We start from the raw sequence: 134,018 nt of genomic DNA, 5'->3' as shown, positions 1-134,018 counted from the left end.
AAACACTGTTGCTAAGTTTGCAGATGATACAAAGATCTGTAGAGGGACAGGTAGTATTCAGGAAGCAAGGGGGCTGCAGAAGGACTTGGACAAGCTAGGAGAGTGGGCAATGAAGTGGCACAATGGAATACAATGTGGAAAAGTGTGAGATTATACACTTTGGAAGGAGGAATCTAAGCATAGACTATTTTCTAAATGGGGAAATGCTTCGGAAAGCAGAAGCACAAAGGGACTTGGAGTCCTTGTTCACGATTCTCTGAAGGTTAATGTGCAGGTTCAGTTGGCAGTTAAGAAGGTAAATGCAATGTCAGCATTCATGTCAAGAGGGCTAGAATACAAGACCAGGGGTGTACTTCTGAGGCTGTACAAGGCTCTGGTCAAATCCCATTGTGAGCAGTTTTGGGCCCCATATCTTTTTTTTTAAATAATATTTTATTGAAAATTTTTGGTCAACCAACACAGTACATTGTGCATCCTTTACACAACATTGTAACAATACAGATAATAATGACCTTTTAAATTTAAACAAAAACAACAACAAATAAATAAATATTAAATAACAAAAAAATAAAAACTAGCCCTAATTGGCAACTGCCTTGTCTCAGGCCACCCCCCCCCATCCCCCCCCCCCCCATCCCCCCCCCCCCCCATCCCCCCCCCCCCCCAAGTCCTGGGCCGCTGCTGCTGCCTTCTTTGTTCTCCCCTATCTATCTTTCCGCAAGATATTCGACGAACGGTTGCCACCGCCTAGTAAACCCTTGAGCCGACCCCCTTAGGACGAACTTAATCCGCTCTAACTTTATGAACCCCGCCATATCATTTATCCAGGTCTCCACCCCCGGGGGCTTGGCTTCTTTCCACATTAGCAATATTCTGCGCCGGGCTACTAGGGACGCAAAGGCCAAAACATCGGCCTCTTTCGCCTCCTGCACTCCCGGCTCTTGTGCAACCCCAAATATAGCCAACCCCCAGCTTGGTTCGACCCGGACTCCTACTACTTTCGAAAGCACCTTTGTCACCCCCATCCAAAACCCCTGTAGTGCCGGGCATGACCAAAACATATGGGTATGATTCGCTGGGCTTCTCGAGCACCTCGCACACCTATCCTCCACCCCAAAAAATTTACTGAGCCGTGTTCCAGTCATATGTGCCCTGTGTAATACCTTAAACTGAATCAGGCTTAGCCTGGCGCACGAGGACGACGAGTTTACCTGTTTAGGGCATCTGCCCACATCCCCTCCTCAATCTCCTCCCCTAGCTCTTCTTCCCATTTCCCTTTTAGTTCGTCCATCATAGTCTCCCCTTCGTCTCTCATTTCCCTATATATATCCGACACCTTACCCGTCCCCCACCCATTTCTTTGAGATGACTCTGTCCTGCACCTCTTGTGTCGGGAGCTGCGGGAATTCCCTCACCTGCTGCCTCGCAAAAGCCCTCAATTGCATGTACCTGAATGCATTCCCTTGGGGCAACCCATATTTCTCGGTCAGCGCTCCCAGACTCGCAAACTTCCCATCCACAAATAGATCTTTCAATTGCGTTATACCTGCTCTTTGCCACATTCCATATCCCCCATCCATTCCCCCCGGGGCAAACCTATGGTTGTTTCTTATCGGGGACCCCCCCAGTGCTCCGGTCTTTCCCCTATGTCGTCTCCACTGTCCCCAAATCTTCAGTGTAGCTACCACCACCGGACTCGTGGTATAGTTCCTTGGTGAGAACGGCAATGGGGCTGTCACCATAGCCTGCAGGCTGGTCCCCCTACAGGACGCCCTCTCTAATCTCTCCCACGCCGCTCCTTCCTCCTCTCCCATCCACTTACTCACCATTGAAATATTAGCGGCCCAATAATACTCACTTAGGCTCGGTAGTGCCAGCCCCCCCCTATCCCTACTACGCTGTAAGAATCCCTTCCTCACTCTCGGAGTCTTCCGGCCCAAACAAAACCCATGATACTCTTTTCTATCCTTTTGAAAAAAGCCTTCGTGATCACCACCGGGAGACACTGAAACACAAAAAGGAATCTCGGGGAGGACCACCATCTTAACCGCCTGCACCTCCCTGCCATTGACAATGCTACCATATCCCATCTCTGAAATCTTCCTCCATCTGTTCCACCAACCGCGTCAAATTTAGCCTGTGCAATGTGCCCCAATTCTTAGCTATCTGGATCCCCAGGTAACGAAAGTCTCTTGTTACCTTCCTCAACGGTAGGTCTTCTATTTCTCTACTCTGCTCCCCTGGATGCACCACAAACAGCTCACTCTTTCCCATGTTCAATTTATACCCTGAAAAATCCCCAAACTCCCCAAGTATCCGCATTATTTCTGGCATCCCCTCCGCTGGATCCGCCCACATATAGTAGCAGATCATCCGCATATAAAGATACCCGGTGTTCTTCTCCTCCCCTAAGTATTCCCCTCCATTCCTTGGACCCTCTCAGCGCTATCGCCAGGGGCTCAATCGCCAGTGCAAACAGTAATGGGAGACAGAGGACATCCCTGCCTTGTCCCTCTATGGAGCCGAAAATATGCGATCCCCGTCCATTCGTGACCACACTCGCCACTGGGGCCCTATACAACAGCTGCACCCATCTAACATACCCCTCTCCGAACCCAAATCTCCTCAACACCTCCCACAGATAATCCCACTCCACTCTATCAAATGCTTTCTCGGCATCCATCGCCACTACTATCTCCGTTTCACCCTCTGGTGGGGCCATCATCATTACCCCTAACAACCTCCGTATGTTCGTGTTCAGCTGTCTCCCCTTCACAAACCCAGTTTGGTCCTCATGAACCACCCCCGGGACACATTCTCTATTCTCATTGCCATTACCTTGGCCAAGACCCTTGGCATCTACATTGAGGAGGGAGATTGGTCTGTAGGACCCGCATTGTAGCGGATCCTTTTCCTTCTTTAAAAGAAGCGATATCGTTGCTTCTGACATAGTCGGGGGCAGTTGTCCCCTTTCCTTTGCCTCGTTGAAGGTCCTCGTCAGTAGCGGGGCGAGCAAGTCCAAATATTTTCTGTAAAATTCAACTGGGAATCCGTCCGGTCCCGGGGCCTTTCCCGTCTGCATGTTCCTAATTCCTTTCACCACTTCTTCTACCGTGATCTGTGCTCCCAATCCCATCCTTTCCTGCTCTTCCACCTTGGGAATTTCCAGCCGATCCAAAAACTCCATCATTCTCTCCCTCCCATCCGGGGGTTGAGCTTCATACAATTTTTTATAAAATGTCTTAAACACTTCATTCACTCTCTCCGCTCCCCGCTCCGTCTCTCCATCTTCGTCTCTCACCCCCCCTATTTCCCTCGCTGCTCCCCTTTTCCTCAATTGGTGTGCCAGCAATCTGCTCGCCTTCTCTCCATATTCATACTGTACACCCTGCGCCTTCCTCCATTGTGCCTCTGCAGTGCCTGTGGTCAGCAAGTCAAATTCCACATGCAGCCTTTGCCTTTCCCTATACAGTCCCTCCTCCGGTGCTTCCGCATACTGTCTGTCCACCCTCAAAAGTTCTTGCAACAACCGCTCCCGTTCCTTACTCTCCTGCTTCCCTTTATGTGTCCTTATTGATATCAGCTCCCCCCTAACCACCGCCTTCAACGCCTCCCAGACCACTCCCACCTGAACCTCCCCATTGTCATTGAGTTCCAAGTACTTTTCAATGCATCCCCTCACCCTTAAGCACACCCCCTCATCCGCCATTAGTCCCATATCCATTCTCCAGGGTGGACGCCCTCTTGTTTCCTCCCCTATCTCCAAGTCTACCCAGTGTGGGGCATGATCCGAAATGGCTATAGCCGTATATTCCGTTCCCCTCACCCTCGGGATCAATGCCCTACCCAACACAAAAAAGTCTATGCGTGAATAGACTTTATGGACATAGGAGAAAAACGAGAACTCCTTACTCCTAGGTCTACTGAATCTCCACGGGTCCACCCCTCCCATCTGCTCCATAAAATCCTTAAGCACCTTGGCTGCTGCCGGCCTCCTACCAGTCCTGGACTTCGACCTATCCAGCCTTGGTTCCAACACCGTGTTAAAGTCTCCCCCCATTATCAGCTTTCCGGTCTCTAGGTCTGGGATGCGTCCTAGCATTCGCCTCATAAAATTGGCATCGTCCCAATTCGGGGCATACACGTTTACCAACACCACCATCTCTCCCTGTAATTTGCCACTCACCATCACGTATCTGCCCCCGTTATCCGCCACTATAGTCTTTGCCTCGAACATTACCCGCTTCCCCACTAATATAGCCACCCCCCTGTTTTTCGCATCCAGCCCCGAATGGAACACCTGCCCTACCCATCCTTTGCGCAACCTAACCTGATCTATCAGTTTCAGGTGCGTTTCCTGTAACATGACCACATCTGCTTTAAGTTTCTTAAGGTGTGCGAGTACTCGTGCCCTCTTTATCGGCCCGTTAAGCCCCCTCACGTTCCACGTGATCAGCCGAGTTGGGGGGCTTCCCACCCCCGCCCCTTGCCGGTTAGCCATCATCTTTTTCCAGCTTCTCGCCCAGTTCCCACGCGGCTGTATTTCTCCCAGACGGTGCCCCCCCGCCCATCCTTTCCCGCACCCACTCCCCCCTTTCCCCAGCAGCAGCAACCCAGTAATTCCCCCCTCCCCCCCCCCCCGCTAGTCCCCCCGCTAGCGTAATTACTCCCCCCATGTTGCTCCCAGAAGTCAGCAAACTCTGGCTGACCTCGGCTTCCCCCCGTGATCACGGCTCGCCCCGTGCGGCGCCCCCTCCTTCCTGCTTCTCTATTCCCGCCATAATTATCATAGCGCGGGAACCAAGCCCGCGCCTCTCCCTCGGCCCCGCCTCCCATGGCCAACGCCCCATCTCCTCTCCCTCCCCACCTCCCCCCATCACCACCTGTGGGAGAAAGAAAAGTTACCATACCGCAGGATTAATCATACAATCCCTCTTCGCCCCCCCCCCCCCCCCCACTCGTCCCACCACTTTGTCCAAACGTTCATTTTCGTAGTCCAATCATTCCAATTTTTCTTCTACAATAAAAGTCCACGCTTCATCCGCCGTCTCAAAGTAGTGGTGCCTCCCTTGATATGTGACCCACAGTCTTGCCGGTTGCAGCATTCCAAACTTTATCTTTTTTTTGTGAAGTACCGCTTTGGCCCGATTAAAGCTCGCCCTCCTTCTCGCCACCTCCGCACTCCAATCTTGATAGACGCGGATCACCGCGTTCTCCCATTTACTACACCGAGTTTTCTTCGCCCATCTAAGGACCATTTCTCTATCCTTAAAACGGAGAAATCTCACCACTATGGCTCTGGGAGCTTCTCCTGCACTCGATCCTCGCACCATAACTCGGTATGCTCCCTCCACCTCCAACGGACCCGTCGGGGCCTCCACTCCCATTAACGAGTGCAGCATCGTGTTCACATATGCCCCGACGTCCGCCCCCTCCACACCTTCAGGAAGGCCAAGAATCCTCAAGTTGTTCCTCCTTGCGTTATTTTCCAGTGCCTCCAACCTCTCCACAGATCGTTTCTGGTGTGCCTCCTGTATCTCCGACTTCACCACCAGGCCCTGTATGTCGTTTTCATTCTCTGCTGCTTTCGCCTTCACGACCCGAAGCTCCTGCTCCTGGGTCTTTTGTTCCTCTTTCAGCCCTTCAATCGCCTGTAATATCGGGGCCAACAACTCTTTCTTCATTTCCTTTTTTATCTCCTCCACGCAGCGTTTCAAAAACTCTTGTTGTTCAGGGCCCCATATGAAACTGCCACCTTCCGACGCCATCTTGGTTTCTGCTTGCCTTCCTTGCCGTTGTTCCAAAGGATCCGCTGCAATCCGGCCACTTTCCTCTCCTTTTTCCATCCGTGTCCAGGGGGAACACCCTTCTGGTTTACCGCACGGTGTTTTCAGCCGTTAAAATTGCCGTTGGGGCTCCTATCAAGAGCCCAAAAGTCCGTTTCACAGGGAGCTGCCGAAACGTGCGACTCAGCTGGTCATCGCCGCACCCGGAAGTCGCCTGGGCCCCATATCTAAGGAAGGATGTACTGACCTTGGAAAGGGTCCAGAGGAGGTTCACAAGAATGATCCCTGGAATTAAGAACTTGTCGAATGAGGAACGTTTGAGGACTCTGGGTCTGTACTCATTGGAGTTTAGAGGCGAGGGGATCTTATTGACATGTACAAGATACTGCAAGGCCTGTATAGAGTGGACGCGGAGAGGATGTTTCCACTTGTAGGAAATACTAGAACCAGAGGACACCATCTCAGATTAAAGAGACGATCCTTTAAAATAGAGATGAGGAGGAGTTTTTTCAGCCAGAGGGTGGTGAATCTGTGGAACTCTTTGCCGCAGAAGCCTGTGGAGGCCAATTCACTGAGTCAGTGATAGATAGGTTCTTGATTAATAAGGGGATCAGGGGTTATGGGAGAATGCAGGAGAATGGGGATGAGAAATATCAGCCATGATTGAATGGCGGAGCAGACTCGATGGGCCGAGGGGCCTAATTCTGCTCCTATGTCTTATGGTCTACTGAGGAACAAATCAGCCAAACCAATAAGACAGCGTGAAATTGGTGCATTCAACCAGGTGGATAACCCAGTAATCTGGGCTAAATAAAATCATTGGAGTCACATCAATTTATACAATACTGTTAACATAATAAAATATCCCAGAAGCATAATTGGACAAACATGGATATCGAGACACACAAGGAGATGTTAGGACAACAGCTCCTGGTCAGAGGGATTCTAAAGAACATTGTAGCGCACAAAGACTCCGAGAGACGAATAGAGTGAAGTCGATGAGGCTTTATTAAGCGTGACTGTTCCCCCGCAGTTCAGTAACAGACTGGCCTGCGAGGGAGGACTCCTGGTTCTTATACTCCGCCTTCAGGGCGGAGCTAGAGGTCAACGGCCAACCAGGACCCGGGATCTGTCAGCCAATGACATCACGGCTTCACAGTCCCACATGACCCCTAATGCATACTACCACAAACATCTTAAAGAAAGGAGAGGTTTTGAGGGGGAATTCCAGAGCTTTTATATATTTTATTCCAAACACATCAACAAATCACAGAGTCATCAAAAGACTCAACCAGATTACAGTATCCCCCTAGCTTTGGGCTAGACCAAAACACATGGACATGATTCGCAGGCCCCCCCTTGCGCATCTCTCACATTTGTCCTCCAACTCAGGGAAGAACCCACTCGTGCGGGCCCACGTCACCTGGACCCGCCTCATCCCGACACAGGATAATGTCGAATTCACCCGGTGCATCGACTCAGTCCAGGCCCCTGCACCCACCACCCCCCTCTTCCCCGCTCCCGGGTTCTATCCCCAGCTCCTCCTCCCACCTCCGTCTTATCTCCTCCACTGGCGCCGTCTCCATTTCCAACAACCATCCATAAATATCCGCAATCCTCCCTTCCCCCAGCTTGTCCTGTGTTAACAATCTATCCAATAAAGTATGCCTTGGCAGCGGGGGGAACAAAGGGAGCTCCTTGCGTACAAAGTCCCACATATGCATGTACCTGAATTCACTCCCCCTCAGCAGCTGGTGATTCTCCTGCAACTCTTCCGGCCTCACGAACCTCCCCTCCCAGAACAGATCGCTTACCTGCTCTACCTCTTCCCTATGCCAATTCCTGTACATTGTGTGCCCTGCTGATACGAGCCTGTGATTCCCGCATAATGGGGTCAACACAGATATACACCCCACTCCTAAGTGCCGCCTCAGCTGGTTGCAGACCTTGAGGGACAAGACAATTACCAAGCTCACGGTGTACCTCACCAGGGAAAATGGGAGGGGGCCCATCGCCAGGGCTCTTACGCTCGCCCCACACAGGCCTCCTCCACCTGCACCCATTCTGCCCTCCCATTCCCCCACCACCTTCGCACATTTTCCCCATTTGTCACCCAATAATTTTTAAAATAAATTTAGTGTACCCAATTCATTTTTTTCCCAATTAAGGGGCAATTTAGCGTGCCCAATCCACCTATCCTGCACATCTTTGGGTTGTGGGGGCGAAACCCACGCAAACACGGGCAAAATGTGCAAACTCCACACGGACAGTGACCCAGAGCCGGGATCGAACCTGGGACCTCGGCGCCGTGAGGCAGCAGGGCTAACCCACTGCGCCACCGTGCTGCCCCCGTGAGGCTGCAGGGCTAACCCACTGCGCCACCCTGCTGCCCTCCACCCAATAATAATACAGCAGGTTTGGGAGCACCAGCCCCCTACCCGCCCACCGTCCCCTCTACTTCTCAATCCTGGGCGACTTGGCTGCCCAAACAAAGCCCGTGAGTAACATATCTACCCTCCGAAAGAACGCTTTTGGAAGGAATATCGGGAAGGACCGAAAGACACATAAAGACCTCGGAAGAATGTTCATTTCTATGGTCTGCACCCTCCCCGCCAAAGACAGCAGTCGGGCATCCCACCTCTTTAGATCCTCTTTTACCCCTTCCAACAAACTGGCCAGATTCCACTTACGCATCGTGGTCCACCTGATTCTCCAATACCGAAACCTCATTTTGGCCAGCTTGAATGGCCAGCCTCCCAAATTAGCCCTCCTCTCCTGGGCATTCCAGGAATACCTCACTCTTTGCCACATTTAACTTACACCTAGAGAAGATAATTCTTCTCCAATATGTCCATTATTTTCCACATGCACTCTGGCGGGTTTGAGATCGCCTACATACGACACCTCCTAACTCCCCTTTCATTGCCCTTCCGTTCTCTTGACCCCTAGAGCGCAATAGCCAAATGCTCGATAGCCAACGCAAACAGCAACGGGGACAACGGGCATTCCTGTCTCGTACCCCTATGTTGCCGAAAAATCCCAAGCTCATCATATTCATCCTCACACTTGCCGTGGGGTCAGCGTACAGCAATTGTACCCGCAAAATGAACCCAGTCATGGGCGGCACGGTGGCACCATGGTTAGCACCGCTGCCTCACGGCGCTGAGGACCCGGGTTCGATCCCGGCCCCGGGTCACTGTCTGTGTGGAATTGCCAGATTCTCCCCCCCATGTCTGCGTGGGTTTTGCCCCCACAACCCAAAGAGTGCAGGTTAGGTGGATTGGCCACACTGAATTGTCCTTTAAGTGGAGTAAAATAATTGGGTAAAAAAAGCAGTCAGTAAACTCAGAAACAATTGTGGAATCAAAGTTACAAGCAGAGGTAATCGTTTTTCACAACTGTCATATGCTCAGAGATCTTATCAACAAGGGACAATTTATAGACCAGAAATAGGAGAGGACCACAGATGGAATATTGGGGCACACTGATAATAATAATCACTTATTGTCACATGTAGGCTTCAATGAAGTTACTGTGAAAAAGCCTTAGTCGCCACATTCCGGCGCCTAGAACAGAAAACCATAGATGCATTAGTTACACTGAAATAACTTGGAATAAGAAGCGTAGCAATCAGGAGGCAGTGGGATGATTGGGCAATCTGTAGGTTGAGAAGCAATAACCCACCATGAATGCAGTCAGAGAGAATATACTTGGTGTTCTAATCAGCTGGTGCCAGTGCTATGGAAACCTGATTGAAGCTGGCTTCATACTCCGGGTATTCATTCAACAAACAACAACTTCTTTTAAAACTCTCTTCATGCTTAAATCCCTCGCCCCCTCCCCATCTCTGTAACGTCCTCCAGTCCAATGGAGCTCCTTCTGCGTTGTCGAGATTCTATGATTCCTTCCAACCCGACCTTTTACGTGTCCACAATTTTCACTGGATGCCATGCTTGGGGTTTCTGAAGACTCTAATTGCTTTCAGAATGCCCTCAGCCTCTCCAACTCTCTCCTTTAAGACATTCCTGAAAACCTGCCTCTTTGAACAAACTTTTTATCACATGTTGTAATTTCCCTCCAGGTAGGTTAGTGGCAATTGTTTCCAATATGGCTCTTTGGGTCATTGTTCTCTGTAAAAGATGCTATATAAAATGCAAGATCTTATTGTACAATTGCAGCAAACATCAAGGATTCAGTGTTGTGCATAGCGGTCAATTCAAATCAGAAGCAACCAAGAGGGCTTGCCTTGCATATTCCCATTTGCCATCCATAGTCCAATACTGGAAACAGTGCAGAAGGAGGCCATTCGGCCCATCGGGTCTGCACCGGCCCCTGGAACGAGTACCCTACCCAAGCCCACACCTCCACCCCATCCCCATAACCCAGTAACCCCACCCAACACGAAGGGTAATTTTGGACACTAAGGGCAATTTATCATGGCCAATCCACCTAACCTGCACATCTTTGAACTGTGGGAGGAAACCGGAGCACCCGGAGGAAACCCACGCACACACGGGGAGGATGTGCAGACTCCGCACAGACAGTGACCCAAGCCGGAATCGAACCTGGGACCCTGGAGTGTGAAGCAATTGTGCTATCCACAATGCTACCGTGCTGCCCTTAATAACAAATTAATCTACACTATATCATTCTACCGTAATCCATGTACCTATCCAATAGCTGCTTGAAGGTCCCTCATGTTTCCAACTCAACTACTTCCACAGGCAGTGCATTCCATGCCCCCACTACTCTCTGGGTAAAGAACCTACCTCTGACATCCCCCCTATATCTTCCACCATTCACCTTAAATGTATGTCCCCTTGTAATGCTTTGTTCCACCTGGGGAAAAAGTCTCTGTCTACTCTATCTATTCCCCTGATCATCTTATAAACCTCTATCAAGTCGCCCCTCATCCTTCTCCGTTTTAATGAGAAAAGGCCGAGCACCCTCAACATTTCCTCGTAAGACCTACTCTCCATTCCAGGCAACATCCTGGTAAATCTCCTTTGCACCTTTTCCAAAGCTTCCACATCCTTCCTAAAATGAGGCGATCAGAACTGTACACAGTACTCCAAATGTGGCCTCACCAAAGTTTTGTACAGCTGCATCATCACCTCACGGCTCTTAAATTCAATCCCTCTGTTAATGAACGCGAGCACACCATAGGCCTTCTTCACAGCTCTATCCACTTGAGTGGCAACTTTCAAAGATGTATGAACATAGACCCCAAGATCTCTCTGCTCCTCCACATTGCCAAGAACTCTACTGTTAACCCTGTATTCCGCATTCATATTTGTCCTTCCAAAATGGACAACCTCACACTTTTCAGGGTTAAACTCCATCTGCCACTTCTCAGCCCAGCTCTGCATCCTATCTATGTCTCTTTGCAGCCGACAACAGCCCTCCGCACTATCCACAACTCCACCAATCTTCGTATCGTCTGCAAATTTACTGACCCACCCTTCAACTCCCTCATCCAAGTCATTAATGAAAATCACAAACTGCAGAGGACCCAGAACTGATCCCTGCGGTACGCCACTGGTAACTGGGATCCAGGCTGAATATTTGCCATCCACCACCACTCTCTGACTTCTATCGGATAGCCAGTTCGTTATCCAACTGGCCAAATTTTCCATTATCCCATGCCTCCTTACTTTCTGCAGAAGCATACCATGGGGAACCTTATCAAATGCCTTACTAAAATCCACATACACTACATCCACTGCTTTACCTTCATCCACATGCTTGGTCACCTCCTCAAATAATTCAATAAGACTTGTAGGGCAAGACCTACCCCTCACAAATCCGTGCTGTCTATCCTTAATCAAGCAGTGTCTTTCCAGATGCTCAGAAATCCTATCCTTCAGTACTCTTTCCATTACTTTGCCTACCACTGAAGAAAGACTAACTGGCCTGTAATTCCCAGGGTTATCCCTATTCCCTTTTTTGAACAGGGGCACGACATTCGCCACTCTCCAATCCCCTGGTACCACCCCTGTTGACAGTGAGGATGAAAAGATCATTGCCAACGGCTCTGCAATTTCATCTCTTGCTTCCCATGGAATCCTTGGATATATCCCGTCAGGCCCGGGGGACTTGTCTGTCCTCAAGTTTTTCAAAATGTAAATAACAAGCTTTTGAACCCCCCCCCCAAAAACAATTACATTTGCAACTAGCGTGAGATTTAGATTATGACTGTGTAAGAGGCTTGCATTAAATATTTTTTTTTAAATTTTTTAAAAGAGTACCCAATTATTTTCTTTTCAATTAAGGGGCAATTTAGCGTGGCCAATCCACCTACCCTGCACATCTATTGGGTTGAGGGGGTGAGACACATGCAGACGGAGAATGTGCAAACACGGACAGTGACCCAGGGCTGGGATTTGAACCCGGGTCCTCAGCGACGTAGGCTGCAGTGCTAACCACTGTGCCACCCTTAGAGACTTGCATTTGTGTAGTGAATTTCACAACCTCAGGACATCCCAAAACACTTCAAAGCCAACGGAGGACCTTTGAAGTGTAGTCGCCGTTCCAATGTCAGAAACATGGCAGCCAATGTGAGTCCAACACGTTCCCACAAAACGCAATGCGATATTGACCAAATAATTTGTTTTGTCAATGTTGGCTGGGGGATATATTTTGACCAGGACACCTGCTCTTCTTCAAACAGTGCCTTGGGATCTTTTCCCAAGAGGGCAGGCAGAGTCTCAGGAAAGAAGGCAGTGTGGCACTCTCCCAATACGGCACTGGAGTGTCAGCTTAGATTTTGTCCTCAAGTCTCTGGAATCAGACTTGAGCCTACTGTCTTCCGGCTCAGTGGCAAGGTACTATCTGCTCTAATATGCCTTTTATGGGAGAGCAGCATGCCATTCACTGGAAAGGGAGCTTCTCATGTGATCTTCTTTCAGTTTCGCTTTCAGCAGAGTACACACACTCAGCTCCGATGTGTTCAGGCTATCTGCCTCCGTCCAAATGCACCCAGTTTCAATAAATGAACATTCAGCATGTTTACACAATCCCTTAAGCGATTGGTGTTTTAAAATCATTAAGAACACACACTACCCACAATTGGCAGCACTTCAGACAGTTCAGCATTCCCTCCAAACTGCTCTGCCAAGAGTGAATGACATAGGTGGGATGAAAATCCTCGACACAAATTCCAACAGTTCATATGGTGGTGCTCAGTGTAAGTTAGATAATTACACTGATCAGCGAATACCAGAAAGTTGCACCATATAATCCGTGAAGTATTATTCTGCTGTTAAATTGAAGCTGTGTCTCTCTCGAAGGTCCCAAAGTCTGACTGTGCTAAGTAAATAGATTGAGGAAGTGACGAGCAGGAGGCAGCCACCCGATCTTGTTGTAACATTGAATTAGATCGTGGATCTAATGATCTGTGCACCAGCTTCATGCCAAGAAGCTCAACCGCTTTCACTTGAGCTGTCTTTGGAGGTTTCTGAAGATCAGATGGCAGGAAAAATAACAGACCCCGAGGAGCTCACCCGAGCTGGCATCACCGAGCAGCCACACCATACACAGGATCACCACTGAGCTGGGTTGGTCAGGGGTCAGAATGACTGACACCCAAAGCGAATCTTTCATGGGAGTGTTTGAGTCTGGGCAGTCTCTTTGACCTTCTCAAGGCAGTCAAAGGAAGCACTCTGAAGACAGGCTGAAGGCTTCACTTGGGAGTTTTGGTATCTACGTGCAGGTGCTGGGAAAAGCTCGCCCAGGATCATTGCTGCTGCCGAAACCCCACCAGAGGAAATATTTTCTCTCTGTCTAACCTATTAAATTATTTAATCAGGTCAGTATTTAATCATACTTGGATAGACCGATAGGCGAGCAAGCATCACCCTGAGATGCCTGGGTTGTTTTTCATTTATTTTAATTTATATAGTGCCTCTTACAACTTCAGGATGTCTGAGAGCAACTCACAGTGAATTAAGCAACTCGGAGGTGTGGCCACTGTTGTAGCGTAAGAAATGACTCAGCTAATTTGCACATATAACAACTTTCTACAAACTAGCCAGGTAATCCATTTTAAATAGCCAGGTAATCCATTTTAGAGGCATCAGTTGAGGGATAAATATTGGACCAGGATTCAGGTAGAATTTCCTTACTCTATCGGAATGTTATAATACAGTCCGCATCTACCAGACAGGTTGGAAACATTCATTTTCCTGTATTGAGGTACTTTGTGCTGCTGGTATCATTTCGCTAAATGGCTATTCCCTTTTTTAAAAGAGTGAAATTTCCATAAAGACAGCTGTGTTGGGAAAAATGGGTGTTAGGTGAATTGCACGGTGGCACAGTGGGTTAGCACTGCTGCCTCACAGCGCCAGAGATCTGGGTTTGATTCCCACAATAGGGTTATTGCATGGCGTTTGCACGTTCTTCCCGTGTGTGCGTGGGTTTCCTCCGGGTGCTGCGGTTTCCTCCCACAGTCCAAAGATGTGCAGGTTAGTTGGTTCTTATGGGGATAGGGTGGGAGAGAGGGCCTAAGTAGGGGGTCTCTTTTGGAGGACCGGTGCAGGCTCTATGGGTTGAATGGTCTCCTTCTGCATTACAGGGATTCTATACATCGACAAATTGCCGGAAGAAGCTCCTCGCACAAGGCAGCGAGTGCACTGTACATGGACACAAACACTGCCCCGTGTAAAAAATATAAAGCGTTGTTCTGGAGTATTGGTTGTGTCGCTTTAAACTTGCAAATTATAATTCCTTTAAGTAAACATTGGTTGAGTTCATTCAACGGTTAGCTGCTATTTAGGCCCGAGGTTAGAACAAAGATTTTGTTTCTGGGAAGGTCAGTTAGGAACATGCAGATATTGTGGACAAGGACCTGACGTTCCAGAACAGTTTTTCCCTCGGTCACAACTGACTGACTGCCTTTAAGTTGTAACTTGGGGGGGGGGGGGTGCAACATCTGATGAGCATTAAATATACACACCCGTGGAAGATAAAAGACTTGCATTTGTTTAGCATCTTTCACAGCCAGTGGACACCTCCGAGCACATTCCAGACAATGAAGCATAGTGGTTGTTGTAATGTTACACATCCAGCGGTAATTCCAGCACAGCAGGATCCCACAAATAGCAATGTGATACACTAGATATTTTACTGATATTGCTCCAGGGATAAATATCAGCCAAAGCATGGGGAAGAACTCTCTCGCTCTCATGTCCATCCTTAGCCTGCTGCAACATTCTAGTGAAGCCCACGCAAACTGGAGGAGCAGCACCTCATCTTCCAGTTAGGCTTTCTGGACTCAACATGGAGTTCAACAACTTCAGATTATGAACTCTCTCCCCCAGCTTGACGCCCTTTTCTAATCTTCTTTTCTTTTTTAATCCCAATGCCCCATCCCCCAAAGGGCCATGTGTCACTTGTTCCTAAGTTTTACTTTCATAGAGCGCTGACCTTTGTTCTGCTATTAACACGACGGCACAGTGGTTAGCACTGCTGCCACACAATGCCAGGGACCCGGGTTCGATTCCGACCTCGGGTGACTGTGGCGTTCACCCGTTCTCCCCGTGTCTGCGTGGGGTTTCTTCTTGGTGCTCTGCTTTCTTCCCACAAGTTCAAAGATGTACAGGTTAGGTGGAGAAAGTGCCAACTTCACACAGTCACCTAAGACAGGAACCCGGGTCCCTGGCGCTGTGAGGCAGCAGTGCTAACCACTGCACCATCATTTCTGCTTGAACAGAAGCATACTCTTCAAAGATTATAGTTTGCCCTAGCCTTTCCCACACCAGTGCAGTGCTGGCAACCCTGACTTTACGACATTAGAGTTATGATGAATGGCTTACGGCATTTAGAAATTGAGTTTTAACATTCCCATGTCGGCTTTGGCCTCAACGCCAAATCGGTGGTGTTCATACTGGCACATCGATGTTGTTTCTGCTCTGAAGCACCTTGGTGCTTTCTTTTTCCCCCAAACCTTTCCTTCAAATTTGAGTTTTCTTTGCTCATAATAACGGCAAAAAGGTGTAAAAATCCGGTACAATAGAAGTCTCTTCTAAGAAACGTACAGGAATTACGATGGATACAAAAATGGAAATAATCACAAGGCGGTGGGGGTGAAACCCATACAGACACGGGGAGACTGTGCAAACGCCACACGGACAGGGACCCAGGGCCGGGATCGAACCCGGGTCCTCGGCGCCATGAGACTAGTGCTACTGGCTAAGGAATTTCAACATGTCCAAGCTGACATGTCCCTGTTTGAGAAACATGACATCAACATTGAATAGGGGCATGTAAAGCCATAACAGAGAAACATGCAAGGAAAAGTGGAGAACATCTGTCCAATCCTTGGACGCTTTCGTTAAGAAAGCTGAGAGGACTCCAGAAAAACCTGCAGCCAAGATTCCAAAGACGACTCCAGCCAGGGATCCAGAATGTCCAACCAAGAACGTCTGTTCCCCCCCTCCCAAAAGGTCACCTCAAATCCCACCAAAAACCTCACCCAACCAGACTCACCCGAGCATCCAAGAATGAAGAAAATAAATGTCTATGCTTTTAAGATAATTAGCAGATAATGTTCAGTGGTAGTACTATACAGTATATACATTGCTATGATTTTATGTCAATAAAATTGTTACTGTTGTCATATTACTCATCTATAACTGATTGAGTACAAAATTCTGAGTTATTTTGGTGAAAATAGGGCTTCAAGCCCTAGGTTCAGGAACCAATCCCCTATTTATAATATTGGTTCTAGGTTACGCCGTTTCAACTTAAGACACCGTGTTCAGGAACCAATTGTGTCGCAAGTCCGAGAACTGCCTTTATATAACTATTCCCGAAACTTGGATTTCAGGATTTTTTTGCCTCCACTCTGATCAAAATCCATTCCACTCGTAACATCAGGTTACAATTCTGCAGCCTCACGGCGCCGAGGTCCCAGGTTCGACCCCGGCTCTGGGTCACTGTCCGTGTGGAGTTTGCACATTCTCCCCGTGTCTGCGTGGGTTTCGCCCCCACAACACAAAGATGTGCAGGGTAGGTGGATTGGCCACGCTAAATTGCCCCTTAATGGGAAAAAATGAATTGGGTACTCGCACAAGAGACGCCATTCGGCATAACATTCTGCTGTGTGTTTACACGGCACAGGAACTCCCTCCCTCCTACCCCTCTTCATCAACCTATCAAGTACATCTTTCTATTCCTTTTTGCCTCGTGCTTAACTAGCTTCCCCTCAAATGCATTGCAAACTTTAACAGCGCCAGAACCCTTTTGATCTCCCAAGAATACTGAGAAACATTCTTCTTGTGTTGAAGACAAGCCACAAAATAAATGATCGTTTTCACGCCATAGGCACAAACATAAAAACACCTAAATTGGAGAAGTATTTTCTAATTTTTTATGTACATGTTTACGGAGATCAAAAAGCTCTGACCAAAAATTTATTTACCTGCTTGTCATTTTTAATAGGAGCATTGCTGCATCTTTGGTTCAAATGGGAAGTATGTTGCTGGAATACTAGATTCCCATATTACACACACACATTCACTCCTCTCTCGCACACGCACACAAATTTATCAAATCTCAACCCCAGATTCACTCGCCCAACCTTGTAACGCAAGCCCCTCCCCATCCCTGGAACCATTCTGGTAAATCTCCTCTGGACCTTTTCAAGGATCTTCCCTAAAATGTGGTGACCAGAACTGGCTGCAATACTCTAGTTGCAGGCTAACCAGAGTTTATAAAGGCTCAGCACAACCTCCCTGCTTTTCTGCTCAATGCCTTTATTTCTGAACAGTAAGAAGTCTTACAACACCAGGTTAAAATCCAACAGGTTTGTTTCTGAAGCCCAAGAGCCCATATGCTTTGCTCACCACTCTCACAGTAGGTTCTGCCCCCTTCAGAAATCGATGCACATGCACCCCATGACCCTGTAAACCCTAGAATTCTTTACATATTGCCGCTCCCCATGCCTTCTGCCAAATTCATCCCCTCCCACTTCTCGGTGTTAAATTCCAATGACAGCAAGCGGCAAGGATGTTTCCTCTTGTCAGAGAATCTAGAACTAGGGGTGAATGTTTAAAAATAAAGAGTCACACACTGGATGGAGGAAGGAATGTACTGCAGCCAAATTTGCAGACGACACAAAGATGGTTGGGAAGGCAAGTTGCGAGGGGGATACAAACAGTTTGCAAAGAGATATTGATGGGTTAAGTGGGCAAAACGTTGGCAAATGGAGTATAATGTGGGAAAATATGAAGATGTTCATTTCGGAAGGGACAACAAAAGAACAAGAGTATTATTTAAATGGAGAAAAACTGCAGCAAGCTGCAACACACAGGGACCTGGGAAATTTGTGCACAAAACACAAAGGTAGCACACAGGGGCAGCAGGTAATCGGGAAGGCGAGTGGAATGTTTGCCCTTATTTCAAGGGGGTTGGAGTATAAGAGTGGGGAAGTCTTGCTGCAACTGTACAAGGTACTGGTGAGATCACATCTGGAGCACCGTGAGCAGTTTTGGTCCCTTATTTAAGGAAATAAATTATTTCATTGGAGGCAGTTCAGAGAAGGTTGACTCGGATGATCCCCAGTATGGAGGGATTGTCTTATGAGCAAAGGTTAAACAGGTTGGGACTCTACTCATTGGAATCTAGAATGAGTAGTGATCTCATTGAAATATATAGGATGAAGGGGCTTGACAGGGTAAATGTTGAGAGGATGTTTCCCCCTCTTGGGGGAGTCCAGGACCCCAGAGTCTCAGAATAAAGGGGTTCCCATTTAAGACTGAGATGAGGATTTTCTTCGTGTGAGTCTTTTGAATCCTTGCCACTTGTGTATATTTATAGCTGAGATAGATTCTTGATCAGGAAGGGAATCAAGGGGTACAGAGAAAGGGCAGCAAAGTGGACGTGAGGAATGCTGGATTAGCCACGATCCTGCCGAATGACCCACTCCTGTTCCTATTTAATATGGTCTCTCCAACTGCTTGTTGGTTCTTCCTCAATGTCCTTACCCACCACTGATATTAAACGAACTGGCCTGAAGTTGCTCGAACTGCCCTTTCATCCTGTCCGGAATAAACATGACATTTTTGACACTCTTCGATCCTCTGGCACCTCTCCCATATCCAGGGAAGATTGAAAGATTAACACAGTCCTTTCGCAGTCTCCACCCCACTTTTTGGTTTGGAACCTGCAATACAAACCATCTGGACCAGGTGACACATCTTTTCCAAACAATAGCCAGCCCTACATTATCTCCTCCTTTCCAATCTTCACACTGTCCATCGTCTCCACTTCTGACGATATTTTGTCAAATTCCTCTTCCTTGGTAAATACCAACACATAGAATTGAAGTACTCAAGCCCTGACCTTTTAAGCATCCATCACCCTTTACCACTGACTACCCATTAAGTATTTATATGCTGGATATCCTTTTATGTTGACTGTCATTCCATTCTCACGCACTTCACCAGTTTCATTTTCTTCTTTTACGTCCCATTGTATTTGACCTTGAAGAATCCACTCGACATACCACCCTCGTTTTTTGTTTCTTCATTGTCTCCCTTTTTGTCCCAGGAGCTTGGTTTTGGCTCCCTTAGCTGTTGCTGTTGGAATTTACCTGGCACATACCTGAAGCACCTTTTCCTCCAAGGTTACCCATTTTCCCATCGCGGTTTTTCCGGTCAGTCTCCGGCTAGATCCCGATTGCTCAAATGTGACGAGCATGCCTGATAGCATATCATCTATTTACCACTTTAGGATGTTCTAAGGACATTAAAACTTGATTTATATCAATGAAAATTTCTTTGGCTGCAATGAATAAACTTGCTGAGTCATAGGAGTGATGTCTGTACTGTACTAGGAGAGGTAAAGTCAAACATGTGGATGAAAAGAACAATGAAGAAGACGGATTGAAGAAAAACATAGGAGGCCATTCGGCTCCTCGAACCTGCTCCACCATTCATTATCATGGCTGATCATCAAAAGTTCAATACCCTGATCCCGCCATCCCCCATATCCCTTGAGCCCCAAGAGCTATATCTAATTCCTTCTTAAAATTACACAATGCTTGCACCTCAATTGCTTTGTGTGGTAAAGAATTCCACAGATTCACCACTCTCTGGGTGAAGAGTGCTAAAAGGTTTACCCCTTATCCACAAAATATGACCTCTAGTTCTGGACTTCACCACTATCGAGAACATTCTTTCTGAATCTACCCGGTCTCATCCTGTTAGAATTTCTTTTGTAAAAAGCTTAATCTGCTTTCGGCACGAGAGGACTCAATGCCTCTGGCTCCCGGTGATGCCATCTGATGACTACCTTCTGAAAAAAAAAATCAAAATAAGTAAAATGGCAAACGTCTCTTGCAACACATTTGTGTTAGAGGCTGCCAAGAGGGAGAACTCTTCATAAAAATCTTTATTTATAATGTTTATTAGTATCACAAGTAGGCTTACATTAACACTGCAATGAGGTTACTGTGAAAAGCCCCTAGTCTCCACACTCCGGCGCCTGTTCAGGTACACTGAGGGAGAATTCAGAATGTCCAATTCACCTAACAGCGCATCTTTCGGGACTTGTGGGATGAAACCGGAGGAAACCCACGCAGACACGGGGAGAACGTGCAGACTCCGCAAAGACAGTGACCCAAGCCGAGAATCAAACCTGGCACCCTGGAGCTGTGAAGCAGCATTGCTAACTGCGGTGCCACAATAAGTGAAGTAATGACCCATCACACTAACAGCAGTTTCTGACTGCTTACTGTGGTACACTTCTGCAAGAGCAGTTTGCACTCTGATACCAAATCCCAAGTTCTCATTCTTCCTGCATGGGTCTGGACAATGAACACTGGCTGCCGACTCAACAATGGAGAGAGTGGCAGCAGACACTGGTCCTCTCCTTAACCACCTAACAAGCAAGGAATCAGTGCCCATGGAACCCATAACGAAGCTGAGGTCAGGACCCTAAAACCAGCATGTCTCAGGGCCTGCATCCCTTATCCTGGCAGTCAGTATTATCCAGAAGAAAGTCTATCCAAACTACTACAACAAATCTAAAGCTGATAAAAGTGCAGATGACGGAGTCTGGATTCACATTTATTGAAGCTGGCACGTGGAGACACACATTTTTGTCTTTGTCAGCACTAGAGAAAAAGCAAGATTCCACATGAATGTATCAGGTTAAAGCCGTACACGTGAACTAAATCAAAACGCTCCTGTATTACAATTTCAGTCCAACACAGTACAAAAATTAACCTAATGCGGTTGAGAGAACTTTATTTATACATATATATATCTCCCCTATCTCTCTCCCTCTGTTAAATATCCGCCTTCATTACAAGGTGAACATAAGCATCCATTTGTTAAATAACTTCTCATTTCAACTTGATTCAAACATGCCAATTTGTTATTTTCTTCCCACAAAATATTTCAAGTGCAAACTTTAAATTAAGCAGCATAAATATTTCATTTCATTCCCAGAAAGGACATGAACAAGATCGAGCCAAATATTTCAGATTACAGTATTGTACTGCATCTCTGACGAACACAGAGAGGGAGAGAGAAACGAAAAGGAGAGAGGAACAGGTTGAGGGAGGCCGGAAGGGAAAGGACAGAAGTAGGACAAAACACACCGACTGGAAAGGGATACGGGGGCAAGATAGAGATTCACAAACATGTCTCGGAAACAGGGGAAGAGAGGAGGGTTGGAGGGGAGGAATTGGGGAGAAGTAAAAATAGAAAAAGAAGAAGACAGAACATGAACAGATATCCGGACTGAAAATGTCACAGGGCAGAAAGGGACACAAACTCAGGTTTGGGATTGGGGGGGGGGGGGGGGGAAAAGAGAGAACATGCATAATGGAAGAAACTGAAAAAGGTGGGTAAGACGGGAAGAATCAGGAGGAGACAAAGTCAGAAAAAAGTCTACCAAGCATTAATTTGGTTTCTCAAGGTTAGTGTAACAATCATTCAGCATCCTCTACACAAGTTATATGGATTAACATTTTGTTCTGTTATCATCAAAGCAGTTTAAAGTTTGCTTGTTTGGTTCCAGCAATTTAATCTTTAAAAAATCCCCAAAATAAAACAGTGGACCTAAATGTGCAGTTTCTCCAAAGCTACACCGACCTTTGATTATAGACATCAGGTAAATTCTCCGGACAAATCTAGAACCTTTCCCCTTTCCTTCCTTGGTGCAAGGATACCGGGAACAGGAGTGGGTTGTTCCTGGTTACCTCCATTAAGTACATATTACAGATAAGAGCTTCAAAAAGAAATTTAAAAAAAAATTATACAAACAGCCTTGCTATTGGAAAATACTCTAAGCTAATTATGCCCAGCTTTCAGTGGTAAATATATTACTGCTTTTAATAATATATATGCAATGTTAAAGGGAAAATGCTGATTAGCCAGACCTCCCATTTCAGCACAAGTTAGGACAGTTTGTACAACAGAAAGTAGAAGTCCACACAATTCCATTCTGTGGTTATCCCCTTGAGAATACAATGCAATAAGGTACTTTACATCGAGTAGTGTTTACACGCAGAGAAATAATGTGCCATTTTCTAACTGCAGCTAGACAATGGATTGAGGTTTTCCTCAGATATATCTTTTAGTGGGAGGGATGGGGAGAGGGGGAATAAACATTTTTTTCCATTTTGATCCATTCTTGTTTCAAGATGGCCTAACTCACCACAGTTCAAGGAAGGCAGGAGCTAGCAGAAAAAATTAAATTAAAAACTTTCCTTTACTGGATAAAATAACTTTTAAATTAAGTTAAAAATTAAAAACGCTATGAAGCGACTGTCCGCTTGTGCTATAGTGCATGTTTGAGTTGAGCGCTTACTATGCCACCTGCACGGTGGTGTGTCAGGCACTTGTATCCAGGTTTCTCCTTCGTCCCTATGTCCTAATATTTCAAAGTGCCCTCTAAACATCCTAAAAGTCTTTAAATTCAAAGACACAATTTGGTCTTCAATGAATTCATGATTTTAAAAGTTGCTTCCATGTCCACCCTCAAGTCCTGATTCAAACTGTTTTCTCTTTTTTAAAAAACGGTTTCACACTGCTCCGCTTCTACACTTGGGCTATTTACAGAACAGCCACAGAGTCTGAAAACCCCCTCTCAGTCATGTCCCCTCCTCTTTCCTGAACCATTCCTCCTCGCGCACACACGCACACGCACGCGCACACACACACACACACACACACACACACACACACACACACACAGTGCCCTGCCACTGATAGTGGTCCCATTTCCTGCACCAACTTGGTCCTTCCGCCCAACAGCCAACTCTGCAAATTACTAATTGACCAACACCACCTGACTGCCTCACTCTCATTGCTCGCCAACTCTGCAAGCAGTCACTGGGTAAAGGGAATAAGAGTGCGTTTGCTATTAACCTCAGTTGCCAATTCTCTGATCTCTTCATCACCCCACCCCTCAGAATTGTGACTTGCCAAGCAACCCAGTCCAATTTCTCATCTAACCGTCCTCCCCTCCACTCCTTCCAAGCGCGCTCTCAAACCCCAGCAAACACACACCTCTTTTCGTAGTGTGCTGAGTGAGATTTTAATCCCCCTTAGCCTTTCTGATAAAACATTTTTTTTTGATGAAGGAGTTGTCAGACACAGGGATTATTTACATTTCTGGAATGCACATTTAACCTGCCACAAGTCATTTTAAAATTTAGTTAATGCCTTCATGTTCCCCCCCCACCCCTAAACAGAAACTGATAGCGGCTGCATTAGACAACGGCTGGCCCTCTCGATTGACACAATTGTCTAATTTGGTCTTTTATCTTTAAATATTATATTATACAGTGTGGCTTGCAGCTTTTAGGCTTCATTCTCTGCTGGAGAAGAGTTGTTTGTTGTGACTACTGAATCGGGTTTTCGAGACATCCTGTCCAGCTCTGCTTGAACATCTGTTAAAACCGGCTTTTGCCCTAGAAATAAAACGGGAAAAGGTCCATTAACATAAAGCAAACATGAGAAACAGCCAAACACTGCACGTTCTGTCATGTTTTTTCCCCTTTCTCAGTTCTTTCTTCTAGTCTGGGTAGAATCATACAACGCAAAAACTGTGCATGCTCGAGTGGTCCGGTTAGTCCCACTGACCTGCTCTTTAACTTAAGAGCCCAGTGATTTTTTCCCCTTTATTATTTATCCATTTCCCTTACTGAAGATCGCTATTGACGCTGCTTCCACCACCCTTTCAGGTACTGCTCATGTGTTACTAGGGAAGACTATCTGAACCAGATATGATCGATTCAAAAAACAACCTATGCCCACCCAGGAGGAGGGGTGCGGGGGAAGCAGAGAGTGTGTGAGAGAAAGAGACATAGAGGCACAATTACAGCATAGATATAGAGATGGAGACACACTGGCTTTAAGTTCCTGCAGGCAGCCACGGGGAAAAAAGACCTGCATTTATACGGCACCTTTCACAACCTCAGAACAGCCCAAAGGGATTCTTCTAGACATGACTCTTTTTACTGGACTCGAGATTTTAATTCTCGCTCTCTCTCCACAAATGCTGCCAGACCCGCTACGTTTATACAGCATTTTGTTGTTATTTCCGATCTCCAACATCTGCAGTATGGAGGATCAACCTGTATTTTGGGTTCAGTACAGACCTGAACCCAAGCTCTTCGTTCAGAAGAGACTATGTGTTCTAACGCTACATCATAAGAGGTCAGCGGATTGCAGGTTAGATTGCTGGGCTCTGCGGAGTTGGTTACTTTGTCCGAGGCTATGAAAGCTGCTGAGTAAATGCAAAACTTAACTTTCTTCTCTTATTTAGTTAGTCACTGGGGAACGCTTCATTAATCGAGTGTGAAAACCACTTGGCAGGTAGAGGTATAAAGTGTCAGAATACTCCTGCCTCTTGGCCACCCTGTGGTTAGTTGCTCAGTGAATGCATCTTGTTAGTTTTAAAACTGCCTGAAGATCTAGTCTCTCCGCTCCAAAGTATTTCAGGAATTTCCAACTAACTCCAAAGGAAACTGGCTGGCTGGTTATGACCAAGTTGATATAAAGAGCTTGGGAACTCTTCAGCACACAGTTCCTGATGGCTGAATTATCTGATTTTTCCCTTTAACATGCAAAAAAAAAAAAAATTCACAAAGTAGGATGTTGGTAACGACATTGCACCCAAGTCCTCTGGACCATATCCCAACAACCGAATGCTTCCAGGCAATCTCTGATCCTAACTGAAGCAAATTTGCAGTTCACACTCAGCAAGGTCTAGTCAGTAACTAATGGGGAAGATGAGTATTTGAACAGTTGTTTTGCACAGGATACAGGGGCAGAGCAATTCCTGATTATAGTGGACAGGGTGATACAGAAAGATTCCAATGAAAATACTTCTTTTCACCGTGGGGGCAAAACAAGTGGTAAGTGAAGACATGATCCAGGTCAGTAAATAATAAGGAATACAGATAATGTGAACGCAGCCAAGCCACTTAACTCTGACAACCTGATTAAGGGTCGTTCCCCACTTAAAAACTCGTTGCTCCTTCTCCCAATGGGCATTTCCACCACCACTACTGACATGGTCAATGTCTCCATTTGCTCTTCCCAAGTTTCTCTCAGAATAGAACATAGAACATAGAACAATACAGCGCAGTACAGGCCCTTCGGCCCACGATGTTGCACCGAAACAAAAGCCATCCAACCTACACTATGCCATTATCATCCATATGTTTATCCAATAAACTTTTAAATGCCCTCAATGTTGGCGAGTTCACCACTGTAGCAGGAAGGGCATTCCACGGCCTCACTACTCTTTGCGTAAAGAACCTACCTCTGACCTCTGTCCTATATCTATTACCCCTCAGTTTAAAGTTATGTCCCCTCGTGCCAGCCATATCCATCCGCGGGAGAAGGCTCTCACTGTCCACCCTATCCAACCCCCTGATCATTTTGTATGCCTCTATTAAGTCTCCTCTTAACCTTCTTCTCTCCAACGAAAACAACCTCAAGTCCATCAGCCTTTCCTCATAAGATTTTCCCTCCATACCAGGCAACATCCTGGTAAATCTCCTCTGCACCCGCTCCAAAGCCTCCACGTCCTTCCTATAACGCGGTGACCAGAACTGTACGCAATACTCCAAATGCGGCCGTACCAGAGTTCTGTACAGCTGCAACATGACCTCCCGACTCCGGAACTCAATCCCTCTACCAATAAAGGCCAACACTCCATAGGCCTTCTTCACAACCCTATCAACCTGGGTGGCAACTTTCAGGGATCTATGTACATGGACACCTAGATCCCTCTGCTCATCCACACTTTCAAGAACTTTACCATTAGCCAAATATTCCGCATTCCTGTTATTCCTTCCAAAGTGAATCACCTCACACTTCTCTACATTAAACTCCATTTGCCACCTCTCGGCCCAGCTCTGCAGCTTATCTATATCCCTCTGTAATCTGCTACATCCTTCCACACTATCGACAACACCACCGACTTTAGTATCGTCTGCAAATTTACTCACCCACCCTTCTGCGCCTTCCTCTAGGTCATTGATAAAAATGACAAACAGCAACGGCCCCAGAACAGATCCTTGTGGTACTCCACTTGCGACTGTACTCCATTCTGAACATTTCCCATCAACCACCACCCTCTGTCTTCTTTCAGCTAGCCAATTTCTGATCCACATCTCTAAATCACCCTCAATCCCCAGCCTCCGTATTTTTTGCAATAGCCTACCGTGGGGAACCTTATCAAACGCTTTGCTGAAATCCATATACACCACATCAACTGCTCTACCCTCGTCTACCTGTTCAGTCACCTTCTCAAAGAACTCAATAAGGTTTGTGAGGCATGACCTACCCTTCACAAAGCCATGCTGACTATCCCTGATCATATTATTCCTATCTAGATGATTATAAATCTTGTCTCTTATAATCCCCTCCAAGACTTTACCCACTACAGACGTGAGGCTCACCGGCCTATAGTTGCCGGGGTTGTCTCTGCTCCCCTTTTTGAACAAAGGGACCACATTTGCTGTCCTCCAGTCCTCTGGCACTATTCCTGTAGCCAATGATGACATAAAAATCAAAGCCAAAGGTCCAGAAATCTCTTCCCTGGCCTCCCATAGAATCCTAGGATAAATCCCATCAGGTCCCGGGGACTTATCTATTTTCAGCCTGTCCAGAATTGCCAACACCTCTTCCCTACGTACCTCAATGCCATCTATTCTATTAGCCTGGGGCTCAGCATTCTCCTCCACAACATTATCTTTTTCCTGAGTGAATACTGACGAAAAATATTCATTTAGTATCTCGCCTATCTCTTCAGACTCCACACACAATTTCCCATCCCTGTCCTTGACTGGTCCTACTCTTTCCCTAGTCATTCGCTTATTCCTGACATACCTATAGAAAGCTTTTGGGTTTTCCTTGATCCTTCCTGCCAAATACTTATCATGTCCCCTCCTTGCTCGTCTTAGCTCTCTCTTTAGATCCTTCCTCGCTACCTTGTAACTATCCATCGCCCCAACCGAAACTTCACACTTCATCTTCACATAGGCCTCCTTCTTCCTCTTAACAAGAGATTCCACTTCCTTGGTAAACCACGGTTCCCTCGCTCGACGCCTTCCTCCCTGTCTGACCGGTACATACTTATCAAGAACACGCAGTAGCTGATCCTTGAACAAGCCCCACTTATCCAGTGTGCCCAACACTTGCAGCCTACTTCTCCACCTTATCCCCCCCAAGTCACGTCTAATGGCATCATAATTGCCCTTCCCCCAGCTATAACTCTTGCCCTGCGGTGTATACTTATCCCTTTCCATCATTAACGTAAACGTCACCGAATTGTGGTCACTGTCCCCAAAGTGCTCTCCTACCTCCAAATCCAACACCTGGCCTGGTTCATTACCCAAAACCAAATCCAACGTGGCCTCGCCTCTTGTTGGCCTGTCAACATATTGTTTCAGGAAACCCTCCTGCACACACTGTACAAAAAACGACCCATCTATTGTACTCGAACTATATCTTTTCCAGTCAATATTTGGAAAGTTAAAATCTCCCATAATAACTACCCTGTTACTTTCGCTCATATCCAGAATCATCTTCGCCATCCTTTCCTCTACATCCCTAGAACTATTAGGAGGCCTATAAAAAACTCCCAACAGGGTGACCTCTCCTTTCCTGTTTCTAACTTCAGCCCATACTACCTCGGCAGAAGAGTCCCCATCTAGCATCCTCTCCGCCACCGTAATACTGCTCTTGACTAGCAGTGCCACACCTCCCCCTCTTTTGCCTCCTTCTCTGAGCTTACTAAAACACCTAAACCCCGGAACCTGCAACATCCATTCCTGTCCCTGCTCTATCATGTCTCCGAAATGGCCACAACATCGAAGTCCCAGGTACCAACCCACGCTGCCAGTTCCCCTACCTTGTTTCGTATACTATCCACAGATGTAAATCACTAAATTTCATTTTACGATTCTCCTATGTTAAAAGTTGGGGTAACTTAGGGAGGTACGGCAGTGCAGTGGTTAGCACAGCTGCCTCACGGCGCTGAGGACCCAGGTTCAATCCTGGCCCAGGGTCACTGTCCGTGTGGAGTTTGCACATTCTCCCTATGTCTGCGTGGGTCTCACCCCCACAACCCAAAGATGTGCAGGGTAAGTGGATTGGCCACGCTAAATTGTTCCATTAATTGGAAAAAAAAATTAAATTAAAAAAAAAGTTGGGGTAACTTTACCCGTCCCGATCATTAACTATATGAATTGTATTTAATTGCATGCCAGCATTAGCTGGAAGTTCCCATATGCCCTTACAAAAAGGAACAGGCTGAAACCGTGTGTCGTAGTGTGAGAAAGTTTGTAATGCTGTCATTGCAAATAATTTTTTACAAAAGGGTGTACAGATTGGCTCCAGTTCTATCCTTCATCACCTGGTTTTCTGGATTATAACATCCATCTCCGTTCTGTGTTGAACGCCCAGGAACACTTTCACAGTGCTGAAGCTAGTGATCATTACCCGTATGGTTTGATGAGACAGCTGGGGGACCTTAATGATTACTCAGGCGCCCACACAGCATCCTTACATGCATGCACAACACCACCACCGCTAGTAAAGTGCATCAGGACCAGAAAAGAGCAATGGCAACATGAGGAAAAAATACTTTCTTTCGCAGCAAGTAGTTAGGATCTGGAATGCACTGCCCGAGGGTGTGGTGGAGACGGATTCAAAAGAGAACAGAATAATTATCTGAAGAGAAAAGATTAGCAGAGTTACGGGGAAATAGCAGGGGTGTGGGACTAGGTGAGTTGCTGTTGGAGAGAGCCAGCATGGACAAAATGGGCTGAACGGCTCCTATCTATGCCATAAACATTCTATGATGATCCTTTCTATAAACTGGGGACATAGTACCTAATCGTCACTGCTCTGAAAGTGAAGAGTTAATTCATCACAAACCAAGAATCAAATGAGGCATCTTTCTGGCCTCCAAGGCCATCAAGATACCCTGAATTCACTGCTTAAAACTCCCCAAATTTAGAATTATTGATGAATGCTTTCCATGAAAATCTCCTTCACCAGCACGCCCACACGATGCTTTATTTAAATCTCAGTGACAACAACTGAATGAGCCACTTGCAGCTCATGTGGACATGACTGGTGGCAAGGTCTTACCTGACTTCTTAGCTGCATTTGGTACACCTCCAGCTCCAGGACTCCCAGGAGAACCTGTCTTTTTACTCAATAAACTGTTGAAGAAGTTTGCCAGCACTCCTTCATTTGCAGCAGCAGGACCTGAAATCAGAAAGGACAGAATAATTCAGCCCTGATGCTATGAAGAGAATTTGGACCTCACATACACGGGTGGGCAAGGGGCATTCTCGCTAGATTTCTACAACCATCTCCCTATTTACTAGATGGCAGTGGGAAAGGCGGTAATAAGACTTGAGGAAGTTTAATACACCAGTAAGCAGCTCAAACCAGCCAAAAGCAAATCATATGCTGTATTATGAGCATGTTACGAGGTCCAAATCCTGGAACTCTGTCCCTATCAGCACTGTGGATGGACAGGTAGCTTACCACTACCTTCTCAAGGGCAATCTGGGACGAGCAATAAATGCTGGTCTTTCCAGTGGCACACTCAGTCCACCAATGAATAAAAAACCATGAGGAACATTAATTGCCCAATTTAGCACATTCATTCTTCAGTGGAAAGAAAATAACCTTTCCTCCTATCAGGATCCAACAATTAATTAATTGTTTAATGGGTTTATGCCTCAGTTCTCTGGTCAGAAAGTCGATTCATGTGCTGATCACTCTGAATTTTTATTGATTCATTCACCGAGAGTGGGCAAGGGCCATACAAACATCGAAGTTTGGAAGAGTAGGCCACTTGGTCCGCCGTTCAATAAGATCATAGCTGATCTCATTTTAACCTCAACTTCACATTCCAGCCTACCCCAGATATTTTGCACCCCCTTGCTGATCAAGGATCGATCCCGCTCTGGCTTCATGATATTCAAAGACTCAGCCTCAACCACCTTTTGAGGAAGACAATTCCAAAGTCCCACAACCCTCAGGGAAAATTATTTTCCTCACCTCCATCTTAAGTGATCCTATTTTTAAACAGTGACCCCTAGTTCTAGATTCTCCCAAAAGAGGAAACATCCCTTCCACATGCACCGTCAAGATCCCTCAGGATCTTACGATGTTTCAGTCAAGTCACCTCTTACTCTTTTAGACACCAGCAGATACAAGCCGAGCTTGTCCAACCTTTCTTCATAAAGCAATCCGATCATTGCAGGTATTAGTCTAGTAAATCTCTGAACTGCTTTGAATGTATTTACATCCTTCCTTAAATAAGGAGACCGATACTGTATACAGTACTCAAGAAGTGATCTCACCCATGTCCTCAATTATAACCTCCCTAATGTTTGTCTTCAATTCCCCTCAAAATAAATGATAACATCTTATCTTTCCTGATTACTTGCTGTACCTGCATGCTAGCCTTTTATAATTCATGTACTAGGGTACCCAGATCCATCTGAATCTCAAAACTCTGCAATCCTTCACCATTAGATAATAAGCTTATTTTTTATTTTACTTGTCAAAATAGACAATTTCAAATTTTCCCACATTATACTCTATTTGCCAGATCGTTGCTCAATCAATTAACCTACGTTTCCTTGTAGCCTCCTTATGTCCTCTTCGCAACATACTTTCCTATTATCTTTTTTTCCAATTTTAGAGAACCCAATTCTTTGTTTACCAATTAAAGGGCAATTTAGCACAGCCAATCCACCCACCCTGCACATCTTTGGGCTGTTGGGGTGAGACCCACGCAGATATGGTTTCCTATGTATCATAAGCAAATTAAACAAAACGTTGAGGCCCCAACACTAATTCCAGTGGCACATTACCCGTTACATTCCACAAACCACAAAAAGACCCATTTATGGCTATCCTCTATTTCCTGTTAGCTAGCAATCTTCTACCCATACCAATATATTCCTCCCTACATACACCATGAGCTTTTATTTTCCGCAGTAGTTATTGATGTGACACCTTAACCAAATGCCTTCTGGAAATCTAGGTACAGTACATCCACTGATTCCCCTTTATCCCTGCACAAGTGACTCCTTCAAAGAACTCCAATAAATTATGATTTCCCTTTCACAAAACCATGTTGACTCTGCCTGGTTGTTTGCATTATTCTAAGTTTCCTGCCACAACATCTTTAATAATAGCTTCCAACATTTTCCCTCGGATAGATGTCAAGCAAACTGACCTGCAGTTTCCTGCATTCAGTCTCCCTCCCTTTTTGAATGAAGGAGATACATTTGCTAGTTTCCAATCTCATGAGACCTTCCCTGAACCCAGGGAATTTGGGGAAATGGTGATGGTGAACGTGATGGCGAACTCCCTTCTTCAATAAAACTGAATGATTTGTGAAGCTATTTCAAAGGGCAGTTAAGAGTCAACCACATTACTGTGAGATTTGCAAATTTAAGTTTGCTCTTTCACTAGAGTGGCTGTGTTCCCCTGTCCTCTTCCATGCTGTCTAAGCTCTGGTTTTTGGTGGGCTTTTCTGGAGGGCAAGCAGGCAGAGAATGGGAGGACAGAGATCATCTCATGCTTGTTGAACCTCGCAAAGTGGTTGAGAAAAATAGCATGATCTTTCAAATGCTGATGGAGCTGCTGACCACTTCCAACATGTAATAGGATATGAAGGAATTGTGGTTTTTATACAGCACGATTGTGTCCTGAACTAAAACAGAAATCGCACAGCTCTACAAAGCCTGAACCTGATCTCATTGGCCAGCCTGCAACAAGTTTTCCCTGTTCAAGGGATCTTCCTTCGCAAGCATCGTTTACAAACATCATACAGATTTTCCATTGATGCCATAAATTAGCAAACAAGGAATGAATTTGACAGAAATGCAATCACCAAAACAAGTTAACTGCGTGCGGTGAGAGCTGGAGCTTCCAGTCTCCTTCACTTTATTCTCAGTCACAGAGAAACAGTAATGCACAAAGCAGCTGTCATGTACACAGTTCAGTTTCACTTTTCAGTTCCTGCCAGCAAGTAGACTGAAACATAAGCAAACTGACTAAAGAATGCCCACAATGACCAGCCCTGGAATGCCAAAGAATCCACAAGAGAATTTACAGTCCACAAACAGGCCATTTGGCCCAAATGCTCTATGCTAATGTTTATGTACACAAACCTTACTTCACCTCATATGTTTATCCAGCTTACCTTTTAATTTATCAATGCTATTTGACTCAAACATAGAAAACAGGAGGAGGACATTTGACCCTTCGAACCTGCTCCACCATTCACTACGATCAATCATCTCTGCACCCCCTCACAGCTCACCCTCCCATCCAGCTTTCTGAAAATTTGGAGATATTACATTTAGTTGCCTCATCTAAATAATTAATATACATTGTGCACTTATCCCTGCAGCACCCCACTTGTCACTGCCTGCCACTTGGAAAAGGACCTATTTATTCCTAGTCTTCATTTCCTGTCTGAACCAGTTTTCTATCCATCTCAATACACTACCAATTGTACACGTTAACCTCTTACATGGAACTGTGTCAAAAGCCTTCTGAAAGTCCAAATAAGTCACATCCACTGGCTCCTCCTCATCAACTCTACTTGTTACATCCTCAAAGAATTCCGGTAAATCTGTCAAGCACGATTTCCCTTTCGTGATTTCCCATGCTGATTCTGTCCCATCCTGCCATTGTTTTCCAAGCGCTCTTCTACTAAATCTTTCACCCGAGGAAGGAGCAGTGCTCCGAAAGCTAGTGATTTGAAACAAACCTGATGGACTTTAACCTGGTGTCGTCAGACTTCTTACTAAATCTTTTATCATGGACTCTAGCACTTTGCCCACTAGCGATGTACGGCTGACTGGGTTTTAATTCCCTGTTTTCTCTCTCCTTCCCTTTTTATATAGTGGGGTACATTACTGACCCTCCAATCTGTAGGAACTGTTCCAGAGTCTATAGAATCTTGGAAGATGACCACCAATGCATCCACTATTTCTTCAGTACTCTGGGATGTAAATTATCAGGCCGTGGGAATTTATTGGCCTTTAATCCCATCAATTTCCCCCAACATCAATTAATTACGGATTTCCTTCAATTTCTCCCTCTCACTGAACCATGGGTGGAATGCTCCACCCCGCCGTGCCACATTTCTGCCTCTCCACGCCAGCGGGATGCTCCATTACGCCGGCTGACCAATGGGGTTTTGCATTGTAGGGCAGTCCCACGCCGTCGGAGCACCCCGCCCCATGTTCCACAACATTGCTGGTATGTTATTTATGTCTTCCTTTGTGAAGGCAGAACCAAAGTACGTATTTAGTTGCTCAGCCATTTCTTTGTTCCCACTATAAATTTCCCGATTTCGGACCTACATTTGCCTTCACCAATCCTTTTCTTTTCACATACCTATGGAAACTTTCAGTTAATTTTTATGTTCCCCACAAACTTACTCTCGAACTCTATTTTCCCTTTCCAAATCGATCCCTTTGCTCTGTTTTGCTGAATTCGAATTTGCTCCCAATCCTCAAGTCTGCTGATTTTTTCTGGCCAATTTTTATGACTCTTCCTTGGATCGAATATTATCTCTAATTTCCTTTGTAGGTCATGTTATTTTTTTAATTATAATTTTCTTAAAAAATTTAGAGTACCCAATTCATTTCCCCCCTCAAATTTATGGGCCAATTTTAGCGTGACCAATCCACCTACCCTGCACATGTTTGGGTTGTGGAGGCGAAATCCATGCAAACACAGGGAAGAAGGTGCAAACTCCACATGGACAGTAACCCAGAGCTGGGATTGAACCTGGGACCTCAGTGCCGTGAGGAAGCAGGGCTAACCCATTGCGCCACCGTGCTGTTCTTCTGATATCCATCCTCACCACTGCATTAATTTCCTCTTTAACCAGCAATACATCGCCACTGCCTTTTCCTTTTGTCTGTCTTCCTAAATACTGAATGTTCAGTTCCCATTCCTGGTCACCCTGCAGCCATGTCTCTGTATTCCCCACTCTATTACACCCATTTACATATATTTGTGCAATTACTTCACCCACTTTATGGCAAATGCTCTGCACATTAAGACACAATGCCTTAGGGCACGTCTTTTTAACATTAATTGTCCCGTTCCCATTATTTTTCAATGTGACCTGGTATGATTATGAGCCTTGACTTCTCTGCCTGTCATTTTTCATATTCCCCTTTGGCCTTTCGTTCTTGTCTTTGATTGCCCCTCCTCTGACTCCTTGTAGAGGCTCCTCCACACCCCACCGCCATTGTAGTTTAAACCCTCACCAACCACTCGAGCAAATAATCCCCCACTCCATGAGGTGTAAAATCACATTTTCGTCACCCTGGGTAAAGAAGTCTCTCCTGATTTCTCTTTTGGATTTATTAGTTGCTGTCGTTTATTTTTGGCTCTCAGTTTTGGATCCTCCTAAAGTGTAAACACTTCACTACAAATACACTAGCAGCACCTGCATTATTTATAAACCTCCTGTCAGTTTACCCCTCAGTCGTCTCTTTTCTGGAGAAACGAGGCCCAGTCTATCCAGGTCTCCCAGTATCAGCCTGGTTCAGTTATTTTCACCATCTCCAGTTCTACATCCTTTTTGTAATTATGAAGGTCTCAACTACGCACAGTGTTCACACATTGTGATTGGTCAACAGGTTCCAGGAATGGCTGTCCAGCATTATTCAGGGTCATTTACATTTGGGACAATGGTGTAAGGAGCAAACACTAACCTCACCTTTCCTTCATTTAAAAGAAATAAATTTAGAGTACCCAATTCATTTTTTCCAATTAAGGGGCAATTTAGCATGGCCAATCCACCTACCCTGCACATCTTTGGGTTGCGGGGGTCAAACCCACGCAAACACGGAGAGAATATGCAAATTCCACACGGACAGTGGCCCAGAGCCGGTATCGAACTTGGGACCTCGGCGCCGTGAGGCAGCAGTGCTAACCACTGCGCCACTGTGCTGTCCCTCACCTTTCCTTCATGGGAGAAAAAGCAGAATATGCAGGAACAGCTTTTGATCAGATAGGTGACCCTGTTCTTAACAAACTCTCACTATCAAAGCTCAACTGGTCAGTATCTCCCTCAGCACACCCTCGGAACTCGAGCAAGCAAAGACTCGAGCATTGAAAATAAGGCTTGAATTTTTGCAGCACACTGCACGACCTCAGCACACCGTCAAGCGATTTACAGCAATGAAGTACTTTTTGAAATGTAGGCACTGCTGTACCATAGGAAACACAGCAGTCAATTTGGGCACAGCAAGATCCCACACTGTGGATGTGGATTCTTCACCTGTGCTTTCGTACAGACAAAGCGAGGACAATGATGGATATGGGGAGGGGAGGGAGTTGTGGTGAAATATTCTCCATTCACCGTCTGCAAGTGCAATGTACACAGCCCATCAGCAATACATAAAAATAATGGGGTTCAATGTATAGTAATCAGAAAGTGGATACAAACCACTGACAAGGCCAATATTAAATCGCCTTTATATTTAGGGAGTTGGAATGCAAAGAGGTGGAAATTACGCAATAGCTATGTACTGCTCTGGTTAGGTTCCATTTAGAGTACTGGGTTTAGTCTGTGTACCACACCTCAAATGATAAATTAGCTTTGGAGGGAATGCAACACCAATAACAGGCTAAAATGGCTGAATTAGCAAAACAGGTTGCAAAGGCTGTATTCTCCTGTATATAGAAGATTAAATGGCTAATTGAGGTGCTTAAGATGATTAAAGGATTTGATAGAGTAGGTCAGGAGGAACTATTGCTCTGATACGCGAGTCCAGGACAAGGACACAACCTTAACATTAGAGACGGCCACTACATTAGAGACGGCCACTTGGGGGTGATGTCAGGAAAGACCACTTCACACAAAGGATCGTGAAAATCTCTCCACCCAGAAAAAAGCCATCAAGGCTGGGAGTTCATTTGAACATTTCACAAATGAAATTGATAGATTGTTGTTCAGCAGGGAAAATAAGCAACAGATTAATCAAGATCGAATTGAATGGCTCGAGGGCTGATTGGCCTCCTTCTGTTCTGTGTTGTCTCTAACCGGACATTAATAGAAGATGCAAAGCTTGAACAGATTTGCTCCATTTCCAATCAGCCTCCTGCTAAAGGTGCAGGTTCCTGCACTTCACAGGAGTCTGAAACACAAACCCAGATCACCGAATAATTTCCTCCTCTGAAGGGGCACAGTAACTCATTGTCTGGGATCAAAGATGGGCTGCAGTCTCTTGCTTGAGGTACCAGAGGGAAATCAACACAAATGGAACTGTAACCCAGTGCCCTCAGGAGTACAACAAGCTGCATTTATATAGCGTTTTTGGCATAGGTCAGCAGCGAGGGTTCGGCTAGACAGGAGGAAAGAGGGGTCGGGGGGAGGAAAGGGAGTCAGTCAGAGGAGGGGGAACGAGAGGGGCAAAGTGGGGGCTGGGCAAGGGGGACAGTGGCGAGTCTATGCAGTCTGCAGGTTCTCCCCGTATCTGCAGTGTTGATGTAAGCCTACTTGTGACTCCACCTATTTCCCTCACTGCCATCCTCTTACGGAGCTGGTGTGCCAGCATCCGGCTCGCCTTCTCCCCATATTCATATATCGCCCCCTGTGCCTTCCTCCACTGTGCCTCTGCCTTCCCTGTGGTCAGCAGGTCAAACTCCGCCTGGGGACTTCGTCTCTCCCCGAGTAGTCCCTCATCCGGAGCCTCTGCATAGCTCCTGTCCACCCTTAAAATCTCCCCCACTAACCTCTCCCTTTCCCTGCCCTCGCTCTTCACCCCGTGAGCCCTGATGGAGATTAACTCTCCCCTGACCACCGCCTTCAGCGTCTCCCATACTACTCCCACCTGCACCTCCCCGTTGTCGTTAGCCTCCAGATACCTTTCCATACACCCCCACACCCTCCCGCACACTTCCTCGTCTGCCAGCAGTCCCACATCCAACCTCCACAACGGGCGTTGGTCCCTCTCCTCCCCCAGCTCCAGCTCCACCCAGTGCGGGGCATGGTCTAAAATGGCTATGGCCGAATACTCCGTTCCCTCCACTTTCGGGATCAGTGCCCTGCCCAAAACAAAAAAATCTATCCGGGAGTAGGCCTTATGTACGTGGGAGAAAAAAGAAAATTCTTGGCCAAAGGTCTGGCAAATCTCCAGGGATCTGCTCCCCCCATCTGATCCATAAACCCCCTAAGCACCTTGGCCGCAGCCGGCCTCCTCCCCGTCCTAGATCTGGAACAATCTAATGCTGGGTACAGCACCGTGTTAAAATCCCCACCCATTATCAAGCTCCCTACCTCCAGGTCCGGAATACGCCCCGACATCCGTTTCATGAATCCAGCATCGTCCCAGTTTGGGGCATATACATTTACCAGTACCACCTCAGTCCCCTGCAACCTACCAGTCACCATCACATTTCGGCCTCCCTTGTCCGCTACTATGTTCTTGGGCTCAAATGACACCCGCTTTCCAACCAATATTGCCACCCCTCTATTCTTCGCATCCAGCCCCGAGTGGAACACCTGTCCCACCCATCCCTTCCTTAACCTGACCTGATCTGCCACCTTCAGATGTGTCTCCTGAAGCATGGCCACGTCTGCCTTCAGTCCCTTTAGGTGCGAGAACACTCAGGCCCTCTTAACCAGCCCACTTAGGCCTCTCACATTCCACGTGATCAGCCGGATTGGGGGGTTACCCACCCCCCTCCCCCGCCGACTAGCCATCTCCTATCTTAGGCCAGTCCCGTGCTCGCGCCTCCCACTCCCTCCAGTCCCCCAGGCGGGGAACCCCCGCCCCGGCCACCTCTTCCATTTTCAGTTCCCCCTCGGACAGTGCAGCAGCAACCCTAGAATCCCGCCCCATCTCCCCCCCCCCCCCCCCCCCCCCCCCACCCCCCCCTCCACTAGATCCACATCTAGCACTTTTGCTCCCCCCATATTACTTCCGTAAGTCAGCTGACCTCTGCTGACTCCGGCTTCCCCCGCCTTCCCGTTGATCACCCCCGTGTGGGAGTCTCTCCTACTCCTTACCTTCCTCCACCCCCCCACCCCCCTTTTGGCGTGGGGAAAAAAGCCCGCGCTTTCCTGAACCAGCCCCGCCCCGTGGCGCAGCTCCTGTTGCGGCCATCATCCCAGTTCCCTCATCCCCGAGTCTCACCTCCCTCCAGGACCGACGCCCACATTCCCCATCATCATCATTTTGTCTACAGACAGGAAAAAAGGAAATTTTAGGAATTTTAACCAGAACTCCACCCACAAAATATTCTTTACCCATATTTACAACCCCGTATACAACCACATCCCCTCAGTTCGAGTCCAGTTTTTCCATCTGTATAAAGGTCCAAGCCTCTTCTGAGGTTTCAAAATAATGGTGTCTGTCCTGATAAGTGACCCACAGTCGCGCAGGCTGCAGCATGCCGAACCTGACTCTTTTTCTATGCAGCACCGCCTTGGCCCGGTTGAAGCCAGCTCTCCTCTTTGCCACCTCCGCGCTCCAATCCTGGTATACTCGGATCACCGCGTTCTCCCATCTGCTGCTCCGCACCTTCTTGGCCCATCTCAGCACACTTTCTTTATCCACGAAGCGATGGAACCTTGCCACTATCGCCCTTGGCGGCTCATCTGCCTTGGGTCTCCTCGCCAGGACCCGGTGAGCCCCTTCCAGCTCCAGGGGGGTCGGAGAGGCCTCCGCACCCATCAACGAATGGAGCATTGTGCTCACGTACGCCCCGGCATCAGCTCCCTCCACTCCTTCGGGAAGACCCAGAATCCGGAGGTTCTTCCTCCTCGACCTGTTTTCCAGGACCTCAATTCTCTCGGCCCACCTCCTGTGCACCGCCTTGTGCGCCTCCATTTTTACCGCCAGGCCCTGGATATCGTCCTCGTTGGTGTTCACCTTATCGTTCACCTCACGAAGCTCCACCGCCCGGGTCGTCTGGGTCTCCTTCAGCCCATCGATCGCCAACAGCATCGGTGCCAGCACCTCCTTTTTCAGCACCTCCACACATCTCATGAAGAACTCCTGCTGGTCTGGCCCCCATGCTGCTTGCACTCCGCCATCTTGCCTTCTTCTCCCCGTTTTGTTCTCTGCTCCATGGCCTCTTTCCTCCACCGCTGCTCCCTGCCATAATTTGTGTGTGTGTGTGGGGGGGGGGGGGGGGGGGGGGGGGGAGAGACGACACCTCACTGCTCCTTCCCACACGGGATCAGTCAAAAAAAAACTCCGTTGGGGCTCCTCTGGTGAGCCCGAAAGTCCGTTTTCGCAGGAGCTGCCGAAACGCGCATAACCGGAAGTCTAAGCCTACTTGTGACACTAATAAAGATTATTATTATTAGTGACAGGGGACTAAATCATCAGGTCTCCAGATCATTGGAGACTGGAATTACACCAAACATGGACAACGGGGCCCTGCGGAAGTCCTGACATGCAGATCTCCGTGACAATTTCCCGGAAAGCTTCAATTTCCAGTGGGGCAATTCCCCTGCTCCCTGGGTCCCTCCACGAACGTCTGCAACTCTAAGCTTGACTCAGAGACTTTGGATAGTCTGTGGGACTTAGCTTACCCAGGAAATGTTAGACAGATTAAAACCTAGTTGAACATAAACTGACCCCCCAAATCATGCACCCCGACTACTCGCCCGACTTGACCAGATTACCCAAATATTCCACCTCTACCCAACCCTCCTCAGGGGTGTCCTGCCTTTGTTCGATCCTTCTACACTGAGACAGAGTTTCCTATGGGGTGATGTGCTCCGCATTTCTGGATAAGTCAGTGTCAGACGGTCCCGGAAGAGATGCAGAGCAGTATCAGATCAGGGAATTTATCAGGGAAGTGGCAATTCGACAATCATTGCTGCTGTTTGGAAGATCTGGGCCAGATCGCTATTCTGGATGGAGATGTAAACGGTCCTCTTCTCCAAACCAGTTCTGTTACATTTAAACCTGACATGCGGGGCCCTCTACTGCTCATCTTCCTATCTGCAAGCTCAAGAGTAATTGATTTTAAACTCTACAGTAGCACTCAGAGATAGTGTGATAATTACTGTTGAATTCAGAGTCTCACGAGGCAAGTTCACATTGTCACTAAAACTTGATTATACAAAGGCCCATCTTCCCACTCAAGTCAAATCTGTTTGAAAAGTAGGTGAATTGCACTGTCACACCCGCAAATAACTTAATCACAGCCAAGTGCTCTCTGCATTGCAGCTGGTAATCCGTCCCCCAAGTGCCCTGGAAGGCCTGGCTCTATTCTAACTGAGTTCAATCAGGTCAATAAGCAGCAGTGTGGTGAACCTTTTAATTTTGTTCCCCACAATATTGTTATGGGCCAGGGTTTAGAGAACGCCAAAGTGTATCATGGAGTTCACCGGACGAACAACTTTGAATAGATTGTGGTTATGGGGAGCACACGGGCCTACTATATGAGGTGTGATGCAACAGAAATCTACAGTACTTTTAAATTAAAACAATGTTTATTTATGAAACCAGTTAACACTTTATAAACCCCCAGTAAACATCTTAACAACTATCAACACTGATAAATCCCCCAAAGAATACAGTACTCTCTAAGCAACTCTTAATCTTTCCTTGCAACATCCATAAGACAAAAAGAACTCTTTGTACAGAAAGACATCAGGTTTAACTTAACTACTGAGAACAGTCACCATGTTGAAATCACCAAATGAACATTCTTCAGCTTGCAGAGATTCATAAACATTTTGCCGTGACTGCAGCTTCTCCAAATCTAAACTGAAACTAAACACACCCTGTAGCTGCGAGCCCAAAGTGAAGGTAAAAGCAGACAGCCCAGCTCCACCCACACTCTGACATCACTGATAAACACCCATTCTTAAAGGTGCATCCACTACAGCTATTTTATAAACCCCCATTTCTTAAGGTACTCTCATATGACAATATGATTCAAGGGATTCAGTTTTAGTAACTGAGGAAACTTGCAGCACCCAGAGTCCATGTAACCTGCCACAAAGTCAAGTAGCGTTCGATTCTCTAGCTCGTCAATCCTTTCTAATTGGACATTTATATTTTCCGTTCACAGGGACGAACTCTCCGACAAGTCAGAAGTAGTAAAATCTAAATCATCACCCCAATTCCTTCTTCCAAGCTGAATTCTGCATTCACTCGCTCATCCACCCAGGAATGCCCCCACTGCCCTTAATTTGAGTTTACAGATTTATCAAACATACTGTGGTAAAATTAACCTGCATTCTTCAAAATTCTGAATATTTCATTTAAAGTCTCACTGGTTCTTCCTATCTCAGCTCTAAGCTTACCCAGAATCTGTGGCTAAGATATAAACCAAAAGTAAACTATCATTTTTCTTTTCGAAGGTACACAAATTGGACAGAACGATGGTCGCACAGAATTGTCACAATAACAGTGCAGTGTAAAATAGAACAAAGAGAACAAAGAAAAGTACAGCACAGGAACAGGCCCTTTGGCCCTCCAAGCCTGTGCCGACCATGCTTCCCGTCTAAACTCAAATCTTCAACACTTCCGGGGTCCGTATCCCTCTATTCCCATCCTTTCATGTATTTGTCAAGATGCCCCTTAAACGTCACTATCGTTCCTGCTTCCACCACCACTTCCGGCAGCGAGTTCCAGGCACCCACTACCCTGTGTAAAAAACATGCCTCATACATCTCCTCTAAACCTTAAACCTATGCCCCCTAGTAATTGACCCCTCTACCCTGGGAAAAAGCCTCCGACTATCCACTCTGTCTATGCCCCTCATAATTTTGTAGACCTCTATCATGTCGCCCCTCATAGCGTACGAAAGTCAGGAATGTAAAGAGAGAATTGTCTCAGCACAAATGAGAACAGAAATGGAAGGAGACGGTAATTCAGCCCCTCGAGCTCGCTCCACCATTCAATAGGATTCATCCGATTGTGGCCTCAACTCTGCTTTTCTGCCCCACAACTCCCGACTCCCTTGTCGATCAAAAACCTGTAGCTCGGCCTTGAATATTCAGTGGGCTAGCCTCCACTGCGCGATGGGAATGGGAATTCCAAAGATGAATGATCCTCGGAGAAGAAATTTCACCTAATAGCTGACTTAAAGGGAGACCCCTTATTTTGAAGCTGGGCCCCTTAGTTCTAGATTTCACCAAGAGGGGGAAAGATCCTCTCAGTATCTACCCTGTCTAGACCCCTCAGAATCGTCTCTGACTCAGTAAGATCACCTTTCATTCTTCTAATCACCCATTAGTATCGGCACAACCTACAAATCATTTTAAATCAACTGTAAAACTGCAATCTAGAAGTTAATTATCAATTAGATGTTAAGTGCTTAATAAGAACAGAAAATGATGGAAAAACTAAGGAGGTCTGGCAGCATCCATGGAGAAAGAATCAAGTCTGTACGACCGCTCGAGAGCTGGAGCCATACAGACTCAAAGTGCTTCTCTCTCCGCGGATGCTGTGAGATCCGCTGGGTTTTTCCAGCATATTTTGTTTTTATCTCAGATTTTCAGCATCCACAGTATTTTGCTTTCATTTTAGATACAAGTGCTCACCTGAATAGGTGCTAATCACTGTGTGCCAGAATCTGTCAGCGGTTTTAAACTTGGGTGTGTGGCTTGAAAAGTTGTCCAAAGTAAGCAGTATATCTGCTAACACAGCCGGTCTGAGAGAGCACTGCGTGTGACGATTGCAGCATAAAGAGTGCTCAAACTTCAGGAATCGGTACAAGTGGGAATTCGGTGAAGACGAAGCTGCTGCTTTTTGCTTCGACGCAATTAGCATTTAACATTTCTGGCTAGTGTTTGTAGTGCTGCTTGGAATGTACCAGGAACTCGGAGATAAATTAAAGAACAGGATCCTCCAGGGTTTTTAATCTCTAGAGTATAACCCAAGATCTGGCAGCACGGTAACATAGTGGATAGCACAATTGCTTCACAGCTCCAGTGTCCTCGGTTCGATTCCCGGCTTGGGTCACTGTCTGTGCGGAGTCTGCACATTCTCCCCGTGTCTGCGTGGGTTTCCTCAGAGTGCTCCGGTTTCCTCCCACAGTCCAAAGATGTGCAGGTTAGGTGGATTGGCCATGCCAAATTGCCCTTAGTGACCAAAATTGCCCTTTGTGTTGGGTGGGGTTACTGGGTTATGGGGATAGGGTGGAGGTGTGGTCTTGGGTAGGGTGCTCTTTCCAAGAGCCGGTGCAGACTCGATGGGCCGAATGGCCTCCTTCTGCACTGTAAATTCTATGAAACTACCTGTGCAAATTGGGGTGGGGAAAGGCAGACGAACAGGTTGTGGCTGAAGATGGGGAGCAGGAGAGAGGGGTTCCATTTCATGTGACACTGGCACTAGTGCTGGGACAGGAACTGTGCTGTTGGGACAGTCTACACTTGATCCAGGCTGAAACCAGGATCCTAACGGAAAGGATAAATAAGGCAGTCACAAGAACTTTAAACTGCTAAGTGGGGGGGATGGGTGTTTAGGTGAAACAAGTAGCATCAATGGGGTACAGCACTCACCTTTGGGAGTTCCTGACGTCATGGGTGGGACTGCAGTCACCATGTTTGCCCCGCCTGGTTGTCTTGGGGTCCTGGGGGAGCCGCCTGGTTGCCTTGGCGAATCCTTAGAGAAATCACGGTAAAACAGGTCACTCAGGTTTGACTTTAAATACATTCATACATTTGAAAGAGGCAAAACATGAGCAGGACCACACTGCTGGGATCTGGCAACACGCCCCCACATCTAGAACTTCAGAGTCAGTCTTAAAACATGAGCAGGTATCCGAAAACTGATCAAACCCACAACAATGACCTTCCCAGCCAGGTCTTCCTGACTGTCAGTCTACAATAGAACCATACAGCACAGAGGTCATTCAGTGTCTGTGCTGGCCCTCTGAAAGAGCTATCCAATTAGTTCCTGTCCCCAACTCTTTCTCCGTAGTATTGAACATTTTTCACTTTCAAATATATACCCAATTTTTAGAAAGAATTATTGAGCCTGCTTTTACAGGCATCCTTACGGGTAGTGCCCTGCACATTGTGGCTTATCCATTTATCTCAAGTACAGAAGGTCAGGAGCAATGAATGCAAGCTTGCAATCCTTTGCCAGGTTATTTCCTGCCAAGTTTGTCTGCCAGTTTTCCGCTTCGATCGACAATTTAATCTCTTGCCAAGAGAGTGGTGCACAGAGTTCAATTTATTCTCATTTCATCCTATTAAGTGGTCTGAGCCAGTGCAGTACTGAGGGAATGCTGCACTGTCAGAGATGCTGTCTTTTGGATGAGACAGGTGAGTTCACCCGAGTGTCTTGGGGGGGGGGGGGGGGGGGGATCAATGTTTATCCCTCAACCAACAGCACAAAAACAAATCATCAGGTTATTATCTCATTGTGCCTGTAGAAGTTTTTGCCATTCACAGTTTATTTTATTTATTTTCAGGATGTGAGCACTGGTAAGGCCAGCATTTACGCTCCATCCACCGTTGAGGAGATGGTGGTGAGTCACCGTCCTCAATACAACCAAATGTTTTGCTGCAACATTTCAGAGGGCAGTTCACAGTCACCCACCTTGCAGTAGGTCCAGAGTTATTCTGACTTGGAACTTATCACCGTTCCTTCACGGTCGCTGGGTCAAGATCCTGGAACTCCCTCCCTGACAGCGCCGTGGGTATAGCTACGTCACAGGGCTGCAGCGGTTCAAGAAGGTAGCTCGCCACCACATTCTAGAGGACAATTAGGGATGGGCAACAGATGCTGGCCCAGCCAGCGACACCCACATCCCTCGAATGAATAATTTAAAAAAACATAGACCAGAGTAGGCAAGGACTACAGGTTTCCTTTTCTAAAGGTCATCAGTGAACCAGATGAATGATCCAACAAGCTGATACTTTCATGGTTGGTCACCATTACTGATAGTAGTGGTTTATTCAATATTTATTCAATTAACTGAATTTAAATTTCCCAGCTGCAATGGTGGAATTTGAACTCAGTCTCCGATCATTAATCCAGCTTTACGAGTCAGTCAGGTGAGCACTATGCTACCATATGCCCGATTGGATGCCAAGTTCCTGACATTACCACAATAACGCTCTTCACATTGGTTCAAACATTCATTGGTTGTAAAGTGCTTTGGGAAGTCCTGAAGATATAAATGCAAGTCTATCTTGCTTCTAGAAGACAATGAGTTCTAATCATTTACTTTATTAAAAATAAATTTAGAGTACCCAATTCTTTTTTCCAATTAAGGGGCAATTTAGCGTGGCCAATCCATCTAACCTGCACATTTTTGGAGTGTGGGGTGAGACCCACGCAGACACGAGTAGAAAGAAATGAAAATTGCTTATTGTCACAAGTAGGCTTCAAGTGAAGTTACTGTGAAAAGCCCCTAGTCACCACATTCCGGCGCCTGTTCGGGGAGGCTGTTACGGGAATTGAACCGTGCTGCTGGCCTGCCTGGGTCTGCTTTCAAAGCCAGCAATTTAGCCCTGTGCTAAACAGCCCCCGAGCAAACTCCACACGGACAGTTACCCAGGGCCAGAATTTGAACCCGGGTCCTCGGCGCCAACTGCAGTGCTAACCACTGTGCCACGTGCCGCCCGAGTTTTAATCATTGACATGGGAACTGAGAAAGCAGGCGCATTTAAAATTGGAAAGCATTTCAGTGTTGTGAATATGGAAAGCCTATTTACTCCAGATGGGGTATCATGGCTGGGAATCATCAATTTAAAATTGCACGCAAGACAGCGAGGAAAAAGAGCATTGGAGCATGCAATGCTTTGCCACAGTGAGGTGTTGAGGCCGTTTGAGGTCAAGGGAAAACTGGATATGTTTTTGAAATGGAGCAAGATACAGAGTAACGAGGAAAGAACGGAATAGCCAGACTGGATTGCTCTCGCTAAGTCGGCACAGAAATAATGAGCTGAATGGCTAATTCGGCAATAATTCAAACAGCTTTCATAATGTTGACAATTATGAATCTTCTGCATCACGATCCCCACCTCCAACCCTTACCAACCCCTCAAAATAATAATAATTTAAAAGATAATACTCATTTATTGTCACAACTAGTCTTCAATGAAGTTACTGTGAAAAGCCCCTAGTTGCCACATTCCGGTGCCTGTTCGGGGAGGCCGGTACGGGAATTGAACCCGCGCTGCTGGTCTTGTTCTGCATTACAAGCCAGCTGTTTAGCTAACCCAGCCCCTCTTTGGAGGAAGGTCCGGGTTCAGAATAACTTCATTATGCGAACTGCACGGTATTACCCTGCAGGCACACAGTGGCTGGCCTGCAGTGTAAACATGGGGACGATTCACCTTTCTGGCTCCCCTCCCTGCACAGAACGCATCCAAGTGACAGTCTAAGTCCTGCTGCAGCAACGTGAACTGCCAACTCTGCCACACTATGTGAGCACTGCACGCAAGCATCAAGTTCCATCCATTCTCAGCCTGACTCTGCACCTGGCAGTTCTTCAATGCAAGAGGCACTATGGAGGATCAGCTTAACCTGCCTTATATTTATTGTACTGGCTGGAGTCCAGGAGTTTGAGCCAGCTACCACTGAGTTTTCTGCTTGCACTAGGGACTTAACACTCTTTTCAAGTTAATAGGGACTCAGACATTGGCCTCCTGAACCGCAATTTATAAAGCAGCACACACGTACAGGCATCTTTAGGCAGACTACTTCAGTGCAGAAGGGTCTCTTTTCTCATTGGGATAATTGCACAGTCCACAGGATCACAAAGCCTTTTTGGTTTAAAAAAATAATAAACAGGTTGCTGTTTCAGACAGTTCAAGCTCTCGTTTACTCAGACTTACGGCAGGTCTTGAAGGAGTAGCAGGCTGTTTGGCAAGAAGAGACTGCAAGAGAAAGGGTAGTGTTAGAACACATCTGAAAAGGGAAACCTTCCTACAACTTTTGTCAAGTCATCGATCAGTTTGTGTTGCTGCAACGGCTAAAGTTTGGGACATATGAAGATGGCCGAAAGCCATTTTCAGCGTTGGGGTGGGGGTGGAAGCAGAGGACAGAAAATGAAATGAAAAAAAATGAAAATCGCTTATTGTCACAAGTCGGCTTCAAATGAAGTGACTGTGAAAAGCCCCTAGTCGCCACATTCCGGGGCCTGTTCGGGGAGGCTGGCACGGGAATGATTCATCCCATTTATTTTTACTGGTGACATGAAGCACTGCAAAGTTCAAAGCCATAATAGTGGGGTAGTTTAGTGTAGTGGTTATGTTTACTGGACCAGTATTCACGACCTAGATTGGTAATGCAAAGAACAAGAGTTCAAATCCCACCCTGGCCGGCCAGTCAAAGAAGATAATTTCAGTTCAAAACATGAAAACTGATGCCGGTGAAAGTGATCATGAAGCAATTGGATTATCGTAAAACCCCAACTGAGGTCCTCTCGTGAAAAAGATTTGCTTTTAGCAACCAAACTTCTCCCAAGTGTTTTACAACCAGTGAAGTACTTTTGAAGTGCAGTCACTGTTACAAGATAAGGACACAGCAGCTAATTTGCAATGTAATAATGACCAGCTAATCTGTTTGTGTGACGTTGCTCGAGGATTAAAATCTGTTTGTGTGACGTTGCTCGAGGATTAAATATTGGCCAGGACACAGAGAAGAACTCCCTTGCTCTTCTTTGAAACAGTGCCATAGGATCTTTTACATCACCCAAGCAGCGAAGATGGAGCCTCAGTTTAAGATGCTGGTCAAAAGACAGCGCAGAGTCAGCCTTGATGTGTTTTTAAAAAAAATAAAGTTAGAGTACACAATTCTTTTTTTTTTCTAATTAAGGGGCAATTTGGCGTGGCCAATTCACCTACCCTGCACATCTTTGGGTTGTGGGGGTGAGACACATGCAGACATAAAACATACAGTGCAGAAGGAGGCCATTCGGCCCATCGCATCTGCACCGACCCACTTAAGCCCTCATTTCCACCCTATCCCCGTAACCCAGTAACCCCTCCTAACCTTTTTAGTCATTAACGGCAATTTATCATGGCCAATCCACCTAACCTGTACGTCTTTGAACTTTATGGGGAAACCGGAGCACCCGGAGGAAACCCATGCAGACACGGGGAGAACGTGCAGACTCCGCACAGACAGTGACCCAAGCCGGGAATCGAACCGAGGACCCTGGAGCTGCGAAGCCACAGTGATAGCATGCTGCCCGGTGCTCCTACATGCTCCCACGCAGACACGAGGAGAATGTGCAAACTCCACACAGACAATGACCAGGGCTGGTAACAAACCCTGGTCCTCAGTGCTGCGAGGCAGCAGTGCTAACCACTGCGCCGCCACGATGGCTTGTGTTCTAAGACCTGGATTGGGACTTGAACTTAGAATCTTATGACTTAAAGACAAGAGTGCTACCACGTAAGCAGGGCTGGAAATCAAAGCAAGGAAACTTGTTGTCTTGTATCCACAGTTTGGTATGTGACTCCAGCTCAATGTATTTGACTCTTAACTGCCCTCTGAAGTGGCCTAATTATTTCACAATACTAGAGTGTGGCGGTTCAAGAAGGCTGCCCATTGTCACTTTCTCAAGGGCAACAGATGCAATGTTCATAGCCCAAGAATTATTATTTTTTAAATACCCAGTTCACATCGTCACATTGGAACTTTAAAGGCAAGACTAGAGCAGGGGCTCCAGATTCACACAGACTGGAACCCATTGCACCACTCCGTCACCCTACTGCAGTACTGTTCTGTGAGCAAAGCATCTTCAGATAGATTTACTCTGCTTCGACCCTTTTGCTTGCCTCTCTTCCTTTGCAGAATCATTTCAGGCAACGTAGTGGGATGCAGTGCTCAGACACATTATTTAACCACAGTCCCCCAAAGATCCAGCACACGGTGACTCTTCATTACACGAAGGGCACTATATAAATGTAAGCTGTGGTTGTGGGACTGGAGGCAGGCTCGCAAGAGGCTGGGGTTTCAGCATCGCCCTGTGGTTCAGAGCTCCAGATGTGGAGTCCCGTGTGGGAAAACCCCTCAAAGCATTCTCTCGCTCACAATCCCTGCTACATTACCACACGTCATCAACTTGGGACAGTTAGGCTTCCGGGTGCGGCGATGACCAGCTGAGTCGCACGTTTCGGCAGCTCCCGGTGGAACGGACTTTTGGGCTCTTAATAAGAGCCCCAACGGCAATTTTAACGGCTGAAAGTACTGTGCGGTGAACCAGAAGGGAATCCCCCCTGGATACGGATGAAAAAAGGAGAGGAAGGTGGCCGGATTGCGGTGGATCCTTTAGAGCAGCGGCAAGGAAGGCAAGCAAAAACCAAGGTGGCGTCGGAAGGTGGCAGTTTAATATGGGGCCCTGAACAACACGAGTTTTTGAAACGCTGTGTGGAAGAACTCAAAAAGGAAATGAAGGAGGAGCTGTTGGCCCTGATATTACAGGCGATCGAAGGGCTAACGGAGGAGCAAAAGACCCAGGAGCGGGAGCTTCGGGTCGTGAAAGCAAAGGCTGCCGAGAATGAGGACGACATACAGGGCCTGGTGGTGAAGACGGAGATGCACGAGGCACACCATAAACGATGTGTGGAAAGGTTGGAGGCGCTGGAGAACAACGCGAGGAGGAACAACCTAAGGATTCTTGGTCTTCCTGAAGGTGCGGAGGGAGCGGACGTCGGGGCATATGTGAGCACGATGCTGCACTCGTTAATGGGAGCGGAGGCCCCGGCGGGTCCGCTGGAGGTGGAGGGAGCATACCGAGTGATGGCGCGAGGACCGAGAGCAGGAGAAATTCCTAGAGCCATAGTGGTGAGATTCCTCCGTTTTAAGGATAGAGAGATGGTCCTTAGATGGGCAAAGAAAACCCGGAGCAGTAAATGGGAGAACGCGGTGATCCGCGTATACCAAGACTGGAGTGTGGAGGTGGCGAGAAGGAGGGCGAGCTTTAATCGGGCCAAGGCGGTGCTTCACAAAAAGAAGATAAAATTCGGAATGCTGCAACTGGCAAGACTGTGGGTCACATATCAAGGGAGGCACCACTACTTTGAGACGGCGGATGAGGCGTGGACTTTTATCGTGGAAGAAAAATTGGAATGAGCGGGTTATTAAAAAAAGAACGTTTGAAACAAAGTGGTGGGGCGAGTATGGGGGGCGAAGAGGGGGGGAAAAAGGGGGGAAAAGAGGAGTTTTATGTTATTAATCCTGCGATGTGGTAACTTTTCTTTCTTCCACAGGAGGTGGTGGGGAGAGGAAAGGAGGTGGAGGAGATGGGGCGTTGGCCATTGGGGGCGGGGCCAAGGGGGAAGCGCGGGCTCGGTTCCCGCGCTATGATAATCATGGCGGGAATAGGGAAGCAGGAAGGAGGGGGCGTCGCACGGTGCGAGCCGAGGTCACGGGGGGAAGCCGAGGTCGGCCAGAGTTTGCTGACTTCTGGGAGCAACATGGGGGTGTAACTACGCTAGTGGGGGATGTAGCGGGGGGGGGGGGGGGGGGGGGAAGAGAGAGAATTATTGGGCTGCTGCTGCTGGGGAGAGGGGGGAGCTGGCATGGGGTGGGATGGGCGGGGGGGCACCGCCTGGGGGGGGACACAGCTGCGTGGGAACCGGGTGAGGAGCTGGAAAAAGGGGATGGCTAATCGACAAGGGAGGGGGTAAAAAGCCCCCCAACCCTGCTGATCACGTGGAACGTGAGAGGGCTGAACGGGCCGATAAAGAGGGCACGGGTACTCGCACACCTTAAGAAACTTAAGGCAGACGTGTGGTTATGTTACAGGAAACGCACTTGAAACTGATAGACCAGGTGAGACTACGCAAAGGTTGGGTGGGGCAGGTGTTCCATTCGGGGCTAGATGCGAAAAACAGGGGGGTGGCTAGATCAGTGGGGAAGCGGGTAATGTTTGAGGCAAAGACTATAGTGGCGGATAGCGGGGGCAGATACGTGATGGTGAGTGGCAAACTACAGGGGGAGACGGTGGTTTTGGTAAACGTATATGCCCCGAACTGGGATGATGCCAATTTTATGAGGCGGATGCTAGGACGCATCCCGGACCTAGAGGTGGGAAAGTTGGTAATGGGGGAAGATTTCAATACGGTGTTGGAACCAGGGCTGGACAGGTCGAGGTCCAGGACTGGAAGGAGGCCGGCAGCAGCCAAGGTGCTTAAAGATTTTATGGAGCAGATGGGAGGAGTAGACCCGTGGAGATTTAGCAGACCTAGGAGTAAGGAGTTTTCGTTTTTCTCCTATGTCCACAAAGTCTATTCGCGAATAGACTTTTTTGTTTTGGGAAGGGCGTTGATCCCGAAGGTGAGGGGAACGGAGTATACGGCTACAGCCATTTCGGATCACGCTCCACATTGGGTGGACTTGGAGATAGGGGAGGAAACAGAAGGGCGCCCACCCTGGAGAATGGACATGGGACTAATGGCAGATGAGGGGGTGTGTCTAAGGGTGAGGGGGTGCATTGAAAAGTACTTGGAACTCAATGATAATGGGGAGGTCCAGGTGGGAGTGGTCTGGGAGGCGCTGAAGGCAGTGGTTAGAGGGGAGCTGATATCAATAAGGGCACATAAAGGAAAGCAGGAGAGTAGGGAACAGGAGCGGTTGCTGCAAGAACTTCTGAGGGTGGACAGGCAATATGCGGAGGCACCGGAGGAGGGACTGTACAGGGAAAGGCAAAGGCTACACGTAGAATTTGACTTGCTGACAACGGGTACTGCAGAGGCACAGTGGAGGAAGGCACAGGGTGTACAGTACGAATATGGGGAGAAGGCGAGCAGGTTGCTGGCCCACCAATTGAGGAAAAGGGGAGCAGCGAGGGAAATAGGGGGAGTGAGGGATGAGGAAGGAGAGATGGAGCGGGGAGCGGAGAGAGTGAATGGAGTGTTCAAGGCATTTTATTAAAAATTATACGAAGCTCAACCCCCGGATGGGAGGGAGAGAATGATGGGCTTTCTGGACCGGCTGGAATTTCCCAAGGTGGAGGAGCAGGAAAGGGTGGGACTGGGAGCACAGATTGAAATAGAGGAAGTAGTGAAAGGAATTAGTAGCATGCAGGCGGGGAAGGTGCCGGGACCGGATGGATTCCCAGTTGAATTTTCCAGGAAATATGTGGACTTGCTCGCCCCGCTACTGATGAGGACCTTTAATGAGGCAAAGGAAAGGGGACAGCTGCCCCCGACTATGTCTGAGGCAACGATATCGCTTCTCCTAAAGAAGGAAAAGGACCCGCTGCAATGCGGGTCCTATAGACCTATTTCCCTCCTAAATGTAGACGCTAAGATTCTGGCCAAGGTAATGGCAATGAGGATAGTGTCCCGAGGGTGGTCCATGAGGACCAAACTGGGTTTGTGAAGGGGAGACAGCTGAATACGAATATACGGAGGCTGCTAGTGGTAATGATGATGCCCCCACCAGAGGGGGAAGCGGAGATAGTGGTGGCGATGGATGCCGAGAAAGCATTTGATAGAGTGGAGTGGGATTATCTGTGGGAGGTGCTGAGGAGATTTGGTTTTGGAGATGAGTATGTTGGATGGGTGCAGCTGTTGTATAGGGCCCCAGTGGCGAGTGTGGTCACGAATGGACGGGGATCTGCATACTTTCGGCTCCATAGAGGGACAAGGCAGGGATGCCCTCTGTCCCCATTATTGCTTGCACTGGCGATTGAGCCCCTGGCAATAGCATTGAGGGGTTCCAAGAAATGGAGGGGAGTACTTAGAGGAGGAGAAGAACACCGGGTATCTCTATATGCGGATGATTTGTTGTTATATGTAGCGGACCCGGCGGAGGGGATGCCAGAGATAATGCGGACACTTCGGGAGTTTGGAGAATTCTCAGGATATAAACTGAACATGGGGAAAAGTGAGTTGTTTGTGGTGCATCCAGGGGAGCAGAGCAGAGAAATAGAGGACTTTCCGCTGAGGAAGGTAACAAGGGACTTTCGTTACTTGGGGATCCAGATAGCCAAGAATTGGGGTACATTGCATAGGTTAAATTTAACGCGATTGGTGGAACAAATGGAGGAGGACTTCAAGAGATGGGACATGGTATCCCTGTCACTGGCAGGGAGGGTGCAGGCGGTTAAAATGGTAGTCCTCCCGAGATTCCTCTTTGTGTTTCAGTGCCTCCCGGTGGTGATCACGAAGGCTTTCTTCAAAAGGATCGAAAAGAGTATCATGAGTTTTGTGTGGGCCGGGAAGACCCCGAGAGTGAGGAAGGGATTCTTACAGCGTAGTAGGGATAGGGGGGGGGCTGGCATTACCGAGCCTAAGTGAGTACTACTGGGCCGCCAATATCTCAATGGTGAGTAAGTGGATGGGAGAAGAGGAGGGAGTGGCGTGGAAGAGATTGGAGAGGGCGTCCTGTAGGGGGACTAGCCTACAAGCTATGGTGACAGCCCCATTGCCGTTCGCACCGAAGAAATACACCACAAGCCCGGTGGTGGTGGCGACTTTGAAAATTTGGGGACAGTGGAGACGGCATAGGGGAAAGACGGGAGCCTTGGTGGGGTCCCCGATAAGAAATAACCATAGGTTTGCCCCGGGGAGAATGGATGGGGGATTTGGAATATGGCAAAGAGCAAGAGTAATGCAACTGAAAGATCTGATTGTGGATGGGAAGTTCGCAAGTCTGGGAGCGCTGACCGAGAAATATGGGTTGCCCCAAGGGAATGCATTCCGGTATATGCAACTGAGGGCTTTTGCGAGGCAACAGGTGAGGGAATTCCCGCAGCTCCCGACGCATGAGGTGCAGGACAGAGTGATCTCAAAGACATGGGTGGGGGACGGTAAGGTGTCAGATATATATAGTGAAATGAGGGACGAGGGGGAGATTATGGTAGATGAGCTGAAAGGGAAATGGGAAGAAGAGCTGGGGGAGGAGATTGAGGAGGGGCTGTGGGCGGATGCCCCAAGTAGGGTAAACTCATCGTCCTCATGTGCCAGGCTAAGCCTGATTCAATTTAAGGTGTTACACAGGGCGCATATGACTGGAGCACGGCTCAGTAAATTTTTTGGGGTAGAGGATAGGTGTGCGAGATGCTCGAGAAGCCCAGCGAATCACACCCACATGTTCTGGTCATGTCCGGCACTACAGGGGTTCTGGATGGGGGTGACAAAGGTGCTTTCGAAAGTAGTGGGGGTCCAGGTCGAACCAAGCTGGGGGTTGGCTATATTTGGGGTTGCACAAGAGCCGGGAGTACAGGAGGCGAGAGAGGCCGATGTTTTGGCCTTTGCGTCCCTAGTAGCCCGGCGCAGGATACTGTTGATGTGGAAGGAAGCCAAGCCCCCGGGAGTGGAGACCTGGATAAATGACATGGCAGGGTTTATAAAGCTGGAACGGATTAAGTTCGTCCTAAGGGGATCGGCTCAAGGGTTCACCAGGCGGTGGCAACCGTTCATCGAATACCTTACAGAAAGATCAAGGGAATGGAAAAGAAGGTGGTAGCAGCAGCAGCCCGGGGGGGGGGGGGGGGGGAGGAGGAGGAACCAGAAGGAGTCTCAGGGTTATTAATATATATGTATAATATGTATAGGTCGTTGCTATAAATAATTGTATATTGGACTGTTAAATCATATTTTTGGAGAGTGTTTATCTGAGACAAGGCAGTTGCCATTTAGTTTTAGTTTTTGTTATATATTATTTATTCTTTGTTTATAAATCAGGTCATTGTTATTTATACTGTTATATTATTGTGTAAAGGATACACAATGTACTGTGATGGTTGACCAAAAATTTTCAATAAAATATTTTTAAAAAAACTTGGGACAATTAAGAAAACGGAAGAGTATATAACTCAGGCTGCAGGAGAGATTCAAACTTTGCCCTCCTCCTGACCCCATGGCCCCCCAGTCTCTCCACCCCTGAAAAAATAACTTCAGTATTACGTTGAAATTGTAAGATCTGCAATAAGGATTTTTTTCTTGTAAATTCATTCTTGGGATTTGTGTGTCACTGACAGATCTGACGTTTATTGTCCAGTCCCTAGCTGTCCTAAGGTGGTCGAGGTGGGCTTTTTAAATCAAACTGCCACTGCTCTTTGTAGCAGCATTTTTAACGAGTATCCCAAGGCTCTTCACAGCAGTATAGAATCTCTACAGTGCAGGAGCCATTCAGTCCATCGAATCTGCACCAACCCTCTGAAAGAATACTTCACCCAAGCTCACTCTCCCACCCTATCCCATTAACCCCTTAATCTAACCTACACATCTTTTTTGACACTAAGGGGCAATTTATCACGGCCAATCCACCTAACCTGCGCATCTTTGAACTGTGGGAGGAAACCGGAGCACCGGGAGGAAACCCACGCACACACGGGGAAAATGCGCAAACTCCACAGACAGTGACCCGAGACCAGAACTGAATCCGGGTCCCTGGCGCTGTGAGGCAGCAGTGCTAACCACTGTGCCAAACAACATTTGACACCAGTCTACATGAGGAGATATTAGGGCAGGTCAAAGAGAGACGTTTTCAGATTGACAAGGAGCCAGGTAGAGGTTTGTGGAGGGAATCCCAGACCTAGGCAGCTGAAGGCACGCCCACCAACAGTGGAGCAATTAAAATCAAAATGCGCAAGAGTTCAGAGTTCGAGGAGTGCAGAGATCAGAGGGGTGCGGGTGGAGGGAATTCCAGGGACAGGGAGGAGAAAAGCCCAGGAGGGATTCGAAACCATTGGTTAGAATTTTTTTAAAGCCCTTACTTAACGGGGGGGCCAATGTCGGTCAGAGGACACAGGGGTAAACAGAACAGGATTAGGTGTGATTCAAATCAGCCGGTTGTGTCTAGGGTGCCTCTTCGAAAGGTTAAAGATGCCTGTCCATCAGAACTCCAAATTAAAACAGCTGCAGTTTAAACAAAACACTTAAAATGCAGCTACTTTTAAAAAAACAATATACACTGAGAATGTAAAATTCTACCATGCCACCACTGGAGGGCAACAAAGTCCACCTGATCCATGAATCATGGAAGGTTAATATACAACTAAAGTGATCAGGAAGGCGAATGGAATGTTAGCATTTATTGCAAGGGAATGGAATATAAAAATATACAATGTAAAAGTGTCTACAGTATAAAAGCTATAAATGTAGAGGGCATTTGTGAGCTGGCATCCCAGGTACTGTGAACCGTTTTGTTCTGACCTGGGAAAGGACATAATAGCATTTAGAACAAATTCACGGAAGGTTCACGCGACTGATTCCTGGGATTGGGGGTCGGGTGTTGCGTCACAACATATATTGTCTACCCCCAATTGTCCTCGCTTGGCCATTTCATTGGGTATTTACGAGTCTAGCACACTGCTGTGGATCTGGAGTCACGTGTAGGCCAGACCAGGTGAGGACCCCAGATTCCTAAAGGACATTAATGAACCAGATGTCTTTTTTTTTACGACGATCGACAATGAATCATAGAATTTACAGTGCAGAAGGAGGCCATTCATAGAACATAGAACATTACAGCGCAGTACAGGCCCTTCGGCCCTCGATGTTGCGCCGACCTGTGAAACCACTCGAAAGCCCATCTACACTCTTCCCTTATCGTCCATATGTCTATCCAATGACCATTTAAATGCCCTTAGTGTTGGCGAGTCCACTACTGTTGCAGGCAGGGCATTCCATGCCCTTACTACTCTCGGAGTAAAGAACCTACCTCTGACGTCTGTCTTATATCTATCTCCCCTCAATTTAAAGCTATGTCCCCTCGTGCTAGACATCACCATCCAAGGAAAAAGGCTCTCACTGTCCACCCTATCCAATCCTCTGATCATCTTACATGCCTCAATTAAGTCACCTCTTAACCTTCTTCTCTCTAACGAAAACAGCCTCAAGTCCCTCAGCCTTTCCTCAAAAGATCTTCCCTCCACACCAGGCAACATTCTGGTAAATCTCCTCTGCACCCTTTCCAATGCTTCCACATCCTTCCTATAATGCGGCCCTGTGAAAGAGCACCCCATTTAAGCCTACGTCTTCATCCTATCCCCGTAACCCAGTAACCCCACCTAACCTTTTTGGACACTGAGGGCAATTCAGCATGCCTAATCCACCTAACCTGCACATCTTTGGACTGTGGGAGGAAACCGGAGCACCCGGAGGAAACCCACGCAGACACAGGGAGAACGTGCAGATTCCGCACAGACAGTGACCCAAGCCGGGAATCGAACCTGGGACCCTGGAGCTGTGAAGCAACTGTGCGAACCACTGAGCTACTGTGCTGCCCTACGGTTTCATGGTCATCATTAGACTTTTACTTCAAATTTCACCATCTGCTGTGAGCATTACCCTGGTTTCTGGATTGCTGGCCCAGTGACAATGCCACGTTGCCACCACCTCTCCTATCTCATGAGGAAAGGTTGGACAGGTTGGGCATGTATACCTTAGAGTTTGGAAGAATGAAAGTTGACCTGATTGAAACTAAGATGACCCTGAGGGAACTTGACAAAGTGGACGCTGAAAGGTTATTTTCCCTTGTGGGAAAAGTTCTTTCAGGAAATGTGGGTCTCACTGGAAAGGTCAGCATTTGCCCACCCCCAATTGCCCTTGAACCGAGGGGCTTGCTAGGCCACATTTCAGAGAGCAGTCAAGAATCAACCGCATTGCTGTGGGTCTGGATTCACATGTAGGCCAGGCCAGCTAAGGACGGCAGATTTCCTTCCCTAAAGGACATTTTACAACAATCAATGGTCATTTCCATCACTGAGACAAAATTTATATTCCAGATTTATGAATTGAATTTGACATCCGGCAGCTGCTGGTGATGGGATTGAAGCCCTGGTGATGGGATTTGAGTCCATGTCTCCACAGCATTAGCCTGGGCCTCTAGATGACTAGTCCAATGACTTTACCTGTACACCACCATCTCAACTAGGGAACACAGCTTAAAATGAGGGATCTCCCATTAAAGACAGAGATGAGGAGAAATGTATTTTCCCTAAGGGGATTATTGATCTGTGGAATGCTCTTCCCCAGAAATAGAGACATGGTCAGTGAATATTTTTGAGGCTGTGTAGGGAGTCAAAACGTGTAGGAAAGTAGAGCTGAGGCCACGATCAGATCAGCCATGATGAAATGATAGAACGGGTTCAAAGGACCGAATGGCCTCTTCATGCTCTCAATTTGTATCTTTATGTGTGGCACGTGGGTCAGAATTCCATATGGGTCAGGAGATCATTCCCGACTTGCAAGATGGGGGGGGGGGGGGGGGGGGGGGGGGGGGGTGTGCCGCTGCATCCGGGGGGGGGGGCTGCCGCTGCAATCCGGGGGGGGGGGGGGGGCTGCACTCTTACCTGTTGCTTCATCAGGAAAACTTGCTCGTCCTCTGCAGCTACTTCTTTATCATGGACAGGCTGGAAAAAGACATGGTCTAAAATGAATTTTCAAGAAATGATAAAACCCAACAGAAGCAATATGCCTTTGTTTTTCCCTTGTGGTCAGCTACACTAGAGGGTCAAAGAAAGCACGAAAAGGAGGGAGGTAATTCAATCCCTTGAGCCTGCCCTAGCGTTCTATCAGAATATAGCTAATTTGCATCCTAACTTTATTGGTTCCGTAACCCCGAATAGCCTCGTCTAACAAAAACAATCTACCGATACCTGTTTGAAATTTTCACTTAATCCTCACGCCTCACCAGCTTTTTGCTCACTGAGTGTTCCAGATTTCTACTACCATTTCTATAAAGTGTTCCTCAGCATCACCTCTGAACACCCACGCTTTCTCTGGCCCCTTGTTCTTGATCCCCCCCACCACAAAGCACCCAAATAGAGGAAATAGTTTCTAACCATCAATATATTCTATCAAATCCCTTCAGCATCCTTAAGAACTTGATCATCCCTTAATCATCTACATTCGAGGGAAAGCAAGCCTCATCTACACAATCTGTCCTGATAATGTAACCCTTTTAGTTAGCCTCCGCCATTCTGGTGAATCGACCCTGCACCAACTCCAACGCCAATATATCCTGGCAATGCACAATGCCCAGAACTGAATACACTACCCTAAATGAGATCTCTAAAAAGTGTACTTGTCCAGGTGTCAGTAACTCAAGGCCAGCCCTTGTGCATGAGCTCAATAACTGCAGAGCAGTGGTCAATCCTCCAGGAATTCAAAAAAATAATCTTCTGGGCACTTCTGTGGGCAAAGAGAAAAATCAGAAAACTTGAAAAAGAAACTGTTTTGCCATCTTCTTTGAACATTTGCATTTTAGTAAAGATAGGGAAAAGAAACCCTTTGACCAGTTGGGCAGGGTGTCCTGATGAAACCTCCAGGAATATGTCCAGCACAGTTGGCAAACCCATTCTGCCTGTGGAGACCAGTTTAGCTCACTTGGTTAGATAGCTGGTGTGTGTGATGCAGAGCAAGGCCAGCAACGAGGGATCAATACCCGTACTAGCTGAGATTATTCATGAAGGCTTCTCAACCTGGTGACCCTCAGGTTAAATCACCACCAGTCAGCTCTCCCCCTCAAAGAGGAAAGTAGCCCATGGTCATCTGGGACAATGGCGACTTTAGAAAACATAGACAGTTACTGTAAGCTAGTTGATGGTGAAAGGAAGTCACAACAGAGGCTGATCCCGTTATCATGCGAAACCACCTAAATGCATTTTCCAGCACGAGTGACTGGTTCATCATCAGGAACTGGAAACCATCCTTAGTTTATGGGTACTGAGGTCAATTTTAGAATGTAATATCGTGACGATGTGCTTTAGGCGAAATAACAATTTTTAATCAATCGGCTAGAAATAGGAATTGAACTTTTAAAAGAAAAATACTTTTTAAAAACACAAACTGAAGTGACTTGAATTCACAGCCAAGGCGGCTACCTAATTTGCATTATTGCATATTCTAACCTTATTGAGGAGCTGGCATGTCTGAAAAAATCCAGACAATGATTTGTTCTTGTCATGTGACTGCCCTCTTCAATTGACCAATAATTCGATCATCTATTCCAATTGTAACTTGATTAGGCCAGGTCTGGGAAATCTGCTACTTGGCCACGGTCCCATTGTTCAGGTGATCAGGTTGATAATTTGTCTCCACCCAGTTGAGTATCTGGGCTTTGTGCTAATGGAAAAGGAGCAGCATGGTAGCATTGTGGATAGCACAATTGCTTCACAGCTCCAGGGCCCAGGTTCGATTCCCGGCTTGGGTCACTGTCTGTGCGGAGTCTGCAAGTTCTCCCTATGTCTGCGTGGGTTTCCTCCGGGTGCTCCGGTTTCCTCCCACAGTCCAAAGATGTGCGGGTTAGGTGGATTGGCCATGCTAAATTGTCCATAGTGTTCAAAAATTGCCCTTAGTTTGGGTGGGGTTACTAGGTTATTGGGATAGGGTGGAGGTGTGGACCTTGGGTAGGGTGCTCGTTCCAAGAGCCGGTGCAGACTCGATGGACCGAATGGCCTCCTGCTGCACTGTAAATTCTATGAAAAGACCTCAAGAGAAATGTGAAACAACCCATATCTCCTTTTCCATTAGCACAGGATCAGGCCCTTCGGCCCGCCAAGCCTGCGCCGACCATGCTGCCCGTCTAAACTAAAATCTTCTACACATCCGGGGTCCGTATCCCTCTATTCCCATCCTATTCATGTATTTGTCAAGACGCCCCTTAAACTTCACTATCGTCCCTGCTTCCACCACCTCCTCCAGTAGCGAGTTCCAGACACCCACTACCCTCGGTGTAAAAAACTTGCCTCGTACATCTCCGCTAAACATTCCCACTCGCACCTTAAACCTATGCCCCCTAGTAATTGACCCCTCTACGCTGGGAAAAAGCCTCTCACTATCCACTCTGTCTATGCCCCTCATAATTTTGTAGACCTCTATCAGGTCGCCCCTCAACCTCCGTCATTTCAGTGAGAACAAACAGAGTTTATTCAACCGCTCCTCATAGCTGATGCCCTCCATACCAGGCAACATCCTGGTAAATCTCTTCTGCACCCTCTCCAAAGCTCCACATCCTTCTGGTAGTGTGCCGACCAGAATTGAACACTATACTCAGAGTGTGGCCTAACTAAGGTTCTATACAGCTGCAACAAGCATATGTTTTCTCAGCAAAACTGAGGAAAAGCTGCAGAGAGGTCTTTCTCTCTCGCTCCACCCAACTTGCAAGCTTTTGGGCCCTTTCTGTTATCATTTGACTCTCTCTCTCTCCATGTGCAGCCAAAACGATTGTAGCGAAACAACTCCACAGCTATGTCTCCAGAAAACAAACCAATCATTCATCTACGGTTTTAAACCATCTTGTGATTCAGCCTGAAGCCAGTCAAGTCACCAAATTACAGATGGTCAATTCCTTTTATTCTCCATGGACTTCAATTTGATCAACATGTCCTTCCTCACTCTGCAATCTGCATTTGTTTACATGCGTTTATATACACAAGAAAGTCTATGCATACTTTTTATTTTACTTGTATTGGCTTAAGTAAATAACACTAACCTCTTTCTTTGCAAAACTTAGGAAAACATGTCCTCATGATTCTTTTATTCTTTTTATAAATTTAGAGTACCCAATTCATTTTTCCAATTAAGGGGCAATTTAATGTGGCCAATCCACCTACCCTGCACATCTTTGGGTTGTGGGGCCGAAACCCACACAAACACGGGGAGAATGTGCAAACTCCACACGGACAGTGACCCAGAGCCGGGATCGAGCCTCTGCCGTGAGGCAGAGTGCTAACAACTGCGTCACCGCGCTGCCCTAATGGTTCTTTTATCACAGCGCATAGACAGTTGGCAAATATCCTTTTTTAGAAAAAAAACTGTTGTGGTCAAATGAGGAGAGGGCAACAAGGGGAAGCCACTCGACCCCTCCTCACCTGGCTGCAAGTCGCACTGCTGCACACCACAAATCAGCTGGTTAGATTCTATCAAAGTGCAGTGAGGTGGAATATGATGAGTCTAGTAGTGAATTAAAGGATACTGTATGATACTTCATAAGCACAACATTAAATCCAAACACACCTTACATTTCGATCAAAACTTTATTTTCTTTAAAACATTCCTCCCCAGCTTATTTCTATTCCGCGAAGACAGCATTCAGAATGATAGAGACAGAGAGAAGTCATTCTGCACATGTTTTGCCCATTGCAGTCTCCAAGTTGGAGTTCGAGTCACATTCTTTACAAATTTCCAAATGATTTTCTAAGTTTAAAAGCTGGGATTGATTCAACGTCAGTAACCACTCGTGTGTGTATTCTACATTCTATCAGCAATCTGTACGGAATAATTCTTTATAATTCCTGTCGCCCACTGACCCTCTTACCGCTCAATTTCACAATCCTTAAACTGCAGCATGGACATCGATAGAGCTCTCAGCACCTCACCAACTGAACATTACTTTGCGTGCAGGTCCAGTTAGTGAGAATCAGTGGGCTGCTGCTTGGCTGTGAGCTGGGTGGGTATCAGAGCGGAGTACCAGGGGGGGGTTCCCCAGCCTTGATCACAAGTTGGTGCTTTCAGGCGAAGGCAAGCGAGCTTTAACCGAGCAATACTGCAAGGTGAGCATATGTAGAACTCTGCCAACAATATTACCTTTTTGACCACGGGCTTCACGATTATATCTTCATAGGTGTCATCTTGTTTCACTGTCGCAAAGTTCTCATGTAAAATAGCAATTTTCTTATCTTTATCCCATCCTGCAGGACTGAAAGCATAGACAGGAACAACAGTAAAATACATGAAATGCATTCAAAATAAATTATAAATACCACTCATGGTAAAACTGGGAATGTGCTATTTTACAAGGAGAGAATATATCACACCACATCAACCTATTTTGAAACGGCTTGTAAAAAACACGTTTTTCTTATTCATTTATGGGATATCGGCGTCGCTGGTTAGGCCAGCATTTATTGCCCATCCCTATGTGCCCTTCAGAAGGTGGCGGTGAGCTGCCTTCTTGAACCACTGCAGTCCCTGAGGTGTAGGTACATCCACTGTGCTGTTAGGGAGGGGTTGCAGGATGTTATCCCAGCAACAGTGAAGGAACAGCAGTATATTTCCAAGTCAGGGTGGTGAGTGACTTGGAGGGGAACATCCAGGTGGTGGGGTTCCCAGGTATCTGCTGCTCTCGTCTTTCTAGAAGGTAGTGGCCATGGGTTTGGAAGGTGTTGTCTAAGGAACCTTGGTGAGATACTGCAGTGCATCTTGCAGATAGTACACACGGGGTACTGTTCGTCGATGGTGGAGGGTTTGAAATGTGTGTGGCAGGGGAAGCAAACAAGCGGGCTGCTTTGTCCTGGATGGTGCGAGCTTCTTGAGTGTTGTTGGAGCTGCACTCATCCAGGCAAGTGGAGACTATTCCATTATACTCCTGACTTGTGTCTTGTAGATGGTGGACAGGCTTTTTGGGGGGGGGGGGTCAGGAGGTGAGTTACTCGCCGCAGGATTCCTAACCTTTGACCTGCCCTGGTAGCCACAGTATTAATGTGACTGAGTCCAGTTCAGTTTCTGATCAATGGTAACCCCCAGGATGTTGATTGTGGGGGATTCAGCGATGGTGATGCCATTGAATGTCATGGGGCGGTGATTATAACCTCTCTTGTAGGAGATGGCTATTGCCGGGCACTTGTGTGGCGCGAATGTAACTTGCCACTTATCAGCCCAAGCCTGGATATTGTCCAGGTCTTGCTGCATTTGGACAGGGACTGCTTCATTAAATGAGTCATCGCGAATGGTGCTGAACATCCGCAAACATCCCCACTTATGACCTTATTGATGAAGCAGCTGAAGATGGTTGGGCCGAGGACACCAGCCAGAGGAACACCTGAAGTGATGTCCTGGAATTGAGATGATTGACCTCCAACCACCACAACCACCTTCCTTTGTGCCGGGTATGACTCCAATCAGCAGAGTTCTCCCAGATTCCCATTGACTCCAGTTTAGTTAGGGCTCCTTGATACCATACTCGGTCAAATGCTGCCTTGATGTCAAGGACAGTCCCTCTCACCTCTGGCATTCAGCTCTTTTGTCCATGTTTGAACCAAGGCTGTAATGAGGTCAGGAGCCGAGTGAAAAAGATAATGTTGTGGAGAAGAATGCTGAGCCCCAGGCTAATAGAATAGATGGCATTGAGGTACGTAGGGAAGAGGTGTTGGCAATTCTGGACAGGCTGAAAATAGATAAGTCCCCGGGACCTGATGGGATTTATCCTAGGATTCTCTGGGAGGCCAGGGAAGAGATTGCTGGACCTTTGGCTTTGATTTTTATGTCATTATTGGCTACAGGAATAGTGCCAGAGGACTGGAGGACAGCAAATGTGGTCCCTTTGTTCAAAAAGGGGAGCAGAGACAACCCCGGCAACTATAGACCGGTGAGCCTCACGTCTGTAGTGGGTAAAGTCTTGGAGGGGATTATAAGAGACAAGATTTATAATCATCTAGATAGGAATAATATGATCAGGGATAGTCAGCATGGCTTTGTGAAGGGTAGGTCATGCCTCATAAACCTTATTGAGTTCTTTGAGAAGGTGACTGAACAGGTAGATGAGGGTAGAGCAGTTGATGTGGTGTATATGGATTTCAGCAAAGCGTTTTATAAGGTTCCCCACGGTAGGCTATTGCAGAAAATACGGAGGCTGGGGATTGAGGGTGATTTAGAGATGTGGATCAGAAATTGGCTAGCTGAAAGAAGACAGAGGGTGGTGGTTGATGGGAAATGTTCAGAATGGAATACAGTCACAAGTGGAGTACCACAAGGATCTGTTCTGGGGCCGTTGCTGTTTGTCATTTTTATCAATGACCTGGAGGAAGGCGCAGAAGGGTGGGTGAGTAAATTTGCAGACGATACTAAAGTTGGTGGTGTTGTCGATAGTGTGGAAGGATGTAGCAGGTTACAGAGGGATATAGATAAGCTGCAGAGCTGGGCTGAGAGGTGGCAAATGGAGTTTAATGTAGAGAAGTGTGAGGTGATTCACTTTGGACGGAATAACAGGAATGCGGAATATTTGGCTAATGGTAAAGTTCTTGAAAGTGTGGATGAGCAGAGGGATCTAGGTGTCCATGTACATAGATCCCTGAAAGTTGCCACCCAGGTTGATAGGGTTGTGAAGAAGGCCTATGGAGTGTTGGCCTTTATTGGTAGAGGGATTGAGTTCCGGAGTCGGGAGGTCATGTTGCAGCTGTACAGAACTCTGGTACGGCCGCATTTGGAGTATTGCGTACAGTTCTGGTCACCGCATTATAGGAAGGACGTGGAGGCTTTGGAGCGGGTGCAGAGGAGATTTACCAGGATGTTGCCAGGTATGGAGGGAAAATCTTACGAGGAAAGGCTGATGGACTTGAGGTTGTTTTCGTTGGAGAGAAGAAGGTTAAGAGGAGACTTAATAGAGGCATACAAAATGATCAGGGGGTTGGATAGGGTGGACAGTGAGAGCCTTCTCCCGCGGATGGAAATGGCTGGCACGGGGGGACATAACTTTAAACTGAGGGGTAATAGATATAGGACAGAGGTCAGAGGTAGGTTCTTTACGCAAAGAGTAGTGAGGCCGTGGAATGCCCTACCTGCTACAGTAGTGAACTCGCCAACATTGAGGGCATTTAAAAGTCTATTGGATAAACATATGGATGATAATGGCATAGTGTAAGTTAGATGGCTTTTGTTTCGGTGCAACATCGTGGGCCGAAGGGCCTGTACTGCGCTGTATTGTTCTATGTTCTATGATCCTGGCGGAACCCAAACTGAGCGTCTGTGAGCAGGTTATTGCTGAGTAAGTGCCACTTGATAGCACTGTTGATGACTCCTTCCATCACTTTGCTGATGATGGAGTAGACTGATAGGGCAGAAGTTGGTTGGGTTGGATTTGTCATGTTTCTTATGTGCCATTCATCACAGTTTAGCATAACCCCAGGTTCACCGTGAGCAACACCAGAAATCTGCTGGCAATACTCTCCTGTTAAAAAGCGTGGCTCCAAGTTTGCAAGACATAATTTGTCCTCAACCAACAAATCAATGGTGGGGTAGACTGAGATACTCTTTATTTTGAAAAATGCATTAGAAAAGTGCTCACAGCTGCAAAGTCTAATCATTAGATGGTGGATGAGAGTTCCATTGTTTGGCTTGGTGGGGTGGGGAAAGACTTGCATTTATATAACGCCTTTGAAAACCATAGAAGGGCCCAAAGCACCATAGAATTCACAGTGTAGGAGGCCATTCGGCCCATCAAGCTTGCACTGGCCCTTACAAAGAGCACCCGACTGAAGCCCATGTATCTACCCTATCCCCGTAAACCAGTAACCCCCCCAGTTAACATTTTTGGACACTTAAGGGCAATTTAGCAATCCACCTAACCCGCACATTTTGGACTGTGGGAGGAAACTGGATCACCCGGAGGAAACCCACGCAGACACGGGGAGAACGTGCAGACTCCGCACAGACAGTGACCCAGCCGGGAATCAAACCTGGGACCCTGGAGCCGTGAAGCAATTGTACTAACCACTATGCTACCGTGCTGCCACTTTACAGCCAATGAAGTACTTTTGAAATATAGTCACTGTCGTAATGTAGGAAACTTGGTAGACACTTTGCACACAATAAGCTCCCACAATTAGTATTGCGATAAATGGAGAGATAATGTTTTGGTGATGTTGATTGAGAGATAAATTTTGAAATGAAAATCGCTCGTCACAAGGAGGCTTCAAATGAAGTTACTGTGAAAAGCCCCTAGTCGCCACATTCTGGTGCCTGTTCGGGGAGGCTGGTACGGGAGGCTGGTCAGGACATTGGGAATAACCATCCTACTCCCTTTCAAAACAGTGATCGATTTAACTTTTACACCCATTTGAGGGGGCAGGAAGGCTGAGGTTTAACACCTCATAGGAAATATGGAAACAAATAGTGCAGCATTCTGTCAGTGTTACACTGGAGTATCAGCCTTGATTGTTATGGTTAAGACCTGGAGGGGAAATTGAACGTACAACCTTCTGACTCAGAGGCCAGGGTACCACCCACTAAGCCATGGCTGACGCAACACAGCCGATTGGAAAGTGTTGTCAGTTTCAGATCAGACTCAGCCAGGATCAAGTCACTGGCTTGGAACTCAAAGAGACATACTGCAAGTGTACGGCCAATGGTGTATTTGATATAACTCTGTAATACACAAGTCAGGGCAGGTACTTACATAAAAACAGCATCTTTCTCCACCACTAAGGCAGGCGTAGTAAACTGGAAATCATACATTTTGTGGACAAGATATTTATACAAGAGGTCGACATTCTTCTCTTCTTTTATTGACGTGTAAATCAAGGCAGCACCATCTGAAAGGCTGGTTAAGGAAACCATTTGACTGGGGCGGTGTTTGATCGAAGCACGGCAAGGAAAGGATGCAAAAACCATTTTCCCTGATTTTGAATCCGCACACTCAAATTCAAGGCCAAGGTGATACTGGTTTTAATTTGTTTCACATTTGCAGCTTAACCATTGCCTGAATGGACATGAAACAAAAGTTAAAGTATCCTGAATGCTCAGAATTTGAGGGTTTAAAAAAATAAATGCTGAGAGTTGCAACAAGTGATCAAACTGCATTGGTTCTTTGAGGCAACATATGAGAATCACTGAATCAAATAAGTCTCGAAAGTCCCGTGCTCAGAGCTGGCTTAGAATGGCATGCCTGTGCTTCGGGTTACACTTAAACAACAGAGTCACCACTCAACTCAAAACTATACTCGTGTTTCAAACTGACATCTGGGTGTTTTGTATCCTCCCCAGGCCCCCTCCACAATTATGGTGTAAACTGATTTAATTCTCAATCCCATCCACCTTCCGCCCCCTCTGCATCATTTCCATGGTGTTTAAAAATCAGGGGTCACTCATTCAAGACAGAGGTGAGGAGAATCTTCTTCTCAGCAGGCCATTGGTCTCTGGAAAGCTCTTCCCCAAAGGGCAGCATAAACAGAACCGTTGAACATTTTTAAGGCAGAGTCAGATAGATTCTTGATTAATCGGGATGGGGGGGGGGGGGGGGACAGAGTTATTGGGCGAAGGCAGGATATGAGGTTGAGGTTACAATCAGCCATGATCTTATTGAATGGCGGAGCAGGTTTGAGAGGCCGAGTGGCCTCCTCCTGCTCCTAATTCATACGTTCATATATGTGCAGGCGGCCAGCTGGTACCTCTCCCTGAGTCACCATTAATTAGTTCTTCAAGAGCGAACCTTGGCAGTGGTCATTACATAGCAACATACATAGAAGAGGACCCGGGTTCGATCCTGGCTCCAGGTCACTGTCCTTGTGGAGCTTGCACATTCTCCACTTGTCGCCCCTACAACCCAGAAAGATGTGCAGGGTAGGTGAATTGGCAACCCTTAATTGGAAAAACATACAAACATAGAAAATAGGAGGAGGCCATTCAGCCCATCGAGCCTGCTCCACCATCCATTATGATCATGGCTGATCATCAAATTCAATACCCTGATTCCAAACTCCCTCCATATCCTTTGATCCTCAAGCCCGAAGAGCCAATTCCTTCTTGAAGATTTGGCCTCAAATACTTTCTGTGGGAGTGAATTCCACAGATTCACCACTCTCTGGGTGAAGAAATTTCTCCTCACCTCAGTCCTAAAAGGTTTAGCCCTTATCCTCAAACTATGACCCCTAGTTCTGGGCTCCCCCACCATCGGGAACTTCTTTCTGAAGCTACCCTGTCTAATCCTGTTAGAATTTTAAAAGTTCCTATTAGATTCTCTCTCATTCTTCTAACTCCAATGAATATAATCCTAACCAACTTAGTCTGTCCTCGTGTGACAGTTCCACCATCCCAGGAATCAAGCCAATGCACCATTTGCCTTCTTTACTAGCCATTGTATCTGGGAGCCTTTTGATTGGGAGGGCAATCAGGAGTGGTATCTGCCACCTTCATTTTCGTCCCTGACATCACACCCTTCTCAATTTCCTGGCTGTGGACTGCTAGCTCAACAGGATGGGCCCGGAACCGGAGCCTTCCCTCTGCTAAATCAGCTATTCAACTGGCTAAAATGCCTGAAGATACCAGCAGAGCTTGCCTCATGGCAATTAGACAGCTTTGTATAAAGACACAATTGGTTTCTGACAATCTAAAACTGCAAAAGCGTGCAATATTTTCTTCATGGTCCTTGAAGAAAGTCGAAGGGCAAAGGAATGAATCTTTAGGGAGGGAAATCTGCCGCTCTTACCCAGTCTGGCCTTCATGTGACTTCAGATCCACAACCATGTGGTTGACTCGTAAATGCCCTCTGAAATGGCCTAGCGAGGCAACCTGTTCAAGGGCAATCAGGGATGGGCAATAAATGCTGGCCAGCCAGCGACACCCACATCACATGAATGACTAAAAAAAAAATTAATCTAGCACCTTCTCCATCCTTAGTATGTTGCAAACCCCAGCACAGCCAATTAAAACATTTCTGCCAGTTCATGCAGGTGAACATGGCAGCCACAGTTTTTCACAGAAAGGTCCCATAAGCAACAATTAAATTAACTGATCTCTTCGCATCTGTTCTTTCCCATATGTATCTGGTGATGAGAAGCTGAAAGACAGACAGCCTCTCCAGGATGAGACAAGAGCGGGGCCAACAGTTGCATTGTGGTGACACTCATTTGTACTTTGTTGAAGGATACACTGTAGGCAGAATCTGCGAATGTGTGACTGTATGAAATCAAAGTGCTCGTCTCTGTAATCATGCTCCTTTTCTAGTACACTGACTGCATCACACTGCAGGGATAAAAAAAAGATGAGCATGTTTAGTAAACGAGCAGCACCAATGAATCACAACACAATCTAGCAACCGTAACATAGAAAATCAGCTGTTTTACACACCTCAAAGGTTTCTAATATGTACAATGCGGAGAAAGAGACAAGAAATCAGCATGCTTTCAGACAAGGCAAAGGCCCCAAAATGCAGTGCCTAGAGTTCTCCCTACAACAGATAACCAATCTGAACTCATTGCACACAGGATGCATACAGTTAACATAGAGATTTCTATCCCACTGTCTGGACTATATCAAAACAAAGAGATTAAGGATGGATAAAACTTCCAATCTCTAAACTTGAATTTTCACTCTTGGCACCACTGGAATGGCTAGTATTTACTGCCCATCCCTAATCACTCCAATATGATAGTTTAGGGTTTTTTCTTCAACCGCGAGTAATTGGTCTGATGCAATTGAATGCCGTACTCGGCTATTTCAAAGGGCAGTTAACAATTGAACACAGTGGTATGGGGCTGAAGTTATTATTGGGTCCCAGAGAGGCTAAGGAAGGATTTATTTCCTTAAGAACATCATTGCAGAAGTTGAGTTTTAATAATCGCTAGCTTCACGATCAGATTACGTGTGCTAGCTATTTTTTTTTTTAAATCCTAGATTTTTTTTTATTCGACTAAATCAAGAGTCTCAATGGGTTCCGAATTGTTAATTCAAGATTCGGATTACTAGTCCAGCAATCGCGATGGTGTAACTCCATTAAATGACACCCCTGCAGTTCTGGGTACTTTCAGGACGAGGAAAGAAACTTAGCCACAGGTAACGTTTATTAAATTGGGTATTTACAGAAAATGGTGAAAATAAACCTAAGACAAGCATTTACAACATTCCAGTCATCACTACATCTGGACTATTATCTAAAATACTAAATAGAATGCATCCAAATAACAAAAGTGATTGTGCTGCAAACAGAAACAGCATTGCTCAGGGCACAGACAATGTTCTCATTTAAACAGGAGCTGCAGTGTTGCCTTACAATGAAATTAGGTGCCAGCAAAATTTAAATTTCTAATTTGTTTCGAGTCAGCTAATGAGAAGTCTTTTACTGCCATGATAGGATTTGGATGTAGTGTGGATTAGATTTTGAGGGCAGCACGGTGGCGCAGTGGCTAGCACTGCTGCCTCACGGCGCCGACGTCACAGGTTCGATCCTGGCTCTGGGTCACTGTCCGGATGTGGAGTTTGCACATTCTTCCCGTGTTTGCGTGGGTTTCGCCCCCACACCCCAAAGATGTGCAAGGTAGGTGGATTGGCCATACTAAATTGCCCCTTAATTGGAAAAAATTAATTGGGTATTCGAAATTTAAAAAAAAAAAATCAAGATTTTAGATTACTAGCGCAGCAACCATAACTACTATAACTATCGTATCCAGTATAGATTCGTTGAAGGCAAATCATATTTGCCGGGGTGGCACAGTAGCACAGTGTTAGCACTGTCACTTCATAGCGCCAGGGATCATTTCCGGCTTGGGTCACTGTCTGTGCGGAGTCTGCACGTTCTCCCCGTGTCTGCGTGGGTTTCCTCCGGGTGCTCCGGTTTCCTCCCACAAGTCCCGAAAGATGTGCAGTTAGGTGAATTGGACATTCTGAATTCTCCCTCTGTGTACCCAAACAGGCGCAGGAGTGTGGTGACTGGGGCTTTTCACAGTAACTTCACTGCAGTGTTAATGTAAGCCTACTTGTGACAATAATAAAGATTACTATATGTGTCTAACTGGATCAAGTTCTTTGATGGAAGTCGTGGAGAGGGTGGATGAGAGTTTTTGCAGCTGATGTCACGGATATGAACTTTTAAAGGCTGTTTGACAATGTTCCACATAATGCAAACTGAAGAATATGGGATTCAAGGACAAGTGGCAGTGTGGATACAAAATCGGTAAGGGACAGAATGCAGAAGATAGTGGTGAATGCTTTTTTAAAAAAGAAATCTGGAGGGAAGTACACTGCTGGGTAACATCGATCATTGTTAGGACCATTATTCTTTTTGAGGTAACACAAAAATCAAATGCAAGAAAGTGAGGACAGAACAGATTGGCGAAATGGACAGGCACATTGCAAATTAAATTTAACACAAACGTGTTCGGATAATAAAGGTAGTTTTAAGGGATTTAGATTTGTCTTGGTAAATATTAGAAAGAAGATATATTCTTAAGTGGGTTTCATTTAAGGTTTGTGTATTGAAGAGTAAACCTGTAGTTACATTCATACTGGATAAAGGTGTTTTTGTATGCAGGTGGGTTTAGTTTCAACTTTGCTTCTATTGCGTTTGGAGGGGGTTAGGGTGTGAAGAACAAGCTGGCAGAAGCATATGGTCATTGCTTAGCAATTGGGGGCCCTTTTACAGTAGAAAGGCTTTTTGAATTTAGTTTTAACTGAATTTATCAGTTGGAGATAGGACACATGGAGTGAACATCTGCCAACTCTGCCAGAAGGAACACTGGACAGGGCAAGGGTACTGCAAAATGCAAACTTGCCAAAGAGCCAGATATAATCCAGATAACCAGGGAATTGGGACAGAAAGAATGTCTTGCAAAGTCGAGGTTCACGATATTAGAACAGAGAACTGTTCAGTGAAGGTAGGCAAAGCTGTGAAGGTCGAGTTAAAGAGATGGCTGCAGTAACCAGATTTAACTTGGGGAAGCAAGACTTCAGTGATAAAGCAAAAGTTTGATGTCATTTTAATACATCGGGGCATCGATCATTAAAGCAGGTGTGAAGACAAAGAAACACTGAACGGGGAAGGTGTAAAACCTGCAAGTGAATCCTTGGTGGGTGCAGTGAGAAGAAGCATTATTTAAAGGAAGCTTTACAAGTGCGTCTTTTTCAAAGCAGAATTTAAAATCACTCATGTGGAAGCCGAGTTCAGTGAGACAAGGTGGCTGACGGTATAAAGATCACCTAGAGGGATTCAGAGGAGAAATCCAGACACCTGGGTTCAGATCGGCGTGTGTGTTGCCACAGCCAGCCTGAGTGTTTAAAGGGACTTTTTTGCATTACGGAGACCATTGCAGCTTAAGATATACTTTGTGACCTGTGTTGACCTTAAAATGTGTGTATATTTGTGAAGCTAAGGTGAGAGTAAAGAAGCAGAGATTCATAATCATAGAATTTACAGTGCAGAAGGAGGCCATCCAGCCCATCGGGTCTGCATTATAAAATAAAGAAAAGCAATACAAAGTAAACAGAAGCATTTTAAAGGCAGTGTTGGACTGGAGACCTGGGAATGTTTGTACACAAATGATTGAAGCTGACTGTTAAGGTTGTTAAAAAGCACATGGGATCCTAGGCGTTAGGAGGCAGAGGGGCTAAAAGGCAGGCAGTTACGATAAACCTTTATAAAAAGACAGGGGTTAGGTCTCAGCTGGAGTACTGTGTTCAATTCCGACCACCACACTTTAGGAAGCTCGTCAAGGCCTCTGAGAGGGTGCAAAGCATTCGACCAGAGATCAGGAACTGAAGAAGCCGAGGTGACCCTCCGAGCAGAGAAGGGTTTTGAAAGGTACTTAAAGATCATGAGCTTTTCAATAAAGTAAATAATAAATATTTTCAATGACAAAAGGTTCAGTAACCAGAGGACACAGATCTGAAGTGTCTGGAAAAAGGACAATGAGGTAATATGAGGGCGAGTGGAATAAAACAGATAGTGACTCACACAGGCCAATCAATCTCCTTCTGTGTTCTATCATTGGGTATACAAAGAATATATTTGCTCTTTAGTTTGGGTATCTGCTTAAAACATAGTAATTTCCTTGATAGTTTTGTCGGTGGTCCTGTTGTGCTCCGTGCTACGACAGCATATTATAGTTTGGTCACTTTGATCTTTCTGTGGCCTCTCAATTCAATCAACGGTCTTGTCAAATAGACATAACCAAGAGGTGTTGAGATGGTCTAGTATGAAAAACCGTCTGGTGGATATCAAGGAGGGCCTAGGTAATGCCTCCAATCTGTGCCACGAGTTGATCTCAGTGTGGTTGTAGCCAGCAGTGTGCTTTGAAAAGCAACCAAAGGCTACGAGTGAGTCTTGATATTTAGGGACGCGAGTGGTGTGAAGATGAGGGAGACAACAACTTTACACGGGTCCCAAGGGTCAAGAGAGGTAGCGGTCACAGCTGATGGATATTTCAGTGCGGTTTGATGTGTCCACCTCTCCTCCTACACTACTCTGGAAATCCAGTTTCAGTACACGGTCCTACCACTTCAGTTGCTCAGCTCTTTACAGAGATGGCAGCGAGAATGTGGAACACAGCACTACAGGTTGTGGCTGAAGCAAATGGCCCAGAGGCATTGAAGAGGAAGCTGGATAGGTACATGAAGGAGAAAGGAAGAAGAGGGAGTGGAGAGAATTAGATGTGGAGCATTGACATGTTGGGCTAAATGATCTGTTTCATTGCTGTAATTTCCATTATATTCCACCCTCATGCTGTCTGTTTCCCAACTTGAATAGGTCAATTAATTATTCCATTGCATAGTAATGATTGCCAAGAGGAAAAGATAGCTCCACTGGTAGGGGTGGTAGAGTATTGTGGAAATCTGCACTGGAGAAGCACAACTCACAATTGAACACACGCAATTTACCAAGGGAGGTGTAGCACTGACTACCTACCGCAGGAAGATATAAAGCTTGATCATTGGTTTGTGCAGAGTTACCCAATCTCAACTTTGGCAAGTAGAAATGTTGCAACCAGGGAAGCCAGGGATAAACAGTGGAAGGTTGCTGCTCCCATCGGCTTTCCAAAGCAATTGAGACTACCGTAAAATTGGGAGGGGTTGGACTTCCGGTGAAAGCATCTCGTATGAAAGGTGGCTCCTGCCAGTGTCTCATATTCATCCCTTTTGCCCGATTTTTAAAGGAAATTTTGGGATCGAACCCAGAAGGTTGGTGTGGAGAACGGAAAGGGGACAGAGGAATGTTTTTTCAAAATTATTCGTTCAAGGGACGTGATCATCGCAGGCTGTGCCAGCATTTATTGCCCATCCCTAATTGCCCTTGAGGGGGCAGCTAAGAGTCAACCACATTGCTGTGGTCTGGAGTCACATGTAGGCCAGACCAGGTAAGGACGGCAGATTTCCTTCCCTAAAGGGCGTTCGTGAACCAGATGGGGCTTTACGACAATCAACAATGGTCATCATTAGACTTTATTACAAAATTCAGATTTTTATGGAATTCAAATTTCCCCATCTGCAGTGGCAGAATTTGAACTTGGGACCCCAGAGTGCTCTCGGTCTCTGGATTACTAATCCCGGGACAATACCACTATGCCATCGCCTCCCCCGAATGCAAAAAGCCTCATGAAAAAGGCCATGGGAAAGAATCCTCTGGCTGGTAGCCCGACAAAGGAATTTGGGGGAGAAAAGATAGCAGAGGCAGCCGCACCGATCTCGTTAGGGACACTGACTGGGGTGATGGTGCAGGAGTGGGAGAAGTTTGGCAGGCAGTTGGATGCTCAATTTGAGCGACACAGGAAGGAGATTAAAGAGTCATTCAAAGCCACCACCTAAAATGTGTTGGGCCTGATACGAGAGCAGCAGGGCAAGACGGTCAAGGCTGTGAAGCAGGAAGGGAAAATGCTAAAGGTCGCTTAGGAGGCCTTGCCGAAGAACGAGGATCAGCTTGCCTCACTGGAAGCCAAGATGCGGTTCATAACAGCCAGGAATAATGGCCTTAAGGCCAAAGTCGTAAAACAGTCGACGAGAGGGGGCGGGAGCGGACGAGGGGGTAAGGGAGGGAGGGATAGAGGGGGAAGGGAGGGGGAGGGAGTGATAGAGGGGGAGGGAGAGGGAGGGAACAATAGAGAGGGAGGGAGGCAATCGATAGAGGGGATGGAGGGGGAGGGAGGGAGGGAGGCGATAGAGGGGGAGGGAGGGAGGGAGGCGATAGAGGGGGAGGGAGGGAGGGAGGCGATAGAGGGGGAGGGAGGGAGGGAGGCGATAGAGGGGGAGGGAGGGAGGGAGGCGACAGAGGGGGAGGGAGGGAGGGAGGCGACAGAGGGGGAGGGAGGGAGGGAGGCGACAGAGGGGGAGGGAGGGAGGGAGGCGACAGAGGGGGAGGGAGGGAGGGAGGGGACAGAGGGGGGGAGCGAGGGAGGGGACAGAGGGGGGGAGCGAGGGAGGGGACAGAGGGGGGGAGCGAGGGAGGGGACAGAGGGGGGGAGCGAGGGAGGGGACAGAGGGGGGGAGCGAGGGAGGGGACAGAGGGGGGGGAGCGAGGGAGGGGACAGAGGGGGGGGAGCGAGGGAGGGGACAGAGGGGGGGGAGCGAGGGAGGGGACAGAGGGGGGGGAGCGAGGGAGGGGACAGAGGGGGAGCGAGGGAGGGGACAGAGGGGGAGGAAGGGGGAGGGCGGGGATCGAGGGGGAGGGCGGGGATCGAGGGGGAGGGCGGGGATCGAGGGGGAGGGCGGGGATCGAGGGGGAGGGCGGGGATCGAGGGGGAGGGCGGGGATCGAGGGGGAGGGCGGGGATCGAGGGGGAGGGCGGGGATCGAGGGGGAGGGCGGGGATCGAGGGGGAGGGCGGGGATCGAGGGGGTGGGCGGGGATCGAGGGGGTGGGCGGGGATCGAGGGGGTGGGCGGGGATCGAGGGGGTGGGCGGGGATCGAGGGGGTGGGCGGGGATCGAGGGGGTGGGCGGGGATCGAGGGGGTGGGCGGGGATCGAGGGGGTGGGCGGGGATCGAGGGGGTGGGCGGGGATCGAGGGGGTGGGCGGGGATCGAGGGGGTGGGCGGGGATCGAGGGGGTGGGCGGGGATCGAGGGGGTGGGCGGGGATCGAGGGGGTGGGCGGGGATCGAGGGGGTGGGCGGGGATCGAGGGGGTGGGCGGGGATCGAGGGGGTGGGCGGGGATCGAGGGGGTGGGCGGGGATCGAGGGGGTGGGCGGGGATCGAGGGGGTGGGCGGGGATCGAGGGGGTGGGCGGGGATCGAGGGGGTGGGCGGGGATCGAGGGGGTGGGCGGGGATCGAGGGGGTGGGCGGGGATCGAGGGGGTGGGCGGGGATCGAGGGGGTGGGCGGGGATCGAGGGGGTGGGCGGGGATCGAGGGGGTGGGCGGGGATCGAGGGGGTGGGCGGGGATCGAGGGGGTGGGCGGGGATCGAGGGGGTGGGCGGGGATCGAGGGGGTGGGCGGGGATCGAGGGGGTGGGCGGGGATCGAGGGGGTGGGCGGGGATCGAGGGGGTGGGCGGGGATCGAGGGGGTGGGCGGGGATCGAGGGGGTGGGCGGGGATCGAGGGGGTGGGCGGGGATCGAGGGGGTGGGCGGGGATCGAGGGGGTGGGCGGGGATCGAGGGGGTGGGCGGGGATCGAGGGGGTGGGCGGGGATCGAGGGGGTGGGCGGGGATCGAGGGGGTGGGCGGGGATCGAGGGGGTGGGCGGGGATCGAGGGGGTGGGCGGGGATCGAGGGGGTGGGCGGGGATCGAGGGGGTGGGCGGGGATCGAGGGGGTGGGCGGGGATCGAGGGGGTGGGCGGGGATCGAGGGGGTGGGCGGGGATCGAGGGGGTGGGCGGGGATCGAGGGGGTGGGCGGGGATCGAGGGGGTGGGCGGGGATCGAGGGGGTGGGCGGGGATCGAGGGGGTGGGCGGGGATCGAGGGGGTGGGCGGGGATCGAGGGGGTGGGCGGGGATCGAGGGGGTGGGCGGGGATCGAGGGGGTGGGCGGGGATCGAGGGGGTGGGCGGGGATCGAGGGGGTGGGCGGGGATCGAGGGGGTGGGCGGGGATCGAGGGGGTGGGCGGGGATCGAGGGGGTGGGCGGGGATCGAGGGGGTGGGCGGGGATCGAGGGGGTGGGCGGGGATCGAGGGGGTGGGCGGGGATCGAGGGGGTGGGCGGGGATCGAGGGGGTGGGCGGGGATCGAGGGGGTGGGCGGGGATCGAGGGGGTGGGCGGGGATCGAGGGGGTGGGCGGGGATCGAGGGGGTGGGCGGGGATCGAGGGGGTGGGCGGGGATCGAGGGGGTGGGCGGGGATCGAGGGGGTGGGCGGGGATCGAGGGGGTGGGCGGGGATCGAGGGGGTGGGCGGGGATCGAGGGGGTGGGCGGGGATCGAGGGGGTGGGCGGGGATCGAGGGGGTGGGCGGGGATCGAGGGGGTGGGCGGGGATCGAGGGGGTGGGCGGGGATCGAGGGGGTGGGCGGGGATCGAGGGGGTGGGCGGGGATCGAGGGGGTGGGCGGGGATCGAGGGGGTGGGCGGGGATCGAGGGGGTGGGCGGGGATCGAGGGGGTGGGCGGGGATCGAGGGGGTGGGCGGGGATCGAGGGGGTGGGCGGGGATCGAGGGGGTGGGCGGGGATCGAGGGGGTGGGCGGGGATCGAGGGGGTGGGCGGGGATCGAGGGGGTGGGCGGGGATCGAGGGGGTGGGCGGGGATCGAGGGGGTGGGCGGGGATCGAGGGGGTGGGCGGGGATCGAGGGGGTGGGCGGGGATCGAGGGGGTGGGCGGGGATCGAGGGGGTGGGCGGGGATCGAGGGGGTGGGCGGGGATCGAGGGGGTGGGCGGGGATCGAGGGGGTGGGCGGGGATCGAGGGGGTGGGCGGGGATCGAGGGGGTGGGCGGGGATCGAGGGGGTGGGCGGGGATCGAGGGGGTGGGCGGGGATCGAGGGGGTGGGCGGGGATCGAGGGGGTGGGCGGGGATCGAGGGGGTGGGCGGGGATCGAGGGGGTGGGCGGGGATCGAGGGGGTGGGCGGGGATCGAGGGGGTGGGCGGGGATCGAGGGGGTGGGCGGGGATCGAGGGGGTGGGCGGGGATCGAGGGGGTGGGCGGGGATCGAGGGGGTGGGCGGGGATCGAGGGGGTGGGCGGGGATCGAGGGGGTGGGCGGGGATCGAGGGGGTGGGCGGGGATCGAGGGGGTGGGCGGGGATCGAGGGGGTGGGCGGGGATCGAGGGGGTGGGCGGGGATCGAGGGGGTGGGCGGGGATCGAGGGGGTGGGCGGGGATCGAGGGGGTGGGCGGGGATCGAGGGGGTGGGCGGGGATCGAGGGGGTGGGCGGGGATCGAGGGGGTGGGCGGGGATCGAGGGGGTGGGCGGGGATCGAGGGGGTGGGCGGGGATCGAGGGGGTGGGCGGGGATCGAGGGGGTGGGCGGGGATCGAGGGGGTGGGCGGGGATCGAGGGGGTGGGCGGGGATCGAGGGGGTGGGCGGGGATCGAGGGGGTGGGCGGGGATCGAGGGGGTGGGCGGGGATCGAGGGGGTGGGCGGGGATCGAGGGGGTGGGCGGGGATCGAGGGGGTGGGCGGGGATCGAGGGGGTGGGCGGGGATCGAGGGGGTGGGCGGGGATCGAGGGGGTGGGCGGGGATCGAGGGGGTGGGCGGGGATCGAGGGGGTGGGCGGGGATCGAGGGGGTGGGCGGGGATCGAGGGGGTGGGCGGGGATCGAGGGGGTGGGCGGGGATCGAGGGGGTGGGCGGGGATCGAGGGGGTGGGCGGGGATCGAGGGGGTGGGCGGGGATCGAGGGGGTGGGCGGGGATCGAGGGGGTGGGCGGGGATCGAGGGGGTGGGCGGGGATCGAGGGGGTGGGCGGGGATCGAGGGGGTGGGCGGGGATCGAGGGGGTGGGCGGGGATCGAGGGGGTGGGCGGGGATCGAGGGGGTGGGCGGGGATCGAGGGGGTGGGCGGGGATCGAGGGGGTGGGCGGGGATCGAGGGGGTGGGCGGGGATCGAGGGGGTGGGCGGGGATCGAGGGGGTGGGCGGGGATCGAGGGGGTGGGCGGGGATCGAGGGGGTGGGCGGGGATCGAGGGGGTGGGCGGGGATCGAGGGGGTGGGCGGGGATCGAGGGGGTGGGCGGGGATCGAGGGGGTGGGCGGGGATCGAGGGGGTGGGCGGGGATCGAGGGGGTGGGCGGGGATCGAGGGGGTGGGCGGGGATCGAGGGGGTGGGCGGGGATCGAGGGGGTGGGCGGGGATCGAGGGGGTGGGCGGGGATCGAGGGGGTGGGCGGGGATCGAGGGGGTGGGCGGGGATCGAGGGGGTGGGCGGGGATCGAGGGGGTGGGCGGGGATCGAGGGGGTGGGCGGGGATCGAGGGGGTGGGCGGGGATCGAGGGGGTGGGCGGGGATCGAGGGGGTGGGCGGGGATCGAGGGGGTGGGCGGGGATCGAGGGGGTGGGCGGGGATCGAGGGGGTGGGCGGGGATCGAGGGGGTGGGCGGGGATCGAGGGGGTGGGCGGGGATCGAGGGGGTGGGCGGGGATCGAGGGGGTGGGCGGGGATCGAGGGGGTGGGCGGGGATCGAGGGGGTGGGCGGGGATCGAGGGGGTGGGCGGGGATCGAGGGGGTGGGCGGGGATCGAGGGGGTGGGCGGGGATCGAGGGGGTGGGCGGGGATCGAGGGGGTGGGCGGGGATCGAGGGGGTGGGCGGGGATCGAGGGGGTGGGCGGGGATCGAGGGGGTGGGCGGGGATCGAGGGGGTGGGCGGGGATCGAGGGGGTGGGCGGGGATCGAGGGGGTGGGCGGGGATCGAGGGGGTGGGCGGGGATCGAGGGGGTGGGCGGGGATCGAGGGGGTGGGCGGGGATCGAGGGGGTGGGCGGGGATCGAGGGGGTGGGCGGGGATCGAGGGGGTGGGCGGGGATCGAGGGGGTGGGCGGGGATCGAGGGGGTGGGCGGGGATCGAGGGGGTGGGCGGGGATCGAGGGGGTGGGCGGGGATCGAGGGGGTGGGCGGGGATCGAGGGGGTGGGCGGGGATCGAGGGGGTGGGCGGGGATCGAGGGGGTGGGCGGGGATCGAGGGGGTGGGCGGGGATCGAGGGGGTGGGCGGGGATCGAGGGGGTGGGCGGGGATCGAGGGGGTGGGCGGGGATCGAGGGGGTGGGCGGGGATCGAGGGGGTGGGCGGGGATCGAGGGGGTGGGCGGGGATCGAGGGGGTGGGCGGGGATCGAGGGGGTGGGCGGGGATCGAGGGGGTGGGCGGGGATCGAGGGGGTGGGCGGGGATCGAGGGGGTGGGCGGGGATCGAGGGGGTGGGCGGGGATCGAGGGGGTGGGCGGGGATCGAGGGGGTGGGCGGGGATCGAGGGGGTGGGCGGGGATCGAGGGGGTGGGCGGGGATCGAGGGGGTGGGCGGGGATCGAGGGGGTGGGCGGGGATCGAGGGGGTGGGCGGGGATCGAGGGGGTGGGCGGGGATCGAGGGGGTGGGCGGGGATCGAGGGGGTGGGCGGGGATCGAGGGGGTGGGCGGGGATCGAGGGGGTGGGCGGGGATCGAGGGGGTGGGCGGGGATCGAGGGGGTGGGCGGGGATCGAGGGGGTGGGCGGGGATCGAGGGGGTGGGCGGGGATCGAGGGGGTGGGCGGGGATCGAGGGGGTGGGCGGGGATCGAGGGGGTGGGCGGGGATCGAGGGGGTGGGCGGGGATCGAGGGGGTGGGCGGGGATCGAGGGGGTGGGCGGGGATCGAGGGGGTGGGCGGGGATCGAGGGGGTGGGCGGGGATCGAGGGGGTGGGCGGGGATCGAGGGGGTGGGCGGGGATCGAGGGGGTGGGCGGGGATCGAGGGGGTGGGCGGGGATCGAGGGGGTGGGCGGGGATCGAGGGGGTGGGCGGGGATCGAGGGGGTGGGCGGGGATCGAGGGGGTGGGCGGGGATCGAGGGGGTGGGCGGGGATCGAGGGGGTGGGCGGGGATCGAGGGGGTGGGCGGGGATCGAGGGGGTGGGCGGGGATCGAGGGGGTGGGCGGGGATCGAGGGGGTGGGCGGGGATCGAGGGGGTGGGCGGGGATCGAGGGGGTGGGCGGGGATCGAGGGGGTGGGCGGGGATCGAGGGGGTGGGCGGGGATCGAGGGGGTGGGCGGGGATCGAGGGGGTGGGCGGGGATCGAGGGGGTGGGCGGGGATCGAGGGGGTGGGCGGGGATCGAGGGGGTGGGCGGGGATCGAGGGGGTGGGCGGGGATCGAGGGGGTGGGCGGGGATCGAGGGGGTGGGCGGGGATCGAGGGGGTGGGCGGGGATCGAGGGGGTGGGCGGGGATCGAGGGGGTGGGCGGGGATCGAGGGGGTGGGCGGGGATCGAGGGGGTGGGCGGGGATCGAGGGGGTGGGCGGGGATCGAGGGGGTGGGCGGGGATCGAGGGGGTGGGCGGGGATCGAGGGGGTGGGCGGGGATCGAGGGGGTGGGCGGGGATCGAGGGGGTGGGCGGGGATCGAGGGGGTGGGCGGGGATCGAGGGGGTGGGCGGGGATCGAGGGGGTGGGCGGGGATCGAGGGGGTGGGCGGGGATCGAGGGGGTGGGCGGGGATCGAGGGGGTGGGCGGGGATCGAGGGGGTGGGCGGGGATCGAGGGGGTGGGCGGGGATCGAGGGGGTGGGCGGGGATCGAGGGGGTGGGCGGGGATCGAGGGGGTGGGCGGGGATCGAGGGGGTGGGCGGGGATCGAGGGGGTGGGCGGGGATCGAGGGGGTGGGCGGGGATCGAGGGGGTGGGCGGGGATCGAGGGGGTGGGCGGGGATCGAGGGGGTGGGCGGGGATCGAGGGGGTGGGCGGGGATCGAGGGGGTGGGCGGGGATCGAGGGGGTGGGCGGGGATCGAGGGGGTGGGCGGGGATCGAGGGGGTGGGCGGGGATCGAGGGGGTGGGCGGGGATCGAGGGGGTGGGCGGGGATCGAGGGGGTGGGCGGGGATCGAGGGGGTGGGCGGGGATCGAGGGGGTGGGCGGGGATCGAGGGGGTGGGCGGGGATCGAGGGGGTGGGCGGGGATCGAGGGGGTGGGCGGGGATCGAGGGGGTGGGCGGGGATCGAGGGGGTGGGCGGGGATCGAGGGGGTGGGCGGGGATCGAGGGGGTGGGCGGGGATCGAGGGGGTGGGCGGGGATCGAGGGGGTGGGCGGGGATCGAGGGGGTGGGCGGGGATCGAGGGGGTGGGCGGGGATCGAGGGGGTGGGCGGGGATCGAGGGGGTGGGCGGGGATCGAGGGGGTGGGCGGGGATCGAGGGGGTGGGCGGGGATCGAGGGGGTGGGCGGGGATCGAGGGGGTGGGCGGGGATCGAGGGGGTGGGCGGGGATCGAGGGGGTGGGCGGGGATCGAGGGGGTGGGCGGGGATCGAGGGGGTGGGCGGGGATCGAGGGGGTGGGCGGGGATCGAGGGGGTGGGCGGGGATCGAGGGGGTGGGCGGGGATCGAGGGGGTGGGCGGGGATCGAGGGGGTGGGCGGGGATCGAGGGGGTGGGCGGGGATCGAGGGGGTGGGCGGGGATCGAGGGGGTGGGCGGGGATCGAGGGGGTGGGCGGGGATCGAGGGGGTGGGCGGGGATCGAGGGGGTGGGCGGGGATCGAGGGGGTGGGCGGGGATCGAGGGGGTGGGCGGGGATCGAGGGGGTGGGCGGGGATCGAGGGGGTGGGCGGGGATCGAGGGGGTGGGCGGGGATCGAGGGGGTGGGCGGGGATCGAGGGGGTGGGCGGGGATCGAGGGGGTGGGCGGGGATCGAGGGGGTGGGCGGGGATCGAGGGGGTGGGCGGGGATCGAGGGGGTGGGCGGGGATCGAGGGGGTGGGCGGGGATCGAGGGGGTGGGCGGGGATCGAGGGGGTGGGCGGGGATCGAGGGGGTGGGCGGGGATCGAGGGGGTGGGCGGGGATCGAGGGGGTGGGCGGGGATCGAGGGGGTGGGCGGGGATCGAGGGGGTGGGCGGGGATCGAGGGGGTGGGCGGGGATCGAGGGGGTGGGCGGGGATCGAGGGGGTGGGCGGGGATCGAGGGGGTGGGCGGGGATCGAGGGGGTGGGCGGGGATCGAGGGGGTGGGCGGGGATCGAGGGGGTGGGCGGGGATCGAGGGGGTGGGCGGGGATCGAGGGGGTGGGCGGGGATCGAGGGGGTGGGCGGGGATCGAGGGGGTGGGCGGGGATCGAGGGGGTGGGCGGGGATCGAGGGGGAGGGCGGGGATCGAGGGGGAGGGCGGGGATCGAGGGGGAGGGCGGGGATCGAGGGGGAGGGCGGGGATCGAGGGGGAGGGCGGGGATCGAGGGGGAGGGCGGGGATCGAGGGGGAGGGCGGGGATCGAGGGGGAGGGCGGGGATCGAGGGGGAGGGCGGGGATCGAGGGGGAGGGCGGGGATCGAGGGGGAGGGCGGGGATCGAGGGGGAGGGCGGGGATCGAGGGGGAGGGCGGGGATCGAGGGGGAGGGCGGGGATCGAGGGGGAGGGCGGGGATCGAGGGGGAGGGCGGGGATCGAGGGGGAGGGCGGGGATCGAGGGGGAGGGCGGGGATCGAGGGGGAGGGCGGGGATCGAGGGGGAGGGCGGGGATCGAGGGGGAGGGCGGGGATCGAGGGGGAGGGCGGGGATCGAGGGGGAGGGCGGGGATCGAGGGGGAGGGCGGGGATCGAGGGGGAGGGCGGGGATCGAGGGGGAGGGCGGGGATCGAGGGGGAGGGCGGGGATCGAGGGGGAGGGCGGGGATAGAGGGGGAGGGCGGGGATAGAGGGGGAGGGCGGGGATAGAGGGGGAGGGCGGGGATAGGGGGGGAGGGCGGGGATAGGGGGGGAGGGCGGGGATAGGGGGGGAGGGCGGGGATAGGGGGGGGAGGGCGGGGATAGAGGGGGGGAGGGCGGGGATAGAGGGGGGGAGGGCGGGGATAGAGGGGGGGAGGGCGGGGATAGAGGGGGGGAGGGCGGGGATAGAGGGGGGGAGGGCGGGGATAGAGGGGGGGAGGGCGGGGATAGAGGGGGGGAGGGCGGGGATAGAGGGGGGGAGGGCGGGGATAGAGGGGGGGAGGGCGGGGATAGAGGGGGGGAGGGCGGGGATAGGGGGGAGGGCGGGGATAGAGGGGGGAGGGCGGGGATAGAGGGGGGAGGGCGGGGATAGAGGGGGGAGGGCGGGGATAGAGGGGGGAGGGCGGGGATAGAGGGGGGGAGGGCGGGGATAGAGGGGGGGAGGGCGGGGATAGAGGGGGGGAGGGCGGGGATAGAGGGGGGGAGGGCGGGGATAGAGGGGGGGAGGGCGGGGATAGAGGGGGGAGGGCGGGGATAGACGGGGGGAGGGCGGGGATAGACGGGGGGAGGGCGGGGATAGAGGGGGGGAGGGCGGGGATAGAGGGGGGGAGGGCGGGGATAGAGGGGGGGAGGGCGGGGATAGAGGGGGAGGGCGGGGATAGAGGGGGAAGGCAGGGATAGAGGGGGAAGGCGGGGATAGAGGGGGAGGGCGGGGATAGAGGGGGAGGGCGGGGATAGAGGGGGAGGGCGGGGATAGAGGGGGAGGGCGGGGATAGAGGGGGAGGGCGGGGATAGAGGGGGAGGGCGGGGATAGAGGGGGAGGGCGGGGATAGAGGGGGAGGGCGGGGATAGAGGGGGAGGGCGGGGATAGAGGGGGAGGGCGGGGATAGAGGGGGAGGGCGGGGATAGAGGGGGAGGGCGGGGATAGAGGGGGAGGGCGGGGATAGAGGGGGAGGGCGGGGATAGAGGGGGAGGGCGGGGATAGAGGGGGAGGGCGGGGATAGAGGGGGAGGGCGGGGATAGAGGGGGAGGGCGGGGATAGAGGGGGAGGGCGGGGATAGAGGGGGAGGGCGGGGATAGAGGGGGAGGGCGGGGATAGAGGGGGAGGGCGGGGATAGAGGGGGAGGGCGGGGATAGAGGGGGAGGGCGGGGATAGAGGGGGAGGGCGGGGATAGAGGGGGAGGGCGGGGATAGAGGGGGAGGGCGGGGATAGAGGGGGAGGGCGGGGATAGAGGGGGAGGGCGGGGATAGAGGGGGAGGGCGGGGATAGAGGGGGAGGGCGGGGATAGAGGGGGAGGGCGGGGATAGAGGGGGAGGGCGGGGATAGAGGGGGAGGGCGGGGATAGAGGGGGAGGGCGGGGATAGAGGGGGAGGGCGGGAGGCGATAGAGGGGGAGGGAGGGAGGCGATAGGGGGAGGGAGGGAGGCGATAGAGGGGGAGGTAGGGTGGCGATAGAGGGGGAGGGGGATAGAGGTGGAGGGAGCGTGAGTGAGAAGGGTGGCTCAGTTGATTGAAGAATAAAGTGAAATGGAAATAAGGCATCAGGTGGTATTAGGGCCACTGAGCCAGGAAATGACCATGGGTTTGGACAAACTAAACTAAACAGCCCCCAGTGTTGTAACGTCTCAGTGACTCATACTGTGCTCCTTTTCAATGCAGCATTGTATTGCAGTAGCTGATCTTTGTCAGAAGATGTCACTTCCACACAAAATGATCAGAACATAGCAAGAGCATGGATTTGGCTGTGTCTGCACGCACTCACGCCCACTGATTGTAATCACACTGCCAGTCTTTTCACAGGCCTGTGCGCTGATACTCGAAGATTCCAGAATCACTTTGTAATAGGATTTCAGCTGCGGCATATAGGGGACAAAGAGTAGTCTCCATCCCCGGGTTTGGGGGGGACACACACACACACACGTGGAGGGCGGGAATCAGCCAGTGATTCAGATTCCTGATTACTGCTTCCTGAGCTCCTTCTGGAAATTGCTCCTGTTGATTAAAGAGGGAAGTAATGCCTATTATATTCCAAATAGGCATCTGGTGACGGATAGAACTGGAGCCAATCTTTACACACTTTCAATCATTTATTTAGATTTGTACATCACAAGCATACACACCAAACCCAACTGTCACAGTTTCACTGATTTAAGACTAAAATGAAAGCAAAATAATGTGGATGCTGGAAACCTAAAATAAAAGCACAAAGTGCTGGAAACACTCAATAGGTCTGGCAGCATCTGTGAAGAGAGAGACAGTTAACTTTCCAAGTAGAATATGACATCTTTGGAACTGAAGGGAGGTCAAGCTATGATGGGTTTTATGCTGTTGAAATATGTGAGGAGTGCGAGAGGAGGAAGGCGTTTGACAAAGTCCCACATAAGAGATTATTGTGCAAAATTAAAGCGCATGGTTTAACCAGGGCCTGGTTTAGCACACTGGGCTAAATCGCTGACTTTGAAAGCAGACCAAGTCAGGCAAGCATCGTACCAGCCTCCCCGAACAGGTGCCGGAATGTGGCGACTAGGGGCTTTTCACAGTAACTTCATTGAAGCCTACTAGTGACAATAAGCGATTTTCATTTCATTTCATTTTCATGGGATTGGGGGAAATGTATTGAGGTGGATTCAAAACTGGTTGGCAGAGAGGAAACAAAGAGTAGGAATTAATGGGTCCTTTTCAAATTGGCAGGCAGTAACCAGTGGGGTACTACAGGGATCGGTGCTGGGACCCCAGCTATTCACAATATATATTAATGATTTGGATGAGGGATCAAAATGTAGCATCTCAAAAGTTTGCAGATGATACCAAATTAGGTGGGAGGGTGAATTGTGACGAGGATGCAGGGATCCTACAGCAGGATCTGGACAGGTTGGGCGAGTGGGTAAATCAATGGCAGATGCAGTATAACTTGGATAAGTGTGAGGTTATTCATTATGGAAGCAAAAACAGGAAGGCAGATTACTACCTGAATGGTTGTAAATTGGGAGAGGGGAGTGTGCAGCAGGACCTGGGTGTCCTTGTACACCAGTCGCTGAAGGTAAGCGTTCAGGTGCAGCAGGCGGTAAAGAAGGCTAATGGTATGTTGGCCTTCATTGCGCAAGGTTTCAAGTATAGAAGCAGGGATGTGTTGCTGCAATTATACAGGGCCTTGGTGAGGCCACACTTGGAGTATTGTGTGCAGTTTTGGTCTCCTTCTCTGAGGAAGGATGTTCTTGCTCTCAAGGGAGTGCATAAGACCATAAGACATAGGAGCGGAAGTAAGGCCATTCGGCCCATCGAGTCCACTCCACCATTCAATCATGGCTGATTTCAACTCCATTTACCCGCTCTCTCTCCATAGCCCTTAATTCCTCGAGAAATCAAGAATTTATCAACTTCTGTCTTAAAGACACTCAACGTCCCGGCCTCCACCACCCTCTGTGGCAATGAATTCCACAGACCCACCACTCTCTGGCTGAAGAAATTTCTCCTCATCTCTGTTCTAAAGTGACTCCCTTTTATTCTAAGGTTGTGCCCCCGGGTCCTAGTCTCCCCTGCTAATGGAAACAACTTCCCTACGTCCACCCTATCTAAGCCATTCATTATCTTGTAAGTTTCTATTAGACCTCCCCTCAACCTCCTAAACTCCAAAGAATATAATCCCAGGATCCTCAGATGTTCATCGTATGTTAGGCCTACCATTCCTGGGATCATCCGTGTGAATCTCCGCTGGACCCGCTCCAGTGCCAGTATGTCCTTCCTGAGGTGTGGGGCCCAAAATTGCTCACAGTATTCTACATAAGGCCTAACTAGTGCTTTATAAAGCTTCAGAAGTACATCCCTGCTTTTATATTCCAAGCCTCTTGAGATAAATGACAACATTGCATATGCTTTCTTAATTACGGGCTCAACCTGCAAGTTTACCTTTAGAGAATCCTGGAATAGGACTCCCAAGTCCCTTTGCACTTCAGCATTATGAATTTTGTCACCGTTTAGAAAATAGTCCATGCTTTTATTCTTTTTTCCAAAGTGCAAGACCTCGCACTTGCCCACGTTGAATTTCATCAGCCATTTCTTGGACCACTCTCCTAAACTATCTAAATCTTTCTGCAGCCTCCCCACCTCCTCAATACTACCTGCCCCTCCACCTATCTTTGTATCATCGGCAAACTTAGCCAGAATGCCCCCAGTCCCGTCATCTAGATCGTTAATATATAAAGAGAACAGCTGTGGCCCCAACACTGAACCCTGCGGGATACCACTCGTGACCGGTTGCCATTCCGAAAAAGAACCTTTTATCCCAACTCTCTGCCTTCTGCCTGACAGCCAATCGTCAATCCATGTTAGTACCTTGCCTCGAATACCATGGGCCCTTATTTTACTCAGCAGTCTCCCGTGAGGCACCTTATCAAAGGCCTTTTGGAAGTCAAGATAGATAACATCCATTGGCTCTCCTTGGTCTAACCTATTTATTATCTCTTCAAAGAACTCTAACAGGTTTGTCAGGCACGACCTCCCCTTACTAAATCCATGCTGACTTGTCCTAATCCGACCCTGCACTTCCAAGAATTTAGAAATCTCATCCTTAACGATGGATTCTAGAATCTTGCCAACAACCGAGGTTAGGCTAATTGGCCTATAATTTTCCATCTTTTTTCTTGTTCCCTTCTTGAACAGGGGGGTTACAACAGCAATTTTCCAATCCTCTGAGACTTTCCCTGACTCCAGTGACTTTTGAAAGATCATAACTAACGCCTCCACTATTTCTTCAGCTATCTCCTTTAGAACTCTAGGATGTAGCCCATCTGGGCCCGGAGATTTATCAATTTTTAGACCTCTTAGTTTCTCTAGCACTTTCTCCTTCGTGATGGCTACCATATTCAACTCTGCCCCGAGTGCAGCGAAGGTTTACCAGACTGATTCCAGGGATGGCGGGACTGTCATACGAGGAGAGATTGACTAGGTTGGGATTGTTCTCGCTGGAGTTCAGAAGAATGAGGGGACATCTCATAGAGATTTATAAAATTCTAACAGGACTGGACAGGGTAGATGCAGGGAAGATGTTACCAATGATGGGTGTGTCCAGAACTAGGGGTCATAGCCTGAGGGTTCAGGGTAAACCATTTCAGACAGAGATGAGGAGACATTTCTTCACACAAAGAGTGGTGAGCCTGTGGAATTCATTACCACAGGAAGTAGTTGATGCTAAAACTTTGAATATATTCAAGAGGCGGCTGGATATAGCACTTGGGGAGAATGGGATCAAAGGCTATGGGGAGAAAGCAGGTTTAGGCTATTGAGTTGGATGATCAGCCATGATCGTAATGAATGGCGGAGCAGGCTCAAAGGGCCAAAAGGCCTCCTCCTGCTCCTATCTTCTATGTATCTATGTAAGAACAAAGAGAATGTCTAGGATAGGGTAAACAGATAAAATATCAACGGTGTGATGGAACAAAAGGCAAAGGGAGTGGTAATGGTTCCAATAATGAAACAAAGCACCGGTCTAGAGTGAGCATCACAGAATCAGAATCCCTACAGTACAGTACAAAAATTCGGCCCATCGAATGTGCACCGACCTTTGAAAGGCCCTATCCCACTGACAAATGTTGAATTCTTTACCAGTCAGTCTGGCCTCAATAAAACTCGAGATGGATTTGTAGGCATAGTATTATTTATTTTTAACCAACTTAGAAGTCTGACTCGCTTCTCAGGGACACAGAACACAGAACCAGTCTCCTGGACCCCTTGGAAACGAATGAGGACCGAGACAAAGGGATCTCTGCAAATATATTCAAATGGCATCAGGTTTCACATACAGATTCCCATAGGTCATCCTATACCCCTCCTGACCTGGCCATACATCCTAATTGGCTCACTTCTCATTCCTTAACCCTGGGCCTCTTGTTACCCAGCATCCTTTTCCCATCCTCTACCAGACACCCCTCCCCCCTTCCTCGCCATGCTTTCTGAAATCCTTTGTGCTTTGTCTTTTGTGAACTCACTAGAATTAAACTGGCCTACATCTACATTACTGGAACTAATATTTAAACTAACTATTTTATATCACATTCGTCACCACACCCTGTAACCTCACCCTAAGGGGCAATTTAGCATGTCCGATCCACCTAAACTGAAAATCTTTGGGCTGTGGGAGGAAATCGGAGCACCCGGAGGAAACTCACGCAGACACAGAAGAATGCCAAACTCCGCACAGTCACCCAAGATGGGAATCAAACCCAGGCCCTGGTGTTGAGGCAGCAGTGCTAACCACTGCGCCACCATGTTAATGGCAGAATAATGAAATCTGGCTGAAAACAAAAAACATGAAAACAAGATACAGACTGGCACTTGGCAAATAAAATGTATCAAAATGCCAGTTTCAGTTTGTGTCTATTTATACTGGCACAAGTGAATTGCCAGTAAATGTTCTGGATCCAGTTAAATAATTCACAACACCAACCAGTTAGATGCTCTGGCTCCCCTTGTTTACGTTGTTACACTATGTTACGTTAACAAAAAGATTAACACGAAGAACACAGTCATCAAGCCAAAGGAACGTCTTGGATTCAAAAACAAAGGAGCTGCCTCAAACTCCCATTTCTCAGTGCAGGCATTCAGGTCAAAAAGCCGGAATATTTCCCTCCAGCAGCTTATATGTGAATATGCAGTGGCCTCAAATTCTGCATGTTCACCTAAAAGGTAGAAGAAGTCGCCATAGTCCCAGATGACCCTCGGCCGATTTCCCGTTTGAGGGGGGAGAGCTGACTGGTGGTGATTAAACCGGAGGGTCACCACACCTCAGACGAGGGGCCTTTACCTAAACATACAAAAAATGACAGACAGGAAAAGATGCTGTGGTCCACGCAGCCTGCCCTATGCAACTGCAGTACAATGCCGTCACAATTTATACCGTATACTATACCCATACAATGCCTTGCTGAAATGTGAGAAGCCAATGAAAATTAAGGAATACTAAAGTTATGGCGGGGGTGGGGGGCACTCATCCTGTACAATGTTCCCTAAAAAAAAGTATGGTACTATCCTGATTCGTTGAATGAGATGCAGAAGGTGACTCAGCTATAAAACCACTCCAGCCGTTTTAATATAGCAGAGGTTTATGACGTTCAGCAGTGAGCTAAATGCTAGTAATTGAATCAAGCTGTTCTGATGACACAGCGAGCAGCAGCAATGCTGGATGGAGTATCTGGAAACATCAGCAGCCTGGGATTGAATTACTTATTCCAGTTCATCACTAATCACCCGTACCTCTCGCTCTCACTGCCGCTCGTTGAATGAATGAAATAAAAGGTCAGTTGTGACACAGAGCTACGGATCAGGTTTGACTTGGGATTGAGATTAAGCTGACCTCAGCTGGGACAAGCAGTCAGTGTCCTAGATTCGGACTGGGAATAATGACTGGAGTTTCTCGCCTGATTAATATTCTATGGCATGCCTTTTTACACAGCAAAATCCCCCGCCCTCCCCAAACCCAGCTCCAGAGTATTGCGTAGGTTCGGTATTGGGCAAGAACAGAATCAAGGGAGAAGAATGAGCACACTTCTCCTTAACCATCACTCCAATCATCTTTTAAGCAGCCTACTAGGGGCTTCCTGCTATTGGACGATTTGGAGGGGGTGGGGGGGCACGTTTATTAACCTGCATTCTTACATAAAGGAAAGTTTTACACAAGCAGCATCCAGTATTTAGGATAGACTGCCCAAGGAAGTTAATAGAGACGGATTGCGCTGGCCATTAGAGGGGGGCATGAGTGTACAAGACACCGAGCAGTGCTTGGGTTTTTGCTAACATTTCCCCGCAGTGTATTGTGGCCCCAATCCTAGGGAAACGGCACAGCATCTTCAAACCAAGGAGGAACCATTCATTAACATGGAGCAGCACTCCAACAGATACACACATTCCTAAAACCAGTCACAATCATGATGCACCACTCTCACACACATTCTTAAATCCAATCAAACACACAGCTCCAACACATTCATTCCTCGCCTGTTTATCTTTCCTAATACACCAGGACAATAACTTTTCAGTTGAAAAATGTTTTTGCCCGAGGATGTGCTCTCACTGCTGCTATCCCCAATTCTCCAAAGTTAGTGATGAACTGCTGCAGTCCTCATGGAGATGGTTCTCCAACAACATTGTTAGATAGGACATTCTTGGATCATGCATGGCAATGATGATCAATGTAGAGTTACAGTAATGTGCAACTTGAGAGAGAACCTGGGACATAACGACATTCCATATTCAACAGGAATGGTCTCTCATATCCCTTTATCACACATTTAGGTGACTGTTTGTACCCCTCCTCCCGGGACAGGAACGCCAACTTTGAGGCACTATAACCATTGCCGACTGAAATGGCACTTTGGCCCTATGAGACACAGACTCTTGCTAGTGTTGTGCTTCACGAATAATGGCAGCCAGCCAGCATCTCACTCAAGCTGATCATTCCTTGTGAGAGTATAAACAAGAGAGAGGCTAATCAAGGCACACACTCACACACAAGCTCCAGTAGAGGTCCACAGAGCCCAATTGTACTGTATCTGCTGCTTGTGCAAAGATCAACTAATTAGGTATAGACTAGAAACTTTCCTGGTCTAAATATGTATTTCTTACCCACACTCTTAATACAGAATGAGCAATGACTCCTGCATTAAACAGCGATTGTATAGGAGACGAGCTCTCCTGGAGTAGTGTAACAAACACTCCAGCTGCTAAAATATATTTTTTAAACAAATTCCAACTCAATTCATTCTATAAACAACAGAACATTCAATGCTCTGCTTTTATCGCAATGCTGCATCTCACTGGATAACAATCCTACCTTTGTGCAGACAACCAGTACTGGAATGCCCAAATTGTGTGTTAGTACATTCTCTCCCAGCGGCAAAACCACCTCCTCCTCGTCCTGTCCAGATACCGGGGCTCTTCTCTGCGGGGACCCATGCGTTCCTTCTTCAGGCTCCACGTACTCCTGGAATTCCTTCACCACTAGGGGCAGAGATGATGAGAGTGGCACAGCATTAGGAGCAAGACAAGACATTGGATTAATCCTACAGTTCACTGCAAATTAGTAGGCAGCTTTCTCTACTCGCCTCCCAATCCAAGATCTCCTTTCTCGCTCCTTAACTCACTCATGATTCAAAACAGACGTATCTGCGATGATTAAAAAGCCAGATCCTTTGCAAAAAGACACCAACTCAACAATAAATAATGTGTTGCGCCAGTTGTCTATTCCACATTTCGCTGTCCTGTGGGGGGAAAACCCATTCTAAACTCATCCTGCTTGAGGCTGTGAATTTTGTAATACCTTGCTGTGTGAGCCACTTACAAAATTCACAGCCTACAGCAAATTTACTGGTTGAAATTTACAGGCATTTGGTGAAGCTAGTCGCAGCTGCTGACACACACACTCAATATGCAATCATTTCCTGAATTATAGTCAACGCATTCATTTTTTCTCTACAGATGCTGCCTGACCCAAGTATTTCCACATTTTGTTTTTATTGCACCTTTTGCTGGGTCTTGTGTTACCACCATTTATGACATGCACATAGAATCACGTGTCCCACACACAGCTGGTGGGATCTGGACATGTTTGAAGCAGTGTGAACAGGGCGGCACAGTGGTTATCACTGCTGCCTACACAGTGTCAGCGACCTCTATTTGATTCCAGCCTTGGGTGACTGTTTGTGTGGAGTCTGCACGTTATCCCAGTGTGTGCGTGGGGTTTCCTCCCACAGTCCAAAGATGCCCAGGTTAGGTGGGTGACGGGGATAGGGTGGGGCAGTGAGCCTAGATAGAGGCTCTTTCAGAGGGTTAGTGCAGAGGAAAATGGGCTGATTGGCCTACTTCTGCATTGCAGGGATTCTATGGACCGCTCTTTCATTTTACATACAGGCACCAGAACAAACCAACAGTCCAAAGGGTCATTGAAAATAGCACAACTAGCAAAACCAGAACCACTGAAAATAGATAAGAGAACCTAAATTGAATAACATCAAGGAATTTTCACATTGGAGCTGGATTGGCACACAGGATATAACAAACAGTAGCAACATGGATGCAAAATTGGTTGTGTAATAGGAAACAGATGTCAATGGATATTTTTCAGGCGAGAGCAAGGTTTGCAGTGGTGTTCCCATGGTGTGGGTATTGGGGCCCTTGCTTTTCCGGATATATTTTAATGATCCATATTTTGGTGCTCGGGGACAGTTTCAAACTTTGCAGGTGACACAGAACTTGCCTGTGAGGGTAGGGTTGGAGTGGGCAGACAGGTATCAGGTGAAGTCAATGCGGAGAAGTGTGAGGTGATACATTTTAGGAGGAGGAACATGGAGACACAATATAAATAAGGGGTAATAATAATCTTTATTGTCACAAGGAGGCCTACATTAACACTGCAATGAAGTTGCTGTGAAAATCCCCTAGTCGCCACATTCCGGCGCCTGTTCGGATGCACAGAGGTAGAATTCAGGATGTCCAATTCACCTAACAGGCACGTCTTTGGGACTTGTGGGAGGAAACCAGAGCACCCGGAGGAAACCCACACAGACACGGGGAGAACATGCAGACTCCGCACAGACAGTGGCTCAAGCGGGAATCGAACCTGGGACCCTGGCGCTTTGAAGCAATAGTAACAGTACAGTTCTGGGTGCCACACATTGGAGAGTGTAAAAAGGGGTTTGTAAGAATGGCTCCAAGGATGAGAAACTTCAGTCATGAGGAAATATTGGAGAGATTGGGACTGTTCTCCTTGGAGGAGAAGGTGAAGAGGAGATTTGATAGAGATGTTCAAAATTATGGAGGAGGCTGGACAGAGCAGACAGGGAGAAACTGTTCCTACTCAATAAAGGATCGAGAATGAGGGGGCACAGATTTAAAATGATTTTCAAAAGAAGCCAGCGATTGGGGCCTGGAAGTGTGGTGGAAGCAGCTTCAATTGAGGCGTTCAAGAGGACATTAGGTGATTATGGGAATAGAAACAGTGAGCACGCGTACGGGGAAAAGGCAGGACAAAGCACAAAGTCATGATGGTCAGAGAGCTAGTGCAGACATGATGGCCTCCTCTTGCAGCATAGTAATTCTGTGATTATGCACGTTTTGCTGGTTTATATATTTTTACGGGAAGCTGGGGAGTTGTATACCAGCATTACTCTCCCACAATCTGAACTATATAATACCGCTGATAAACACCCTGAAACTATCCCCACCATAATGCCCGAAGCAGCAATGCAGAAAAAAGGTTTTTACAATATGGTGCAAACTCCTTAACAGCAGTGGTTGATTTCCCGCTGACACACACGTCACCAGTGATCGCCCAGTAATCTGTCTCAAAGACACTGAAATGGTGACTGAACAGATCAGCAGTCACGCACCACCTTAGAAGCCGATCATAGCACTTTGATTGTTATTTGGTCGCTTCTCGGCCTTTTGGCCAAGATCAAGCCCAAGATGAGGTGCAATGCCTTCTATTGGCAGCTTGGATCTTGTATGTCTCTCTGTGGAGACCATGAATTGGATTAAATTTGAATTGGATTTTGGAGCAAACAATGAAATGGATTAAGGGCATGCCCTGTCCATGCTTCGTAACTTTAAGAATGGAATAAAGAATTTAAGATATTGTTCTTGGTGGTTGCTGCTCATTCCTCAAGATTAAGATCTGGATCAAAATGCCCCTCTTAGCTTTCTGGAATGGAACATTGTTGACTTCACGAAGTGTTATGTTGCACCGGGGACATGCCTTCCCCCTCTGCTGTCAGTTCAGAAAGACATATACACACACGGTTTAAAAATAAAGCCAAAGACAGAACCCCCTAGATTTATCCGATAATATAAAATACCCTAAACCAAGCTTGAAATTCTATCAATGCTAATCACAGAATATTTCAAGGCTTAAACAGAGACCAAAGAAACCCTTTGCATATTTACAGAAATTCTTTCAGTAGACAATTGCATTTATTTTGTACATTGAATGCAGCAACGGACAGTCAGAAATCTGTTTGAACTCAGCTTTCAGTGCAGTGCACCTCCCTCTCAAAGCAAATAATGCAGTATAATAGACTGATCAATTATCCAAGATTACCCAAACAATGGTCATTTATTCATGGTGGAGAGATGATCAGTTACACCCATAGCAAATGGAAATAGTCCTGCAAATACAAATTTGCTCCAGTTTCATAGCTCCACTTTTAAACCAACTCCAGCTGTGTAAATCATAGGCGTGTACAGACACAACAAACTCAAAGTAGCACCTTCCATTTATCATAGAATCCCTACAGTGCAGAAGGAGGCCATTCTGTCCATCGAGTCTGCACCGGCCTGTGGAAAGAGCACCCTACTTAAGTCCACGCCTCAAACCTATCGCCATAACCCCACCTAACCTTTTGGGCATAAAGAGGCCAACCCACACCTAACCTGCACATCTTTGGACTGTGGGAGGAAATCCGAGCGCCTGAAGGAAACCCACGCACACACGGGGAGAACGTGCAAATTCCACACAGAAAGGCACCCAAGGTCGGAATTGAACAGGGTCCCAGGCACTGTGATGCAGCAGTGCTAACTACTGTGCCACCATGCCACCCATAAACAGGCTCCTCTTTTCACTCACCCACTTAGCACATTATAAATATCCCACTGTACTTGATAGCAAGCAAATTTGGAACAGGTGATGAGTTGCGATTGAAAGCTTTAAAGAAAGCCAGAGACCAGGATGCAGTGGAGGAGTGGGGGAATGGGGCATAGGGAGAGAATCTCAGATTGGGAGCTCTAAGTAACTGAAGGTGCAGCCATCAATGATGTAGCCAGAGGGAAATCTGGAGTCAGAGGGATAAAGCTGAAGAGAGTGCAATTGAGAGACTGGAAATGGTTGCAGAAAAGGTTGGATGAGAATTGGAAGGATTTAATCACAGGGGGGAAATTTCAAGTGATTCACTGTGGGATTGGGAATCAACATAGGCCAAATAGAACAGGGGACAGGAAGTGGGATGGCACAGGTAGGATATGGGTTTTGGATTAGTTTCATATCAAATGGCCACAACCAGTGGTGAGAAGTTATGGTGTGATCTAATTAATTTAAGATGGAATGAATAGTGCAAATTAAATAAACTATTTTTTCAGTGAGCTATTCCAGAACAAAGGGATTGCCTATGGAAATCACATCTCAAAAGTGATTATCAGAATTTGACAGACATTAGTTAGAACAGTGGAATTTTCCTTTATATTCATTTATGGGATGCGGGTGTCGCTGGCTCGGTCCAGCATTTATTGCCCATCCCTAGTTGCCCTCGGGAAGGTGGAGCTGCCTTCTTGAGCCGCTGCAGGTAGGTACACCCACAATGCTGTTAGGGGTTTAAAAAACAAAATCTAGCCTTCTGCCACGTATGACTCCAAAAACAGATAGTTGTCTCTACGATCCCCACTGACCTCAATTTTACTAGGGCTCCCTGATGCCACACTCAGTCAAACACAACCTCGATATCAACGGTAGTCACTCTCACCGTTGGAATCCAGCTCTTTCATCGCTGTTCGAATGAAGGCTGCATTGAGTGTTGCGTTAAGTGGCTTTGGCTGAACCCAAACCCGAGCCTTATGACTAACTGCAATGAGATAGCTCTGCTGACGACACCTTCCATCATTTGGCTGATAATTAAGAGTAGATTGATGGTGTGGTGGGGTAATTGGCTGGGCCAGGTTGATGCTCCTTTTGGGAACAGGACTTACCTGGTCAATTCTCCACACCATCAGGGTGCCCTATTTGCACGAGATCAGCTTGGCCAGCAGCTAGCTGTGGAACAAATGGTTAAATTGAAAATGTTTCATCTTATCCTGCACGCCCATGTCTCCGAAATGAGCATGGTCTACATTGTGGTCACCCTGATCAGTGATAAAGTGCAGCACTCCCACAAGTCTTTCATTATCACAGCTGTTACTGTGGTAACTCTCACTCCTCATTTGCATCAATTTCCATTTTCTTTCATCTGTTTTTGTTAACTTCATTCATCTCATTTCTTTTACAGGATTCTGCTGATGCTGCTGCACTTGCAAGCACGACAGTCACTGCATTCGAAAGTAATTCACTGCATGAAGCACCTTCATGGATTGGCATATGGTGATGTGAAAATACAAGCATTTTTCAAATATTCTTCAAAACTAAAACTGGATAATTAATTAACTCTCTGTTCTCAATGGGTGGAGTTCTCAAGTTTCTACATCCAATGAGACAGAGGAAACAGACACATTATGTTCGCAAACCAAACTGCTACTCCAGCACAGCAAGTCACACCCTCCTCATCTCTCCAAAATTAGATCTGTTACTTCCCATTTCACAGACTGTTGGTCTACTGTGACTGAGATATTATATAGATGAAACATGGGAGTTGAATTAATGAAGGGCGTTATCAACCAATAATGGGGGTTATAACACTAACCAATAATCACTGAACACTTACTTCAGCCACAACCCACGCCAGCTTGGCTCAGTTGGCACCAGTGTCCGCCACAGAAGGACACGGGTTTAAATCCACGCTAGGACTTGAGCAGATGAGAGAGGATGCCATTGCAGTGCAATCCTGGGGGAGTGCAGCATTGTTTCAAGTGCTATCCTGTGGATAGGTTAACTCGAGATGCTACTCGTGAGACTGTGGAAGATTTGGTCTTGGGTGAATCTTCCCTCAGCCAGTACCAAACAGCCAAGCCAAATCATCCGTCTCTTTGTGATCTGTGGGACCTTGCTGCAGCGACACTCGCATTATTCCAAAACAGTCTGCATGTGATGTACACATGTTCTGTGGAGTTTTACTGACAGATATTGTATATATGTCAGTGACAGATTCTTCCCAGTATGTTTCTTGTACATATGGGGATTCCAGAGCTTTGGGTCTTGTCTGCTTCGTCAGGTCGACATAAAACAGTCCACACTACCACCTGAAGAAATGAAAGTTAAATGCACCACCATTCACATATTTAAATGGTCGCAGAAAGTGAGTAAGCATATCATACCCCCACCCCCATCAAGGAGTCAAAGCATTTAGAAAGAGGGAAAATTCAAAGGAAAAAGACGATCTCGCGCCACTTTGTGTCACTGACCAGCACGAACATGCTGCGCTACCCATTCACTTCTCATTTTGACAAAGAAAAATGTAAATCTGCTTCTAGCTTTCATTCTGATGGCAATCTTTCCAAAGAGGATTAGGCACTCAGCAGCAAGGACTGTCTATGATGTCATCTCATTGGCAGCCACTACTTTGTATTCAAGAATACAAGCTTTGTGTTGGGTGCATGAGCTCATCTTTGAGTGGGTAAATTTGAGTGCGCACCTACCCCCTGAATAAAACAATAGGAAACTGCTGACCCTGCTATTCTGTGGAGTCTTTCAGGCGTCTTGGGAAAATCTGCACAGCCGTGTGTATTTTATGCCAATGTTTTCCTGGATTTACACAGTGGCTCATATCTGCTGCCAGAATATGTAACACCTGCCAGCGTAGCAGTCACCGAGAACAAGGCAAGTGCCACCTAGAGGGAGGCACCAAAGCATAGGTGACAGACCTCCTCAGGAGAGCAGAGAGAAAGACACAGAGGATATCATGCATCTTTACGGTCAAGCACAAGGGCATTCTCCCTGGTTTGCAGTAGCCATAGCACAGGCTTTATTATCAAACAAAGTCCTAGATTCAATTCTCTGTGTCAAGTAAATAGAGTTCTGCAGGAACAGCAACTGGAGTGCTACAACTTGGTCTCAGTGCCTGTAACGTGAAGTCACTGGGATGGGAGGAACTGAGGGGGGAAAAACAATGTCCTGAAATTTGGAATGCTGTCCAGTGATGCTTGGATATAAAGTATACATTTGAATCTACTTGGTTGGGAAGCCCTCGATAGTCACTAGACAGTGCTAGCTGCCTGGAGTCATTTGAAGATTGGTCTAGATATCAGGGGTTCCCGGCACTCCTGGAAAAGAAAATTAGCAACATTTATAAATCTGTTCTAAATAGCTAAAGAAGCAGCTATCAGATCACATGTCTGACCTCTTGGCCAAGCAAGGTGGAGGGAAGGAGAAAATCCAAAAGAGGAGAACCTAGGGCGAGGGGAACACAACTGTTACCACAACATAATCAGAATCTAGCAGACAGTTCTCATAAATAATACCTGGCTAGGGGGAAACCAAAACATGTCCTGAATTCTTTACTGTATTACCTTGAACTCTGCTGAAGAAAACAAAACAAGACAAAGTTCTTGCACAAAAGATGCTGCCACCAGGCACTTCACTTCCCAGGCCCAGCACAGCCCGAGAGGAAGAGTTAAACAGAAAGAATCTAATCAGAGCTGCAGACAGCCATTGGCCCCGGTAGCCATAAATGTCAGTGTCTCCACTTCACCCACAGCAGTGAGGCGATACTATAATAGAACCAGAATCACTTGCCATTTTTTGTTATTTGTGGCTGCCGCAGAAACTATACCACCTATGTAGTACTATCCAGTGCCATGTGAGAGTACTTTTAAGAAATGGGTGTTTATCAGTGATGTCAGAGAGTGGGTGCAGCTGGGCTGCCTGTCAGCTTTTTACTTTTGTTTTAGGCTGTTTTGCTGCAGGGGTTTTAGTTTCATTTTCAAAGCTGGATAGCTGCAGTCACAGCCATAAGGTGTATTAGTCTCTCTCTCTGTAATCTAAAGACTTTAAATCGATCCTTTAGTGATTTAAAACTACTAACTGCTCTCAATAGTGAATTTAAACCTGATCTTTGTGTTTTAAAGGTTTTTTTTAAAGTCTTATGGATGTCAAAAGGAAAGCTTAAGGATTACTTAGTGTTGTACTCTTTGGGGGTTGTATTTGAATTGATGGTTGTTAAGATGTTCACTGTATGTTTTAAAAAGTTTCATAGAATAAACATTGTTTTGCTTTAAAAAATACTTTTCCATTTCTGCTGTACCACACCTGTAGAGTGGGCCGTGTGCTCCCCATACCACAATCTATTAAAAGTTGTGGGTCAGCACGGTAGCATTGTGGATAGCACAATTGCTTCACAGCTCCAGGGTCCCAGGTTAGATTCCGGCTTGGATCACTGACTGTGCGGAGTCTGCACATCCTCCCCGTGTGTGCGTGGGTTTCCTCCAGGTGCTCTGGTTTCCTCCCACAGTCCAAAGATGTGCAGGTTAGGTGGATTGGCCATGATAAATTGCCCCTTAGTGTCCAAAATTGCCCTTAGTGTTGGGTGGGGTTACTGGGTTATGGGGATAGGGTGGAGGTGTTGACCTTGGGTAGGGTGCTCTTTCCAAGAGCCGGTGCAGACTCGATGGGCCAAATGGCCTCCTTTGCACTGTAAATTCTATGAAAACTCCATGATACACTTTGGGGTTCTCTAAACCCTGGTTCATAACACCAGTAATAAAAAAAATTCCCCAACACGAGGCACCATGTTAAGAGACATTTAAGATGATCGAAGTAGCCAATGGAGCAGATAGCAAGCAACTATTTGCTCCAGTGGGGAGTCCAGAACAAGGGGGTATTTACATAAAATTAGAGGCAGACAATAGTACCTGTACTGAAGACATGTGCTCCTGAACTGACTGCACCCTAAGCCAAGCTGTTCCAGTACAGCTAAAATTCCCTGCAATGTGGAAAACTGTCCAGGAATATCTTATCCAAAAAAAGCAGGACAGATCCAAACAGGCCAATTGCCGTTCCGTCAGTGTACTCGCAATCATCAATATCAAAGTGATTAGGGGGTTGCCGATCACACTGTCAAGCGGCACTTGCTCAGCAATAACCTGCTCACTAAGGCTCGGTTTAGATGCTGCCAGAGCTCCAGGCCTCATCCAGCCTTGGTCCAAAAAAATGGATAAAAGCTGAATTCAAGAGAGAGTGACTGCCCTTAACATGAAGGCAGTCTGCTGAGGCTGGGGGCCGTCAATCGACAAACTCAAAACTGAGATTAATAAGTCTTTGTTAGGCAAGAGTATGAAGGGTAATGAGACCAAGTTGGGCACATGGAGATACAAGTCTGCCACGATCGAATTGAATGGTGAAACGTGCTCAAGGGGGGTGAATGGCCGACTCCTTTTCTCAGTCCACACTCCCCCAATTCTCATTGACCCATCTGCATCAAAATTCAAGATACTAACCTGAAATGTGAGCCTTCAAAGCGTGAAACGAGGACGAGTTACATAAACCTAGTTTGTATTCACTTCAATTTCAAAATTTGAGGGGGTTCTGATCAAAGTTGTTAAACTGATGAAAGAATTTATTTGATGGGGTTGATGGAGAACCTATTGCCTCGAGGGACATCCAGAACAAGGGGGTGCAATCCAGAAATTAAAGCCAGTCTATTGAGTGGAATTAGGACTAGTGTGGTGTGGAAATTTGGCAATCTCCAAGTCCCTCAACGCCAAAATGATTGTGTGCATTTGAGATTAAGAGAGAGTTTCAAGACCGAGATCAATAGATTTTTAAGTTAGGGTATCAGGAGTTATGTGGGACAGGTAGGTAAATGAAGTTTGAGTTCGAGATCAGCTGCAATCGAAGAGACTGGCGAAGCAGGTCTGAAAGGATAAATGCGAGCCTTTTGTCACTGTTAGCATCCCAGCGGCCAGAGTTTACATGCTTTCACGGCATGGCTACTTCAACATGCATTACTATCAGGCCATTCAAAAATCACTTTTGATGAACAATGCAGCAACAGCGAGCAAACTCTCAACAGTTTCAATCCCTAATGTTCCACTGAGATGTGCAGAGATTAGAGACTGCAGGCAAGGATGCTTGCAAGACAGACAGGGCGGTGCAAACAAAAGAGGTGCGGAGTCTGCTTAGTTACTATCATCCTGCAACTTAATTTTTTTAATTTATAAATTTAGAGTACCCAATTATTTTTTTTTCCCAACTAAGGGGCAATTTAGCGTGGCCAATCCACCTACCCTGCACATCTTCGCGTTGCGGGGGTGAAACCCACGCAGACACGGGGAGAATGTGCAAACTCCACACGGGCAGTGACCCAGGGCCGGGATTCAAACCCGGGTCCTTGGTTCTGTGATGCAGCAGTGCTAACCACTGTGCCACCCTTCCTGCAACTTTTAATTCCAGTTTTTAATTTGCCCTGGTGGGATTTGAACCCAGATCCCTGGAGCATTACACTGGATTACTAGTCCGGCGACAATACCACTGCCTCCCCAGCAGGTCTGATGCAACAAAACACTGGTTCATCAATTCTTCAACAACAGGATTAATTATTCGTGCTCACCCTGAAAACAAAATACAGTATTGGAGGCCATTCAATTTGGATTTGGTTGATCTGCAGCCTCATGCCATATTCCTTCGCTCTACGTCTATTTTAGTACATTCGGTTAACAAAAATCTGCCAATTTCGCACTAAAATTTACAGTGACCGAGCATTAATAGTCATTTGGAGAAGAAAATTCCAAAGTTCCACTAGCCTTTTCATTTGGAAGTGTTTCCCCATTTCAATCCAACTCTGATTTTTAAGACTATTTCCCCCTCACCCCACCCACACACGCCAACGGGGTTAGTTTCTCTCCATCTACCCTATCTGCTTCCTGTATCAAATCATCTCTTAACCTTGTAAATTCCAGGGACCACGCCTCTAGTTTCTGTAATCGCTCCTCATAATTTAACTCCAGGACTATTCTGGTAAAGCAATGCTGCACTCCCTCCAAATCCAATATATATTTCCTCAGATATGATGCCCAGAGCTGCTCACGATACCCATGGTGTAGTCTAACCAGGGCTTTGTACAACTGAAGCATGACTTCCACCCACTTATAGTCTAGTTTCCAGATATCAAACCCAACTCGACAAGTCACTTTGGACCTCCACTTGGGGAAGGGACCATAAGACATAGGAGCAGAATTAGGCCACTCGGCCCATCGAGTCTGCTGCACCATTCAATCATGGCCGATATTTTCTCATCCCCATTCTCCTGCCTTCTCCCCATAACCCCTGATCCCCTTATTAATCAAGAACCTATCTATCTCTGTCTTGAAGACACTCAGTGATTTGGCCTCCACAGCCTTCTGCGGCGAAGAGTTCCACAGATTCACCAGCCTCTGGCTGAAGAAGTTCCTCCTCATCTCTGTTTTAAAGAATCGTCCCTTTAGTCTGAGATAGTGTCCTCTGCTTCTAGGTTTTCCTACAAGTGGAAACATCCTCTATCCAGGCCTTGCAGTATCCTGTAAGTTTCAATAAGATCCCCCCCTCATCCTCCACCTGCACCGAAGGAGGGGAGTGGGGGAATCATCTATCTGCATCCAGTGGTTGGGGTTAGCTCTCCAGCAGCTTTCATGGTTGGGGTGAGAGGTCATCTGCTTGTTCAATGTCCTAAACCCGAGGTCACGACCCTGCCCCTGGATCTGATTAATTCTAATTGAAAAGCTGAATAACCGTGGATGCTGGAATAATTCTACTGATGCTGGGCGTCAGCTTCATGGACATGACGGGGTGGGCGTGAGTCTGCTTCCTGCTCATTGGCCAAAGGACCACGAGGGTAGTGGGTGCCTGGAACTCGCTGCCGGAGGAGGTGGTGGAAGCAGGGACGATAGTGACATTTAAGGGGCATCTTGACAAATACATGAATAGGATGGGAATAGAGGGATACGAACCCAGGAAGATTTTAGTTTAAACGGGCAGTATGGTCGGCACGGGCTTGGAAGGCCGAAGGGCCTGTTCCTGTGCTGTACTTTTCTTCGTTCTTTGTTTGTACCTTTTCACCATTAAGTACCCTGTTCTGTCCTTTTCCGTACAAAGTAAATTTTATGCCCCCATCCACACTGCTTAAAATGCTAAATTATATTGGAAAATGTTGATGAATGGCTATCACAAAGTCATAATAAATACAGTGAATAGTTGAGGTCCCAACACCAATTGGTGCAGGACACCAGAAGTCAAATCCAGCCACTGAGAATATTGCACATTATCCTGACTCTGTCTCTTGTTGCCCAGCCACTTCCCTAACCAGCCCAATAATTTGCCTACAATGCCTTTAGCGAACAGTCACTTACGAGAGATTTTACCAAATGCCTCCTCACGTCCACATAAACAACATCCATACCCACTCAACTCACTTCATCAAAAACTGCATGATCTTTTGTTGTTGAGCTCTGGATGAGTTCAAGAGATTTCCCCAAACTGATGAGCTCATTGCCCCAGAGTGCTTTGGTGTCAGGGGAGTAACCAGCTAGTGGGAAGTGCTCAGTGGGAGCAGAGATGGGCGAGCTGCAGACTTAACCAAGTTACAGCCTACCTACTTCCCATTTTAAACAAGCTTAATGCCTTAAACAACTGAAACAATGGTTAAAAAAAAGTGAAGAAACAATATGCCAGAGTTAAAAAAATAGCAAGAAATCAGGCAGCCAAAGTAAACTGCATTATCAAACTATTATGGTGCCAGGATCCTCTAGTATTCCCAGAGTTGATGTGCTTTGCACATTCAGCTTAATTGTCTTGTATGGTAGGGTACATCTGAAATCTGCAAGGGCCAGTCTGAATTGGATTTAAATCTTGCACGGGACAAAACCACAACCATCTCATGTAACAGTAACAAAAACAAAAAATCCTGGACAATCTCAGCAAGTCAGCATCTGTGGAGAGGGAAGGGTGGAGAGAGAAGGGAGCTAACGTTTTGAGTCACCCCACTTGGGCCATCTGTTCCCTGTTCCTAGCTGTCTTTTGACACACCGCTTACATTTGTTCTGCCATTAACACATTCTAATCTCTTAACGTGGCACTATCAGCACCCTTCATAGAATTTAGAATGCAGGAGGAGGCTATTCGGCCCATCGAGTCTGCACCACCCCTTGGAAAGAGCATCCTACTTACGCCCACGTCGCCACCCTGTCCCCGTAACCCAATAACCCCACCTAACCTTTTGGACACTTAAGGGGCAATTTACCATGGCCAATCCACCTAACCCGCGCATCTTTAGACTGTGTGAGGAAACCGGAGCACCCGGAGGAAACCCACGCAGACACGGGGAGAAAGTGCAAATTCCACTGGGGAACTGTGTAAGCAAGCCATGTTGGCTGGGTATGGTTGTTGGCTGGGGAGGTGTTATTTACTGAGTTATGTTTACATTTGTAAATGTTGTTATAAAATCATAAATGCCATAATAAAACGTTTTCAAAAATAAGAAAGTGCAAACTCCACACAATCACCCAAGGCCGGAATTGAACCCGGGACCCTGGAGCTGTGATGCAGCAGTGCTAACCACTGTGCCACCGTTAATCACCTCCATTTACATTCCTTTCGTCTTTTTGTTCACGACATCTTTGTCAATCTCCACATATCGCTGGCCCCCGATTCAGCCCCACTGCTCCACACGCCCCCCCAACACAGTTTGACCTTACTTCAGTCCAGCTTTGACGAAGAGTCATCCAGACTCGAAACGTTAGCTTCCTTTCCCCCCCCCCACAGATACTGTTAGACTTGTTGAGATTGTCTGGTATTTTCTATTTTTGTTTCAGATTCCAGCATCTGCAGTAAATTGCTTTCATCATCGAACAGTAAATTCTACCTCCGAGGCATAGTTGACACCTCAGCTCATAGTTTATCGATCCCCCCACAGTATTAATTAATGAGCGTGGAGTTTTCCTGATCTTGTAGCCGACATTTCTGCCTCAATCAAACATGACTAAATATGAGATTAACTGGTCATTTATCTCAATGTTGTGAAAAAAAAAGCATATAACTACATAACAACACTCCACTTTAAAAGTCCTATAACTGCTACACAAAGCTGGAAGGATTGACAAGAATGAATCACTAACTACTAACACCCCACCACATATTGAAAATCAAAGGGACGTTTGCAAGAATAGTGATAAGTCCCTCCTACTCTTCTCCACTATAGGAATGCACCAGACCGAGTCAAAAATAAAGACCTGCATTCATATACTGCTTTTCACAATATCTGCCATTTTTAGAACTCTTTACAAATAATGAAGTATAGGCACTGTTGTAATGTCAGCAAGATCAAACAAACGAAGCATGGGCGAATGCTGTGCTGGTACCAAGTGCCGTACAGAGCATTGTCAGAGGCTTGTACGAGATCACCCTCCCATCCATTTCAGGGAACAGGAGACGTATGACCTGGGACCATATTATAATTGTAATAATAATCGCTTGTCATAAGTAGACTTTCAATGAAGTTACTGTGAAAAGCCCCTAGTCGCCACATTCCGGCGCCTGTTCAGGGAGGTTAGTACAGGAATTGAACCCACGCTGCTGGCCTTGTTCTGCATTACAAGTCAGCTGTTTACAGGGGCTTATTTAGCACAGGGCTAAATAGCTGGCTTTGAAAGCAGACCAAGGCAGTCCAGCAGCACGGTTCAATTCCCGTACCAATCTCTCCGAACAGTCGCCGGAATGTGGAGACTAGGGGCTTTTCACAATAACTTCATTTGAAGCCTTGTTGTGACAATAAGTGGTTTTCATTTTTTCATTTAGCCCACGGTGCTAAACCAGCCCCGTTGTCCAATATGGCCATCATCCACAGGCCACATGTGGGTGCTTGGAAATCTAGATGTGGATAATTGCATAACTGATTAAGTAAAAAAATATAAGTACTGTATTCAATCAGCGTATGATGTCATGACCATTATGCCAAATGTCTGTGAACTTTAATTTTGTTTGTAAAATGGCAAGATGAAAAGGAAATGATTTTCGATCATTGAAGTAATTTACTTCCTTGTTTACTGAATGATCAATGATTAAGTAAATGTACACGAGTGAATTCACCTGAACTGCGCCAGGTGCTTGCTCACGAAATGATAAAACTGATGCACTGTAACCACATCTTTGGCCAATCAGTGATTTCAATTGGACAACACTGGACTGGGAAAATACAGTAGCTTTGAATAAACACAGCCAATGAAAATGACACAGACAGGGGGAGAAAGTGCAAACTCCAGATGCCCGAATTGAATCCTGAACCCTGAAATGGTTGGGAGGTTGATCTCGTACAACAGGCCTCTGACAATGCTCTGTACAGCACATGGTACCAGCCCAGCATTCGCCCTTGCATAGTTTATTGGATCTTGCTGACATTACAACATGCCTTTCTCACCTTCAGTAAGTACCACCCATTCGAATAAAAGTAGTTGCTGAAGCCAAATCAAAATTTCCCCAAACTTACTAAGAATGGAACAAACAGCAGTGTCTGAACAAGAGGAAGAGGCTGTGGGTTATCCATTAGTCATTGGGCTGAAGTTCATTCATATTCCAGCCATGCGCAGACAAACGCCAGTCACGCGCAGACTAGAATAAGAAGAAATCTGGGCTTCCCTTAAAAAATAACAGAGCTGGTATTAAAAAAACAAATCTAATTATAGATTACCGTTAAATGTTGCACCTGGATGGAGATCACTGATCACACTAAAGTGGTCACTAAGAATCTTTATTTCATTGGCTCTTCTTAACCTTCTTCTCTCTAACGAAAACAGCCTCAAGTCCCTCAGCCTTTCTTCATAAGATCTTCCCTCCATACCAGGCAACATTCTGGTAAATCTCCTTTGCACCCTTTCCAATGCTTCCACATCCTTCTTATAATGCGGCGACCAGAATTGCACGCAATACTCCAAATGCGGCCGCACCAGAGTGTTGTATAGCTGCAACATGACCTCATGGCTCCTAAACTCAATCCCTCTACCAATAAAAGCTAACACACCGTACGCCTTCTTAACAACCCTCTCAACCTGGGTGGCAACTTTCAGGGATCTATGTACATGGACACCAAGATCTCTCTGCTCATCCACACTGCCAGGAATCTTACCATTAGCCCAGTACTCGGTCTTCCTGTTATTCCTTCCAAAATGAATCACCTCACACTTTTCTGCATTAAACTCCATTTGCCACCTCTCAGCCCAGCGCTGCAGCTTATCTATGTCCCTTTGTAACTTGTAATATCCTTCCGCACTGTCCACAACTCCACCGACTTTAGTGCCATCTGCAAATTTACTCACCCATCCTTCTACGCCCTCCTCCAGGTCATTTATAAAAATGACAAACAGCAGTGGCCCCAAAACAGATCCTTGTGGTACACCACTAGTAACTGGACTCCAGTCTGAACATTTCCCATCAATCACCACCCTTTGTCTTCTTCCAGCTAGCCAATTTCTGATCCAAACTGCTAAATCACCCTGAATCCCATGCGTCCGTATTTTCTGCAGTAGCCTACCATGGGGAACCTTATCAAACGCTTTACTGAAATCCATATACACCACATCAACTGCTTTACCCTCATCCACCTGTTTGGTCACCTTCTCAAAGAACTCAATAAGGTTTGTGAGGCACGACCTACCCTTCACAAAACCGCGTTGACTATCTCTAATCAAATTATTCCTTTCCAGATGATTATACATCCTATCTCTTAGAAACCTTTCCAAGATTTTTCCCACAACAGAAGTAAGGCTCACTGGTCTATATATATATATATATACACACAATATCAGAGCATCACCAAGTCAGTTATAAAATTTAACAGCACCTCCTATAACTTCATATTATAACTCCTAAAGAGCCAATAGGAAGGAGCTTTGGGACATGGAGGTGAAAAGGTTGCCAACATGCCTTCAAAACCGCTTTATACGGTAGTGTGCAGTGATAAAGGGGCAACCCATCACAAACAACATCAACATAGAAGCATCTACAACTGACGTTCAGCTGCACTCTAATTTCCCCAAGTCAGGGTCAGTGATTATCTAATGTGCAAGAGTCACTTTCACTGTAAATTTGACTGAGAATTCCACTTGTTAAACACAGATTTTCCAATTTATGCTGGGAACTAAAATACTTCATTTCTGATCTGGGGAGGCCCATTAATGAAAAGATGGGAGAGTAGATTCTGATGGTTATTCCCCTGAGGCCATTCCCTAAACTACATAATGTGCAAAGAGTCACATTAACACTCTTATGATATCATTTGTTCAAATGTGGAACCATTATACTCTCGGGTGGAGCCACAAAGGTGGAAAACACTATATATCAGTCATTTATTGTGGTGCTGCAGCTACGTTTCTCATACCAAGGATGCAGAGACTTCACAGTCAGCCAGTGACATTGGTTTGGTTCAGGCCCAGATGCCAGAAAGGAAAGGTGCATTTCATCAACCAGCGCCTGAACTTAAAACTGATATAAACTATAGCCTCTCAGAGACTTAGCTGGTAAAGGCAGTCAGAGGGCCTCGAGTGCCCCAGATCAGACTTTCATGTTCAGTGTGTGCTGATCTCAGCCAGGGGAGTGTTGGGGGCATTATCAAATAGTCTCTGCTACAACAGGTCCTTATGAACACCATGTAAGGTCGGAACCAGGGTAGACTGTAGGTTACCATGACGGATGAAAATATTTATATTTTTTGAGAATGTGAAGCTACAAACTCTTCCTGAATGTCATTTCACAATTAGTCACGGTGGGATCTGAACTCAACCTCCAGGTTGCTAGTCTAGTGTCATAACTGACCCCCAACCCCATGATTCTTCTAACTCCAGAAGCACCATTGAATATCACAGGATGTAGCTCAAGGAACAAGGTATTCTAGTATTTAAAACAATTATTTCCATTCATCCAGTTTGTCATTCTCCCTGCTCCCCCAGACTCCTTTTTATGCAGCATTACATAAAGAAAACCCAAATCAAAACTTCATAATTCAACAAAACAAAATACTTTGATCTTCTTCTTCTTCGAGACTCCGTTTCAGAATATCAAAAGTAACCTAATCCAACAAACCCCATCACTGCAGTCGAGATAATAACATTGCAGGGTGTACACCATTGCAAGTAGTCGTTACAAAACAAGTCAACACAACAGTTCTAAAATCAAATGCCACAATCTAAATGCCACTCAGCTTAATACTGTACTTACGCGACACAGCAGAAACACCAACAATCTCTCCACCGCATCCAATACAATCCAGCTCATCAAAATAAACCACAGGAAGGTAACAGAGTTGAACTTCATCTTTCCACATTATAAAATCTGACATCATACTCACATGCCTGCTCCATTTCCCTCATTTCCTCAGGTGGCATCTTCAGTTTGTCAATGTGCTCCCGCAAGACACTAGCCCATTTCTGCAAAGAATCCATGATCGTCCAAGGCCTAGCCATGTCTGCCACAAAGACTGCCAGCGTGTTCTTCATGTTGTCCCCAGAAACCGCAAATTTAAGAAGGCCCTTGTGGTACAGCTCACCATCCAGAATCCATACATTACATCGTGTGTGATCTGTGGAGAAACATGGGATTACTCACTCAGATCAAACACAGTCAATAGTCATCCTAGAAAGTCCATACTTTAGACTACACTGGCAAATAAAGTGGATCGCTGGTGCAGAAATGATAGTGTACCAGTACAGCAATACCTTGTCGCATGTTAAGGACATTAGTAAATCAGTTGGGTTCTGACAAAAACTCGGTAGTTACATGGTCAGCATTATTATTCCAGATTTATTAATTCCCCAAGCTGTCATGGTACAATTTGAGCTCATGTCTCCAAATCAACAAGCCTCTGAATCACGTGTCGAGTAACATAACCAACCAAACACAGAGTGGTGCTACAGGCTTGAAAGGCTCAATGGCAAACTGTCACAGTCCCATATATCAACTATAATTTCAACACAAACATTTTACGGATGTTTAAGATGACTAAAGAACTGAGAAGAACATTTATTTCTTCTTCTGGGAAAACCCAGAAGGGGTCATAACCATGACCAGCATTTATTTTTGCCCATTCCTAATTGCCCTTGAACTGAGTGTCTCGCTCGGCCATTTCAGAGAGTAGTTAAGAGTCAGCCCCATTGCTGTGGGTCTGGAGTCACGTGCGCCAGACTGGGTAAGGACGGCAGATTTCCTTCCCTAAAGGATATCAGCGAATCAGATGGGCTTTTACAGCCCTTTTATAATAGTTTTATGGTCACCATTATTGAGGTGCAGATAGTGCAGATTTTATTAACCAGATTCCACCAACTGACCTGGAGGGGTTTGAACCTGAGCCAATCCATTCAGGGGTAATAGCAGGAAGTACTTCTTCACACAAAATGCAATGGGAATCTGGAAACACTTTCCCACAAAGCTGTTGAAGTCGGGAGAGGGGTCAAATAGAAAATTCAAAACTGAGATTGGTAGATTTTTGTTAGGCAGGGGCATTAGGGTAATAGAAACAAGGGCTAGATGGAGTTAAGAGACAGATCAGATATGGTCTAATTGAATGATGGAAGAGGCTCAAGGGGAATAGAGACCTCCATCAGTTCCTATGTATCAACCAAAATCTCCATCTGCACACATTTTATAGCAATGGTGAATAAACAATAGATAGGAATGCCCATACACTCATGTTACTGGGGGCAATCAGTTTCCAAAACTCCTTAATCCAAGCAAAAAGAATTAAGTGAAATGGGATAGAACAGGAAAGTGGAGTTTGAGGTCAAAGATAAGCCTCAATCTTATTGGGGTGGTGCAAACTCCAGGGACCATGTGGTATATTCCTGCTACACCTGGTGTTTCTTATGCTAGTTCCCTACCGTGCAATGCAGTCACTGGTTTGTTCACAGGAAGGTCGGGAGATTAATTTCTAGAGACGGTGGGGAAAATCAGCACTCTAGGTGGAAAACAGTGGACAAGAGGCGTGACAGAATATGTGCCTTAGAAAAGGCTTTGCTATGGAGGATATTTTTACAGATTCTCAGGGAGAGCCAACAGCTATGCAACTTATATTCTTGGGTGGAGTACATGCCAGCTTTGCGGGAAAGTACGTAAACAGGACATCAACTATTCAAATGTCATCACAAACTGCAACGACTGATTAATACAGTAGCCTAAGGGCAATGAGGGAGGCACCATAGCGAGGGAGGCGAAACAGGTTGGATATGGGAATTGTTCAAGTCATAACTCATCAATCTGCAGCATTAATGATCAGAGTTGCTGAGTGCAGCAAACTTAAGCTTAATGCAATGAAGCATATTCAAACTGCTGAATTCTCACCATTATACACAGTTTTAAGCAGAACTCGAGGCTTTCAATATACGAGTCGGCAATAATGTGAAAACAGGATCTGCACTGGACATTGTAAAATCACATCCAATGACATAACTAGGTTCTATCAAAATTCTGAAGCATTTTGAAGAAGTTGACAGAAGTTACAATCTCACAGGCACCCAAGCAGCTACTCGCTACTCAAGCTTGGGCAGAGAGCTGTTTGCTATTCCATTGTGGAAGTTATCACAATTGTGCCAGGTAATCATTTAACAGCGATGGGAATCGCTCAACAATGGGAACTCTGAGTGAGCATCCTCACTCACAGCAATCATCCCACAATGGTTCTCAGGAGCAATACTTAATTTCAGTGATGAATTGGCTTATTACTAACCAGTAGGTTGAGTGTCCCTGATATTCAATGCTCCACTGTTGCCAGTTGTGCCGTCAGCTATCGAGGCCTAAGCTCTCGAATGCCCTCTCTAAATCTCCCCACCTTTGTCTTCCTTTGATGCTCCTTAAAACCCACTTCTTTAATGAAACTTTTGCTCATCTATCCTATGGTGCATTAAGCTGAGGCAGGGTAGAATTAGCTGATGTTACTACGGTGGACTATTACAATGGGAAGTCTTAATGATAACACCACTAAGTAACACTAACAAAAAAGCGCACTCAAGTAAAGCCAATTCTATAAAAATAATATTTTACACAATTGGGTGAGTTAGAGAGAATTTTATCATTTTTAAGTCTTGTTTGGTTGCCCTTGTCCACTTGCGCCACGAAATCCCCCCCCCCCCAACAGAAAAGAAAATTGCTTATTGTCACAAGTAGGCTTCAAATGAAGTTACTGTGAAAAGCCCCTAGTCGCCACATTCCGGCACCTGTTCGGGGAGGCTGGTACGGGAATTGAACTTGCGCTGCTGGCCTGCCTCGGTCTGGTTTAAAAGCCAGCTATTTGGCCCACCGTGCTAAACCAGAAGCCTACCATCTAGCACTCTAAAGCCCACCAATATTTGAATATCTTGCATAATAGTTACATGACATTCAGCCCAACAGGTTGATGCAGAATCAAAATGTTGAGCATCTAAAAATCTACCTGCTACTTCTGGGAGCTAAATACTGGCTAGCTTGTGCTCTTCAAAAACAACATCTCTAGTCCTACATTAATCTTCATGTGATAAAGCTCTTCCATCCCTCGAATATGCAGTCACCTCTGCAGTTTGCACAAAAGTGCCAAAATAAATTCTTACCTTCCACCAATGATTCTGGAAGTAAACAAAAACATTTGAAGAGGTTTGTGAATTACATTTGATGCCTTTCTCGGTTGCCATATTCTGCACTCTGTTTGAGGGTTAACAAGCAGTCAAGGCATGAAGGAATACTTCAGCTTCCTCTCATCCACCAACTCAGTGGCAAGATTTCTATCCTGCTGCATGCCATAACACAAGTGTGGGAAGAGTAATTTGATAGATTGCAGTGGCTGTTTTGGAACAGAGACAGACTACATGCTGCAGAAATGAAATTCAACTCAGATAAAGACAGACGGAAATAGAAATAGTACAAACAGAAACTTACAAAGAGAAATCTAGACTTTCCTGCCCTCTCTCCCACCCTGCACTCCAATCAAAGCATCTGTCGGAGAATACCCCAGTTAGTGCCTTCATTTAAAAAAAAAAATTTAGATTACCCAATTCATTTTTTCCAATTAAGGGGCAATTTAGTGTGGCCAATTCACCTACCCTGCACATCTTTGGGTTGTGGGGGCGAAACCCACGCAAACACGGGGAGAATGTGCAAACTCCACACGGACAGTGACCCAGAGCCGGGATTGAACCTGGGGCCTCGGCGCCGTGAGACTGCAGTGCTACCACTGCGCCACCGTGCTGCCCGGTTAGTGCCTTCATTACCCTTTCACAAGACCATTTCAACAACAGTTGAGAAATTGGCCAATCCATGTATCAATTACACCATCTAAAGACGTATTGCTCAATATTATCCCTAGACTTTTACCAAGCTACACCTACATTCTCTCATCCTGAAATTATAGTTAGCCTGAATTGGTTCTCACTTTGTACTTCATTAAGACTTAAGACTTCTCACTTTAGAAATCTGTCTTGTGATCCATCTCTATACCTCGGAGGAACTGGATGTGTCCCTCATGTCTCTGACCAGGCTTGAACTCTTTTTTTATATAAAGAGTACGCAATTCTCTTTTTTTTTGTGGCAATTTAGCGTGGTCAATCCACCTACCCTGCACATCTTTGGGTTGTGGGGGTGAGACCCACGCAGACATGGGGAAACTCCACATTGACAGAGACCCGGGGCCGGGATCGAACTAAGGTCCTTGGCGCCGTGAGGCAGCAGTGCTAATCACTGAGCCACCCCAGGCTTGAACTCTATTTAAGCATTTAAAGATGAGCTTTTAAAAAAGAATGTTAGAATCAAAGTGGGTGAAGAGAGTAGGAAAATTAGGCAGATCTTTATCCCTGAAGGCAGAGTACGTGAAGCAATGCATGGTGTAGCACTGAGTCAGACAAAGTCAAAGATACCAGCCCCTGTCTGAAGTAAACTAGCTGATGCATGGACATCACAGTGGCACTCTCCTCCCATTAGGTTAGAGGTTGGGTGGGGGTGGGACCAGTCAGCCCAGGTTCCCACACCATTACGCAAAACCTACTGATAAGTACATGGGATATACACCTCCTGTTGAACTCCGATGGTCGCAATCAAAAAGCATGCAAAACACATACTGTGACCTCCTCCAGCTCTACAATCCTCAGATCTCCGAACCTCTCAATTCTGGCCTCTTTCCTCACAAGTCTTACAAAATTAAAATAAAGTATTGGGTATATATACATACACACTAGTTATTGGTCAGGTTTACACATTACAAGATACCTGAACAAGAGTGGCCAACCACCACAGAAAAGATATGGTTTCAGAAATTAAAAAGGACACCGCAGTGTTAAAAGCAGATTTCTGCAGGAATTGACTGCCTCTGGTACACTGCATTGATAGCTACTGGCATCCTAATACTTGACGTGATTGGAGTTAACAGGCAGGATGACACTGCAGTATCCAAAGTTTGTCTGCGACCCAATAAAAATAGGTCATCATCGCGGATGTTGCAATGCAGTCTTTATGGATAAATGGAAGAATGCTATTCCCAAAGCACCAGTAAAACTCCTGGAATCCCATATACAACCTGCAGAGTCACAAGATGACCCCTAGCAGCAGAGATGAGCTGGAAGAAAATAAACTGGAGAAATTTAGACTTTTAAGCCTTGAAAGGTGATATTGGAGAGATATTCTCAAGGAATCAAGTTTAAGAACATCGAAAAACTTCCCCAGAATATTAATTTAAATTGGAACTGGGGAACATGGGTAAATTTAGGTCTGATATCAGGATATCACTCTTCAATAGTTTTTAAATATAAAATTGAATACCCAATTATTTTTTTCCAATTAAGGGGCAATTTAGCGTGACTAATTTACCTACCCTGCGCATCTTTTTGGGTTGTGGGGTTGAGACCCACGCAGACACGGAGAAAGTGCAAACACCACATGGACAGTGACTCGATGCCGGGATTGAACCCGGGTCCTCAGCGGCGTGGGGCAGCAGTGCTAAATACTGCACCACTGTGCTGCCCCCGCTCTTCAATAGTTGACTTCCAAACTTAACTTTCATTTAGGGTAACGGAAAGGAAAACCCTGGAATTTTGTATTTAGAGATTTCAATCAGGTAACATTAGGGTGTTAAAAAGCAAATTACTCGGATGCTGGAATCTGAAAGCAAAGAGAAAATGCTGGAAAATCTCAGCAGGTCTGGCAGCATCTATAGGGAGAGAAAAGAGCTAACGTTTCGAGTCCAGGTGATGCTTTGTGAAAACATTAGAGTGTTGGCAGATAGATAAATTATGATGGTCCAAATGGCCTCCCCGTTTATTTAGCTCCTTGTGATATCAAAAAAACAGAAGCGGACTTCATGAGTCATTGGCCCTAATCCCCAGCTACGTACCTGCTTATCTGCGCCTCCTTTAAAGGCACCTGGCCCTCCATTATCCTAACCTGCTCTCCAAATTTGAGTTCTCCAGACGGACGCTCCTGCAAACAAGTTAGGACCAGCTGTTCATGGACCACTGGCTCCGCCTGTTGCTAGTGTGAGTCAGCAAGACATCCGTAACAACTGCTTGGTTACAGCTGATTACTCCAACCTCTCCATTACAAAAGAACATCAAACCATCGCTTGGCCTCCACCCAGCAGTGCAGCCCACACTGAAGGCACCAAATTTGGTGTGTAAACCAAATCAGCCCATGGGGTGACATTCACAAACACACAACTGCCACGTGGAACCAAATATTTGACCAGAGGAGGGCGCAGCTGAATATTTAGGTTAAAACACTGTTTATGACCATTTCATGCTGTAAGCTGCAACAGGTTGATAGTGACACATGGCAGGGATTCTATCACTTAATTAACAAGCTGCTGTTTCCCCTGATGAAGTACAGCAGGATAAACTTCCATGGCATTGTACTACGGCTGCGCATTTTTAGCATTCGCTGTTTAGCTCTACAGTTAGAGAGCATGTAGCCGATGCCACAAGTCATTCATTGCTAAGTCTTAACTAAATGCTGCCAGATGCACATCATTTGTTGCTGAACTGGACTTTAAAAAAAAAATTCGACAAGTTTCAACAACAACATCTGTTCATAGGACCGTCCCAGGGAGTGATCACAGGAGGTAATTCAATGCACACAGGTTTAATGGATTTACACCAGAAACCAGGCAACTTACAAAAAAAAAAAAACTATTTGATGGAACTCTCCCATGCTGTGAGGTCTATCAGCAATGTGTTAGCAAGAAAGAAAACTGGGATTTAAGGTGTGTACGAGGCCCCACCTGGCTCCATGGTACAATTACTACAATGAAAGATGGAGACTCTCGGGGTAATAGCAAGGGAGCGTTTCCCAATGGAGATGCTGTCCTTCAAACAAGAAATCTCCCATCTGCCTGATATACAGATTTCATGTCACTATTGAGATAAATGCAGCAAGTTCTCCTGGTGTCCTGGGCAACACTTGTTTCAACTACGATACTAAATAATATTCTGATATTCAACTTACTACTGGATATTAATACAAGTCAATAGGTGCTGCATTTTACAGTACATTGTAACATCAAAACACAAATGTAATAGGGAGTTCACATCAAAAATTGGAGAAAGTCTTGTTTGCATATGGATATGGCAACATGTTGGGATAGTCACTGTGTATACATTGAAGTTTCCTGCACCAGAGAGGAAACCTGCCATATTATTGGAACACTGCCTAAATACTCATCACACTCAAGATAGAGAATGATGTCCCCCAAATATTTAAAATGCACAATGACCAAGGAGGCAGGGGTTCAAGGTGCGAAGGACAGTGCCCAGGAGGTTATTTAAGAAACAGCTGCACACATCAATAGAAAGATGAAAGGGAGAGTATTTAATGGGCCTCCTTTATCAGAACCCATCTTAGAAATATTCATTCCACTCCTGAAGGTCATGTGAAAGTCACTCAAGAGATCACATTTGTAGTGCCTCGTACTATGGTCCCAAGGCATTTCAGCTTCAGTCAGAGGGCAGACAGCATACGCCCGCAAAACAATACCTATGGACCCCAAAGTTGTATATCTCTGGGCCAAACAACCTCCTTCTGCACTGTATGATTCCACACAGCGTTGGAGATTGGTTTGGATAGTTTCTAAGCCTTGTCTTTGAAAGACTACTGGATGGAGAATTTTAGCTCTGATGAATGCTTTGCTAGAGAGTTTTCTTTTTTTCTTTTGGGGGGGGGGGGGGGGGGGGAGTCTCAGAAGGTATCAAAGGTGTTTTAGGGTCTCAGCTGCAAAGAAGTAGCTGAAACATACTTGGAACCTACAGGACTACAGACGAAGAGCTGGAAAGCAGGATTTGGCTAGATAGGCTCGATGGCCTCCTTCCGACACCTTACACCTTCTATGTTGCTAGTAAATGGACTTGGACCGAGGTAAAACACAGGCAAGAGTTTTGAATTCCCTCAAATCTACAGAGGGCAGAACATGGGATGCTGGTGTGGAATAGTCAAGTCTCGAGGTAACAACGGCATGGACAAGTGTTTGAGGCAAATGGGGTGAGGCGGAGCAAGGCACGGCAAAATTGAAATGAGCAGTCTTAATGATGGGACAAAATAAGTGATCAAATCATCTCAGGGTCAAACATATAGAATCATAGAATTTAATGTGCAGAATGAAATGAAAATGAAAATCGCTTATTGTCACAAGTAGGCTTCAAATGAAGTGACTGTGAAAAGCCCCTAGTCGCTACATTCCGGCGCCTGTTCAGGGTGGCTGGTACGGGAATTGAACCGTGCTGCTGGCCTGTCTTGGTCTGCTTTCAAAGTAGCAATTTAGCCCTGTGTTAAACCAGCCCCGAGGAGACTATTCGGCCCATCGAGTCTGCACCAGCCCTTGGAAAGAGCATCCTTCCTAAGCCCATACCTCCACCCGATCCCAATAACCCAACCCAATCTTTTTGGACAGCAAGGGCAATTTAGAATGGCCAATCCACCTAACCTGCAAAGAAAGGGATGGAATCTGGGGCAAGGGAACAGACGTTGTGGCAGGAATCATAGACAATGGCTTTGCTCTTCCCAATATTTAGCTGGAGAAATTTTCTGCTCCTTCAGTGCTAAATGCCGGGCAAGTATTCTGCCAACTTTAGACAGTGCAGGGGTGGAAGTAGAGTTCTATGTTGTCAGGATACACACAGAATCTGAAATTATGTTTTTGAACCATGTCACCCAACGACAGCGCGTAGCCAGGAACTAGGATGGCGTCAAGGATAGATCTTTGATAGACTTTGAGGGACACCAGACTGTAAAAGCAATTTCCACCATGCAAACACTGAACCCAAAGCAAGTGAAAAAAATCTGTTCTGTCATGCAAAACCCCTCCAGCTCTCCATTAAAGGAGATCAGGAGAGCTGTAAACAAAGCCAGGATTCAGTTATGTCCAGTTCCGACTCTCTCTCTCGCTCTCACTTTAAACCCCAAATTAATTCTAATCAATAATGGCCACACAAAACTTCCATTTATCTTGCACCTTTATCAGCGAAACATCCCAAAACGCTTCACAGGAGCGATTATCAAACCAAATCTGACAATGAGTCACATCAGCAGGTATTGGGACAGATGATCAAAACCTTGGTTAAAGTGGCAGGGTTGGTGGAGCATCTTATTGGAGGAGAGAGGCAGAAAGACCTGTGATGGGGCAGGAAAGGTAGCAATTGCAGAATATATTTGTCTTGGCACCCGGCTGCCAATGGTGGAGTAATGGAAATCAGAAATGCACAGGAGGTCAGATTTGAAGGAATATGGTGAGGTTGAAAGCAGGAGGAAATTAGAGGCAGGGAGGAGGGTAGGGGGGTGGCAAGGCCATGGAGAGATTCAACAATGAGAAATATAAAATCAGACTGGGAACCAATAAAGGATAGTGAGAGGCAGGGTGATGGGCAAATAAGACTTGGTCTGAGTTAGGATGGGACACCGTTAATTGTAAATAATTACTGACAGCTCTCCACATTGGGGCGGCATGGTGGCACAGTGGTGAGCACTGCTGCCTCATGGCGCCGAGGACCCGGGTTCTACCTCAGCCCCGGGTCACTGTGCATGTGGAGTTTGCACATTCTCCCCATGTGGAGTTTGCACATTCTCCCCGTGTCTGCGTGGGTCTCATCCCCACAACCCAAAAATGTGCAGGCTTGGTAGATTGGCCATGATAATTGTCCCTTAATTGGGAAAAAAATAATTGGATACTCTTATTTTATTTACAAAATTACAGTTATCCACATTAGCTTACAATTCTTGTCCAAGTGCACTCTTGCATCAGAAGGCATACAATCTGTGTTGGTAGAGTTGAGGAATCGCAAAGGAAAAAAAGACCCTGATGGGATTTTTGTACAGGTCTCATAGCAGTAGTCAGGATGTGGGGCAGAAAATAAATCAGGAGATAGAAAAGGCATGTAAAGGCAATATTACAATAATTATGGGGGACTTCAATATGGAGGTGGACTGGGGAAATCAGGTTGATAGTGGATCCCAAGAAAAGGAATTTGTGGAATGTCTACGAGGTGCTCTTTTGGAAGAGCTTGTGGCAGCCTACTAGGGAACAAGCAATTACATAGATTACATAGAACATACAGTGCAGAAGGAGGCCATTCGGCCCATCGAGTCTGCACCGACCCACATTAATCCCTCACTTCCACCTTATCCCCGCAACCCAATAACCCCTCCCAACCCTTATGGACACTACGGGTAATTTAGCATGGCCAATCCACCTAACCTGCACGTCTTTGGACTGTGGGAGGAAACCGGAGCACCCGGAGGAAACCCACGCACACACGGGGAGAACGTGCAAACTCCGCACAGACAGTGACCCAGCGGGGAATCGAACCTGGGGCCCTGGCGCTGTGAAGCCACAGTGCTAATCACTTGTGCTACCGTGCTGCCAGTTCTGGATTTGGTGATGTGCAATGAGACAGACTTGATTAGGGAACTTAAGGTGATGGAACCCTTAGGGAGCAGTGACCACAATATGATCGCATTTACCCTGCAGATTGAAGGGGAGAAGCTAGAATCAGATGTAATGGTTTTACAACTGAATAAAGGTAACAACAAAAGAGTTGGCCAGAGGTGAGGGAGGAGCCGGCCAGAGTTGATTGGAAGGGGAGCCTAGCAGTGAAGACAGTGAAACAGCAATGGTAGGCGTTTTGGGGGGTTATTCGGGAGGCACAACAGAAATCCATCGCAAGGAGGAGGAAGCATGCTACAGGAGGATGAGTCATCCACGAGGGAAGTCAAGGGCAGCATAAAAGTAAACGATAAAGCATACAAGGTGGTGAGGATTAGTGGAAAGCCAGAGGATTGGGAAGCCTTTAAAAGCATGCAAAGGCCAACTAAAAAGGCAATAGGGGGGGGGGGGAGAAGATGAAATATGAATGTAAGCTAGCTAATAATATAAAAGACTGCAAGAGTTTTTTTTCGATATATAAAAGAGGCGCAAGAATGGACATTGGACTACTGGAAAATGAGGCTGGAGAAGTTGTAGTAGGGAAGAAAGAAATGGCAGAGGAACTGAAGAGGTACTTTGCATCAGTCTTCACGGTGGAAGACACCAGTGGCAATACCAAAACTGAGAGTCAGGGCGCAGAGGCGAGTGTAGCAGCCATCACTAATGAGAAGTTGGATAAATCACCCGGATGGACTGCACCCCAGGACCCCAGGGTTCTGAAGGAGATAGCGGAGGAGATTGTGGAGGCATTGGTGGTCATCTTTCAGGAATCACTGGAGGCATGAAGGGTCCCAGAGGACTGGAAAACGGCTAATGTAACACCGCTGTTTAAGAAGGGAGGAAGGCAGAAATTGTAGGCCGGTTAGCCGGACTTTGGTTGTTGGTAAGATTAGAGAGTCTATTATTAAGAATGTGATTGCAGGGTACTTGGAAGTGCAGGGCAAAATAGGACTGAGTTAGTACAGCTTCGTCAAGGGGAGGTCACGCCTGACAAATCTGTTAGTTCTTTGAAGGAACGAGACAAAGGAGAACCAGTGGACGTTTTCTATTTGGATTTCTGCTGTAATGGGAAGAACCCCACTTTGTCGAGTCTCTTCTCACAACCTGGTACCATTCTATTAAACTGCTTATCCACACTCCTTAAGGCCTTCGTATACTTCCCAGAATTGTTCACAATGCTCCAGCTGAGGCTCAGGTTGGGTGTTGTAAGCTTTTTTGTTTTTGTACTTGATTCCCAATGTCAGTATTTTTAGTAGCCCTTCGACTCATCCTGTCAAATTCAAAGAGGTGTCCACATACACTCCCAAGAGAATTGGTATGACACTGGATAAATACAAATTATAGATCAAGTTAAATAGTTTGATTTTAAAAGGGGGTGCAGGAACTGACACCTGGGGATGGCTGTATACAAGCTTTGAAGGTGGCAAGATAACAGAATATGGTCATTACCCTGCCAAAAAAACAATTTAAACTGACGAGGAATGGCACCGTTAACACTCAAAAGGTTTCAGAGGCATAATCAGCAATACATCAACACCAAACCAAGAGAAGATATATCACGAGGGATGACCGTACGTTTAGTCAAAAATGAATTTGAAGTGAGGTCCTAGAGGATGAGAGAAATTAAGAGGTGGATGGGTTTAAAATAAGAACTGTGGGAGCAGGTAATTGAAGACACAAGCCAGAGTGAGAAAAAAACATTAGCTAGGGAAGGGATAGACAGTGGTATCATGGTAATGTCACAGGAATAGTAACCTATGCAGCTGCTGGAATTTAAGTTCAACCAATAAATCTGGAATTGAAAGCTAGTCTCAGTAAAGGTGACCATGAAATTATCATTGATTGTCGTAAAAACCCATCTGGTTCAATAATGTCCTTTAGGGAAGGAAATCTGCCGTCCTTACCAGGTCTAGCCTACATGTGACTCCAGACCCACAGTAATGTGGTTGGCTCTTTACTCTGAAATGGCCTAGCAAGCCGCTGATTTCAAGGACAATTAGGGAGGGCATAAATGCTGCCTTGCCACATCTCAAGAAAAAAAGGCGGGGATGAATAGTTTATTTGGCAGATTACAGATCAAAGGGGCTGAGGATGATGGGATTCTAAACACAAGAGAATCTTAAATTGAAGATACTGAGATACTAGGGACCAATTGTGGACTATAGTGAGGACTCGTGCGGTAGACGAACAGGACTTGGGAAGGAGACAGGTTATAGGGGGGAGGGACAGATTAAAAAAGGAGTCAGATGAGTTTAAGGTTAGTGCGTAAAACATTTGGTTGCACAGAACAGGAGTATTGCTGAAATTTGTTTCTCAATTCTGAGATTTTTCATCTTGCACTCACCCAGGACATTTACAGGGACACAATGCAAGGTAAATCAACAAGTTTTTATTTTAAATGGAGCGAGTTCTAATTAATTGGCAAGTCGACTCTGGTAGAGGCATTGCCATGGAGAATGCACCAGTTGATGGTGACAGACAGTTAACTGGCAAGCATGGTTTAAAATTTAAATGAAAATCGCTTATTGTCACAAGTAGGCTTCAAATGAAGTTACTGTGAAAAGCCCCTAGTCGCCACATTCCGGCGCCTGTTCGGGGAGGCTGGTACGGGAATTGAACCGTGCTGCTGGCCTGCCTTGGTCTGCTTTCAAAGCCAGCGATTTAACCCTGTGTAAAACAGAGTTTCCTCTGGTTGTTCAAGGCATTGCCCGGAGCAAGGAATCAGCCAAAAAAAAAAAAAATTGGCTGTCACTCATTCAGCTGACACAGTAGTAATGTGTGCAAATGTTCTCTCCGTCTGCAAAGTACAGGGCCCGGTGTATTAAGACGTGAAACTTCCAGAACACACAAACGAGTCACACTGCGAGCCTGGCTGGAATTTGCTGAGGATTATTTAGGAGTCAGCGGAATTTGCTGAGGATTATTTAGCAAATATTGTCCAAATGACAATCGCATCTACTGTCGGACAGTTTTTAGATTTGCAAGCATGGGCTGACTGCGTATGGGCTTTACCTTACCTGCTGTGAATAGCAGAAGGGGCGTGCTGTTTGATAGGATCCACCAGTCTGTGGATGTGCAGCCTGCTTACCAATGCTGATATTCACATATCACATTTATCATTTGTATGATTGGCAGAACATCTTTTGGCTTGATGGCTGCATCCTGTTACTGGTGAATGCCACTCCTGTGGCTACTGCATAGTAGCAGGGTGAAACAGCTAGCTTCGCCCATTGTTCACATTTTTGATACCCCTCATCTTTCCAGGGTAACCGGAGCACTTATCAGTGTTGAAAGTGACAGCTTTAGACCCGTTCATGAGTTTGCGAGATATACAGCGCGATTTGATCAGGGGAGCCATTCTCCCACAGGATACCTTTGATGCGACCTATTTCTGCATCAAGCTTGCACGATGAGGGGCTGAGGCCCTTTTTACAAGATTTCAGTCATCATCAACAGGTGCATTCTCCATGCAACACCTCTACCAATCAGCACTTTCCTCGCATAATCCAAAGTTGATTTCCCTTACGTCATATTCTTGTAAACGCCCAAATGAGTGCAAGACTTCACATTAAAAAATGACTTTTTTTTCAGCAATAGTCTAATTACAGAGTGTGCTGGATGAGAGGCCAGCAGGACAGCACTTTAATAATCCAATCTGCAGCTGACTGCGGAACGGTGGAGGGTTTCAGCAGCAGAAGCTATGAGGTCAGAGCATAGACATGTGAAATGTTTATGAAAATAGCTATTCGCAATGGAAGGCATTGGGTCAGAAGCTCAGTTTTATGGGGTGGTGTGAGGCAGAGTGTTGCTCAGGATACCAGGAGGAAAACTAACCACTCTTGGAATCCTTCCTCTCCACCTGAACTACAGAGGCACAATGCCTCAATCTCAACCAGAAGATTGATACTGCAAAGCAGCAGTACTAGTCAACTAGATCAAACACTGATGTCCTGGAGTAAGACTTGGCTACACAGACCTGATCTATTCTATGTATAAACCATTAGAATCTTTGGTTATATTCTAGCTTGTTACTCACTGCGGGTGTCAGTCACTCCAATCCAAACTCAAATCTGTTCCAGTTTCTCTCTAGCTCCTTGGTATCAAAGTCACTTCGGAATCAAGGCTGAATTGAAATGTAACTGTGCGGAAATAAAATTCTGCATAGAACTTTAGATGGCACAGGAAAAAGACAGTACACAAATCCACAACCGAGTGCACCAACTCCCACAAGCAGGTTAACGTGAATTATTAGTGAAGCCATATCTATTATCTGAATAAATGAATGTGGATATACTGAGGGACTTGGCAGAGCTTTTACAAACAGCATTACTTCATCCACAGCACATCCCTTCAGACATATACTTTTGATATTGGATTTTGAATGTTTTTCCCCCACTCTAAGGAACACGCCCAGTTCCACAATCAGCAATAGTTTCTAGATTCTTAAATCAACTGTCCGGATGCAACAAAACTACACCGGATAAATAAACTAAAGCCTCCCTCGCCAGGTTTCATACAAGCATTTTCCAACAAGAGTAGAAATTAAGAGTAAAAGCATTCTCTAACCCTGGACATATTGAGACCACTCAAAACTGTTCAAATTAACCCAAGCGGGAATTAAACCATGGACCATTCCTGCTGCATGGCTTTGTACAACAGCGGAGCATGAATGACTCATCATACCGCAGGGAGATTTACCGTCAACAATTCACCTGACACAGCTCGGTCACAAAACTGAAATTGTTCAACTCAGCGATGACAAATAATTTCATTCTTCAGAATAAATGGCAACACAGAAACAAAATACTTGCCTTTGGTAAAGGAGCAGAGTCAAAACCAAATTGCCTCAAAATAGGATGGAAATAACTTAAAAGCTCTCAGAATAGAAATAGCAGACATCACATTGCGTCTTACAATGGTTGTCCCTGTTTAGGGAACCTTCCAAACCTAACTATCTGCCAACAAAATACATTACTTTGCACACATGCTGCGTCATAGCTCAGTTCTGTAAAAGACACATCCTATATCTTCTTGCAGGTGATCACTTGCCAACGAGTATGATTGTCCACCTAAGAACTCAATGTCACTGGTCATGGGTTCTGTGGCCGATCCTAGAACTGCATCTCCAACTGCACACTTGGCAGGTATTTCCGGGAGACGGGTTGGGTCCTTGGGCTCTAGATCAGAGATAGTCCTTTCTCAGACTCCTTTTGTGTACCTCCTTTGCAGTCAGGTGTTTACGAACAATTGTGGCCCTTCAATCCGGAGTTTCCTCCAAGTGACTTTGAAGTGTTTCATTTGTCCGCCTCTTGTTTGGAAGCTTTTCTTGAGCTGGGCAAAGGTAATTTGCTTTGGCAGTCAAAACCCTGACATCTCAGCACGGTCCAGCGGAGTTGGATTCGGATGACCATGGTCTCATGCTGGTGCTCTTGGCTCCTTCTATGACACTGATATTAGTACTCCGGTCCTCCCAGCTGATGTGGAGAATCCATCTCAGACAACATTGCTGGTACCTCTCCAGTTCCTTGAGGTGGCACTTGTACCTAGTCCAGGTTTCTGAGCTGCATTGAAGAGTTAGGAGGACAGCCACCTTGTACAAGAGGATCTTGGCATCAATACGGATGCTGCAACCTTCAAAGCCTCTCATCCTTCGGCACCCGAAGGAGGTGCTCGAGGATTGTATACAATGTTGGATCTCCGCATCGATGTCAGCATTAGATGAGTGGCTCCTCAGGTAGGGAAAATGTTCCATGTTTGGATGGGGTTTCTCTGTTGATGTTGCCCTGGGGTCAAAGACTGAAGTCTTCTTGAGGTTCATTCTTCAGTATGCTTCTGTAAGGAGTCAAGCATGGCATGGAGTTTCTCTTCTATATACATCACAATTAAAAAAACAAATCTTAATTGTTCTGCTGATCACTGGTTAGTTAGGTTATAGGCCATTTAACACCAAAGCACCTTCTTCAGCTGTACACACACAGACTTCACAAATAACCATTATTTCCAAGCTGCTCCAGATAGCTTACCTCACTCTATCCCCGTAACCCCACCTAACCTGCCCATCTTTGAAGGAATAAACCATTTTATCTGTAGTTTGTCTACAGAACTTGCAATAACCGAGAACACAACCCCTTGTAACCATCAGATCACCCCAACGCCAACGCTCACTTCACTGAACTAGAATTTTAAAAATCGAAAGTACGTGAAAAAAAAAAAATGATAGAAAGACACCACAAATCAGAACAAATTCTGAACTATATTTCTACCCCAACCCCTGGCATATCACTGTATCATTTGACACACACAAACACACACAGTCACCATGCTGTTTTCATAGTTGACTCACTGACCGTCTCGGTCTTCATCGTGTATATTTAGGTACAAATATTCCAGTCCCCTCCCTTTCTTGTTATGTTCTGCACCTTGGAGTTTGGCCATAAGTGTGGTCTTTCCTGAACCATCCTCGCCTACAGAGAGAGATAAGCATTCATCGGTGGTTACAAATAATGGAGCAAAAATAATTGGATGAGAGAAGCAATGAACAAGGTGGAGAAATAGCAAGAAGCAAATCCCATTACCCAATACAGAAAACATTTGTTTATATTTCAAAAAATGATTAAAATAGTCTACTTCAATGCAGGCATTACATATAAAATCTATCATTTGCTGGCACATTCGCCCATCACTTAATACTTTTCCTTGCTTGTTGCAATCATTCACTTCCAGCAATTAGAGAAACGATTAAAGCAGCCGATTTGCATGGTCCATACAAAACATTTTCAGACTTGGAGACAGAAGCTTTTGGCATTTGTCGTGTGCACAGATTATCCCATTAATTTCATGCTTACCTAACACAAGGATATTTTTCCCAGTGGGTAGTTTGGATCGAGAGCGGGTGGAGACTTCACTCAGGATGGAGGTCCTGCAGAGACAGAGGAGGGGAGGGGGTTAAAAAGTCATTTCATTCTGATCACCAGCATTTACCATGACAGTCACCCCCCCACTGGGCCCGGCCTCCCTCAGTGCCCCCCCCCCCCCTTTTTATAAGTAGACACTCCTTTTAAAATCTGCCTCTATGGCCAAACTTAGGGGTGGGGAGGGGATCTGTACCAATATCTCCGTGTGGCTTAATTCAGCCTGCAAATGGGCCGGTGACACTCTCTGGGGGTTTGTTTAATAAAAGGCGCATCTATCAACTTAAATTTAAAAATTAAACACGAGTTGCAGTTTTGGGGGGGGGGGGGGTTGATAATAAAAACAACCCGCCCGCGTACCGACCGAGCGGGGAGGCGGAGGGGAACCAGGAGGAGAGCCCGCCCGGGCCGCCGCCGCTCCCCGCCCGATCGCCCAAACAAGCGGCGGCTCCGCCGGGAGGAAGGAGAGGGGGCGATCGCCGGTACCGCCGCCCGGCCCGGCTCGGACCACCTACCACAGGTTCTGCCCCTCGTCCTCCTCCGCCGCCTCCTGGCCCTCCGGCGCGCCGCCCTGCTGCAGCTTCCTCTCCCCCACGGGCGCCATCTTCGCCACTGCGGCCGGCTGCCCGCCGTGACGTCACCGCCCACCGCACGACCCCGGGGCGGGGGGAGGAGGGCGGCCGCGGCTGGCGCCTGTCTCCCACCGCCTCCTCTCTCACATCCACCGCTCGGCGGCGCACCCACAGCCGCCTCCTCCCCGCTTCCCCCCCCCCCCCCCCCCTTCTGAATTATTTGTTGTGAGCAATCTATCCGTTTGTGATTTTTCAGGCAGGTTGGGGGACGGCCCCGTGGAAGGGGCGGTCACGTGGTGCCCCGATGACGCCATCGCGCAGCCTGCCGCTCTGCCTGCTTCATTATTGTTGTCCTTCCGCCCCGCGCCGGCCCTTTGTTCAATGGCATGGCGTCTGTTCCTGTTTCCGATTGTTATTTTTTTTTGTCAGGCAGCTGTGCGGGCAGCGCTTCATGGCCAGGACCCCCTGTGGTTGGGGAGGGGGTTGGAGGGCTTCCCAATGACGTCATTGGGATGGTGTGATGATCTGCGTAAAGCAATTCTGCCCAGAACACTATACCCGACCTCCGACCACCAGGTGGCAGAGTGAACCCATCTCGTGACCCTGTGTCTGGGAAGTTGGGTGCAAGTCGTGTTGGTGGATCAACGTATTTTGCAGTCGCTCTATAATAGTAGTTTGTATTTTATTTATTCTAGTTATCTTACCACGCAGTTGTTTCATAATAAATTATTTCAACTAGATGTTATGTAATGTATCATTCATATCGACCAGTCTACAGAACATGACAGTTGGAAAGTGGAATTAAGGTGAGACCGTGGCGGGGCACCATCTGCTGTCATTGCCGACCAACCGCCACCTCCCTGTGCGTTACCAACAAAGACTCAATGATCAAAACACAAAGAGGAGTTGCCTCAGGATCCTGGAGCTCCCTCCCTAACAGCACTGTGGGTGTATCTATGCCACATGGACCACAGCGGCTCAGGAAGGCGGCTCACCGCCACCTTCTCAAGGGTAATTAGGGATGGGCAATGAACGCTGGCCTCGCCAGCGATGCCCGCATCTTGTAAGTGCATTTTTTTTTTAAATTAAATATTTTATTGAAAATTTTTGGTCAACCAACACAGTACATTGTGCATCCTTTACACAATATTATAACAACACAAATAACAATGACCTATTTTATAAACAAAAAATGAATAAATAATAAATAACAAAAATGAAAATTAGCCCTAATTGGCAACTGCCTTGTCACAAGTAACACTCTCCAAAAATATAATTTAACAGTCCAATATATAATTATCTGTAGCAACGACTTATACATACTATACAGTATATATTAACAACCCTGAGAGTCCTTCTGGTTCCTCCTGCCCCCCCCCCCCCCCGATCCTGGGCTGCTGCTGCTGCCTTCTTTTTCCCATTCCGTCTATCTTTCTGCGATGTATTCGACGAACGGTTGCCACCGCCTGGTGAACCCTTGAGCCGACCCCCTTAGGACGAACTTAATCCGCTCTAGCTTTATAAACCCCGCCATGTCATTTATCCAGGTCTCCACCCCCGGGGGCTTGGCTTCTTTCCACATTAGCAATATCCTGCGCCGGGCTACTAGGGACGCAAAGGCCAAAACATCGGCCTCTCTCGCCTCCTGCACTCCCGGCTCTTGTGCAACCCCAAATATAGCCAACCCCCAGCTTGGTTCGACCCGGACTCCTACTACTTTTGAAAGCACCTTTGTCACCCCCATCCAAAACCCCTGTAGTGCCGGGCATGACCAAAACATATGGGTATGATTCGCTGGGCTTCTCGAGCACCTCGCACACCTATCCTCCACCCCAAAAAATTTACTGAGCCGTGCTCCAGTCATATGTGCCCTGTGTAATACCTTAAACTGAATCAGGCTTAGCCTGGCACACGAGGACGACGAGTTTACCCTGCTTAGGGCATCTTCCCACAGCCCCTCCTCGATCTCCTCCCCCAGCTCTTCTTCCCATTTCCCTTTTAGTTCATCTACCATAGTCTCCCCTTCGTCCCTCATTTCCCTATATATATCTGACACCTTACCATCCCCCACCCATGTCTTTGAGATCACTCTGTCCTGCACCTCTTGTGTCGGGAGCTGCGGGAATTCCCTCACCTGTTGCCTCGCAAAAGCCCTCAGTTGCATATACCTGAATGCATTCCCTTGGGGCAACCCATATTTCTCGGTCAGCGCTCCCAGACTCGCGAACTTCCCATCCACAAACAGATCTTTCAGTTGCGTTATTCCTGCTCTTTGCCACATTCCATATCCCCCATCCATTCCCCCCGGGGCAAACCTATGGTTGTTTCTTATCGGGGACCCCCCCAAGGCTCCAGTCTTTCCCCTATGCCGTCTCCACTGTCCCCAAATCTTCAGTGTAGCCACCACCACCGGGCTTGTGGTGTAGTTCCTCGGTGAGAACGGCAATGGGGCTGTCACCATAGCCTGTAGGCTAGTCCCCCTACAGGACGCCCTCTCTAATCTCTTCCACGCCGCTCCCTCCTCCTCTCCCATCCACTTACTCACCATTGAAATATTAGCGGCCCAATAATACTCACTTAGGCTCGGTAGTGCCAGCCCCCCCTATCCCTGCTACGCTGTAAGAATCCCTTCCTCACTCTCGGGGTCTTCCCGGCCCACACAAAACCCATGATGCTCTTTTCAATCCTTTTAAAAAAAGCCTTCGTGATCACCACCGGGAGGCACTGAAACACAAAGAGGAATCTCGGGAGGACCACCATCTTAACCGCCTGCACCCTCCCTGCCATTGACAGGGATACCATATCCCATCTCTTGAAATCCTCCTCCATCTGTTCCACCAACCGCGTTAAATTTAACCTATGCAATGTGCCCCAATTCTTAGCTATCTGGATCCCCAGGTAACGAAAGTCCCTTGTTACCTTCCTCAACGGTAGGTCCTCTATTTCTCTACTCTGCTCCCCTGGATGCACCACAAACAACTCACTTTTCCCCATGTTCAATTTATACCCTGAAAAATCCCCAAACTCCCCAAGTATCCGCATTATTTCTGGCATCCCCTCCGCCGGGTCCGCCACGTATAGTAGCAAATCGTCCGCATACAAAGATACCCGGTGCTCTTCTCCTCCCCTAAGTACTCCCCTCCACTTCTTGGAACCCCTCAACGCTATCGCCAGGGGCTCAATCGCCAGTGCAAACAATAATGGGGACAGAGGGCATCCCTGCCTTGTCCCTCTATGGAGCCGAAAATATGCAGATCCCCGTCCATTCGTGACCACGCTCGCCACTGGGGCCCTATACAACAGCTGCACCCATCTAACATACCCCTCTCCAAAACCAAATCTCCTCAACACCTCCCACAAATAATCCCACTCCACTCTATCAAATGCTTTCTCGGCATCCATCGCCACTACTATCTCCTTTTCTCCCTCTGGTGGGGCCATCATCATTACCCCTAACAACCTCCGTATATTCGTGTTCAGCTGTCTCCCCTTCACAAACCCAGTTTGGTCCTCGTGGACCACCCCCGGGACACATTCCTCTATTCTCATTGCCATTACCTTGGCCAGGACCTTGGCATCTACATTTAGGAGGGAAATAGGTCTATAGGACCCGCATTGTAGCGGGTCCTTTTCCTTCTTTAAGAGAAGCGATATCGTTGCTTCAGACATAGTCGGGGGCAGTTGTCCCCTTTCCTTTGCCTCATTAAAGGTCCTCGTCAGTACCGGGGTGAGCAAGTCCACATATTTTCTATAGAATTCGACTGGGAATCCATCCGGTCCCGGGGCCTTTCCCGCCTGCATGCTCCTAATTCCTTTCACCACTTCTTCTACCTCGATCTGTGCTCCCAGTCCCACCCTTTCCTGCTCTTCCACCTTGGGAAATTCCAGCCGATCCAAGAAGCCCATCATTCTCTCCCTCCCATCCGGGGGTTGAGCTTCATATAATTTTTTATAAAATGTCTTGAACACTCCATTCACTCTCTCCGCTCCCCGCTCCATCTCTCCTTCCTCATCCCTCACTCCCCCTATTTCCCTCGCTGCTCCCCTTTTCCTCAATTGGTGTGCCAGCAACCTGCTCGCCTTCTCCCCATATTCGTACTGTACACCCTGTGCCTTCCTCCATTGTGCCTCTGCAGTGCCTGTAGTCAGCAAGTCAAATTCTACATGTAGCCTTTGCCTTTCCCTGTACAGTCCCTCCTCCGGTGCTTCCGCATATTGTCTGTCCACCCTCAAAAGTTCTTGCAGCAACCGCTCCCGTTCCTTACTCTCCTGCTTCCCTTTATGTGCCCTTATTGATATCAGCTCCCCTCTAACCACCGCCTTCAACGCCTCCCAGACCACTCCCACCTGGACCTCCCCATTATCATTGAGTTCCAAGTACTTTTCAATGCACCCCCTCACCCTTAGACACACCCCCTCATCTGCCATTAGTCCCATGTCCATTCTCCAGGGTGGGCGCCCTCCTGTTTCCTCCCCTATCTCCAAGTCCACCCAGTGTGGAGCGTGATCCGAAATGGCTATAGCCGTATACTCCGTTCCCCTCACCTTCGGGATCAATGCCCTACCCAGCACAAAAAAGTCTATTCGCGAGTAGACTTTATGGACATAGGAGAAAAACGAGAACTCCTTACTCCTAG

At 48.4% G+C, this 134,018-nt stretch overlaps 1 protein-coding gene across 2 annotated transcripts; it reads right to left on the bottom strand.

Annotated features, from left to right (window-relative positions):
- Positions 1-20,841: 20,841 nt before the first annotated feature.
- dync1li2 (dynein, cytoplasmic 1, light intermediate chain 2) lies at positions 20,842-129,475 on the bottom strand. Of its 2 annotated transcripts, XM_072517806.1 has the most exons (13): positions 129,325-129,474; positions 128,744-128,817; positions 128,246-128,362; positions 111,333-111,563; positions 93,170-93,336; positions 69,806-69,899; positions 67,336-67,471; positions 62,751-62,862; positions 58,514-58,573; positions 47,091-47,132; positions 43,800-43,902; positions 29,411-29,530; positions 20,842-23,709 (listed from the first exon to the last, which is right to left on the bottom strand). In XM_072517806.1, the coding sequence occupies exons 1-13, from the start codon at positions 129,411-129,413 to the stop codon at positions 23,600-23,602; spliced, it is 1,455 nt and encodes a 484-aa protein (XP_072373907.1). In that variant the 5' UTR covers positions 129,414-129,474; the 3' UTR covers positions 20,842-23,599. The 2 variants fall into 2 exon arrangements, with proteins under 2 accessions (XP_072373907.1, XP_072373908.1); XM_072517807.1 differs by lacking the exon at positions 58,514-58,573 and having other exon boundaries at positions 129,325-129,475.
- Between the last annotated feature and the right edge of the window lie 4,543 nt (positions 129,476-134,018).

This window comes from Scyliorhinus torazame, chromosome 10, assembly GCF_047496885.1.
Source record: "Scyliorhinus torazame isolate Kashiwa2021f chromosome 10, sScyTor2.1, whole genome shotgun sequence".
Classification (NCBI taxonomy): Eukaryota; Metazoa; Chordata; class Chondrichthyes; order Carcharhiniformes; family Scyliorhinidae; genus Scyliorhinus; species Scyliorhinus torazame.
The sequence above is the reverse complement of the archived record's forward strand: the minus strand, read 5'-3'. Positions and strand labels throughout refer to the sequence as shown.

Coding starts and splice junctions, on each gene's coding strand:
- dync1li2 (XM_072517806.1), bottom strand. CDS start 129,413: ATGGCGCCCGTGGGGGAGAGGAAGCTGCAGCAGGGCGGCGCGCCGGAG. Junction 128,363..128,743: donor GAAAAATATCCTTGTGTTAG/GTAAGCATGAAA, acceptor CTCTCTCTGTAG/GCGAGGATGGTTCAGGAAAG. Junction 111,564..128,245: donor ACACGATGAAGACCGAGACG/GTCAGTGAGTCA, acceptor GTTTCTCCACAG/ATCACACACGATGTAATGTA.